We start from the raw sequence: 143,242 nt of genomic DNA, 5'->3' as shown, positions 1-143,242 counted from the left end.
ATGTCCTCCTCTTTCATGTAAAGGGCCTCATCCTCCTCTTCTTCCTCTTTAATATGAGCCAACTCTGGCTCCTGCTGAGCAGGATCAAGAAATGTTTCACTGGCATCTGCAAGGCACAAGCAGACAAACACACATGATTTGACAAAGTTCCATGTTGTGACTATTATGTTGTGTATTATTGTTTATACTGTACATGGTTTTTACAGTATTTATCGGTTACATATAATTATGAGGTTTGAGAATTTATCTATGTTCCCTAGTTCAAAGGTGATTGAGCAGTTCAGCAATTGGAAGGTCAAAAACATTAAATTTCAGGCTGAACATTATTTAATGGTGTTCCTCGTACTTATACCTTGTAATGGTGCCGGGACACCATCATATCCTCATAGTAAAGATTCTATCTAGAAGATACAGCATTTTAAGTTTTGGCCTCACATGTCAAACTTGCCACTACCATTTGAAATCTGATTAGTTAAAGAAGCTGTCCAATTGCTAATATGGTTTAAATGACAAAAATGAGGCCCTAGGCATATTAGATTCAGATTGCCAGGGGGGGAAATACAGCCACGCTCACGTCCACACACTGAAAGAGTTCATCAAAGTTTAACGCTATTTATATACAGTATGTATTTAAGCAAATCTGAAACGAGACGTGTACAAACCTTTCTGCTTGAAGACAGCGCCCAGGTGTTGGCGATATCGCTCGTTCTTCTCTTTTGTTCGAAAAAGTGTCTTCTCGTACTCTTCAGTAATTCTTGCGAACATTTTCACACAATGATCATACACTTTACAATCACAACTTGATCTGCTCAGCGATGTTTATCATATGAGCAGCGAGCGAGCTTAGCTAAGTTAAGCTAGCTTGAGAAGCTTCAACTTGCACTTGAGGCAATTAAGTTTATGCGGACTCCAAGATTTAATAATAGAAAGATATTTTACCCCAGTACAGCAGTGATGGGGATTGTGTGTTGAGGCTTCTGTACCTTCAGTACTAATTAGGAAATAATTGTTTAGTGCGACGTTTTTGATGCACTGATCTGAATATATATCTGGATAACCGCGAGGCCAAGACTTTTGAAGCCGCGAGCCGCCATATTGCTCCTCCCAAGAAACGTTTCTCGGCATACTATATTCTAGATTCTGTACATTTACAGTATCAAAATTGGAGGATATTTGAGACAGTACTTACTAGAAACAGCATGGTTTATGATTTTTTAAATTTGTTAAACCTAAATAAGAGGACCCGCGACCCTTGTGAGGAATAAGCGGTCAAGAAAATGGATGGATGGATAATCAAGAGGACTTCAGACATTTTCCAACTTGCCTTAAATACATGTATAAATTATATGCTTAATGATGTTTACAGGAGGAAACTTTGATTTTTTTTTATTAAATCATTATAACTGTAATTCAACAAAAGATGCTTCTGACAATATAATATTGGGGTCTAAGGAACTGAGCGATAAATGAAAACGGGGGTCTTCAATTTTTTTTTTAACTTGTTTAAAAATAGTGACCACTCCATCACAACCCCCCCCCCCCCCCCCCCCCCCTATATATATGTCCAATCTGTATACAGTAGTCTGCTCGCGAGATGGGAGGAGCAAGATGGCCGCTCTGTCGCTTCAATGGCATGCACGGCGTGTATGGGCTATCGGCTATCCAGTCATATATTCAGATTAGTGGTTTGATGACAAAAATGTAAACAGTAGAGCGAGCGCGGAAGTAGTACGGTAACGCCACTTGGACAAAATATATACTGTAACAATAATAATAATAATAATAATAATAATAACAACAACAACAACAACAATAATAATAATAATAATTATATATATATATATATATATATATATATATATATATATATATATATATATATATATATATATATATATATATATATATATATATATATATATAATTGTTTAATTTTAAATCATTGATTAAGCCTTAGGTGTTGTCAAACGCAAAGAGCAGCTGAAAAAAAACCCACCTATGGAAATATTTAGTTAGGCGTGACTAAAGACATTTACGGACAGTTTTGTACTGTTTATACACATTCATGGCATATCAGTCGTCACAGTTTGAAGACTTGTATTTTAATCAGGATCATATACATCTTACCACAAAAAGTGAATTTATTTTACAAAGTATTCACAGCTTGAGTGATCACTTTTCATGGACATGGAATTTTTTATTTTTTTTATCACACACACGACAGCTGAATTTTTTTTCAGTGTTTGTGTGTGTCGTCAATGTGAATTTTTGAGTGAATATTTTACCATTAGTCATTGACGTCAAATAACTACTTGCATACACTCTAAAGTAGGCTTTATTTTATTTAGGACCACATAAACACTCAAAGTAAATATATCACAGTTTCTTTAGTTTATTTGAAGATTCATCTACAGCTGCACTTCTAATCAAAACTCCTACGTTTCTCAACCTAACACTTATGAGTTCATCCTTTATTGTGGACATACACACACTGCAGGTAAATAGCTTCTCAGCATTGTGTATACCTGTGTGCACTGTCAAATTTGGACTTAGAATCTTGTTAGAAGCTCTTCCAAGGAGATACAAAGTCATACATATATGAAATACAGAATCATACCATTGTACAGTTATTCTAGGTTTGTATAAATAAAGAACAAACATTTATTGTATTAAAATAGAAAAATTAACAACAAAACCAATTGAAAAGAATCAAGAAGAATTTACTTAACATGCACACATTGAAGTTTCTCTTCTGAGCAAATCTTTTACCGTACATATGGAGCATCACACATCTCTTTCGATCCATCTTACCAAAAGTTTTGTCCCGTTGAGAATATTCGCTGTGTTTCCTGTCGGTGTGACATCATCACCTTTTCAGTGTTCATCATTTTCTTCACAATGACACCAGTACATGGCAACTTGGTGAACTCCTCCTCTAAAGGGAGGAGCTAGTAAACGATTACTCCCCAGTGTGTGTTCTTGTGTGTATTCCCAATTGTACCTTCTGAATGAATCTTTTTCCACAAATCAAGCAGGAAAAAGGTTTCTCTCCAGTGTGCGTTCTTGTATGCCTAATTAAACCTCCCTTTACAGAGAATTTTTTACCGCAAACTGAGCAAGGAAAAGGTTTCTCTCCAGTGTGAGTTCTTGTGTGTCTCGTCAAACAAGCCTTCTCAGCAAATCTTTTACCACATACTGAGCAAGCAAAGGCCTTTTCCCCACTGTGAATTCTGGTGTGTGTTCTCAGATTTCCATTTCCAGAGAAGCTTTTACCACAAACTGAACAAATAAAAGGTTTCTCCTCAGTATGAGTTTTTGTGTGTGTTCTTAAATGTGACTTTAGTAAGAATTTTTTACTGCAAACCGAGCAGGCAAAAGGTTTCTCACCTGTGTGTATTCTTTTGTGTCTGATTAAACTTCCCTTTATGTAGAAGCTTTTACTGCAAACTGAGCAGGCAAAAGGTTTCTCCCCAGTGTGTGTTCTTGTGTGCGTTTTTAACTGTCCCAGTCTGGGGAAACTTTTTCCACAAGCTGAGCAGGCATAAGGTTTCTCTCCAGTGTGTGTTCTTGTGTGTGTTCTTAAATATCCCTTTACGGAGAAGCTTTTACCACATATTGAGCAGGGAAACGGTTTTTCACCAGTGTGCGTTCTCATGTGTACTTTCAAATTATATTTGACATTAAAGGTTTTCCCACACTGAGAACATTTATGGCGTTTCTTTCGAGTGTGACGTGTCTTATCACCTTTCGAGTGTTCATTATCGTCATTGTCAGGAGAGTGTGAAGTTATGTCGTCACTATCTGATAGTGGAGCTAAGGGAGTGCCTGTTTGGGATCCTCCACAGTTGTCTCTATCACCTTCTGTTGTCATATGTTGACTTGAGCTGCAGCTTGGAGGCTCCGCCCCTCGTTTCTCTTTACATTGATTAGGATGAAGCTGTGACTTCCGACCTTGCTCTTCATCATCTTCACTCTTCACAATGACAACAGTCAGTGGCAACGTGGTTATATCAGCCTCCTGCTCTTCATTTTTAATGTGGTGGCTTTCTAGTTCCTCGTCCTCTTCATTGTAGGAAATCTCTGGTTCCTGCTCCTCAGGATTAAGACATCTTGCATTGATGTCTGCATGACACATGGAGATAAACATATAATTGTCAAAGTCAGTATTTTCCGTCAAGTCTCATATTGTGACTTTGATGTTGTGTATTGTAGTACATGATTTTGACAAGGTTGATCAAAAACATGTATACATATGAGGCACAATCACATTTATTAAAAGCCCTTAAGCAGTTCTAAAATCAGTAAAATAAAATTGCAGGAATCATATGGGACCAAAGGGCGATGACTGTCAAGAAGTTATACATACATTTTTAAACATATGACAAAAGGTGTTTGTGTTTTTAAAATCGTAAACTCTTCCTTGACGTCGGCTCTGACTCCAACTCAGCAAGTCGCATGAATCTCACCAGCTCAACATAAAATTCATGCTAGCTATCTGTACACACGCAATCAGCAGTGTGATGTTTTGTTCCAAGTTTGTACAACTGTGACGTGACAGGAGCACTCAACTTCAGCGTTGCGTGTTGTTCTGAGCTACAAGCTCAGATTTTCAGTGTAAAATGAACAAACTATTAGGCACGACTCTCATTCCCTAGCCTGGGTCCTAAAGTGGAAATTGTAACTGTGACCAAAAAATTGTAAATTATGACAGGCAAGGAGTGCTCCGTACTAAACAAAGAAATAAATATAAGAAATGAAAGCATTGACTAAACAGGAAGGAAGACGTGTACAAACCTGCTGTGTGTCCCACAACGCGAGGCTGCTTGAAACCAGCGTCCAGTTGTCGCTCCTTCTCTTTATCGACAAAGTTCATCATCGAAATAGTTTTTCAAACGTTTTTGTACACATTGTCGCACGATAATCTCAACAGTTAGATCTTTGCGTCACGTCGAAAACAAACAGTGGCTCTAACAGAAGCTATCTCAAACAGCTTCGACGTGCACCGTTAACAATTTAGCCGGACACCAAGATTTAGTTAATGATGTTTTAATCCAGTGAAATCGTATTATGTCGAGGCTTCTGTACGTTCGGTACCAAATCGGGAAGAATTAATTCGGTTTCGTGAAGCACGTCTAGTGTGGCTACACCACTTGGCTAATGTAGCCAAGTGGTAATTTGCAGCGAAAGTAGTACGGCAACGCAACTTGGACAAACGACTCATTGTATTTATTTTTTGAAATGCGTTATTTATGCAGCATAAGGTAATTTAAGTACGCTACTAGCATAGGGGTAGTCTTCTTCATTACTGAATATAAACGTTGCCACTTTGCCAATATAATTTAAAGCATTGTAACGTTACCAAAGTGCTTTTTTGATTTCCTGTCAAAGAACAGACGTTCAAAAGTTAAATAAACACGCAATTTATTAAAAACTAACCAACTATTCTGTGATTTGGTTAATTTGAACTCTTCCCTGAAAAAAAGTAAATTTATTCTGAGTTACTATAATTTTATTGTACTTTTAGGGATGTTTTTGTATTAGGTACAGGAGTTGCCATTTTTGGGTAGCCACGTAACCATCGTGCTGACTACAAAGACACTCACGAGGAACGTTTGTGTCCCAGACCTAAAAGGGGAAATTTAGCAGTAGCCTACTATTGTGTTGTGTTCTGTCTGTGGTTATCATTGAAATTAAATTACATGAAGGCTACAAGTCCCAAGCAGGCACTGACACACTTGTACTGAAAATTATTTATTTACAGAAAGAGTTACCATCAACTTAGCAAAAGGACTCCAGGGTGAACCAAGGACAAAACAAACAAAATTTCTCACTGCTGGGAGAATAATAAAATTTTACCTAGTATTCATGGAATAAAAATACAATTGCTTACCATCACACAGAAACAAGAGAAAATAACAAACAAAAATGGCAGCTCACCCCTGCTTGCAGAAATGTGAGGCTGCCAGCTGGCTGGCTGGAAGGAGAGCGAGAGGAGGGGTTTTCCTTTTCCTCACAGGTGTGCTCTTAAAGAGCAAATCAACAACAAATCCACTTTTTTTGTTGATAAACTGTATCAACGGGTGTCTACTCATGCTGTCTACATGTTGTGGTCATTATTTTTGACATTTTATAGCATGTTTGCTGAATGCTTAAATTTGGGGCAGTCTTAATATTGCGGATTGGAAAATTCCTTGAATCCGTCGAAGGGGCCACAAATGTGGGAATCCCCGTTCCAGGATGTCGAGGTTTTCCCAGGCCAGCTGGGAGATAGTCACACCCAGCGTTCTCTTCACAGGTGTGCTCGTAGCCCGTAGGCAGTATTGTGACCCGTTACTGCCTACAGGTTTATAGGGGTTGAGCCTCGGATGCCACCACTCAGGGCCTTAAAGCAGACACTTGGCTGCTCTTTAATGTTGGAGGGGCTCAGGCTCTGCTACCTTTTATTTGAATCTCTCTAGAGAGAGTCTTCTTCCATACACTGAACTGAAAAAAGTTTCTCACTTGTGTGTGTTTTTGTATGCTTTACTAAATACCTTTCTAGAGAGAATGTTTTCCCGCATACTGAACAGGGAAATGGTTTCTCTTCTGTATGCGTTGTAATGTGTCTGTTCAAACATCCCTTTGTGGAAAGCCTTTTACCACAAACTGAGCAGGCAAAAGATTTCTCCCCAGTGTGAGTTATTCTGTGTGCTCTTAGATTTCCAATTCTAGAGAATCTTTTCCCACAAACTGAGCAGACAAAAGGTTTCTCTTCAGTGTGAGTAATGGTGTGTGCTTGTAAGTGTGACTTTGCATGGAATGTTTTACCACAAACTGAACAGGCAAAAGGTTTCTCTCCAGTGTGTGTTCTTGTGTGTGTTCTTAAGTTTCCCTTTTCAGAGAAGCTTTTCCCACAAACTGAACAGGCAAAAGGTTTCTCCCCAGTGTGTGTTCTTTTGTGTGATATTAAACTTCCCTTGTCAAAGAAGCCTTTTCCACAAATTGAGCACACCAAAGGTTTATCTCCAGTGTGTGTTTGTTGGTGTCTTTTGGAAGCTTCCTGTGAAAAGAATCTTTTGTCACAAACTGAGCAGGCAAAAAGTTTCTCCCCAGTGTGCGTTCTTGTGTGCATTTCTAAACTTGTCTTCACAGTGAATCCTTTACCACAAACTGAGCAGGCAAAAGGTTTCTGCTCAGCATGCGTACGTTTGTGTCTTTTCAAATTTCCTCGAGTAGACAATATTTTGCCACAAACTGAGCAAGAAAAAGGTTTTTCCCCTATGTGCAACCTCATGTGTGCTTTCAAGCCATACTTTGATCCCAGATTTTTCCCACACTCTGAACAGTCCCAGTGTCTTTTGTTAGTCTGAGATGCCATTTCACTTTCAGAGTGTTCGTCATCAAAAGAAGAATGTGGCGTTATGTCATCACTGTCTGATAGCGGAGCTAAGAGGCCATCTGCTTGGGATCCTCCACAGTGGTCTCTATCACAATCGGTTGTCATGTGCTGATTTGAGCTACGGTTTGGTGGCTCACCCGCTCTGTTCTCATAACTTTGTTCTTTACCATCATCTTCTTTCTTCAAAGGGAAACCAGTCAACGGCAACTTGGCGGTATCAGTCAACTCAACTTCCGTTTTGATGTGTAGAGTCTCTAGCACATCCTCCTCTCTACTGTGGTGAGACTCTTGCTCCTCCTCTTCCTCTTTAACATGAGATGACAGTGACTCCTGTTGCTCAGAAGGAAGATGCTTTTCACTTTCCTCTGCAAGACAGAAGAACATTTGATTTGGTAAAGTCTTACACTGTGACTTTGATGTTGTGTATTATTAATCATACATTTCTACATGAGGGCAGATTGTTGGTATCCCTCTGTTAATGAAAGCCAAAAAATACTGACCTTGCTCTTCATCATCTTGACTCTTCACAATGATACCAAAGAATGGAAACTTGGTGATATCAGCCTCCTCCTCTTCCTCTTTGATGGGTGAGCTCTCAGGCTTCTCATCCTCAATCACGTGAGGCGGCTTTGACTCCTGCTGCTCACGATGAAGATCTGCAGTACAACAGAAAACAAAAAGGTGGTTTGGTCAAGTCCAACTTTGTGCATTCAAGCTTGTGTTGGGACTTTGACGTTGTTTATACAAATGTAGCAGTATCACTCGGGAACATTAACGTGTGCTCTCAAATAGTTTCATTGTGTTGCTATGGCACTGTATGCATGTTGGTTACATAAAGTGCTCCTCTCATTCTGTTTTGCTTTGTATAAAAGTTCTTACTTCCACAACACTGTCTGAGAAACATGTTGTGTGTACCGTAGTTATTGCTCTGCGATTATAGCCATATGTAGTCTGGGCGTGATGGTGTTAGAAATGTGATGGTTCTAAAAATCCAGTAAATCAAATTCAAACGCTGATTGCACAACTTGTTTGCTTTCATTGAGGAGTAGGGAAACCCGAAACGTTATTGTTATCAGAGTATTAAATCGGAGGATCTTCTAAAAATAAAAATAAAGCTTCAAAACTGTTTCACCTCCTGTCACGTAATGTGTAATAAGTTTGCTGGCAAAAATGACGACAATAACTTATTGTAAAAGGTTTTCCAATACAATTACAATCAAACTTGACAGTGCCCGAAATAAGCAAGTCTCGGAAAAGAAAGCATCGACTAAACAAGTAGTGTAAGTAGTGTACAAACCGCTTGGCTGTTTGAAACCAGCGTCCAGTCGTTGACTTTGTCGCTCCTTCTTCTCTTTAGTTCGGTAAAGTTCATCCTCGTATTCGTTTTTCAAACGTTTTGCACACATAATCACAACACTTTGATCTTTGCGATACGTGGAAAACCCACAGTAGCTCTTTGTGAGCAACTAGCAAAATAAGCTAAGCTAGGTCGAAAAGCTTCCACGTACACCGAAACGAATTTAGCCGAACACGGAGATTTAATTAATGCCGTTTTACTCCAATAAATTCGCACTATATCAAGGTTTCAGTACGTTCGGCTATTCGGGAAGAATGATTCTTGTCGGGTTTGGCTACCGAAACGTGTTTTGTTTTTTGTTTTTTTTCTCAGCAAAAGTAGTACGGCAACGCAACTAGGACAAACTACATGCCACTGCTCAAACAGAACGCAAACGTATCCGGAACTCACCCGGGATTGACCGCAGTGTGCGTTATTGTATGCGTTTTTAAGTGTGCCTTTACATGGACTCTTTTATCATAAAGTGAACAGGCAAAAGGTTTCTCTCCAGTGTGTGTTCCTTACAATTGGTACTGTTCTGCACCTCTCAGGTGTGTCCAGTGAATTATATGAAGTCCCAAGCAGCCAACGACACACTTGTGCACTGAAAATGATTTATTCACAAAAAAGTTTTGCCATGAATTATTATCTTAGCAAAAGGACTTATGGAAAAACCAACCCCAAAACAACAAACACAACATTTCTCGCTTTGAAAATAATCCAAATTAATCTAAGTATTACTTTAACAAAAATACAATTGCTTACTTTCCTCGCTAACAGAAACAAGACAAAAATCCCCCTCTTCACAGGTGTGCTCTTAAAGGGGTCGAACCTCTGATGCCACCAATCAGTTATACCGATTAAGCTACAGCATTGGCTGCTCTTTAATGTTGGAGGGGCTCAGGCTCCTGTTGCTCAAGACACAGCTCATCCAGTCCTGATCCTGAACTCAAGTTGCACAATGAACCAGTAAATGTTTTCTCTCCGGTGTGCATTTTGGTATGCCTTTTTAAATACCTTTCTACAGAGAATTTTTTCCCACATACTGAACAAGAAAATAGTTTCTTTCCTGTGTGTGTTTTTGTATGCTTTATTAAATATCTCTCAAAAGAGAAGCTTTTTCCACAAACTGAACAGGGAAAAGGTTTCTCTTCTGTGTGTGTTGTAATGTGTCTGTTCAAACATCCCTTCGTAGAAAGTCTTTTACCACAAACTGAGCAGGCAAAAGCTTTCTCCCCAGTGTGAGTTATTGTGTGTATTTTTAAATTTCCAATTCTAGAGAATCTTTTACCACAAATTGTGCAGACAAAAGGTTTCTCCTCAGTGTGAGTTATTGTGTGCGTTTTTAGGTGTGCCTTTACATGGAATCTTTTATCGCAAAGTGAACAGGCAAAAGGTTTCTCTCCAGTATGTGTTCTTGTGTGTGTTATTAAACGTTCCTTTATAAAGAAGCCTTTACCACAAACTGAACAGACAAAAGGTTTCTCCCCACTGTGTGTTCGTTTGTGTCTTTTTAAAGTTTGTTGCGTATAGAACATTTTATCACAAACTGAGCAGGCAAAAGGTTTCTCCCCAGTGTGTTTTCTAATGTGCATTTCTAAACTTGTCTTTCTAGTGACTCTTTTACCACAAACTGAGCAGGCAAAAGGTTTCTGCCCAGTGTGCGTACTTTTGTGTCTTTTCAAATTGCCTCGTGTAGAGAATTTTTTGCCACAAACTGAGCAGGAAAAAGGTTTTTCCCCCATGTGCAACTTCATGTGTCCTTTCAAGCCATACTTTGAAGCCAAAGTTTTCCCACACTGAGAACATTCCCAGTTTCTTTCGTCAGTTTGACATGCCATTTCACCTTTCGAGTGTTCATCATCATCATCATCATCATCATCATCATCATCATCATCATCAGTGTAAGAAGAGTGTGACGTTATGTCATCACTGTCTGACAGTGGAGTTAAGAGCTCTGCTTGAGATCCCCCATTACATTCTGTTGTCATGTGCTGATTTGAGCTGCAGTTTGGAGAATCACCCTCTCTGTTCACATCACTTTGTCCTTTATCTTCATCTTCATTCTTCAAAGGGAAACCATTCGATGGCAACTTGGTGATATCAGCCAGCTCCACTTCCTTTTTAATGTGTGGAGTCCCTTGCACTTCCTCCTCTTTACTGTGTTGGGGATCTGGCTCCTCTTCCTCTCTTATGTGGGGGGAGGCTTCCGCCTCCTCTTTAACGTGAGGTGACTGTGGCCCCTGTTGCTCAGGAGGAAGATACTTTTCACTGATCTCTGCAGGACATCGGAAGAAGGGGGGAAAAAAGCTGTTTGATTTTTACTGGTTATTCTAATTAATTTATAAGCAGTAGAGATAATGGATGTATGGTCTGAAAATGTTCTTGAATGGAATGGAACAGTAACAACTGACCTTGGTCTTCATCATCTTCACTCTTCACAATGACAGTAATTAATGGAAACTTGGTGATATCAGCCTCCTCCTCCTCTTCCTGTTTGATGTGGTGGGGCGGCTTTGCCTCCTGCTGCTCACGATGAAGATCACTGACATCTGCAGGACAAAAGAAGACAAAAGTATGTGGCTTAGTCAGTGTCATTGGTGAAAACATTTTTAGCAATGTCTCTTAGAAACATTCGTAATTATTAAGTCCAAGTACTGCTTTGTGGTGTTAATAATTTTAAATTGAAAGTAAATAACATTATTCATGTAAATGTATCTGTCTTAACATAGTTCCCGGATGTAATTGAAGGTACTTGCTAAACAATGATCGTAGGAAGTAAACAAACCTGCTCTGTGTAATGTACCTCGAAGCTGCTTGAAAATAGCGTCTAGTAGTTGACGTTGTCTCTCGTTGTCCTCTTTTGTTCCAGAAAATTCTTCCACGTTCTCCGTTATCCTTCTTTCAGACATTTTTATACGATACTTTACACACACTCTTGGTGTCTGCTGAGCAATGTGTTGCTCACAAACGCGTCTCTTTGTTAGCGGCTAGCAAGCTAAGCTAGGCTAGCTCGTGAAGCTTCAACGTGCACAGAGACGAGTTTATCTGCACACGAAGATTTGATCAGTGTTCTTTACAAACAGTAAACTTGTAATGACACGTACTGCATCGATGACTTAGTAAGATCAGCGCTAATTCAGGATACATATTTTTTTAATGAATGAATGATGGGATTTGGAGGAGAAACAAAAACGTTTGCGCAAGTACTTCTGCTGCAGAAGTTGTACGGCAAGACCATTTGGACAAACTACTGATTTTCTCCGCAGTGTATCTTCTCATAAGTTGAGGAAATAACTGTCTGGGAGGCTCTAAGTCTAAAATAAAGCAGTCGTATCTCCTTCACCCGTCACATTGACATCAGCAAAAGACACTTGCAGTGTTCAACGTCACCTTCATAATTATCATCATCATCATCATCATCACTTTTCACAATGTTTGTCAATGGAAACTCGGTGATATCCTCTTCTTTAATGGGAGGCGAGTCTGGCTCCTGCTGGTCAGGTTGAAGATATTCACTGATGCCTGCAGGCACATGTGTCAAGATCCGGTCTTCGAGGGCCTGATTCTTGCATGTTTTCGAGGTTTCAATTCTCCAACATACCTGATTCAATGAGGATTATTATCAGGCTCCTGCAGAGTTTGCTGATGATCATAAACATGAATCAGCTGTTTTTAATGTGGAAAATCAATTGTATTTCAATTCGGTGGTAAATACGATTCAAAGCGCGACTCCAAAGACTTGTTTTTACAAGACCCGCCTGAACATATTCAGTGACGTCATTCGCCCATAACCAACCACGCTTGGGTACAAACTCAAATTACTTCCTGGATTTCGCGAGTTATCCTCCGAAATCTGGGAATCCTCGTCTCCATCAGTACACTTCACTAAGTATTGTACAGTGCGAGACGTCACAGTTTCTCTAGTGTAAAAGATAGTTTGATTTTTTATTTTTTTTATTTTTATTCGCTGTGCCTTGGTAAACTCGCCGAGCTACAGGTTAAAGCTTGTCGAGCTTAGCCTGTTAGCAACTAACAAAGAGACGGTGTTTGTTATCAACACGTCGGTAAGCAGCGATCAACTGTGAGTGTAAAGTGTTCTGAATGTCAAATGGAAATGTGTGAAAAAAGTACGAAAGAATATAAGGAGGAACTTTCTGGAACAAAAGAGTGGGACGAGCGACAATGTTTACTGGACGCTGTTTTCAAGAAGCATCAAGAGGAACCATACAGAGCAGGTTTGTTCATTTCTTAATCTTATTTGTTCACTTATTACTTATGCGTTCATTTGTAATTAAAACCTCATTTGTGAAATCGAACATCTGGGGACTGAATGACGTCACTGGGTTGACAGCGGCTGTGTTGGGAATCAGTCACTCAATCAATACCAATTTTTATAGACTAAAAATCACTAAAAGGGTGACTCATAATTGTGACAGTCTATCACGCTTCACATAATTGTTGTTGTTGTTGTTTTTGTTTTTTTAGCATTTCCTTACACAATCTCCATAATGGTTGGGTATGAGTGAATCACTGAACACAGTGGGACAATTGATATATTTTCACATCCGGTTGGGTCACAGGTCCCAATCCATCAACTTTCAGAGTAAAAATGAAGTCACCTGCCTCAGCCGAAGCCAAAGCCTCAGCTACCTTGGTGGTTTAGAATGACAAATTAGTATAATTTTGACAATACCTGTATCTGTCACTTTAGGGGCCGTTTTAAAGGAATGGTCCTTTCTTGCATTGTAACATGGCCCAAACATGGCTGCCACATTCCACAATAAAAAAGGATTTTCCAAAGCGCTGCCAAGCTTGATTGACATGTGGGGGGTTCCCTGCGTGTTTGTGATGAATCACTGAGATTACATTTACATGAATACCATCATTTACAATTTTACACTTGATAGATGTTATATTATAAAGATGCTAATGACCTTGCTGATTTTTGTACTTCCAATCACAGAAATGTGCTTATTGAACCTCATGATTCTACATGTTTCTGATAAACATGAACTAATACATGTATAAACAATAACGCACAACACCAAAGTCACCACATTAGAATTGACAGAGCAAGTTTTTGACTTAAGTCAACCCATTTGTATGTTTATTTGTCTCCTGCAGACACCAGTGAAGAATATCTTCGTTTTGAGATGCAGGAGCCAGAAGCCCCTTGTGTTAAAGAGGAAGAGGAGGAGGCTGATATCACCAAGTTTCCCTTGACTGTCATTGTGAAGAGTGAGGATGATGATGATGTTGAAGGTGATGGAGACAACTGTGGAGGATCCCAAGCAGACAGCCTCCTAGCTCCACTGTCAGGAAGTGATGACATGACGTCACACTCTCCTGACACTGACGATGAGGATGGCGATGGAACACGTCACACGGGCAAGAAACAAGAGAATTGCATGCAGTGTGGGAAAACATTTAGCTCAAAATGGAATTTGAAGGTTCACCTTCGAAGTCATAAAGGAGAGAAACCGTTCACCTGTTCAGATTGCGGTAAAAGATTTGCTAGTAAGGGAAATTTGAACGCGCACACAAGAATACACAATGGAGAAAAACCTTTTTCCTGCTCAGTTTGTGGCCTGAGAGTAACTCAAAAGAGTGGTTTAACAACTCACATGAGAATACACACTGGGGAGAAACCTTTTACCTGCTCACTATGTGGCAAAAGCTTCTCGATAAAGGGTCATTTAAGAAGACACACCAGAACACACACTGGAGAGAGGCCCTTTGCTTGCTTAGTTTGTGGTAAAAGATTCTCTATAAAAGGACATTTACGAACGCACACAAGTATACACACTGGTGAAAAACCTTTTTCCTGCTCGATCTGCACCTTCAGTTTCAGTGAACGTTCAAAATTGGTCAAACACATGAGAACGCACTCTGGAGAAAAACCTTTTTGCTGTTTAGTTTGTAGTAAAAGATTCTCGGCAAAGACAAGTTTAGTGCGACACAAAAGAACACACAGTGGAGAGAACACTGTTGCCTGCTCAGTCTGCAACATGACTTTTAGTGATCGTTCTGGATTGACTGAGCACAAGAGGACACACACCGGAGAGAAGCACTTTTGCTGCTCTGTATGTGGTAAAAGATTCACTCAAAGAGTACACTTGACATCACATACAAGAATACACACTGGTGAGAAGCCATTCAGTTGCAGTGTGTGTGAGAAAAGATTTACTCGTAAGGATCAGGTTAAGAGACACAAGTGTTCTGGCGAGAAGAGCAGCAGTCAATGAAGCTTTAAAGAAGCGGATGAAACAAAGTGTATGTGTAATTGTGAATAAAATGCTATATTAAATTGAGTTGATTTATTTGGTTAAGATTTGGTTCAATTAGTGGAGCACAGAGTTCAAAGCAAGCATGGTGAAGCAGCGTTTAGCTGTCACGCTGCACACAACTGGAATAAGCATCCAAAAGAATTGAAGTCAGCGCAAAGTGTAAATGCTTTTAAATCCTGGTTAAAAACTATGCTCCCACCCCCATATGATTAAGAGAAGCATTATTAAAATAAAATTTTCCAAAATTATTTTCGTAAGATACTTCTTACTTTGCTTTTACATGTCTTTTACTCTTTATAAATGTTGTTCATGCCATTTTAACAATGTAAAGCACATAAGTTGTGTATGAAATGCCCTATATAAATAAAGCTGTGCCTTGCCTATTAAATATATTAAATATTATTTCAAAGGTCAGTCAAAATTCACACAGCCCACCTTTATCATTTATTAGTCCTTTGTTAACTTTATTTCTGGTACAGTATTCAAGTCACGTTCTAAGGTTCGGGATTCGAATCCGTGCTTATTTAGAGATTGAATGTTGCAATTTTGCCTGCCTAGTGCGTGGGTTTCTTCTTCTTCCGGATGTTACAGTGAATTTGCTGTACTACTTCCGCCGCAGATTTACTTCCGTTTGTGTAACTTAACGAGCTTCGCTATTTTTTCATTTTCTTAAATTAGTACTGGACTACTGAATCCTTGACAGAGAACATTGCATTACGACTTCAATGGCATTTTCGTTTCTGGAAAAACGCGTCTCGGTGACGTTGAATATTCTCGAGCTTGCTTAGCTTAGCTTGCTAGCCGCTAAAAAGAGACGCGGTTGTAATCGACATATCGTTAAGCAGAGATCAATTGTGAGTGTCAAGTCTTGTGATTATCGTGTGATAATGTGTGCAAAACGTGTGAAAGAGGAGGACGAAATTGGTGCAACAGAAGAGGACAACGATCCACAATGCCAACAGGACGCTGTTTTCAAGAAGCTTCAAGATGTGTTGAACAGAGCAGGTTTGTTCTGAATCGATTGGGAGGTAAAGATCGGGCTAAACTATTTAGCATGCAGCCGACTTTGTACTTGTGGTTATTGAATTGATTATCTACCGTCTTGAAATTGTATGCAGCTGCGAAACACTTTGAACTACCTTACATACAAATTGTACTCTAAAAAACAAAACAAAAACACGCCACGCTACGTTTGTCTTGTGATTTGCAGACATCAGTGAAGGAGATCGTCATTCTAAGCAGCAGGAGTGGAGCTCCAGGGTGGAGCAGCAAGAGACAGAGCCTCCCCACATTAAAGAGGAAGACGAGGAGGCTGATATCAACGAGTTGCCTTTCACTTGTGTCATCGTCAAGATTGAAGATGAGTACAAAAACGAGTGTGATGAAGACCAATGTGGAGGATCACAAGCAGACAACCTCTCGGCTCCACTTTCAGATAGTGACAACACAACCTCACACTCTTCTGACACTGAAGATGATGAACACTCAAAAGGTGATATAACATGTCACGCTGACGAACAATGGGTGAAATGTTCTCAGTATGACAAAACTTTTCCCAACAAGTCATCGTTGAAAATACACATGGGAACACACCCTGGGGAGAAACAATTAAGTTACTCAGAATGTGGCAAAAGACAGAAGGCAGAAAGTAAACCTTTTGCCTGCTCATTCTGCCCATTAAGTTTCCGGAGGCGTTGCAATTTAATTACACACACAAGAACGCACACCGGAGAGAAACCTTTTGCCTGCCTAATTTGTGCAAAAAGATTTGCACGTAAGGGACCCTTGATTGTTCACATAAGAACGCACACGGGCGAGAAACCTTTTGCCTGCTCATTATGTAGTAAAAGATTTGCTCGTAAGGCACATTTGAACATACACACAAGAACGCACACAGGAGAGAAACCTTTTGCCTGCTCGGTCTGCAACTTAAATTTCAGTGAACGTTCTGGATTGGTGCTGCACATGAGGACACACACTGGGGAGAAGCCATATTCTTGCTCCGTTTGTGGTAAAAGATTTGCTCAAAGTCGCAATTTGACAACACACAAAAGAACCCACACTGGGGAGAAGCCGTTTAGTTGCAGTGTGTGTGATGAACAGTTCTCTTATAAGTACCAGATGAACAAACATAAATGTGCTGGTGAGAAGAGCAGCAGTCAATAAAGCTGCAAGATTGTAAATAGTCTGCATTTATTTATTTATTTTTAACAGAAAATGTAGTGTGTCTATGGCAATATGGAAAAGTGCACAATGATCATATTTACCTTTCGGCATTTGTGTATTTTTTTTCTTCTTTTTTACAGCCTATCCTATCTGTGTGGTTTATTTATTTTTTATTATTTTTATTTTTTATTTTTTAACACCTGTTTGCCGTTTCGTGCTCAGGTCAAAGCAATAAAAACACAAGTGGTGCTTTTTCTTTTTTTTTTCCCAAGGTGCCATATGGAACCAAATTAAGTAGCTTCATTTAGACTACAGTAGTGCTTTGCTACCGCCTTGTGGCATCTGTTGGTAAGTACAAATTAAGGGGGTGTAAATTACAGAGGGTTCACTCAATGTATACTTAAATCTGAATAAAATGCAAGTCATCAAAAATAATTAATCAAATTTGTAATATGTGTTTCTTCTTCTTAACTAAGTCACATTAGTTCCGGTTTATGTTTCAATTTTAACCATGATAAAAGTTTAACCAGTTATTTTTAATGACTAAAGGTCTTGCCTGTTGATTCAGTTCAGTTACAATGTGATCAGAGTATGCATTGCTTGAGGGGCCACTTGTGTTTGTTAATGTAATATGCAACATAAAAATATAAAAAGGAAATGTGTTTACATGGTCTCTTGGGTTCTGCACACGTTTGTTTTGGCGGTTGGTAAAGCAGGTAGTTAATGTTCTCAGACCTTGCCATGGTACCTTCCTTTTGTGAACACAAAAAGCATACAATGTATAGAAAATATATTTTGTAGTGTCGATGTACATGCACATGCTTATAAACAGTGCACGTGTCTGGGGTACACTTCTCCAAATAAGAGGCTTAGCATGCTTGCTTCAAGCTGTTTATTTTTCACTCCCAGCCTGAGGTTAACTGTAAAACTGACACATAAAACTTGAGAATGAAACATTGTATAGGTAAGCATCAAAATATTTCGCAAACTAGATTTGTCTAATGACGTCTGCTTGCTTTGTGCTAACATGTTATAGAAAATGCCTTATATGGGTCAACAGAAAAAAAACAGCAGTATCACTTTCAACAACCACAAATTAAACATTGTTTATTAAAACACCAAAATGTTCAACAAAACCACACAGTAGTTTCCTTACAGGCAAATATTCTGTTTTGGGGTCTGTCTGATGCTTCTTTGTCTCAAGGTCAGTGCTGCCCCGTATATTGTGGCACAAACCATAACTACACTGAAGGCTCGCTACTCCAAATTCAGACTTGCCTGCACTGTTAACAAAATTTAAAAAAGAAAGAAAGAAAGAAAGAAAGAAAGAAAGAAAGAAAGAAAGAAAGAAAGAAAAATAATCGCTTGCTTAAAAAGTATTGGGATGTGAAAGGTGAATCACAATTGTAGTTGGCTGTATTGGGGCGGCAGTGGCTCACCTTTGTTGGGGGGGGGAGATGGGGTTATATATATATATATATATATATATATATATGTATGACAGTACATTGCAGCATGTCTAAAATAGGTTTGGAGCTGCACAAGTTTGAATCCCAGTGCAGGCAAGAATCTAAAAATGCAAGTAGTAGATGGAAAGATTGTGATCATCTTCTATGTACTATGTGTAACACAAAATATACTGCAAGTAGAATTTCCCATTGAGGGATGATAATAACGAGGAATATTATTTCTTTTGTGACAAAACATTTAGGAATGGATGTAGTCTCTCGTTGATTGCTAGATCATAGAGGTGAAGTTAAGACAACAATTATTGATGGCACTCAATTTTAAAAAAAAAGTAAAATGAGACATTTTGTGAGAAAGTCATCATACTTCATATTTGACTTAATGTCCTGCAGCTTCACTAACCGCTGCTCTTCTCACCAGCACACGCGTGTTTGTTCATCTCCGACTTAAGAGAGAATTTTTCATCACACACGCTGCAACTAAATGCTTTCTCACCACAGTGTCTTCTTCTGTGTCTTACCAAATTGACATGTAGAGAGAAACTTTTACCACAAACTGAGCAGGAATAGGGTTTTTCCCCAGTGTGCGTTCTCATGTGTGGGCCCAATGATGACCGTTGACTGAAGCTTACGTTGCAGAATGAACAGGCAAAGGGTTTCTCTCCAGTGTGTGTTCTTATGTGTGATCTTAAATGTCCCTTCTGCGTGAACCCTTTACCACAAACCGAACAGGCAAATGGTCTCTCTCCGGTGTGTATTCGTACATGTATTCTTAAATCTCCCTTTATCCGGAATCTTTTACCGCAAACTGAACAGACAAAAGGTTTTTCTCCGGTGTGTGTAGTAATGTGTCTTTTCAATGATGACTTGTTGAAAAAAGTGTTGTCACACTGAGAACATTTCACACGTTTGTTGACAGTGTGGCCTGTCATATCACCTTTTGAGTGTTCATCATCAGCATCAGTGCCAGAAGATTGTGACGTTACTTCCTCACCATCTGACAGTGGAGCTAAGAGGCCATCTGGCTGTGATCCTCCACGGTGCTCTTCGTCACCTTCTATTGCCATGTGTTGACTTGAGCTGCTGGTTGGAGGCTCATGCTGATCTTCTCCAGCTTCACTCTTCAAAGGGACGCCAGTAAATGTGAACTTGAAGATATCAGTCTCCTCCTCCTCTTCCACTTTAATCTGGAGAATCTCTGGATCGTCATCTTCTTTAATTTGAGCAAGTGCTGGCACATTTTCTTTTTTATTGTGAGGAGACTCGGGCTGCTCAGCATGATTTTCTTCACTGACATCTGCAGGACACAAGGATACAAACACGTAGTTTGGTAGTCAAGCTTTGCTCAGTCAAGTCTCATGTTACAACTCAGATTACGTAGCTATTTATGTGACGCCATACAGTGCCCGGATGTTCGGCTTCAAGACATAAATATTGCTCTGCATAGGAAGTACAGTATTTGCTAAACATTTAAGAGCGGGAAGTAGACAAACCTGGTTTGTGTGGCTCATCGTGAAGCATAGGATTAGCTTTAGCGTTCAGGAGTCCAGTTGACGTTGTTGCTCGCTCTCCTCTTTTGTCCGAGAAATTTCCTCCTCGTACTCTTCTTCTTTCACACATTTCCACGAGCCTGTCCCAACAGTTTACGCTTTCACTTGATCACTGCTTGCACTGATGTGTTGAACTTGATAAGCAACGCGTTTCTTTGTTAGCAGCTAGCAAGCAAAGTCAAGCTAGGCTAAACTTGCTTCAGAACGAGTTTATCCGGACACGAAGATTTTTTAATGATCTATTAGTTTGGCCAACAGTGTGGACGCAGGGGAAGAATTATCAATCGAGCTGAATATAGTTTGAAGTTGGATATTCGCGACACATTCGAGCGGGTTTAGGCTCCGGGAGCTCTTGTTTATATGACCACGGTATGAGGTATACGTCAAAACAATATCCGGTTTTCAAAATAAAAGATCTGTCATTCACAGGCAACTGAAAATATGCCTCATTATTCAGCACATTTGGCCATATTGAATGGAAGAATATGAAATGTGTGTCGACCAGTCAGCATCGTACTGTCATATTGCAATGAAAAGTAGTCGTATCTCCAATGGAAGGTACAGCACTATCATTCCAGACGGATCTTGAGTAACCATCAACTTTCCAGGGGTCTAAATGGTCCAAATAAGAGACTCAATTCGTAGGCCACATTATCCCCAATTTGATCCAAATTGGGTCGAACCAGTATATTTGTTGCAACTCTAATCTTTTTTTTTTTTTTTAATCAATGTTTTGGGGCAAAAAATACAAATACTTTAGAAAAATATTCACATTTATTATTTTGTTGAAAATCATGAGACATCTAAAATTCCTTAACAAAAATGAGTGCAGCTTCAACAAGATTATGATTCAGTCTTTTCATTTACACTTGTGAAACTTTCAGATCACAGTGGCTCTCTGCTTATAAGATGATGTATGTTCCTTTTATTAAACAACTTCTGATTTATAAATCATCTTAAATTTTCCTAGAGCTCCACAGACATTTGGAAATGACAACTTCAATTAGCTTTCAGAATTTCTCCATGTTTGATCAATGATATATTCCACTGTCTAAAGATAATCACATATACCACAAATGAATGGTTAACACCAGCATTTGCTCTTGTGTGAGTAGTTACATGTGCATTTCTAGTGAATCTTTGACCACAAACTGAGTAGGCAAAATTTATTCACGAGTGTGTTTTTTTGTGCGTTGTTAAATTTGATTTTCTAGAGAATCCTTGACCGCAAACTGAGCAGGCAAAAGGTTTCTCTCCAGTGTGTATTCTTGTGTGTGATGTTAAACGTGTCTTTAAAGAAAATCTTTTATCACAAACTGAGCAGGCAAAAGGTTTCTCTCCAGTGTGTGTTCCTGTATGTATCATTAAACCTGACTTTCCAGAAAACCTTTTACCACAAATGGGACAGGCAAAAGGTTTTTCTCCAGTATGTGTTCTTGTGTGTATCATTAAACCTGACTTTCCAGAGACTCTTTTACCACAAATGGGGCAGGCAAAAGGTTTTTCTCCGGTGTGTGTTCTTGTGTGTATCCTTAAATCTCCCTTCTGAGTGAATCTTTTATCACAAACTAAGCAGGCAAATGGTTTTTCTCCGATGTGTGTTCTTGCATGTCTATTTAAACTTGCCTGTCTGGAGAATCTTTTACCACAAACTGAGCAGATAAAAGCATTTTCTTCACAGTGTGTTCTACTGTGAATTATTAAATCTCCATTCTGAATGAATATTTGACCACAAACTGAGCATGTAAAATATTTCTCTCCATGTCTTCTTGAGTGCCTCGTTAAATTTGTCTTTAAAGAGAATCTCTGGTCACAAATGGAACAAGCAAACGGTTTATCTCCAGTGTGTGTTTTTGTGTGTCTTGTTAAATGTGTCTTTGTTGAGAATCGTTTCCCACAGTCTGAGCAGGAAAAAGGTTTTTCTCCTGTGTGTGTCCTTGTGTGTGTTGTTAAATTAGTCTTTAAAGAGAATCTTTTACCACAAAGTAAGCAGGTAAAAGGTTTTTCTCCAGTGTGCGTTCTTGTGTGTGTTTTCAACAAGGACTTTTTGCGAAAGGTTTTGTCACAGTGAGAACACTGAACACGTTTGCTGTCAGTGCAACATGTCATATCACCTTTGCGGTGTGTGTCATCACCACCATTAGAAGCATGGAATGTTATGTTGTCATCATTATCTGAGAGTGGAGTTAAGAGGCCATCTGATTGTGATCCTCCACAATGCTCTCCATCGCCTTCTTCAACCTTGACAATGATGTATGGTGATGGAAACTTGGTGATACTGTCGTCCTGCTCTTCCTCTTTCGTACAAGAGGATTCGAGTGACCCTCCCTTTTTGGTATGAGCAAGCTCTGGCTCCTCCTCTTCAATGTGGGGGAACCCAGGATGAAGATCTCCTTCACTGAAGTCTGTAGGACACAAAAAGACAAACAAGTCTCATGTTGGCTCTCAGCTGGGTTATCTTGCGAGTTCTGGTATCCACGTTCGATTGATACGTTTGGTCGAAGCCTGTGTTTAATTTGGAATTGCTGCCTAATTTTTCAGCCATTTATTAAATCCATGGTTGTGTAAAATATGAGACAGCGATTCGGAACTGGCCTGTGGAAGAATAGAAAGGTATTGATCAATCTATTCATTATTAAGAATGTAAAAATAAACAAACCGTGTCTTCAAAATGGTTATATTTATCAATAATATTCATTTAAGTGCTCCATTTTGCCATTAAAATAAAAATTAAAGAATTAACAGTTAATATGTTAGGTAACAAAATACTTCATTTTACATGGAAAAAAAAAAAGTTATTGAATCAGGTGACCAGTATAATGACGAAGTTAATTTTAAAATCCAGTAATCAGTAAATCCAAGTTATTTTGTCAAAGTATGGCAACATTGCATGTTCGTCAGACGAACACAGGGACACCAGTGACTAAAAAAATGTATGAATAAAAAGTGAACAAACCTCCTCTGCTTTGACGTTCCTTTGTCTGCGATATGTCCTCCTCGAACTCTTCGTCTTTAACAGTCTTTGCACACATTTTCACACATTAGACGCATCACTTTACACTCACAGATGATCTCTGCTGAGCGATGTGTTGCTCCAAAAGTGTCTCACGCTCTTTGTTAGCGGTTAGCAAGCAAAGCTAAGGTAGCTCGGGAAGCTTTAACGTGCATCCAGTAAAGTATATTCGGACACGAATGATGTCTTAGGACATTAGTGACGGATGCTTCAGTCCTTTCAGTAATTCTGAAATAATTATTTACCGAGGTGGTGTGGTTGCAAAAACCGTAAGGAGAAGATGGGCTGAGCTAACCGGACGGTCTACGGAAACACCACGTGGACAAACATCTGTTATTATTTCATAAATTTTCCTGCTTCGTATAGTACATGCTTAAAAAAATAAATAAAAATACTACTAACAACATTGTGGAATTGTATCGATGACTACGAAGCCTCTCTGGTGCCAGGGTGTTATATTTATTTATTTTCCCTTTTTCTTTTTTTTTTGCTAATCTGTTCCCACAGTAAATGAATTATATATAAAACTTAATTTCGTTAATGAAAGTAAAAAAAAGGATGTAGTTGTCCTATAAATTTACACTTGTGTATGTGGAATTTCGCCAATATGATAAATTAATCAGAACCACATGCTACACTTCTTTAATCTTATTTGTAGTAAAATAATAATAAGAATAATAATAATAATTGAAAAAAAACAATTTAGGCAAAAGTCAAACTTCCTTCCAAACATCAATACAATTATTTTTGACATGTTGTGAACTGGATGTACAATGAGAAGACTAAATGTGAAAACATTTGCTGGTTGCCAGGAATCAACAGCAAACTTATGGAGCTATCAGCTTGTAAATAAGCTATTGTAAAATTAGCACTGCTAGTCAATTGTTGATTATGAATAAAGATAATACATCGTTTGTAGCATTTGAATTGCACACCAATGTCAATTTCAGGGGGCAGCCATTTTGTCACTTTTTGACTGAAAATAATACAGTAATAATAAAAATAAATAAACAGTGCCTGACAGCTCAGCTAACAACCATTTTGGCTCACCAGATTTTTTGTTTTGTTTTTTAAGTCATGCGACCTTGGTAAACTGGATTACTGTCAAATTGGGCACTCTTTTTTTTTTTTGTGTGCTCAATGGCTACACTTGGATTAGGAATAATTACATTGAAGATCGACTGTACACCTTTAAGGGCGGGGCCCACTGCACAGTGATTAAGGGGTATAGAATGAGTCAATAATTGTCAACACAAGCTCATCTTTGTTTATTCTGCAGCTTCATGAACCAATTTTCTTCTGTCACCAGCACATTTGTGTCTGTTAACTTGATATTTCTGAAAAAATCTTTTATCACACACACTGCAATTGTATGGTTTCTCTCCAGTGTGTAATCTTGTGTGTGTTGTTAAATATGCGTTTCTAGCAAAACATTTACCACAAAACACGCAAGCAAATGGTTTATCTCCAGTGTGTGTTGTCTTGTGTCTTGTTAAGTATCTCTTTTGAGAGAATCTTTTGCCACAAACTGAGCAGAGGTAGGGCTTCTCTCTAATGTGTTTACGCATGTGAATTGTAAAATTGGTCCTGTGACGGAATCTTTTACCACAAACTGAGCAGGCAAACGGTTTTCCTGTAGTTGTGAATCTTTTCCCACAAAATGAGCAGGCAAAAGGTTTCCCTCCAGTCCTTGTAGATCTTTTACCACAATTTGAGCAGACAAAGGGTTTCTCTCCAGTGTGTGTTCTTGTGTGTCTATTCAATGACGACATGCTGGAAAATGTTTTGTCACACTCAGAATGTTTCACATCTTTTCCGCGAGGGTGATATGTCATATCCTCCTTCTCATTATCATAATAATGATCATCATCATCATCAACAGCGTCTCTGTCAGAGTGTGAAGTTATCTTGTCACTCTCTGTTAGTGCAGCTAAGCGATCATCTGCTTGGGATCGGCCACAAAGGTCGCCATCACCTTCTTCAACCTTCACAATGACAAAATTCACAGGAAACTCGTTGATATCAACTTCCTGCTCTTCATCTTTGAAAGGCGACTTGGTGGTATTAAATTCCTGTTCTTCCTCTTTATTGGGTGTGGGCTCTGGTTCCTCTTCCTGTTTAATGTAAAGGGTTTCTGGCTCCTGCTGCTCAGGGCGAAGATAGTCACCGACATCTGCAAAACGCAAGAAAACAAAAACATAGTTTTGGTAAAGTTAAGATTTCCTCAGTTAAGTCTCAGGTTGTGACTTTGATATGAATTCTTTCAAATATTTGGTTTATTTTTACATTGCACGTTAAGTAATTATGGGTGATTGTATAAAATATATTGGTAACTTTGATTGATACTGAGATCATGATTAATAAACATGATTATTGATTGTACTACTCCATTCCAGTTCAATCAAGGCTCAGCTTCATTCTTTGGTTTTAACAGACATAATTGAGTGTTGCCTTTGATGGAAGCTACACATTGGTTTCAAAACTTTGTATTTGTTCAACTACCAAAACTCAACATGAAACTTCAAAGAACAGCAAGAAAATAAATGAGCAACAAACTACAAAGAAAGATAGGCAAGCGATCTGGCGTCTCACTCAATAGTAACTAATGGGTACGAATGACGTCCTGTCAATGAGGTGAGGTCACATCCACCCCAAACATGGCAACGAGTATTAAAATTAAAAAGCCAAATTATTTTAGCAAATACAAGACCGGACACAAAAATGGGAACACCAGGTATTTATCAAACTTTACAATCCTCAATTCCTCATCAATACCTTGAAATGTTACTCCGGAGGTACACTTTAATTATCAAGTCAAGTTTGGTCGACACTAGTTGGATGCACCTCCAGAAGACCTCACTTGCATGCCTGACTTGTTGAGACATCCGTAGCATAGCCGACATATTCAAAGGGCAGATCTGGCCTCAACTTTACCAATATTATAAAAATAAAAAAAAAGTCTCCAACCCCAACTTCTCGGCTATTTTAGTGGCTTTCATAAATGTCACCTATAATAAAAACGTTTTCAGGAACACCAGAGGAAACTTTACACTTATTATCATTTCCCTCCACAGTGGAGGCACACACCTTTGAATTTAGGAGATGAAGGGCACGGAACTACTGTTGGTGTCTGACGGCTGCCTTGATGTCCCCTCCTCTTTTTGGACTGTGTTGGTGTACGGATGAGAATTTTTCCTCTATTAGCAACAGGGAATTTCTGGAATTTTGATGCTGATAACTTTGGATACGTTTGGATATGCTTGAAGATGGACGGAATGAAGTCAGGATGTGCAGGGTCTTTATTTGGTCTCCCTGAAAACAGAAAGCAATTGAATATAAATGAATTAAGTTAGATATTACTATAGAACAGATTACTCATATCGTTATGAAAATAAGGACCCAAAAGAAAAAAAAAAGGCTGAATTTAGGCAAGTTTATTTTAACATATAGTATTCAACCTTAAATGAGAGGAAAATGCAACTATTAATAAGGTAAATAAACGTGTCAATATCAAGATTAAACAAACGCCTTTTTATAAATAATGTGCTTAGTGATGGCAACATGTTTGTGAAACATGTTTCTCAATAAAACAATTCAGTTGATTAAATATCAAATTAAATAAAGCACAATTTTCTAGAAAAAAAAGCCATTCAAAATATCGATGCTTCTCCAGCAGTGTACCGTAAATGCTTATTTATTAATAGGCAAGTAAACGCCATTCACACTCAAAAACGATTCTTACCAGTGAGGAAGTGTTGGCTACAAAGCACTGTGTTCTTGGTTGGCGTCCATTCCGAACCGTCCGGAAGCACTCTGTTGACTGCGTTTACCCACTTTCTTCGACGTTCAGGGTTTGTCGGAAAAACATGAAATGAGAATTTCGTTTCCATCATGTTGTGGTTGGAGCACCCAACAGCACAACAACTTTTTGGCATGATTTTCCGAGGAGGTTATACGTTAATCAGAGGCAAAAGCGGTTGTTTGCACTGACATGCGGCGTTGCATTGTGGGTAATGTCAGAAATGCCGGAAATTCCGAGAAGCACATTCGTCACAGCACTTGGATTTGTGTGAGCTTTATATTTTGTAGGGTGTTTCTTTTCCTTTTGCCTCCATATGGCTGTTTTATTGATACGTTGTCGTGTGTTCCTAAATATAAAAATAAAAATATTTAAAAAATCATTCGTCACACTTCGCTGCTTCACGGGCATTCAGGGGTGCTTTCACAACGTGGGATATCACAAGCACACACCGGGCCGTTCGGAACATCAATTATTATAAAAAATAAATAAATAAAAAAATAAATCTTCAAATAACCTCGCCCCATCAGTCTGTTAGAAAATAAAAATGAGGTCCTTGATAAAATTTTTGACCACTCTGGATTATAAAGTACAAAACGTCTCAACAGATGGCGCTGTAGGACTGTCTCATTCTGCACTTTCCATAGGTACGTCATACCGAATACGAATATCCAATACAAAAATTGTGCATGGATGAAAATGAATCTGAAGAAATTTGTGCATTTCTTCTCTCTCTCTCTCTGAAGAAATTTGTGCATTTCCTCTCTCTCTCTCTCTCTCTCTCTCTCTCTCTCTCTCTCTCTCTCTCTCTCTCTCTCTCTCTCTCTCTCTCTCTCTCTCTCTCTCTCTCTCTCTCTCTCTCTCTCTCTCTCTCTCTCTCTCTCTCTCTCTCTCTCTCTCTCTCTCTCTCTCTCTCTCTCTGTCAGTGCAGGAGGGCCACAACATCTGGAGGCAAACACAGACCTGGTGTCGGATCAGAGAAAGTTCTGGGATCCGATCTGGCGCTCTCTGCGGCCATGATTAATGAAGCCTCGGTCACGGTGGCGCGACGCCATTTCACGCTTTCGTGTGCGTACGTACCCCTTGGCTTGAGAACGAAATCAATCAGTGGGTTCGAAAATGGAGCAACGGGAGGCAATCATACTTTTTTTTTTTTTTTTAATGTCAAACGAAATCTCAGAAATACACCTTACAAAACGTTTACATCAACGAGCATGCAGCTAAAAGTTGTTTATTACACTTTTTCTTTGGCTATTTTGTGTGTGATTCCACCACAGAAGGTACCAGGGAAACAAAGGGGGGAATATGTAACGCTAACCATCGAATGAAAATAGGTTATATGGGAATAGACAAAGGGGGGAATATGTAACGATAACCATCGAATGAAAATAGGTTATATGGGAATAGACAAAGGGGGGAATATGTAACGATAACCATAGAATGGGAAATAGGTTATATGGGAATAGAAAAAAAAAAAAACTATTGCAAATTGTGGCTATTTTATAGGCTTTTTTTGTGTGTGTGTGAAGAAGTACCAGCCATTAAGTGGGAAGCCAACCATTGTATCGGCATGTGATTCAAGTTTGACATGTAACGTTGGCCAAATCAGTTGCTTCGTTTCTGTAAGGAAAGCAGGAACAACAGCAACGGTCCAGATCACTTTTGACAGAGGTGGATGTTAACAGCTGATCAGCTGCTAATGCATAGCTGGACAAAATAAGGTAGGTATGGTTTAAGCGTTATTTTCAACACACTGTGAAACCTCGCACAGTCACAGTTTGGCTATTTGTAGATAAAAAAAAAATAAAAAAAAAGATTTTGAAAAAGTTTGCTAAATTACATGAAGATCATCAAATCAAACGATTTATACAAAAAACAAAACAAAAAACAAAGTCAGCTTGAATGCAGTCAAGCCTGCTTCAATTCGAAGTTAAGTTTTGCTTCTGACGGCCAAATTAAAAATAAAAGCCAATTTAAAAAAAATATTATAATAATTAAAAACGGCCAAATTAAAAATAAAAGCCAAGGATTACAGTATTACTTTTTCACTTTGAATTTGAAGTTAACCCTTGTAGATGGTTGCATAGTAGCCTATGAGTAAACGATGTGGAATGGCTACGTTCGCCGTGAAAAGGTGACTGACCACTTCGCAGGAGGGCTGCCTGCGAAGTGGTCAGTCAAAAACAAACTAATGCTCATTTGAAATCCACGCCAAAATTTTTATGTGTATGTGATATTGGTGTATTATGCTATATGTGACGTTAGATGATGATGATGATGCATTAGCTACACATAGTTTGTCTAGTCTCTTTGGGTCCTTTATTTTGTCAAACAGGGTTTTTATTTCTATTTTCATTGAGCTGTATGGGAGAAAATGTGTTCTGAAATTAGAATTTGGCCGTTTCCATGTACCTAATAAACAGGTGTCTCAGTGTGGTGCTGAACTGGGCGGCGGCAAGTGCGTTCTAAATATTCCGGAGCAGCAGCTGGCCTCTGTCTGATTCCCTTTCTCTGTATCTCTCTTCTTTTCTTTCCGTTCTTTTGCTCTCTTCGGGCCGCATAAACAAAGCACCGGCAACATTAAGCAAAAACACATGAGGAGGAGACCATTTTCTTTGTTTCTTTTTTCTTATTATTCTTCTTGTTCCAACACATCTATGCTGTTATGTTTTCAACTGACAGCAACGTTCACCTCTTGGGAAAAATCATTTTATTACAATAGGGCTTAATTATATGGAGATTATTTAAAAAAAAAAGAAAAAAGAAAGAAAGAAAAAGAAACACTGTGGCCAAAGCCAATCCAGATCAAAAGAGAAAAGGAAGCCAACTGTCATGCGTTTTGCATTCAAAAGAGAGAAAAAGTGCAAAAATCTGCTTGAGGAGAAGAAAAACACAATTGTTTGGTAACAATAATTTGCATGCACATCTGTGTAATCATGAATGCAGCATTATTATATCAATTTGTAGTAGATACTGGTGCCTCTTAAGAATCTTAATGTATTACATTCACTTTTGTGAGCTTTTTTGTGTGTGTTGTTGTTATGCGTGACTGACAATTATGATCTCAATCACAATGAGGGGTTGATTTTTGGCTGTTTTGTCATGTCCAATGTTAGCCATTGTGTTGCCAATGTATCTCATAGTAGTGAACAGTCGGGCCAGCAAGACCCTCTCTGCTGGCCTAAACACGATCAGAATCACTGACACACATTTCGAGCCATTTGAAACAGTTATGTCGATAAATTGTACCAATGTATTTCTAACAGTCTATTATCTTCATTTCGTAATTTTTCTTTCTCTCAGTCAGCAACTGGCATACAGCTTTTGCAATATTAGATTGGGGCTAGAATCAAACCATCCAGTCAGTGTTGTTGCACATGCAGTGTGTGCGCTGTGCATCACTTTTTGTGATCTTTTCTCTTTTTTTTTTTTTTTCTAATGAGCTACAACACACCAACGGCATGGCCAGCAGACTCTGCGTCACCTCGCCTGTGTTTGCCTGCCAGCGGCCAATAAAGAAATAAATAAATCAATAATGGAAGTCAGATGATGTGACGTGTGACGGCGATGTTACGGGAAACATGATGCACAGAGGTTCGTAAACACGAAGAAAAAAGAAAAATGAAGAAGCAGGATAACTTGAAGTAGTCTGGCTACTCTTCTTGCACTGCCGTAGTTCAAAATTGAATTGTCATGCTTTGTTAGCTACTCAATGATTTCTCTTGTAGTGATGGTTTGAACTTGAGATTTTATTACACCTGTTTTTCCAGAACATTTTAGATAAATTGTATTTTAATTTTGGATTCATTTATTATTGTATTTTTAATTTAATGTATTCATCACTTTCTATCCCACTTAGCTCATCACAATTAGCTAATGCACTGGCGCTCACCACAAGTGGTTTTAGGTGTCGGTGAATGGAAAACTAAACCCCGTCAGTCTGATGAGCACCACTATTACCACAGTTAACCTGAAAAACTAACTTAGTTACTTTACTTATTACTTGCTTTTAAAAAGTAACTTCATTACTGGTTATTTGCTTTAAAAAGCAACTTACCGGTAGTTACTTTATTGATTACTTGCTTTTAAAAAGCAACTTACTTAGATTACTGATGCTACTGGTTTTAAAAGTAATTAAGTTAGATTACAAGTTACTTTAAAAGTTGCATTCAGTAGATACCGACATTCTGGCCTACTTTTGCCACTTAAAAGATAATTTTAAAGTGATTTGTTGTTTTATTTATTTATTTATTTGTTTTCACAAATCAGTCTGAGACTTCACTTCAACAGATTTTTAAATAAAATCTAAACTAACATTTAACTATTAATGTTGTAATGGCAAAACGTTTATAAATGTAATGATTAAATTTGGGGACCTCTTGCAGTCACACAATCTGGTGGGATTTTTAAGTTTGAATGCATACTGCACTGCGATCCATGTTTAATTTTTTTTGGGGGGGGGGATTAGTTTTATTGACGCTAGAAAATACTCTGTCAACAGCAGTGTTCAACAAACCTTTATAAATATGATTTTGGCTTACACAATGTTTTTATGCAGCGATGGCTGTTGTAAAGTTGAGTTGAAAGCCACAGCTCAGACTCTAACCCTAAGACTAAGCGATGTGAGCAGACGTTAACTACTTGTCCACTGAGCTTGTTTAAGTTAGGGCTTAGTAACATTAAAATGTGTATATAATTGATATGTAATTGCATTGCTTGCTTTTCTTAGTCCCAGTAAGCCCCAGTTCCTGCTCTGTGGTTATCCCTACACGTTTTCTGCAATTGAACTCAACCAGACATTTTGTTTTGAAAGACCACCGTGTCTCTTTGTACTTGGAGGACGTAATAATCTTTGTAGTGGTGAATTAATAAAGCTGGTTTCTCTGGTGGGTTTCATTATTTTTAAATCCCAACCATTTTCCCCCTTGACATCACTTCCGCACTCCGACGGCGAAATTTACAAGAAACAGTAAAGACAGACCGACAATAAAAAGAAAACTATTCACGGTTTGACGACTGGCAGCGCCGTCCTCATCTGCTCCTGCTTATGGCACAGCTTTACAGTTGCACTGACACAGAGGCCGCCTTGTTAAAAGCCTACATTTGGTGCCTCCAATCCAAATGGTTGCTTATTTGTTGACATTGCATCTCACACTATTCGTGTACTGCTTACATTGTCAAACTAGGCTGACAAGTAGTCACTGTGCTGTTTGGAAACTTTTTATTTATTTTTTGCTGATTGGAAAGTGGAAACTGTGTACTACACTAAACATGGATCAGAGGAAGCAAAGAAAATGGTTGTCTCATGAGATAAGAAAGAAAATTATAGACAAGCATGTTAAAGGTGAAAGCTACTTTTTCTGTTGTACCCAAGTACATTTCAGAGTCTGTACTTTTTTTAAAAACTTTTGCTGAAGTAAATGAGTGAATCAGACAAGTAACTCGTAGTTTGGCATTTGAAAATTCACCCAATTCCAAGATTTTTTGTTTACATTTTATCTGCTCAAAATTCACTGAATCGTTCTTTCTTTGCTCAGGCCAAACCAGTGAAAGTATTCTTGGGCACCATCTAGATGCAAATGGTGAAGTGAGTTGAGGAGCTTCATTTAATAAAAGTAGTGCTTTGCTGCCATCCTGTGGCATCAAAAGGGAAATCCTGGGACAACAGGGCTCAGTTTCAATCCACCACAAGTAGTGGGAAATACAGTTAGTATAGTACTTCTAATTTTACCAAAGCTTTTTTTTTTTTTATTTTTTTTATTTTTTTTTTTAAGTATCTGCACTTCTACTTACATACAGAGTGCTTTTGCTGCATACCTCCCTGACTAAAAGCTGCAGGGACAAGTGCATGGCGCCACCTATATTATTATAAAAAAAAAAAAAAACTAGAACAAAACAAAACATTTTACTCGGGTCAGCGACCATGGGAACACTTCAGGCCTGTCTCGTATATAACTTTTTAATGTGTATACTTTGAGCGAAGGGAGTCAAAGGACGTCGTAAAAGCAACAGGTAGTCCGAAAGCAAACGTGTATGGATAATTCATGGTGAACGCAGCTGCTGTTTAAAGAGAAGTCTCGCGGTGAACAGGAAATTGCTTTTGATTTCGGCCTGTCTCGTTAATATCATGTTAGAAGTTTCGGTGCGGCTCGTTTGTCTTTGTTGAATTCACAGGACCCATTTGGGGTCAAGTCAAAACTGAGGAGGCAGAACATGCAGCCATTCTTGAAAGTGTCAACTTCATCATGAGCGCACACATTGTTTTTCTTGCAGAAATAAAAAACTGACCCCCCCCCCCCCCCCCCAAAAAAAAAAATAAATAAATTACCGTACCATTCTCATAATGACTTCTCATAATGACTACTAATGACTACAGTACAAAAAAACGTACGACTTCAGCTTCCAACATTTTCCATTATAAAATAAACATTTCTCCAGAATTACAACTTTCTAGCAACAGTACTATTAATTTCTTGCAAGGTTACATCTTTAAAAAAAATAAAAACAACATTGCAACTTTTATCTCACAAAATTATGAATTTTCTATGTAAAATGACAATTATTTTCTACTTTATTTCTACAATATTCTTTTATTTTTTTTGCCAAACTACGACTATTATTATGGCACTTCAATTCTTATCCTAGAAAAATATACAACCATATCTTCATAAGATTGCAACTGTTTGTTGTAATTAAAAATGTTTATCTTATAAAACATTTTCTTATAAAATGACCATGTTGTTGTGCTATAATGTTTTAAAAGAATTCTGGTGACATTACGACTCTATTGTGATAGGATTACACTTTTTTTTTTTTTTTTTTTAACTAAAAATAAATAAATAAATAAACAATACAACTATTGTCGCATGATTTTTACTTTTTTTTTTCTCATAAAATTATGCCTTTTTCTCCCCTTTTAAAATTACATCTTATTCTAACCTGCATGTAATTACAACTGTCGTGCAAAAATAAAATGTATGACTTTATTCATGTAAAATTGTCTTTATTATTAAATGTTAAAATTACAATTACCTTTCTCGTTTACAACTCATGACCAGATATTATTATCCATCCATCCATTTTCTTGACCGCTTATTCCTCACAAGGGGCACGGGGGGTGCTGGCGCCTATCTCAGCTGGCTCCAGGCAGTAGGCGGGGGACACCCTGAACTGGTTGCCAGCCAATCGCAGGGCACACAGAGACGAACAACCATCCACACTCACACGCACACCTAGGGACAATTAGGAGCGCCAATTAACCTGCCATGCATGTCTTTGGAATGTGGGAGAAGACCGGATTACCCGGAGAAGGCCAACACGGGCATGGGGAGAACATGTAAACTCCACCCAGGAAGGCCGGAGCCTGGACTCAAACTGGAGTCCTCAGAACTGGGAGGCGGACGTGCTAACCACTTATCACCATGCCGCCCAGATATTATTACATTTAATCAATTTCTATTGCAACTTTAAACCCATAACACAATCTAGGGGAGTCAAAAAATATCGCAAATGCTTCATGAAGCTTCATCTGTCCATCATGACCAGTCCATCAGACCAACCCAACATGACTTGTTGGTGGTCTGCACTGTTAGAACCCACCCCCACTTTGTCTTTGTTTAACACAAGTGTTTTAGGTGAAAAGGTCTCTCTTCTCCCACATCCTTGTAATCCCTCCTGTCCGAGGTCAAGCAGCATTAATGACTGTGAGCTTTCTACGCACTTCTAGCTCATTAAACGTATCATTGAACACACATGCACGCATGCAGATTCACACTGCTAGCACCTAGTGGCTCAATCCAGACCTGCTGGAGGAAGTTAGGAAGACCTAGGAAGGAAAACTAACTAAAGGGTGGGAGTTAAAAGTCCTCTTGTCAAAGCAAAATGTTCTAACCTTTATACCACCTTCCTTAACATTTGTTGAAAACATAATTTTGTCATGGCAAGATGACAAAATGCTTTCTTTCAAACATCCATCCATCCATTATCTGAATCATGCCATATTTATTTCAGTTTGTTTGTCACAAACAAATAATTAGTGTCTAAACTTATGTTGGTATGGAAATTCACTGACCCTGGTAGTCTTTCTTAAATGTGAACTTGGCAATTTAATAGCGTAAATTACTGTATGAGCTGTACAGTAACTGTACAGTCATTTTATATTGTCATTGAATATTAACGTTGTAAGTTTGTTTTGTGGCATAATGGAATTTTACAGCAATTTAAAAATGTCAGACAATTTTCTCAAACCTCAAGTATGTGTTTCTGTTCTCATATAAAACAAATCACAAATGTTTAAAACATCAAAGATGAGTTCATTCAACCTAACGTACATTACATGTTTACCTAAACATCAGTATGAATTTTCTTCATTGAACATATTGTGTTTTTGTTAGCATTAAAGACAATTTAGAGCCTTCTGTGACCCAACAACTTGTCAATTTGTTTTTGTAAACACAGAATAGGCTACAAGTCGGAGTCTTCAGTAACTCAAACAAATGTGTTTTTTATAAACACTGAAGACAATTTGCGGTGCCTCACAGCTGACACACATTTAAGTTTGGCTGGGAACGGCTGACATGTTTTTAGGTCGATGTGTTTCCAGCTGCATAAATGCTCCCTGCACCTGTAACTTTAAATTGAGTAAATCAACAGCAACTTGTGTGTGTGCATGTAAACCTTGCAAAAGGACACTTTTTGAGTTAAAAGTGACATTGCAAGTCATCTTCCTGGCTGAGCTCCATCTACAGTACTTTTTTCCTCCTCTCTGGGGTTTAATTATCTATCTATCTATCTATCTATCTATCTATCTATCTATCTATCTATCTATCTATCTATCTATCTATCTATCTATCTATCTATCTATCTATCTATCTATCCATCCATCCATCCATCCATCCATCCATCCATCCATCCGTCCATCCATCCATCCATCCATCCGTCCATCCATCCCAACGCAAGTCGCGACTAGCCCCTCTGAAAAAACTCATCAGAAGATAACATTGATGAACATTAGCTAATCTGTGCATCCAAGAACAATGCAGCTCTGCTTAGCTTTTGGCTTTGATATGTTTGAGTTCCAGACAGTGCAGTAGAGCAGTGCCTCGAATATGATAAATGGAGAGATAAATGGCAGGTTTGCACAAGGCAGATAAATTCTGTGCGGGGGTGGGTTTATGTAAATTAGCCTTATTGTAGTGTCATTTTGGTGCAGATATGGATAAATGTGCAGTTCTAGTACTTTGAATGTTTTTGTTAACATAGCCTTTTTGGCACAGCTGTTTGCTAGCTGATGCAGTTCCCATAGACGTGAACTATGTAAATAATACAGATGTTCCTCTAGAAGCATAGCCAATAGAACCATCATAGCCTGAAATTTGTGCCCCGACAGTGAACCTCATCCAAAACCGCTTCTCATCCTACATCCCCCCCAAAAATCCTGATCAATTGAGGCTGTCACTCAACATGCCACAGACCTCAACTGACCTCTTTACACTCCCATTAATTTGTCATTTTAAGAATATTCATGATGGCAAAAGGTGAGCGGTGCTCAATTTTCACAAAGCCTGCGGCTCCTTTTGGGAAAAGTTCAGGAGGAATTCGTTGCATTTCTAACTGGGAAGTTTGATCCCGGCAAATGACGACAAGTCGAATGAAATGAAAAGCAGATAAATGGGAAACGCACAGGGACTCTCCGTGCTGGGAACGGCACAGAAAGGCAACGAGCGGTGGGAATAATGAAGAGCAGTCTGCCAATTCGGCAGCAGCCGTGCCTCTTGACCAACCATTATTTTCCCTCTTCATACATTATAGATTTACAGTAATTCAACCCTTCCATCATAGGGCGGTATGTTCTAGACCACCCCCTGTACCACGCCCCTGTCAAAATATCAAACTTAATTTATCATCTCACAATATACATCAATAGTCATGCCTAAAAATGTACATTCTAAAATGAACCTAGTGTCGTTACTTTCTGTAGCGTTTAAAAGTGGGATTACAGAAGATAAGAAACAGTAAGTCAGTAAGAACTAGACTGGGTTTTCTTTCTTCTTCTTCATTGATCGACTTCTGTCAAATTTTCACACTCAGTTATTTGAGTGCCAACACAGAGTGGTTAAAAATAGAATTACACCCAGAAATAGATGAGCTTGAGAACAACATAAGCATTATTAACTGTATGAAAAGAAAGGGCTGGCTTACTTGCAAGTGGATTCTTCATTTGAGTTTAAATAAGAAGCATGTGTTTGTTTTGAGCGCTGGCCAAGAGCACACCCTGTGTGGTGGGGAGGCGGAATGGGTGCCATTACTTAACATGGCCTGACCCTGCGCTCACGTTATAGGGTGAATACCACTTTAATGGCACTCCCTAGTGCAGGAATGTCCAATTTTTTTTTTCATTTGAGGGCCACAGAGAGAAAAGTGGAAGGATGTAAGGGCCACTTTGAAATTCTTTGAATTTATCAACCACATTGAAATCAGTCAAGAAAGCATTGATTTATTCTTTATATTTGTAGTCATTTTTTACAAAGTGTATAACAACTTTATGTACAGGATAATAAGGCAAATAGTTAGGAATTTCTAAATTTTGAGGTGGCAACAACTAGCGACCAAATCCCATCTCCTCATTCACAATCAAAACGACAGCAAACTGTCCCAAGTTAGCCACGTTTAAAACAGTTACTTGAGGTTGAAGATGAACTTCAATTGGACCTTGACACAGAGCAGAAAGTGGAGGAAACAATTGTTGCTTCTAAAATGGAATTATCTTTATTCACCACATTATTACTTTAGTTATAAATACTTTATTTGTAATTTTGTATATCGAGAAAAGCTCTACATTATAGTCTACAACGTATAAACCAATTCATTAGGAAGAGTGGCACCCTTTTTTCCCCACACTCCTCTCTCACCCTTTGTTTTTTTTGTTTTTGTTTTTTGTTTTTTTTTAATTTAGCTAGCTAAGAAAGCCGTGCCATTTTTAGTATTAACTATGGGAAAACAACCCAAATTCACCTTTTTTTGCTAACCAAAACAGCAGCACCGAGCAAGACATGTAAATTGTGTGAAGACTTTTTAAAGCCTCTGCTACCACACAAAAATAATGGTGCCTTTTATCTCTCGCTTTTTATTATGGAGTTAAAAAAAATAAAAAATAAAAATAAAAATAATAAAAAAAAATAAAAAAAAAAGCTTGTCGGGTCACTATGAGCCGAACACAAAAGTCGACTTTACTGGTTGTAAAAAAAAAAAATTAAAAAAAAATGTTGGAGGCTCAACAGAGTTAATAACTTGCAGCTTGTTCCGAGCAACAAAGGAAACCTTGAAGAATGATGCAATAATTCCTTCTCGTTGTTGGTGTTATTGAGGGGCTCGCAAGCCATCTGTCTGAGGAAAAGCTCCAATGCGTTACCGCGGCTATATTTCACCACCTTGTACAGTGTGTGCGTGTTTTCCTTTAAGTTCTTTTTAGAAATACCAAATATCATTTTTCATTCAATTCTTATGTTTTACCCTCTACTGCTCAAAATGAAAATGAAAAACATATAAATGGAAGTGTTTTAAACTGTTTGGCCGCAGTGCTTTATTTGTAATATTTACAACTATATTTTATTTTACCGTCAGATTTTTAATGCTGGAAATATTGAGCACAACGTTGTGTGCGTGTTTGTGTGCCTTTTTGGGCTTGTATGACTGTTACACATTTTCTTCCATCCAGATCCCCCTTATAGTTAATTCCATTTCAACTTGTGATTTCTTCATCATCTTTTCATCTTGTCATTGGTCAGTTTACATCATGACACACAGCATAGTGACTCATGTTGGAGAAATGAGACATCGTTAGCTTTTATCCAGTGGTTTAACTTTAGTGCTCAATTCATATTTTGTATTTCATTTTCCTGTGAGAGCACAATACTCGACGAATGGATGTTGAGCAATATTGTATTGTCGTTTGGCTCAGGTTCCATTTTCGTTACTTATTTTAGATGACAGATTTCATCCTGATCTCACAACTTTTTGGCATTTTCCATATGAAGTGTCCTCAAGAGAAATAAGTATGAAGAAATGCGATGTGTCATGTGCACACAAGAACAGTAAATTCTTCATTTTAAGATAATTCCTCCTGAATGTAATCTGGCTGCTTTCAGTAAATCATCCACCCTTGCGCAGATGTTAGAAAATAACTTTAGTGTGTTGCTGTCTTGCTATGGCCATGCCAGCTTTGTGTAGTTTGTATTCAATACAGAGGACTGTTTGATCATTGTGTTTGGCACAGTGATTAGCATGCTTATAATAGTTTTGGACTATTCATTTTAGTTAATTTTTGTATTTAAATTCAATTAGTTTTAAATGAGTTTTTAGAGTAAGTTTTTATTTTCTTTAATTTGTTTAAATACTTAATTTTGTTTAATTTCATTTCATTAGTTTCAGTATTAGTTTCTTTTTTTCATATATGCATGGGGGAATGAAAAATTCCTTAAACCCTGAAAAGTTCTCCAAATACACTGAAGAACATCCAATATACGTTTTCCGCCAATAACAGGGGAAGTCCTACAAAACCACTTTAAAATAGAAAATTTAATAAATTAATTATATCTGTGACTATACGAATCAGCGGATGCCGAACCACAAGTATGACTGTATTGGTCAGAATGTCTCGTCCACTTCACACTGTCTTTGGTCTAAATGCCAATCACTGAACACCAGATGATAGTTAGCAAAGAAATACATTGAGATTTGTTTGGTAAATGACGCTGGAAAAACTTCAAAAGGAGTTAATGGAATCAATTGTGTCATTTAATTGTTACCATGTTAGAGGCAATTCAATAATAGGGCCATGTTAAATACATTAGCTGTAATGAGCCAATTGTTTAGTTGTCTTTTGCGGTGAAAGCAGCAGGAGTGTGCCTTTGCAGAGCCGCTTCTTTTAAAGAGGAACAGAGTGGGCTGGTGTGGGGTGGGGGGCAAGAATGTCAATCCAAGGGGTTTAGAGGGAGCGCACTGAGCTGTAAAGTCCTCCTTCTCTGCTTCAGTGCGTCGAGTCAGGGTGGACTGCGCAGCACGGGAAAGACTGCTGCTCACATGCGTGCGACACCTCGCTGCGGTCCTGCCAGAGGACTAAACAGTCTTCTTCCTCCTCTTCTTCTTGTTTTTGGAGGTGGCACACATGTGAAGAAGTGAAGGAGCTTCAGGGGCATCGGTCACGGACATGGGTCACATTGATGGTGCCACTCTACTAGCATTTGGCGCCGCCATGTGTGCGGCTCTGCTTTGCGACTCTGCCGCCAGCTCCATCAGGACCACACATGGGAAGGACGCCCCACAGTAGGTCCTTTCAAGACCCTTGGTTGCCATTCAAATTCTATCCACTTTAACACATAGACTGATGGAGGTATGGATGGATAAATATTAAGATAAGTAGATGGGTTGATAAGTAGATGGCTAGATAAAAAATTGAAAGACCCATGGATTATGATAGGTGAAGGATTGATTGATATAAACATTTTGGATTAAGGATAGGTCAATAGATGGACGGACGGATGGATGGATGGATGGATGGATGGATGGATGGATGGATGGATGGATGGATGGATGGATGGATGGATGGATGGATGGATGGATGGTTGGAATGATAGATGATAGGTGATGGGTAGGTGGATTGATTGATTGATTGGTCTGGACTATAGATAGATAGATAGATAGATAGATAGTACAGTACTTTTTTCCTCCTCTCTGGGGTTTAATTATCTATCTATCTATCTATCTATCTATCTATCTATCTATCTATCTATCTATCTATCTATCTATCTATCTATCTATCTTAGGAGTGTGGATTAATGGATAGATGGATAGTGGATAGATAGATGGATTGATTGATGGATTGATTGATTGATGGATTGATTGATTGATTGATTGATTGATTCATTGATTGATTCATTGATTCATTGATTGATTCATTGATTGATTCATTGATTGATATGCAAAGGAGAGTGGATTCATGGATAGGTGGATAGTTGAATTGACTGATTGGTTGACTAACTGGCTGATTAATCGATTGATTGATTGATTGATTGATTGATTGATTGATTGATTGATTGATTGATTGATTGATTGATTGATTGATTGATTGATTGATAGGAAGATATAGATGGATAGTTAGTTATGTCAGTGAAGATAGATACAGCTCGCTGGATAGGTACGTATTGTACTGATGTGTAGATCGATAAATAAGTGGATAAGTAAAGAGATGGATAGATAAATCGATGGATAGACTTTCCCAATATGTTTTTCAATAAAAAAGGAAAGTAGAATACATTTTAAACAACCAGAACCGGCTTTTGACTGAGTAGCCATGAGTGCATTGTGTTTAGTTGAGAAAAAAAATAAAAAATCTTCTAAATCTTTTTGTTTCTTCAGCGGCAAGTGTCCCGACAATAAAATCCTAACCGTGGAGTATCCATGCATCCAAGCCGGAGGGAAGAGCAGTACCTGCTTCAGGTAAGACACCCTGATAGCGTTCCTGTTATTGCAACATGGCCTGGCATTTCCAGGACCTTCATCCCCACCAGACCCAAAATTGTGTATTCCCACAAGGAGTACAAAAAAATAAATAAAAGCATCCCTAAAAGCATAGTGGCTTTGAAGATGTCCACTTAATAGACATTAACACGATCCTAATTCATGTGTCTGCATTCCAGGATACATTTGACAACCTCACCATCATGTCCATTTTTTCCCAACTTTCGGTCCACTTAATATTTGACAGCAGAGGATGTGATTCGTTACTTTTATTGCTTTCGTCTGGAAGAATCCAGAAAACTGTACAAACTCCTCGTTTTGAGGGCACTATCCATGAAATACCTTGTCAGCTGTGTGTTTGCCATAGATAGCTATTTTTCATTTATTTTAGCTGTTTGCTAACTATGTAGCTAAATTGTGACAGGAAGTGTTAGTCGTGTGCTAAATTTGCTGCTTTAGTTGAGTGAACGGTTCTGTTAAGCTGTGTGTTGGCCACTAATACTAGCCTGCTACAATAAACTAAAAATGCTCATATTTTTAGATTCTTTTAGCTGTTTGCTAACTATGTAGCTGTCTGACAGACCAAGTTAGTTGTGTGCTTTAGTTGAGTAAAAGTTTTTGTTAGCGATCTGTAACTTATGAACATTAAACTGCTGAAAGACATTAAAAATTTAAATTATTAAAAATTATATATTATATAAAAATTATATAAAAATTTAGATTATTTTAGCTGTTTGCTAACCACCATGTAGTTGTGTGATAGCCTCTGGTAGCTATGTGCTAATAATTTAGCTCCACAATAACTTTTATCTCGAAATTGAAGATAGAGTGAAACAGTGTTGCTCATTTATATACTTTCCCACAATACCATAAGTGCAATTTCATGCTCTGTGATTATCATCACACTTCTTCCTGGTAGTAGAGTGTAAAAATAGAAAGAATTGAGAATTCAATGCAGATTTATGTCGGAATGACGAGCACACGGAGCTTCCCACACGCCAGGGGAACACGTCAGTGAGTCCTTTTATTGTTTAGACAAGTTCCCCTTCAAGGGAAAACTGGCTGGCGTTTAGTCAGGATGCTCTCACAGTCGCGGTCGGACTGCATCTTGTTTGCTTTCTTGGCTTGCTGAAAGACGTACGACTCCGCAGGAGGCACTTTTACATGAAGATGGATGTCATCTTGCCCCCTCAAACCCCCCACCCTGGATCAAATTGTCCTTTAAAAAAGTAATAACTCCAATCTGATGGCTGTATGAGTTTATTGGGGGCCTTAAAAAACTCTTTGAAACCAGGAGCACACGCCTTGTAGACAACGTAGCAAAAAATAAAATCTGTTTTATAAGGTATGAACATTTTTCCATTGATTTTGTTGGCAGTTACCAATTGAATCATTTGTTATCAAACTAGAATTATTCCATAATACAGTATTGCTCATGCTATTCAAATCAAATCAAGATTGGCTCCATGATGACACTGATTGCAAAGGGCATTCCGAAGCAGCAGGGGGCGCTGTAAGCCGTAGCCATTATGATACTCAAATGTTATCCACTCACTACAGTGCCTAATTTTTTTTCTAGTCTACTTGTCAATCAATATGCTCTAACACATTACGGTAAACAGTGTAAAGTAGGAAGCCCTCAAGGTGTAAACAAGGCCTTAGCTGCATCCTACTATGTGCTAGGATGTGCTAACAACACACGGGTCAGTAGAACATACACAAAACAGTGGCGACAAGTTTCATGGGTTGCGAGGGGGCCATTCAACACTTCCACATAGGTTATTCTCAGGGATTCCTCCAGAGAGAAAGAGCGAGTGCGGAGTGATGCTGTTAAACTGCATTTGACTCTGACCCAGCGAGCCCAATCATCGCTCGGAGCACCGGATGTATTTTTACGTGTGATTGCTGTTGACGTGTTAAGCGTTTTGAAGCGGCGGGCTTGGCCGCTATCCAAACAGCCGGGCTAATTACGCCACTTATGGAGCTTCAATTGTCCTCGCCGACAAGTTCTCTTGGCTGGGATGATTACATGACACATTCTGTTAAGTTGTACAGCTGCTGTGTGACTCCACATGGCTGAGTTTGACCTACATTCACTCAAATAATTCAACTGAAATAAGTTGCTATTATAGGGTGACCAGATTTTCAAATTTAAACAGTGAAAATCAAATATAAAATGAATACTCACCAGGAACTATTTATAACAAATTTAATCGGTAGTCAAACTGGTTGTGTTATTTAGCTAATGTTCATGTTTTCGCTGGGTTGACAGTTTAACAGCTGTAATAAAGCACTGCACTCACCATTATCTAACCTTTTTTGCTCGGTCCCGGCAGCTCTTGGATATGGAGGACCAAAACTGCCAAAATTGGAAATAAATAAATGACTAAATAAATGAATAAATGACTAAAAGTGAAAATAAAAATGAATATAAAAAAATATAATTCGAAAATTATATCTAAAAAATTAAATATAAATGGAAATAAATCCGTTTTTATTTTCACTTTTAGTCATTTATTTATTTATTTTTTTAGTCGTTTATTTATTTATCTATTTAGTCATTTATTTATTTTGGGGCGGCACGGTGGATGACTGGTTAGCACGTCCGGCTCCCAGTTCTGAAGACTCGGTTTTGAGTCCAGGCTCCAGCCTTCCTGGGTGGAGTTTGCATGTTCTCCCCGTGTCTGCGTGGGTCTTCTCCGGGTACTCCGGTCTCCTCCCACATTCCAAAGACATGCATGGCAGGTTAATTGGGCGCTCCGAATTGTCCCTAGGTGTGCTTGTGAGTGTGGATGGTTATTCGTCTCTGTGCGCCCTGCGATTGGTTGGCAACCAGTCCAGGGTGTACCCCGCCTACTGCCCAAAGCCAGCTGAGATAGGCTCCAGCACCCCCCGCGACCCTTGTGAGGAATAAGCGGTTAGGAAAATGGATGGATGGATTTATTTTGAATTTTGGCATTTTTGGGCCGTATTACTAAGTCGAAATGTTATTCAAATGAAGGGGTGGTCCTAAGCGTGTCTTGGATTGGACTCTGCTGTTGCAAACTGCCTGTCATTGGTCAAGTGAGCAGCTCGGCGAATAAGGAAGTCTCGCCGGCTTGCAATGGAGAGCTCCAGCAATGGACGACGATTGTGTCCACCGTCACCTCAACTTGCGACTTGAGTTGCTAGACAACAAGTGAGAGCAGACAGTGGACAAGATAGTCGTCCATTGCTGGAGCTCTCCATTGCAAGCCGGCAAGACTTCCTTGTACGTGCACGTCCCAAACAATTGGCCTGCTGACTGGACTGGGTAAAGTAATAGCTGAACAAATCAACGGGGCTGGCGAAATCTGTCAGGATTCGAGATACAAGGCTAAATCGGACATCTGGTCACCCTACGCTTATAAGCCACTTTCCCCGCAGTAATGAGTGGAAATGTCAGTAATGTGTTCCAGTCACTCGAACAACACAAAACACAAAATGGCGTGTCATGTTTTTTTTTGTGTGTGTTTTTTTTGTTTTTTAAGAAGAAATAGTAGCACACGACAAAATTAAACAATTTTTGCATCATACTTTTGTGCTTGGTGTAACATAAAGAACAATACAACTAAAACTTTGATACTGTTAGTCGTTTTATGCGTTTTGTGTTCAATTTTTTGTTGCCTAAAGGGTTATAAACTGCGCAGTGATGCTAGTTTTGTTTGCTTATCATTTGAGCTAGTGTGTCGTTGTTAAGTATTTTAATTTAATACCCCGCTTTAGGGAACTTGATTCTCATGCTCTCTAGCTGCAAAGATGGCTTTTTAAAATCCAAATCCAATGTTTTTGTCTCCCAGGAGTTTTGCAACGTCATACCGGAGTGAACCCCCTTACCACCCGCTGACAAAATGACCACTATATCCCGCCTTCTGTGGTTTTCTCAGCAATGAGGTCCAAAAATGATTTTTTTAACATTCTCATTGTTGTGGTTTTTTCTCGCTCGTATTACTCGGTTTGGCAGAATGCCACGAGTGTGCATGTAGTCTGCCTCCAAATGTTTTGCATTGTCAGGATGATGACGTTAGTTTTTTTTTTTTTTTTTTTTGCTGTGTATGTGTGGTTAAATGCTCTAAGCTGTGGAAGTCTCACAATTGGAGGGAACAACATGACAACAAGCGCCTTTGTTTTGACTGACGCATACTAAAAGTAGACCCCACACAAATACAGTAATTGAAGACAGCGCAACCATGTTAAGATTTAACGCTCAAAGTGGAGTCGGAAGTCTCGCAGCTGTGAAGAGTACTGTAAGTGTGATGGCAGCACGCTGCTGTAACGAACAGGTGAATAAACAAAAAATGGAGGACAGAAAGGAACAAAATTGTACGTGGAAGTTAAGAGCCAACAATTATATAAAATAATAGTAGTTAGGTGAAAACATGGTTTTGACCACTTGTTTACACAATAACAGCACTTTTTAGATTTTTTTTTAATAATGGTTGTGTATAAATGGGGGACAAAACAAAATAGGAAAATTTCCACCTTTGGAGATAGTACAAGCAATATCGCGCTTGCTTTAGCTTGACTCGTTTAATTAATGTTGTTTGAAAGCTAAAATGGCCGAGCTAACAAGTCACCTTTGGATGAGACAAAGCAGACATTTGGGTCACTTAATGACCTCTGAAGAGCCTCCTCAGGTTCGGGACGCAAGGTTGACATTACAATTTAACCGCAACAGCTTCCTGTTTTGACTCATTAGGGCGCCCGTGCAGGGTTTCCCTCCCGCGAACATGACCAAGAAGCGTTCCCATGCAAGTCAAGTCTGGACTGTGTCGCATCAGGGATACTTTAGATGCATTCACATCCACGTTTGTGTCAGAATGTCTGCCAGGAGTTTCCAGCCTGGATCCCTAAAGGAAGGATCCTGTGCTTTGTGTATGTGCTTTGTGAGTTTGCGTCAGTGTGTGTGTTGGCGTGTCCAAGCACTAACATGTGTCGTTTAAGATTTTTGATGAGCAGTCAGCAATGGGTAGGAACAAGACTGTTTTTTTTTATCCCAGCAATAATGTACTGTACTTTGTTCTCTGTGGCTCATTTTATACCATAAACTTCAGGCAGATATTTCTGTAAACATGATATATTATACTCCAAATATGTCCACTTTTTGTCATTCGTGTCCATTTCCACTCATAACCGACCAAAAAAAACAACCTCTCATCGATCCTATCAGTTCTCTTTCCCACAAGTAAGCAACATGTCAAAACTGAACCTGCTCTGCCAAAGTTGCCTTGCTTTCTATTCAGTATTGGGAAAATCACCATTCTGATGTGTTTACACATGACCAAAAGAGCTCTAAAAGCACTTTTGTCTTTTTTTTTTTTTTTTCTCCGCTCTGCACTTGAAGAGTCAATATTCTGCTCTTTTCAAAAATGACCAAAAAAACAAAAACAAAAACCAAACTCACTATTTCTAATTGTTTTGTGCTCAAACATGACCAAAAAAATAATAGTGGGAAGGATAATGAAGTAGAGCATGATTTAAAAAAAAAAAAAAAAAGACCAAAGGGTTTTAGTAGGGGGTGAAAGAGACTGGAACAAAAAAATGTTAAAAACTACAATAATGAACAATCAAGCAGACTACAGTACATCAGCAAATAACTGAGTGTACTTAAAGAGGACATCTTGATCAAATTCAGCTCCAGTGAAAAGATGTGCTGCTATGTGATGAGTGACGACATACATGCTAACCACATATAAAGTTAACCGCATACAAGCTAACTGCATGCATGCTAATCACGTACAGGCTAGCCGTGTACAAGCTAACCACATACAAGCTAAGCACATTCACGCTAAACTGACGGTCATATCTTACAGAATGCCAGCTCTACTTTCCTTCCCACAGAACTGTTTTGGCTGACACTGAGATTGTCATCACACTATTATCATCATTATCAACACCATTATTATCATGATATAAGTTATAGGCGGTAGGAAGTTCTTGTACTTCTTCCTACTCTCTTTGAACATGTAAATTCTGACTTTACCAATAATTATTTTTCTTTTTAACTTTTATATTCTGTCTTTCACTTTTATTTTCTACTTTTTATTGCATTTCTATGTTCCATAAACCAAACCGACCCACATCAAAGGGACACATCTAAAATTTGATAAAAACAGCATGAAAGCACTTTTGTCTTTGCTTCTACTCAGTACTTGTCAAACATTCCAAGATTATTGTTTGGTAGGTATGACACAGAGCATTGAAAAACAACTTGGCTTCTATTCAGCACTCGAGCAATCACAATTCTTGACCGACGTCGTCACATGTTTAAGGATAGCTGTTTGGCATCTAAGGAATAAACTTGAAATAGCTGTGTGGAATTTGTTGTGGTTGTTTATGACCATCCATCTTGTTGTTTGTTGTCTTTCATTGAAATATCCCTGCTGATTTTAACAAATATCAATTCCAAAGTGGTCGAGGTAGCTTGGGCCACAGTTCTTAACTTAGCTTTGAACTGATTTTTCACATTGTTAATCACATGGATTATTCTTATTGCCTTTAAAATCTCCTTGGCAGGAGTGATAAATAGCACAAAACCCAACTAAAGCAAACAAAATAAGCTTTTATTGTCTGCTATCTGTTTGTCGATTGTGGTCATTTCCAAACATTGAGTTCATGATTTACTTACCGACCGTACAACCTATTATTGTTACCACTTGCTTACTCATTGTCTTGTGCATAGAATACCCTGGGAAACACCAATGCGGTCGGTGAATGTTGTTATCGTTGGCTCAGTTTGAAGACTTTGAGTGCATTTTGGATTTGGACACTTTTCCCGTAGGAGGTTAGTATTTTCACAAATGTAAATATTTTAAAGGTGAAACATCCTTTTTTTTTTTAATAGCTTGTACTGTATACAAATTAGTGTCAGTTTTCTCTGTTAAGACACTGGGCTGCTTGAAAACACATAGGGTTTCACCTAGTCGCAATTTCCTAGCTCCACCCTGGTTGTCATGGTAATGAAAGTTGTACGTGTGACGTAATTCTTGATCCTTGGTGTATTTTGAGTCGGAATCAGTGCTTGGTAGTACCAACCCAAATCGGTCCGTACCAAAAGAAGTACTGACTTCGGTACCCATCCGATGCCCACCTGCGAACTGTTTTAAATTGGGGAAAATGAAAAATCGTTCCCGCCCACCCAGCTCGTTTGTCATTTGTAACCACAAACATTTTTCTCATGACATGTGAATGAGTTGTTCTTCGGTGATGGTCAATGTCAAATGTTCCCCTGGACTACATCCCCAGCTCAACAACTTCCTGTCCCCATGCGTCCTGATTCGTCAGGACCGAAACACAAGCCAGACGTCTGTCTAGTAGCTGTAGCGTTAACGTCGGGTCAGGTGGGGTAAACATGCTTCACAAGTATCACACTCGTGCTAAGCAGATGAGGTCATCAGAGGTTATCGGTCGGGCGTAAATCTCGTCCTTTGGGATGAAGTGTCGAGGCCTGCAGGCAAAGTATACATGCCCTCCTGACTCTTGTCCCCATCAATAACGTGTAGGGAAACCACAACCCGAGTGGCTCGAAGACTTCCGTCAAAGGCTGAATAAGCGTGAATTACTTAGTTGAAGTTCTGTGTCTGTATTAATAGAATTGAAAAGTGAAGAGGGGCGAAGTTGATAAAGCATTTTTCTGCCTTCAGCAATGCAATGGTGGAATAACTTTGACTTGACAAATTTTCCCTATTGGAGGTCACTCCTGACTTTAAAAGCTGGCTTTTTCCTTCTTTTGGGGGGTTGCTTCTCTGTTTATGCGGCACCAACAGGTTTTTATTATTCTATCTTTGGAGGTTGTATCCAAAGTCACTTGCAGCGTGCAAGTGACTTGTATTGCCTTGTAATTTTTTTTCTGCCTTATTTTGAGCCGCAAGTTCAGTATTAACACGGCTAAAACAGAATTGGGGGGGATGAATTGGACACGGGAATCTTGGGCCTTCGGCAAGGCAGTTTTGGAGGTAGTGTCAGAAGAATTTTTCTTCCAGGCCACTGGTTTAAATTGCACTGACACAAACAGGTAAACAAAGTTGACCCCGAAATCCATCTTTGGATTTAGTATCATCAACTGTTTTTACACTGCGTGTAATATCTCTTTTTACATGTGAGTTACACTTTTTTTTTTTTTTTTAGGTAATATCAAAAACTTCTTTCAGGCTGGCTGTTAAAGATGGCTTATTTCTGCTTTATTTCGAGTTGGTGCTCTATAATAGTCAGCATCATCCACAGAGCAGTGGGGAAAAGTGACCTGGGAAATTTTTTGTCTTTGGGGGTAGTATCAAAAGGCACTTTACAAAAGACATTTCCTATAAAAGTAATACATTTTCCACATTTTTTTTCTTTTAGACCAATTTTCCACATTTTCAGGGAGTACTAGCCAATTTCACGCTGCCACTAAAAGCTATGTTTATGACTTTTACCTGGTCCTTGTTGCAATACAAATGGCACAGACACCGCAAATCAACTTTTCACCTTCATCAGTTGATTCATACAGAGCCAAAACACAAGGTGCTGACCCTGTCACCCGTTGAATTACCTGACAGCAGGATGCCGTGTTGCTGTATGCCAGCTCAGACACACAGTTGCCGCGATGTCCTGCATCTGATGGGTTCTGTGTAAAAAGACAAACGCAAATTAATGCCGTGTCTTTTGTCATGGCTCCGATTCTCCGGTTTTGAGATTATCCCTGTGCTTCCAAAGTCATAACAGAGATACATTTTCATCAACTGACACGTCAATGAACTTCAGAACATCACAAAGGGAGACCATGGCAAGTGCGTGTATGTGTGTGTGCTCGTTGTCACGCCAATAAAATGGGATTACTTCACACTGAATACCCCCTACTCCCCTTACTCATCTCCTTGTTTTATGGCATTACACTTGGCTTTCACTTCCACTCTGGCTTTAAAAAGCTGCTAACTGTGCTCATAAACTCATAAACACACACGTCAGGGTCTATTTGTATCTAGTAGCAAAATGAGAGCCATTATAATGAGCCTTTGCAGAAGGTCTGCTGGGGGAAAAAAAGGGTGGCTCCACGGCAGATTAGATTGAAAACAAACAGAGCTAATGAGTTGTCCAGCTAAGCAAACAGTGCTGGGGGCAAGACAGGCTAACAAGACATTTGAAAAGTAAACAGAAACGATAAAGAGACACGAAGAACAGAAACGAGAGTGACAGAGTGTATGCTTCCGATTGTTCGGCTAAAAGACTGTTGACTGTGCTGCGGCAGCCATTATAAATAAAGTCACCTTCGCCCCCACTGTAAACAGTTGGCAAACAGAGGGGATTTTCACCTCTGCTGGCAATTTGGCTCATTAACACTCATCAAATGCTTACAATTTAAATCAGAAGTGCATCAGGCCCATATCATTTCCTCCAAATGAAGAAAAAATACTGTATTACAAGTTACAACCTTGGCAATAAATGTTTTGATTCTAATGGACTTCTGAAGACGTTTTGGCATTTAATGAGTTAAAACGATCATTATTATTATTATGATTATTATGATGATTATTCAAAAAGACCTTGACAAGAATCGCCAACAGAACCGTGCCGGGACACCCAGCAGCCTTCGTTTCCATTTGTATATTCCCAATAAAAACAACATCAAGCTGGCAACATTTTGTGTTTTGCAACACTCCAACATGAATAAGTCATGCTATCAATGCAGCAGTTTGAAAACTGCAAACTCCCCCTTTAAACATATTCTCTGTCACGCAACCCATTTGATACTGTGATACACTTATGTTGCAAAATTGTAAACAATAACTGGAAAATGAGAACAACTTCAGCACAGCTGTCATCTTGATACAGAACAACTCAAAAGTGAACACACAAGTTTCTTCTAATGTGATAAGGCCAATTGGGGAGAAGAAACTGACTTTTGCAAATTTAGTTTTAATTTATGGATTAATGTTGAAGGTTTTGAGTAAATGGGTAGCGGTTTCAAGGAATGTGTTTTAACAATTAGGAAAAACTGTATTGTAAACATTTACCGGTACACACCACATTCATCGTCACGACCAAGTGGGCGCACCTTCTCTCCACACCCAAAAAGTCACATAAGTTTTTATGGCAAACTTTTAAATCCATGCCCCACCTTCAGTTTTGTCCTGTTGTGGCAAGGGAGTGCAACAGAAAGCAAAAGATGAGTGGCGGAGTAATGGAGAAGGTGGAAAGAAATGAGGGGAAGTAAAAGGGAAGCAACGAAAAACTCTGGGGAGGCGTAGTCGTATAAATGTCTGGCGCGGAGAGCCAAAGACAAAGCCAGAGAAAGTGAAATAAAATCAAATATTGACAGCTTGAGAGAGCATTCAAGAGAATTGTTGTGTCAGGCTGCCGTTTGTTGGTTGGATTGGCCAACTTCCCCGATTCCCCCCCACCGGCGAGTATCTGTGTTTCATCTGGATGAAGAAAAGCCGCATGCTTCCAGAGTACTTTCATTCTTATATTCCCAAAGTGCACACGTCACCTATTTTGTGTGTATCCACTTGTCTCTTGTTTTTTCAAGGGCCTTCTGGTCAACACAGCGTAATAGTAGTTTTGGATTTTTCTTTTGAGTTTTTTTTTTTGTTTTTTTGTTTTTTTTTGACTTTTTTTTAAAAAATCACTTAGTTTAAATAAATTTTTATAGAGGGTTTGTTAGTTTTTAACAGTTTTTATTTTTTGAAAATGCTTCATTTTATTTTATTTTTTTTATTAGTTTTAGTTTTAGCTTTTTAAAATGTGGCGTATTTGTGGAGTGCAAAATTAAAAGAAAAAAAAAGGCAACTTACTACATATTGGCTTATTTGCTGCAGTCAAATAAAAAGAACACTCCAAGCCATTTTTTGTGTATTTGTTGACACTTCCTTACTCTGACTGTGTTAGTACTCGCTCCATCAGCACAACAGTGACATCATCTGTGCCAAAGACAAGGTGGTTCGTTGCATTTCCTTTCAAACATTCACTGTTATTGACTCTGACAAGAGACGCTAAATGCTAACATGTAAATCCACCAAAAATTCTCCAAAAAGCTTTTATTACAAAACTTTAAGCCACACAGCGCCTTCAACACCTCAAACAAGTTGGTGCGCCTTGTTTTAATACTTCTAATGGTCGATGCAAAATAGTGAAGTTCCTTCTTTGAGAGGTTCTCATTACATGCAGGGATCCGAGCCGAACAGAAGTTTTCAGTGACAATGCAAAATGGCTGCCCACTGGCTTCAGCCGCAAGAGGCCAATTGTGAGTCATACATTGTCATACATCTGGATTTTTCTTTTTTGTTCGTGCGACATTGTCTGGATTTGTCCATAAGCCGCATTTTCGTATGAAAGCCATGCTTGCTTGATTTCTCTTGAACTTCCCTATCATTGTCCAAATCTTTTTCCAAGGCCTTTTGAGTTGAGCTTCCTGTCTTTAATTGAAGCCTAATTGTCTTGATAGGGGCTGTGGACAAGAGGAGTATGACCCCCAACAACACACAGGCACACAAAAAGTCAAGTCATCTTTTTCTGTTTAGCGTGCACCTGAACGCCTTTCTGGAAAAGCAGTTTCTTTTGTCCCTCCATACAATGTGGTCTTCATTAGCTGTGCGAGTGTGTGCGCCTCAACACAACAAACCGGCCAATATAACACACTGTAACTACACTGTTGCCATGCTATTGTTTGCCTGGGGCAAGCAGCACTTGTGTCAAACTGTCATGTAACACAACTGCACTCAAATCTGAGAATACATGGCTTGAGACGACAAAAATAAAACATTAGCTTAGCCTGTTGCTGTAGTATTATAGCCATCAGTCTCTACTTTGCTCCAGTTACATTTCTCGCTTTCCTCAGTCTCCTCTTGAATGAAATGGATTGATAGATAGCATTTGCTATTGCTAATGTTAGCGTACCTTTATTTCTGTGCTTGTGATGCTGAATTCTGATCCTCCACAGTTCCCACTTAGCTGCAGTGCTTCTTTTCTTGCTACCCTCAGTCTACTCTCGAAGAAAATTGCTGCAACGTTGTAACATTTAAAAATATACAGTTAGTAAAGACAAACAATGCTCACATTAGCTTAGCATGCTGATTTGCTTTAGTTTGAGTTAGTATTATATGCCACAGTCTCCACATTGCTGTAGGACTTTGTTTTCTCCTAATTTCCTCTTGAGCATAAATGACCAAAAATGATAACAATAAACACACATTCTAACGTTACCTTTTGCTTTATCTTAGTTGTGGACAACAGGATTATACTCCACAGTCTCCACTTGGCTGTACTGCTCCATTTCTATGCTGCCCCCCGTCTTCTTTTGAATTGAATTTACATTGGATTCATACCTGGAAAAGACAAAAATAAACATAGCTCTGGGCCATGCCGTACTATACTCCACAGTCTCCACTTTACTGTGCCATTCAATCTCCTCGCAAATAAAATCGCTGCAGTGTTGTAGAATTTGAGGATAAACAGCCAGATATGACAACCTGTTGCTGTTTCCTAACTGTAGATAGGCAGCACAAAAGTCCACAGTCTCTACTTGGCTGCTGTGCTCGGTTTACTTAGTTCCCTTTTGAGAAAAATTGTTACAACACACTAACAATAGCCCTCAGTGTTCCTTATCTGTGGACGTTACAGTGGTATACAGTACACCACAGTCTCTACTTTGCTGCACTCCTCTTTTGCGACCCAGTTTCCGGTCTGGCAAGAGAAGCAAAGCAAGCACATCATTTGGAAGGATCCCGGTTCCCCCTTCTGCCCCTACATGTTCAACACACTGTCCATCACTGTCATACACAGAAGGACTTGTAGCAATAAAGTGTCATTGATTGACTGAGAGTATTGATTAATATCGTCTGCAAATTTCATGAAACTTCATTTCCTGACTTTGACATTTTTTCTTGTGCTTTCCCCTTCTGTATTTTATAGTAGCAATGTGAATGTTATTGAGTGAGAGCCTTTTAATTCTTTGTTAAAGCATTTCAGTAGTGGCTGTGGGAGTGTTTACGTAGAGTTTGAGCGTATTTCAATGTGTTGCAAGAAAATTCCCATGGGAAAACTGAAGCTTGTTTTGTGTATTCCAAGACTCACACGCACAAATGCGAGCACGCTGGTTTGTCAAGGTAGTATGTCAAAATGACAATTCCCAGTGTAAAAAGACCATCGCATGTGTTTGTGTGTCATAGTAAGATGCTCAGAGGGTCACCAATGGCAAATTCTTGTGGTGACACGGAGCCCTCCATGGGGTCAGGGCACATTCCAAACACTCATCATCTCCGAGGAAGTCACGCTCACTTATTCTCACCTCCTCTCATTTTGACTGCTGTAATGGGGATCACTTTTTTCCTCAGGTGATGTCCACTGCATGCGCCACATGCACGGATCTGCTACACTAATTGACGAATGTAACTCTTTGGAATCACAATCCATGCTTTTGCTGCTTTCAATTTGTTTAGCGACCTGAGTATGTCACACTTTTGCGGTTCAGCATCTGAATTCTGGCGGGCTGGTGATGAAGTGATGCTTTCCTCCATGAAAATACGATCAAAGCTATCATTGTCTCTCTCTCAAAAAAACACAATCCAATACCTGTTTTCAATTTTGTTTCAGGTATCATTTGGCAGCTTAATCTTTGTAATTGTAAGGATATTTATTCATATCATACCTTTGCCATGGCACATTTTGGAGCAATATTGCAAAATTGCTGTTCTTTTGTCTAAATTGTACCTGAAAATAAACATAAATATCGAAGTGTATACTGTGACATTTTTGACATTCTGTATGTAGGATACAGAAACAATAACATTAGGGTAAAAGAGTACTGTCATTCTTGATCCTTCGGGTATTCTAACAAGTGTTCCAGTAACATGTTAAAAAGACACCTGGGGTGTGTTTTAAGGAAAATGGGAACGTGATGGACAGGTGGCGTCGGGGCCGGGAGTGAGGCGATGCATAACATTGGAAGTAAAGCAGGAAGTACAGGTCAAACGTGTTTGGCGGCGGAAGCTCATCCGGAACGCCTGCTTGGCTTGCTCTAGTCAAAGCTTCCTCTGTGAGACGAAGCTCTGATACCTCCCTGGAGGCCGGTGTCCTGGAAGCGTTCGGTGTGCTGGCAGAGCATATAAACAGCCAAGAAGGAGGCCTTGAAGGAGATCTTGGTGTGTAACACACAAGAATCGCACAAACGTATGTACTGTAATTAGGAAGAAACACCAAAGGGGCTGGAACAGGCTGCTCTGGGAAACACGTTCATAAAACACGCTGGTTGGCTTTCATGTGTAAATAATAATAATTATAAAATTACACAAACACAAATCACATGTTCAAAATAGTTATTTTCAAATCAATCCTGATGGAGAACATGTGCAATTATAAATGTAGTAAAATGCAAAGTAAAAGTAAAAAAGTGAAAGTAAAAAAAAATATAAAAAAAATACTAAGTAGAAAGAAGAACAAAATAATTGCTGTGAAAGTATTATTTAAAAAGAGGCTTCCCCCATGCCCCCCCCCCCCCCCCTCGCCCCCATTTGTATCTCTATTTTTAAAATCATCATGATTTAACAGAGACATCATTGAATAAATATGGCAAAAAAAAATTGGCAAGAAGAGAGACCATCCAAGGGAAACAAATCCTCCCTCTCGGAGATACAGATCCAAATATTAAAAAAGCGCTCCCAAAAGATGGGGAAAATACATATATAGACCTATAGTCTATAAAACATATTTTATCATTTGAATTACAAAATCTTACAATGCAATCCATTTTTTAAGGGAATCTGTGAGGCTTGTTGAGCTAACCCATTTATTAAAGCACACTCACACACAAACACATACGCAGAGACTTTTCCACAATCAAAATCAATAGTATTCTTCATCTGAATTTGCAGCATCTGGAGCTTATTGTACACAAAACCAACGACCACACACACGCACACACCCCTACGCACGCCCGCACACACATTGTTAACACAACTGTAAAAATATGTAAATACTGCACCAATATTTCATCATTTGACTTTTACCAACAGCAAAAATTGGGCAATAACACACGATTTGCCCACATGTGCTGACGTAAACAAAATAAAACGCTGACATAAATGAGGATTGATTATTGGCCAGTAATTAGGTACGCTGCAACTAGCTTACCAATGACGTGTCTATTTTGTTAGTACTATTCTAGAAAGAAAAAAACCTCACCAGTATGTTGTCAATTCTTGATTGTTATTCTCTTTAAATCATATTTAAATTGGTGTAAATTTGATAAGGGCGGCACGGTGAATGACTGGTTAGCACGTCCGCCTCCCAGTTCTGAGGACTCCGGTTCGAGTCCAGGCTCCGGCCTTCTTGGGCGGAGTTTGCATGTTCTCCCTGTGCCTGCGTGGGTCTTCTCTGGGTACTCCGGTCTCCTCCCACGCTCAAAAGACATGCATGGCAGGTTAATTGGGCGCTCCGAATTGTCCCTAGGTGTGTTTGTGAGTGCGGAGGGTTGTTCGTCTCTCTATGCCTTGCGATTGGCTGGCAACCAGTCCAGGGTGTCCCCCGCCTACTGCCCAGAGCCAGCTGAGATAGGCACCAATGCCCCCCATGCCCCGTGTGAGGAATAAGCGGTAAAGAAAATGGATGGATACACATGATAATAGCAATTTTGAAAAATATTCTAAGTCAAAGGTGGATATTGTAGCAAAGGACCAAATAATCACATTTGTGGTGAAAACCTAGCAGGCAAAATAACAATAAGGTATTGTTTTACCTCCAAATAATTATAGCCAATGTGTTACTTATTAAGTGTGTATCAAACTGGTAGCTGTTCATATTAATTAGGAACCAAAAGTTAGCACTCAGTTTTGAAAAGGTTGGTGACTCCTGGCATCGGCAAAGTAGCTAAGCAAGCTAAGAATTTAGTAACATTTCCAGTTCATTCTCACAAAATTTAAAACTTTGTCATGAACTGTCTCGTTGTAAAATCATGATCTGACTTTATTCTCATAGGATAAAGCGCTTCCTTGTAATATTGCCATTTTACAAGTTATGTCATAAAAATGTCAACTATATTCCAATAAAAATGTCAGTTATTTCCTTATCATAGTTATGACTGTGATGATTAGATTAGTTATGATTCTTCATGTTTTTTTGTTTTTTTGTTTTGTTTTTTCTGGCAAGGAAGAAATGTTATGAAAGCTTCAGGTTTGTGATGGGCCAGTCCTGTGATTTTGATCCTTTGGGGTCAGTTTCCAACTCCAAAAACTTAATTTTTCTTTTTGGGCAGTAATTGACAGAATAATGTAACAGACAAGACACAAAGGAACGGTTTTGAGAACAAAATGTGAAATATACCTCTTCTAAGAAAGAAAAGTAATAATAGATTTTTAGGGCGGTGACATTTTGAGCCTGAAGCATGACATTATTTGGTATGGGCTAACTGTGAGAGTGGATAATACTGTACTGTACCAGACTAGTTACTACAAGTCCATCTACCTTCTACCAAAAATGCAAGTCATAAATAAGTCTCAATTCTAAACCTTCAAGTTTCAAGCAACTCAAGTCCCTACTTCATTTCAGTCAGGTTGAATCAAGTCATCAGTGAAACCTCTCTCACTATGCTACTCGCTGTTGTTTTTTTTACACACCGGGTGAAATAGGTTAAACAAGGCATTACGTGGCTCAAACAGATCTGTTGTCGGTTCCCAGCAACTAGGGGTGTTAAAAAAAATCGATTCGGCGATATATCGCGATACTACATCGCGCGATTCTCGAATCGATTCAATAAGGGGCAGAATCGATTTTTTTTTTTTTTTTTTTTTTAGGATTCACACCTTGAGCATGGAAGAATGTTATATGATCGGCACATTAAGCCTTAATATTTTTATTTTAATGCTGTTCAAACATGAAACAGATTACAACCTCTATAAGACTGAAATTTCAGATAAATAAATAATACATTTTCATATAAATCTTACACTCTACAAGCTTACTGATTAGTATTTTCTAAATATGAATGAAAAAAAATCGCAACAATCGACTTATAAATTCGTATCGGGATTAATCGGTATCGAATCGTGACCATTCGTATCGGGATTAATCGGTATCGAATCGAATCGTGACCTGTGAATCGTGATACGAATCGAATCGTCAGGTACTAGGCAATTCACACCCCTACCAGCAACGCATCACGCGAGCTGGCCAGGGAGCGATAGGGAGGATTTAAAATCATTCTACAAACAAGCAGCACAAATCCCTCTCGGTGATGGATGTTTTTTTTTGTTTGTTTTTTTTTGGGGGGGGGGGCGTTTATGAGTGATGATGCCGACTGTCTACAGACTAAACTGACCTTACAAGTGTTGGTGTTGGATGTTTTTTTTTGCACATCTCATCACTAACTTTCAATGCTGCCATCATTCTGGTTGTAGGTGCCAAAAGCAGCAGAGCATCACTACAAGACTCAAGAAATAGTTTCCAGGGTTGGAACTGGATGATTTTACACTGTAGATGAGGGCTAAAAGCCTGTTGCTGTGACTTATACGGGCAGGAATATGTGGTACCAAGAAAATATGTTACAAGATCCTGAAATGAAGACAAGAACCTCCCATATTCCCAAAAGCTGATATTAAGATCACATTTTGTGTACTGTATATCACAAAACCGTAGGTAGTATGGAATATGGATGACTAGGGATTTTGTGCCAAATTGTTGAAAACCTCGAATGTCAGTTCAGTCGTAAACGAAACATCCTCTATAAAAATGATCCAAGGTAATAAACGCCAATCATTTTAAAAGACTCACAAGCTACGGCTCTTGGACCCCATTTTAGGAACCAATGATGTAGACAATATCTTAAGAGATAAAAATGGGAGATCTGCTCTTGCCCAAAAAACAGAAACACCAGTCCATAAGACCAACTGGAAGTCCTTAAGACCAGATGGTAGACCATGCTCAAGGCGGTTGACAATGTAAAGATTCAGTTGACAGTGCTGAGTTGACCGTAACCAGAAGCAGGCATTAGCACTCCATTAAGCAATCTTGTCAAATAAGCACCAACGAGAGAAAGACCGTCAGGCTGAATTGGAGGTTAAATACTCTGTGGTATAAGGACCACAAATCCCGCATGGGATAAGTGTCTGGAGCTTGTTCCAGGAATAAGAAGATGAAGGTCCTCCACAGGACCGTCAAACATGAAGACACACACATGCACCCACACTCGTCAGTGTGTTCTGGAGGCCTGTTTCCTGTCTATCCGGCATACTTTCACACAGCAAAACAAAAACACACGGGTCAGCTCTCCTGCTGCTCTCATCTGCTCATCCAGACACCACGGCTTCCTCCGTGCTCTCTACCAGGAGCACCCATGGGACACATGCAGACGTTGATGTAGAATTGCTGCCTGGCAAGCTGCTGACTCGCAACGTATACAGTTGTCTCCTGCTATATCGCAGTTCCTCGTTCATGCTCCCTCTGTCATGTAACGCAAGACAAAGGGGATTCCGTACTAGCACCTTTTTGCTTATTTTAATCACTATGGTTCATTTTTCCCATCGGTGTGGTTAACTTGATGATAGAACATGATAGACTTCTCTGTAGACCATTACTTGAAAATTGTGCATCTTCCTTCATGTTAATACATTTTAGGAGATAGGCAGTAGTGTTGTAAATTATGTTGTTTTTGAAATAATACTATGAAACAAATCTCAAATCAAAGAAAAATTATTTCACCTCTGATCAGAGTAGTACTGTCCTGGTCTCGATAAGAGCGAGAAAAAATGCCCTCGATACAGAGATGAGACCTTAAAAAGTGGTCTTGAGACCAAGACCGATCTTGAGAACAACACCACGAACAGAAAGATTGGCTTGGTCGTCTAATTCGAAAACTGATGGATGGGCAGGCACTCCAGTGACACCATCGTTTTGTATAAAAGCTAACAAATAGTAATTTTTACTTAATATGTCCGGTTTAGTAGTTCTTAGAGTCGTAGAGTCTTCGTAGAGTCTTTGGATCTCTTCTCGAAGAAGGGACTTTGCTTCCTTGCAGTAATCTGACATTTTACACATTGAACAGGCAATAAGCTTTTGTTGCCATGATCCTGTTTTTCATGTAGTCTGCCGCTTGAAAATGACGGATCGTAAAAAAAAAAAAAAAAAAAAAAAAAAAAAAAAAAAAAAAGGTCCATCCTGTGCTGGCGACGTAACCCAAATTTGTATCTAAGTTGTAACGTGTTGCAGTCTACATGTAATTTCACTGTTGATGGTGAGCAGGCATGCTAGAGAACCAACAATTTGCATACAATCAATCGAAATGTCACTTTTACATAATATGTCCCTTTTCGGGTGTTCTGGAGCAAAGTCGTCCCTCCCAGAAAAAGTAGTTATTTCCTATTTTAGGATGTTGAACCGTTCCTGACTTGGCCTCACTGCACGGATGTCTTGTAGAAATGAGGTCACCCGTAATAAAGAGCACTTTCGGCCTGATATAACGTCACTTGTAACATCAGAGTCACACCGACTAGAATCTTCATGTCACGTAACCTTGCGCTCGCTTTAATCCGAGCGGCGTAAAAGGTATAAGTTTCTCCCGGAGGACCCGGCGCCCATCTGCAAGTCATTACCTCTGCAGACTGATTTGTCGACGGACTCAATGAAGTAGTGACAATTTTCATCTTAACTTTCACCCACCTGTCTCCACCTCAGTTTGGGATTAAAGCGGCCCAATCATCTGGATCTCATCAGTTCAGGCCTGTCTCGGCGGTTTAAGGGTGATTATTCACTCTGGGGGGAAAAAGGTTTAGGAGTTGATTTAGAATGACACTGCATGAAGGCTGCATGAGTAAAATGCGACTTGTCGTGGGACAACAAGGATTGCTAACACACTCTTTTGTTATGCATTTCCTCCCTTCTTGTGTGATATTTGTTGCGCGGTCATCCCGCGTCAGTCATTTCCTCTTGTGATGTCTGTAACATGTGTTGGGCCACATGTGACAAATACTCTCAATGACTTTTAGAGGGTAATGGCTTCCATGAATGGATTAAAATGGCACTCGACGGATTATATTTTTAGAAGCACTACAGATCAGTGTTGTGCAAAAGAGTATTGGGGCTTCACTGAAAAATGGGGAAACCGAAAAATTATATTTCTAAAAGTAAAGTCATTATATTAGATGATTTTTCAAATGTTTTGTGTTTATAAGAGTGCAAGTTCATGTTTGTAAAATTACAAGTTGTCATGACCTGTGTTGTTGTTGTTTTTGTTTTGTTTTGTTTTTTTACTTCTGTACAATGTTTTACCAATTTTTTTCTGGTAATATTCCTGATTTATACTCTTATAAAAAGAAAAATCTCAATAAATATATAGTATATTTATGGGACAAAAGCAGTAACTTTATTCCTATAAAATGACAGGCTTTTTCATAACACTTGATATAATTTGAATAATGATAATGATATGACTTTATAAGTTTCATAATATTACAATATCAATCTTCAAACATTTTTTTGGTTGTTTTCTCTCTTCAGGAGGAAATGTTGTGAAGGCTTCAGGTTTGTGATGGGCCAGTGCATACCTGAAAGTAGGTAAAACACACTTTAAATCTTTTTGTTCTTTCACACAAACACACTCACACACATAATTTCCCTACTCCCATCTAATCTTCCCATTCTGCTACCTTTATAGCAGGGAAACATCCTGCGCCAAAACAAGGTCTGCAGACCACATTGGCTTTGCATGGTAATCCAAAGAATTCCACATCATTGCCTTTTTGTCACTTTGGAACGATGATGTAAGTCAAATTAGCTCACTGTTGGCGTCAACAACAAAGCGGCCATGGCGAAGATTCATTGTTGTGCTTCATATGGAATATATCATCAATCATCGTGTATTTTTGTGACATTCTTATCAAGGAAATGACTAACACTGAATACACGGAACAGCAGATAAAAGTATCAAGAGGTGGCTCTTGTCCACCGTTGTTCCACTATGGAAGAGTTAAAAAAAAAATTGAGAGAAAAAAAAATATATATCTATTGTAAAATATAAAGCACGGTGTCTATGTTTATAGTACCGGTAGGTATGGCATACAATAATACATTTTTAAGAAAAGCTCACAAGTGTAATGGTCCCTTTATTTTTTTAACATTTAAAATAAACACACGTACATTATGCACACCAAAAGAAGGCTACATACAGATATGATATTGGGACAATTGTATCCTATGGTAAGTTGCTGCAAAAGTAGCCTACTAGTGTACAAGGAAAGATCCAAATAATCTATTGTCTACAGAGCCTTTATTGTTCTGCCAGTCACTGTACGGAACTGTCATAGATTGATGAGCTAAGATACATCAGTTTTAGGAGCTAAATAATACAATTCAGACCAATTAAGTAACATTTGATTATTGTACTTTTAGCCCACAATACACATTTGGTACTACAAAAAACTCCCATGGCTATTCCATAATTAATTTCTGATGGCTCCTTCTATGTCATTTGTTTTGGTACAGATGTGGACGTATGCGCCGTGTCGCCGTGTGAGCAACAGTGTACCGACAACTTTGGAAGGGTGGTGTGCACTTGCTACCCGGGTTATCGCTTCGACCGGGAGAGACACCGCAACCACAAGTCTCCTTATTGTCTTGGTCAGTGGCGCTAAGAAGAGAACAAAGGCTGAATCACAGAATTCAGGCGCCTTGTGAGGAAGAGGCGTTTAGCTATTTCATTTGTTTACTCATTTTAATAATTTTTTTCATTAAAAATAGTCATCATTACATTTTATTAAACAGCAGTTTTCTTCCATCCATCCATCCATTTTCTTGACCGCTTATTCCTCACAAGGGTCGCGGGGGCTGCTGGCGCCTATCTCAGCTGGCTCTGGGCAGTAGGCGGGGGACACCCTGGACTGGTTGCCAACCAATCGCAGGGCACACAGAGACGAACAACCATCCACACTCACACGCACACCTAGGGACAATTCAGAGCGCCCAATTAACCTGCCATGCATGTCTTTGGAATGTGGGAGGAGACCGGAGTACCCGGAGAAGACCCACGCGGGCACGGGGAGAACATGCAAACTCCACCCAGGAAGGTCCGAGCCTGGACTCGAACCGGAGACCTCAGAACTGGGAAGCGGACGTGCTAACCACTCGATACCGTGCCGCCCAGCAGTTTTCTTGTTTAATGTTTTGTATTTAATTACTTCTATTTTGTATGTTTTCATGTATTCATTGTTTATTAGGGGTGTCAAAAAAAAAATCGATTCGGCGATATATCGCGATACTACATCGCGCGATTCTCGAATCGATTCAATTAAAAAAAAATCGATTTTTAAAATTTTTTTTTATTTTTATTTTTATTTTTAAAGAGCTCAGAATTGTTCATTCGGTAGTCTTACCGATTCAACGTCTTATCATCATTGCCTTTTTTTTTTTTTTTTTTTGTGTGTGTGTGAATCGATTTTTAAACTCCATTTTTAATGGAAAAATATTCAACAAAACGTCTGACTTCGGGTTAGGATTCACACCTTGAGCATGGAAGAATGTTATATGAACGGAACATTAAGCCTTAATATTTTATTTTAATGGTGTTCAAACATGAAACAGATTACAACCTCTATAAGACTGAAATTTCAGATAAATAAATAATACATTTTCATATAAATCTTACACTCTACAAGCTTACTGATTAGTATTTTCTAAATTTGAATGAAAAAAAATCGCAACAATCGACTTATAAATTCGTATCGGGATTAATCGGTATCGAATCGAATCGTGACCTGTGAATCGTGATACGAATCGAATCGTCAGGTACTAGGCAATTCACACCCCTATTGTTTATGTAATAATTTATGTGTTTTGATGTTTTTATTTGTATTTTGCTTGATCGCTTTAAAAGAAAGGCGTTAGGGAAAGGAAAAATATTTTTAAAACAGCACTATGAGGACTATGAAAAGCGCTTACATATATTTAAAAGCACACATATTGACACTGAATCCCTGTTCTGTTTTTTAGATACACTATTTTTTAACCAAATAGTGGTTCTAGTTGAATGTTGCAATGTCACTTTTTCTCTTTCCACAGACATCGATGAGTGCGAGGAGTCGGGCGGCAGTGTATGCGAGCATGAGTGTGTCAACACGGGCGGCAGCTTCCTGTGTCGATGCCACAGCGGATACATTATGGCGCCTGATCAGCGTTCCTGCATCGCCGTGCACAACCGTAAGATACTAATCTAATGCATATTATATATATAGGCCTACATATACTATGGTAGCTTGCCTGATAAATAGCCTTTGTGTACTGTGTATGTGAAATTGGCTACATAACATAAAACATACATGTAGACTTCATTAATCGCAGGTGAACCCCCAGCATGCGAAACACATTTTGTGTTATGATGATATAAAAAGCTGGTGCATGTGCAGTAGACATGTTGCCATTCTATGTATTTATATCCAACCCATGTGGAGCAGCTGAATGTTTTTATATCGTAACTCCAAAGCATGAAGCACAGCAATAAATCCACGCTGCGTGCGTGGCTTGACTTAGGCACAGCAACATGTCGCATGAGAAGTTTATCCCATATTATGGGGTTGTCACCCTAAATCAGTGTATTGCTCGTTGTCAACGCAGATGTGTTGGATTTAAACCAACAATGTAGATCATTTTAGTGTGTGCCAAAGTTTGTGCAAAGCTAAACCAAATGAGAGTGTCTTGGTGGTTGGCTATTGTTCCCTAAAAAAACAAAACAAATCAAATCAAATCAAATCAAATCAAAATACAGCCTTTTATAGGTAATGTGCACCTTAATTAAAGCAGAACTATGCAATTGTTTCATTAATTTAAAGTGTGTTGCGCTGATTTTCAGTGAGTTCATCAGGGAAGTCGGACACGTTCATGAGTGCGGGCACCTGCTCCTTTACCTGTCAGGATTTCATCAACATGAAAAGCAGTCTGCTGCAAATAAAACTGCGACTGGCCAGTTCGCAGGTAGCCTTGGCGGAGGTGTAATGCTGGTTGTAGTTAATAAAGTTGTAGTGCTAATAATGCTTGTTGTGCTGGCAGATTCCTGACCTCCTGGCCAACCGCAGTGACAAACCTCTTCTTGGGAGGCCAGGAAAAAGTCGTGACAGCTCGTGCCGTCCTGGCCTACCTGGACCTCCAGGGTCTCCTGGGGTCCCAGGTAACGCCTTCTACATACAGTACATAATTTGACACAGCTACTGTACTTAATGCCACTACCTATTTGGCTAATCTACCTACGGAATGTACCTATTTAGTCAGCTAACCTAACTTTCTACCTAATCTTCTGCCTGTTCCCCCTACCTACCATCCGACTTAAATGGTCTACCTAATTCACCAACCTAATGTTACTATTATTGCTACATACCTACGATAAGTACCTAATCTAGCTCTCATCTAGTCTATCTTCCTGCCCCCTACCTACCTACCTACCTACCTACCTAGCTACCTACCCATCCTAACCCTTAACTATTGACCTGAACAACCTACCGACGGATAGAACTAACTACCCACCAAACGACCAAACTACCCACCAAACGACCAACCTTCCATCTACCAGACAACTTAACTTTCTGCTTTACCTACCTACCTAATCTACAAACCTATTTATCTACGTAACTTTCCTACCTCTCCACCTAATCTACTTGCCTAATTCACTTAATTTACCAAGCTAGTGTAACTACTCCACAGGTCACCCAGGGGGGCCAGGAGCTAGAGGGGACCCAGGCGGGGAAGGCCCTCCAGGGCCTTGGGGGCCCCGTGGAGACATTGGACCCATAGGCCCAGAACCTGATCTGAAGCACATCAAAAGAGGCCGCAGAGGACCAGTGGTAAAAAATAAAAATAAACAGTAGAACAACACAGCATTCTCAACTGTATATACAGTACACAATTTGAAATGGAAAACCACCACTCTGCATTGACTTATATAAAGTTTTGAAACCTGTGTTTTACTGCCCATGTAGGGACCACCCGGGGCCCCAGGAAAAGACGGTTTAAAGGTCAGTTCAATATACTAATACATGCATAGTGCATACTCATATAAAAACTAGTTCCTAATGTTTATGTTCATGAATGTACCTGTGAAATGCAGTGCTGCCCTCTGGTGGCCAAACTGGCAGCTATAACAGTTCACAACAGCTCAAAATTAACCAATGACTCGGTCTCTTCTCAAATATTCTGCATACATACATACATAAACATAATATAATGTGATGTTTGGTGTGTTAACCATACTTAATTTGCAATTTCCAGGGTGACAGAGGAGCAGATGGTCCCAGTGGTCCGCCTGTGAGTTTATTGCACATTTTAATGGAACAAAAATAGTAGCATTGGGTTTGTGTGTCATATAGATTTTTATACAAATGATCATGCATGATGATTATTATTAGTATTAAGGCCAAAAGAGGTTAACACTAAATTATTTAATTATTGTTATATTTTGAAAATCATCCTCATTTAAAGGTAATCTTTTATTTCAATTAGGTGACATTTCATTTGTTAACATTTAACTAGCAATACACTAATAATTCATATTTGAAAGTAAAAATGAAAATATGACTGGGCATTCTTTTTACATTATTAAAGTACACTGAAAAACAAAATTACAAAATAATTGTATGAAATTAAATCAAAACAAACTATCTGATCTATATTGTTACATGGTTGTTTTGCACCTCAAAAAATGTTTTGATTTTGATTAATTGAAAAAAAAAAAAAAAGTATTGAGACAAGATCTATCCATCAGGGCCCTCCCGGCTCCTTCGACTTCCTACTGCTGATGATGGCAGACATCCGCAACGACATCATCGAGCTGCAGGAGAAAGTCTTTGGAGAGAAGAGGAGCCTCTCGTTGGACTCATCTCCCTCTGGCGGGGAGCCCGATTTTGCCGAGTGGGGGTCTGGTCAAGGGGATCTCATGTTCAGCACCTGAACTTTTTAGAACGCTGCTGGTGGCATTTTTTTTTTTAAATGGAGGATTCTGGAAGGACACAAAGGACTTGAAAGGACAAGCCATATCGTTCGGCATCTCTTCCTCATCTTCTCTCCTCTTGCTGCTGGTTAGCATGCAAACAGGGAATCTCCCTTGTAATTACAATTACATTGTTTATTTTCAGTGTGCACTGAGAGGGAATAAAGTCATATTTTTAGAGTCATATTTGTTTCATGAAAAATAAAAAATCATATTGTTATAAGCAAAAGTTGCATTTAAGAAAACATAATGAGAATCGCATCTCTTTGTCAAGAAAAACAACAAAGGAGGACACCACTGTTGAAAATAAAATGAGAAAAAGTGAGACTGAAATTTGCCAAATTGCAAGTCAACAAGCCACAAAGATTCTGAGGGACTATCCTATGGACAGACGAGTCAAAAATGGAGCTTTTCAGCAGGGCACATCAGCTCTATGCTAACAGATGCAAAATGAAACATACGAAAAAAAACTAACATGGTCCTTACTGTAAAACATTGAGGAGGCTATGTTATTTTCTGGAGCTACTTTCCTACATCTGACACAGGGGGCATCTCGGATCTGTGCAGGGTACAATAAATCTCAAGACTATCATTTTGCACAGAGGTGTACCAATTTTGCCTGTGTGTGTACTAATGTACTTCTACTTCGGAGTAGTCCACTCAAGTTGTGAGTGGCTTAATTATTCTTCTCTTTTGCATCAGTCATCATCAAGGAGGCTGGGGAAAAACATCTTGTACAGTATATAATTTGAAGGGCTGAAACAGGAAATGCTTTGCGCCGGTTTGTTAGTTTTTTCTCAGGATGAATGAAAGAACAAACAAGTGCAGTATGCTACTTTTATCATGATGTTTATATGTTGATGGGGGAAACAAGTGGTTGTGAAGCCAATTATAGTGGCACGAGAAAAAGTTTCAAGATTCATAATTATCTAATCTGATACAAGTACCTACGTACAGTATGACACGTAACACAGTACTAAAATTGGGGTAAATTAATAAAAAATGTATAATATTAAAATTAAGATTTAATTAAAATGTATTGCACAAAAAAGTTATTAAAATTAAATCAATGTATTTTTTTTAATTGTTTCTAAAGATTAAAATTGAATGGACTTCATTTAATGGAAATGTAGTTAACTCCGAAGTGAACTGCAGCAATTCTTTCGAATATCATGAGTTTAACATTTTCCCTGTCCACCTGGAAAATTGTGATTTTTTTTTTCTTTTTAAAAATGACTTTACATTATTTTAGACTGCTTTTTTTCCTCTTAACATTAGAATGCATTTCTCAACACTTATTATTATTATTATTATTTTTAATCATAAAAGAACACTTTGAAAATTCCGTTTTTATTGACATGAATGAGATATAATTATGGTACTTTTGCCCAACAAATATCACTTAGTTTTGGTAAAACTGGCTTTTGTCTCAAACGTATTAAACTTTTTTTCTTTTGTCCCTCGTGTTTTTGGTCTTGACCAGAGGATGGCGCTAAAGTGCGCTACCACCCTTCCATATGTATGTGGACTAGTTTCAAATTTGGCTTTTAAAAAAAAAAATAAATAAATAAATAAATAAATAAATAAATAAATAAATAAATAAATAAATAAATAAATAAATAAATAAATAAAATATTGTTTTATTATCAGAATGTTAAAAATGCTAAACTCTCAAATTCATTTTTTTCCTTAGGTAAAAAAATAGAATTCTGACATTTTTATCTCGTTTAATTTTCACTTTTATAACGAGATTTTTTCATTGTTCTCAAACTCAAATTTATTCCATTTACAAAAAAAATAAATAAATAAAATAAAACTTCTTTATTCTTGTACTGTAAATGTAATGAAATTTCCTCCTGTAACACTGTCTCTATTATCAATATTTTTCTCAAGCGAAATTTTTTTTGTGTAATTACAAAAAAAAAAAAATCTTAATCATAAATTTGATCTTAAATCACTCAAACCTGTCATACTCCATTTTCAGCAATCAAAACAGCATCTGTTTTTCATACATTTTATATATATTTTTTAAATTATTATTTTTAGTGTATTCCAAATTGCTCAGATGAGGATCCTGACTTGTCATGTCTGTTTATTTTCCAATAAGCCATCACCCATGACAGGCCATAAATACTCATGCTTTCTCACGCACACATGTAAATCTTCACACACTGTTGAACCCTTGCGTGGCTAGGTGTCATTATGAGAAGTATAGGTAGCAGAGGTCAGAGGTAAAAACAGCTGGGGGGATAATTGCAGAGTGAGGGGGGGGCTTGCCCTGACTCGCTCCTTCCACCACCACTCAACACACACATAATACATATGAGCACCGTCTGTCTGATGTGTGGTGGTCTGTCTGGACTTTGTGTTGTGTTTGATTGTTGGCGCGTGTGTATGTGCGCGTGTGCGTGCATTTATACATACAGTGGTTTATATTGAAATACAAGAGCTATTGTTTAATATGTGTGTAAGAGCCTCTCATGACAGGCATCTCTGCACTGGTTGCCAGGGGGACCACCGGTCGGGGGCCCCAAAACAACAGGAAACAATTCGCTCACTAAGTAAGTAATAAGTAAGAATGCATGTCATGTGCCAGAAAGAATACAAGAGATGAGCTCACTTCCGTGGGCCACTTGTCATATTGTCATATTGTCAGATTGTAGGCCCGCCCATTGGCTTGCGGGTGTGCTGGTGGGGAGATTAATGGAAGATGGCTGACAGAGCAAGAAGACCTACATAAAATGTGCTAACAATTTACAGTAAAAATAAATAAATAAATAAATAAACTGTTAATCCTTTTTTTAAATATGTATTTCGCTGTAAAAAATTACGTCAACAATTAAGAGTGATTATTTTGCGGTAATGAACATTATGGGAAAAGTGATGAATTATGTCCATTATATGTATTCAAAAATACACCAAGGCTCAAAGTAAGCGGTTTTGTATCGGAGTTTGTGATCAAAATTTGGATTTTGTGCCTCTTCAAAACACATTGAATAGCAAAACTGAGAATCACATTTTAATTTTTTCCGATAATGACCCGTGGAGACGGTCCTCAAAAACTTAGCTGGACTGCACGTGCGCAAGTCGTCTTGAGTTTGAGGCAATCTCAGTGCTATTTACGCCGCACCAGCTAGCCAGCAACGAGCTTCAGCTGGCTAGGTTGTACGGGTAAACACGTTGTGGGGTCGCTCTTAAGTCAGTAATCATCGCTTCCATTGTGGTGAATAAGCTACACTTCTGACTATGTCTTTCTCACGAAGGGATGATGAGAAAAGATGCAGAAGCCATGTTAATTGCTAAGCTAACCCATGATTGACACATAACCATTTTACACCGGAAGTAAGAGCTCATGTGACCGACCGAATACACTTTTCACAGATGTCTGGCTGGAACTGTTTTAAAGTGGAGAACATACAAATTTGAACAGCAAAATAGCCTGCAAATTAATAAGTGTCTGGCCACTGTAGAGAAATTTATACTTGCACAACTGGAAACCAGAAATGAATTAAGTTCCGTTATGTTGTATGTTAGCCAGGAGGAGTTGCCTTTAAGCTTAGAACTATGTTAACTAATTTGCTCCCAAAAACGTATAAATATGTTCTATTTTAAATATTACAATGCTCCCAAAGACGTATTTATGTTTTTATTTATTTATTTATGTTTAATGCTAGAGCATACAGAAGGCTTTGATACAGCCTCTGAACGGAAGAGAATGGGAGAAGCAACAGTAGTTATTACAAAAACGGCCAGCAGGTGGCAGCAACGTATAAGAGATCAAACAGATTTATGAATAATGATGAAACTTAGCTATATTCTAAAGCCAATTGCTGCAAAACGGAAACATATAGAAATATTATATATATATATATATATATATATATATATATATATATATATATATATACTTTTTTATATACTTTTTTTTCTGATGAAAGAAGAGATTAACCCTTCTTTTGGTTGTTTTTATATGGTTTATAGCAATAGAACACAATATTCTGTGGGTTTTGCAAATGGCTGTGATTGAATGAGTTAAAATAGTGTAAAATATTTATAGTATCAGTAATGTTTGGTTGTACTGATTTCAATTTGCAACACTTTATATTATTATACTTGTATTAGAACTATCGTGTGTACAGTTAATTAAGTTCAATTTGCTGTTTGACCGTGTCATGCATGATGTCTTATCTCATTACTTCCTATGGGATGATTGTTGTCATGCATTAACTATGCAGCACTGGGAGGTCAAATGTAGTCTCCATAACAGCACATTGATCCAGTGGCACAGAAAATGTGACATCTGGCACAGAGAACCTTTGATCATGGAACATGTTTGCAAAGGTGACAAGGGTATACAAATATATGCAGTATTTTATTTTATTTTTTTAAGCGTGTGGCTTAATAACATCATATCCATCATCGCTAGGGTATTTGGTGCATGCGCGCGCGCTCACATACACACACAAACACACGCATGCACACGCAGACGTCTCAGCACCGAAAACGCACATATGCTCTTCTGCACGAACACTTGACAGGTGCGGGTGTGGTCTGCCGGCGAGACACGCTATCTTGACACGCTAACTCATTCTTAAAATGCAGTGATGCGCCGCAGGGTGTAATACTGAGCTCCTGCCTGCTTTCCTCTCTGCGTGTGCGTGCGTGTGCGCTATCAAACATCCCTAATTTTCAGAGTATATTAAAGCCAGTACATTATAAAATTAAAGTTGAGAAAATTGGATATTTTGTGGTAAAATGCCAGAATAGTTGAGAATTGTATAGTATATTTTTGAGACACAAAAGCCATAATATTATGCCATTTTTTAAATGTATTTTTTGGATTTAAGTCATAGCATTAGGAGAATAAAGTAAATAAAAAAAAATGTGTACTGTATATTTTCCTGATTAGAAGTCAATATTGAGAAAAAAAAGTTACCCGCACATTTTCGATAAAAGCACTGGCTGTTTTCAAGATTAAAAAACAATACTGAGAATCAGAATATTGGCAGAGAAAAGTCAGATCAACACTCTAAAAAGTTTTAATATGTGAAATTTCTGATTTCAAGATATATTACAACCAAAAGAGAAGACATGAGTTGAAGCCGTCATGACGAGATTTAAAGTTGTCAAGACGAGAGATTTAAAGTTGTCATCGTAATGACAGCTGAGAGAATCTGGTCGTCTATGGCAGCACGGAAGTCACCGGTCTCATTGCGCTCGGGTCACAACTGAGCTCAAAGGCAGACAGCTAGAAGTGGCCAAATACACCTGTGTCAGTGGCTATTGCATGCTAACACAAAGCTTAAAAAGGTTTTCACACAACTACAGCAAGGGTCAAACATCGCCTTGTGTCTCTGCATGCATGTAACAAACCTTACATGTTGCTTTCATGCAAACACGCCTCACACTGTGCTCCACTTACGCCATTTGTTTACCAAGAAAATGAAGCCATGCGTGAGGACTTGTGCTTCCTTCATGGGAATGTTACAGCATGACAGGCATTGTTACGGAAGCGCATTCACAGAGAGGGCGGATTAATAGCAACACTCTGTGTAAACTCCCCTGGCCCGAGGCGCTTGGGCTGCAAACACCTCATCTTCCTGGGCCATTTATGAGCGCTTCGCATGCACACTGGCGCAGACGGGGCTTGGGGAAAACCGGACGGTTAAGTCTGCGAGACTGTTTCATCTCCAATGCCGCCGACCTTCTGACCTGGCCCGTGGCAGTGCATTTCATGCCGAGTCTTGGCGTGCATGTTAACACAAAGGGCTATCATGATCAGGTCAAGTCTGGTGCGAGGCATGATGTAAATATGCACAGGGACAGGCTAGACCGAGATTTAGTATTATATGTATTTATACTTGAGTGTGTCGTTCTGAATAACCGAACATCATTCCAACAATGTTCTGAATTTCCGAAGAATCCAGAATGTAGCAGCGCACATGGAGTGCATATCCGAATGCACCCTAGGTGATCAGCCCTGTTAGCTGTGTGCTAAATTAGCCAGGTGATATTTGTCTGAATGATTCTGCTAGGTTCGTGTTAGCCACTGATAGCTGTGTATTGTTTCTGTTGCTTTGGTTGACAGCCATGTAGCATACATACATAACACACATACTGTACATAATTCTAGTACTCTTGCCATTAGAAAAGTAAAATTGAATCGAGCTGCTTCCCATAGAAAGTATCGCAATTAGGAGTTTAAGCTACATAGCTAGCGATATTGTATTCCTGCCTGCGTGAGCGCAGATGTCGTCTTGTCGTGTCAGTCCATAATAAAAACAATATTCTATTGATGAAAATGATGATGCGTGTTATTACATTCCCTTGGAAGAGCAATACAAGTTGTAACAATTCCTATGAAAAGCCACAGAGTACTTCTTGTTGATGTTTGGGAGCCAAACCACAGCGGCCATGGCACACAAACCAACAGCTTAACCACTGAACCACTGAATCGCACAAGCTTTTTTTATGATGTCTCCATGATATTGCGTTTTGGGTTTTTTTTCTATAATGGTTTATACACAAATATGACATGACATGTTAACAGATTTCTAATCTTTTTACAACATTACAATAAAGGATGTGAAAACTGGCAATAATTATTATTTCCTGTGGGAAAAGTTGGCTTTTGGATGATGCTACTGCCACCATTACTGAAAGAATGGTATTGGCTTGGTGAAGGGCATGTCATGTCATTATGGTGTGTTGTGTGTTGGATTTTGGGGCGAATACAATCAATTTCTTAATATGGCTGTGACATTAAAAAAAATGTGGGAAAAAGTGGAGCATTGTGAACACTTTGATCATATTCAGGTTGGCGTGCTCACAGCGCTTATGTAAGCATTCATAACTACATTCTCTTTCAGTGTATTTCACAGGTGTTTGGATTCACTTTTTATAGTGTTTGTGCTACGCCTTTGTCTCATTAGTGCTGTGAATATTTAACATCACCTTCCAGGCACACATTGGTTTTTCATATTAAAAAAAACATCTTGCACCGACTTGCCTGTGTAATCAGACGCTCAAGTGGATATGTTGTGGTGAATTTGTTCCAGATTAACCCCGTCACGCAGTATGTCCAAGTGAATACAGAATTCGCCCTAATACTCATGCGATATTAAAACATCAACAATAATAACTTCAAAACCAACGCCTAGTACACTGCAATGTGATATAAGGACACTCACCTTGCAAGAGCAAAATACAATCAAATGTTAGCACATTGCTTGGTTTAAAGGATTGTCACACAATTTTGATTTTGCTTTGGCTGATTTGACCAATTTGTTTACATGTTAACTTAACTCACACTTGTGTGAGTTATTTATAAGCACCGTGCCTTGCTTTTTCTTGGCCTTTTTGTATACAATTGCCCTCACTGACCATCCCCCTTTGTGTCGAAAGCAGTTGGAGTAGTTAGCACACATTTAATTATCCGAATGCAGGAAGCGGCAGCAGCTGTGTGAAGGGACTCTTTGTACAATGTCCCTCTTCAATTAGTTCTATTTGAAGAAGGCAGATTAAAAAAAACAAAAAAAAACAAAAACTGTCCCCCCCCCACAATGATGCAGCTCTATCAACTCTGCCTAGCAACAGGTGACCATGTGAACTTGTGGCCAGGACTGGAACCAATAAACGTCACTTTTACTCTTGAGTTTTACAACTATTTAAGTAAGGCTCCCAAGTCTGTCTTGTCTGTCGAGTTGTGGCGTTGTCGCGTGTGTATGTTTGCGTGTGATGAACAGGTCGTAACTTTCAGGCAGTGAGCGTGCCGTCTTTTAAGTGCTGGTATGTGTGCGTGCGAGCCTTTCACCAGGTGTGTGCAGCGCCTTTCGTGCAGGGCGGGGAAGTCGGCAGGAAACTTTTACACTCAAAGAAAAGTCTTTGACGGCCACTTAAAAGGATTTTGGGGGGTGGTTGGGAATTTACTCAGTCGTTTTATCTCATCACTTCCATCCCGCTGTAAAAGGAATACAACTTGTTAAAAGAGCTGCGTTAAAAGTCTTCACACGTGAAATAACAATGGTTATTTGCAAAAGAACACACCATGTTTATAAATCCTAATATTGCGTTCAGGGTTATGAAAACAAGCCAGAAAAAGTTATGTACACGCACTAGCCAAAATATTAGGTGCATACTTACAAAAATGCTTCATACATTCATGACCCAGGAGTCACCAGGAGTGAGCAAGCAATCACTGATGCTGCAATATGCAGACAGACCTACAGTATTTAGTTAACTAGTTTGTTTGTAAGCTGATTAGTGAATTTGTTACTTACCTACTTAATGTACAAAATATTGTATTACCGGTAGTTATTCCCTTTGTTAGCTAACTAACACCAATTGCATGGTCATAAGACTCATCTTTCTTGCCAACATTTAGTTAGTTAACAAAGTAATTACTTACCTTGTTAACTTACCTACTTAGTTACAGCAACTTAATTTGCTAACAATTGAATGAATTAACCAGTGCCTTAGTTAGGGATTGCTTGATCAGAAGACACCTCTTTCATCCAAACATTGATCAGTCTTCCAAATATAGTTCATTCATGAGTTGTTTTTATGACGAACCAATAACTAATTCTGCGCGATTGACATGTACGTGTGTGCATGAAGAACAAGTCACATGGCAAACCAACAAAAGGATACTATTACTATTATCTAACTAACTAACTAACTAACTAACTAACTAACTAAAGTGTTATAAAAACTAAATTTTGTAGGGAGAACTAACTAATTAACTAAGTTAACCAAAAATAGTTTTAAAAAATGTGTATTGGACAATGTGTACCTAATGTTGTGTACAGCCAATGCGTTTTCGTACAATAACCGCTGCTGCTTCACTTTCTGCCATCGCTAATGGAACCAAATTCAGCAATATTACTTGTTGACGTTCTGGGTTAAAATCTTGGCTGTGGAGTTTGCAAGGGTTTTCAACAGGTACTCCTGCTTATTCCCACAATCTAAAAGCATGCTGACTCGAAATTGTCTGTGTTTGCGAATGCTTTGGTCCATTTATGCCCCACAGTTTACTGGCAAACAGTCCAGGATGTACTGTTGGCTAAAGTCATCAAGGACCGGCTGCAGTTCACCTGCCACTCTCATGAGAACAAGTACGAAAATGGTTGGATGAATGGATGCTCATTGTGCAGCAGTAATGAGTTTACAGTAGCATGCTGCTGGTAGGATGAGTCAGTATCCAAACTTCCATCAAACAAAACAGTTCCGTGCTCGCCGCCACTGTGAGTCTTGAGGCCAAGAAATGTTTTGGTGCAAAGTTGGTACAATGCTGATTGCTCTTCAATTATACCTGGAATGTTTAGATGGTTTCAGATTAAATCCAAAATCAAAGGTAGCGGGCACACTGTATGATATTGGTTATTATGTAAAGCAATACTACAATAAATTGATAAACCAATTATTTTTAAATCGAATGAAGAATTTCAATGCATATATAAACTTGCTTGTTTTTTTTATGGTATTTCCAGGGTGATACTGAGGCATTCCCAGTCAAGCCAAGAGACAAAGAGTTTTTTTTTTTTTTTTTTATATATTAATGCAACAAATATTACAGGACTCTCATTGCCTCACATGTTCGGTGGATTAAAGAACAGAGCAGGCCGCACGAGGCCCGCAGGCCAAACCTTGCTCACAATTGGGATAGTTGGTTCAGTAAAATTGTTTGTACTGATTGCAGGCCCCCCTTCCTAAAAAGGGGTGAGTATAATAATACCCTGCAGGGATCAGAGTTTATTTAAGGCTGGCTACGCCCATTGGCATCCAGCACACAAATGCTTGTTTACACCTGCAGTAGATCAACACACATACGCGCGCGCGCGAACACGCGCACACACACAGCAGTATTGCGACACAGTGCATGCGCCGAGCTTGTGAGTCCCGTCTTCTTTTGCAGTGCATCTTCACCAACCAATCACGACTGCTGCGTTTTATCTCCTGCAAGCTAACAAGCTGTTTATCACACATGCACACATCACACACACTCCCACGATGCTTTGCTCACTTTCCCTGTTCAACTGTGTCTGATATTTGCTCGTAAATAGTCATCTTATTTTGCTTTATTTTGATACAAGGGTCCCTATTATATGCATAAAGTCTAACTGTGCCTATGGGTGGAGTTTTCTTTTTGATATGTTGCTAGAATAGGGTGGGGTTGGGTTCGCTGGTGGTCCATTGGGGCCTTCCCGCCTAGTAACCTCGCGATGTGCCTGAGTGCTTTGGCTAGACCGGATGAAGCAGGTTCCTGGGCTATCGGTAATTCTTGGCTTCTGAGTCAGTCTAGGAGGCTTGCCTAGCTTGGGGCCGGGACAGACCTTACTGCACTTATTGCTTAAAATAATTAAAAGTAATTAATTACAAATAATAATGCAAAAAATACAATGAATTGTAATACTTTGTTGGTACCTTGAGCCCAGTTACATGTTATAAATAAGGTTATATGATACAATGAATTTGTTACGCAATGCAACTGTGCATTAAAAGGATAAGCAATGTGTAATTAAGCAGACATAATTGTCACACTGACTGACAAGTCCAAACAGTTGAAAGTTCAAAGCCTGTGTGACTTTTTTTTTTTTTTTTTTTGTGCTAAACTTGGCGTGCAGTCTAAAACAGCGGGCGCCCGATTGTTGTGATAGGAAAAAAAACGCGAGCGATACGTCCCTTTGCTCTTTCTGTACACAGGCCCGGCGACCCTTGGCTCAGTCAGAGCAAACACAGTCTGCACGCAATGCACAATGATTAACCCCCAAGATCCTCTATTCACCAGAGGGATCACTGGAAAACACAATAGGAACCACAAGCTCCTCCTCACTGCTGTGGCATCAACATGGTGCTCACAGAAATAACATTTTAGAATATTTGCCAAACATTAAATGTTTTTTTTATTGTATTTTTATAGTTCATTTTTGTTGTTGTTGTTTCTTTGTATGGAACACAATACATTTACAGACAAGTATCGGACTTGGTATCTGTATCGGTGACTCTCAGTTACAGATACAAAGTGCCGATACCACTAGTACTTTTGATACAGAAAATTCCACCCCCCCCCAAAAAATCAATGACAGATAATTTTCAAGAAATACCTATATATCCCACTTGAGCCTTTTTTGTTAAAATTGCATGAAAGCAATGGCAATTTTATGTCCTTCCAATTTATAGTTCTCAATCCTTAATTAGCCACAGAGAGCATTCCATACTGGTATAGGCCACTGGCACGAGTACTATACCTTAAAATAAGGGGTAATTGGCACCAATACCTGGTATCGATCTTCGCTCGTCCTGAATAAAATATTATATTTTTCCCTCCAAATTTAGGCATGTTCGTGCTTATTTAAAAAAAAAAAAAAAAAAGAAAAAAATGCATAGTGCTTGATCACTCACAGTGAGAGCTGGTAGAAACTATTTGAGTAGAAAAAGGTCAAATTACAAAATTAAAAGGATATATACCACTTAAAAATGAAATAGTAACAAAAAGGCCATTAAAAAAAAACACAAAAAAAATAATTACTTGTTCAAATACCAAGAAAGCAAATAAAATGATTTTTTTTAAATTTCACGTTATTTAATGAATTAAAACAATTACTGTTTGTATATTCTAAAACTTTTTTTAATCTAAAGAAAATTTAGATTTTTTTGTTTTTGTTTGTCTTTTGTGATTTTCATTGGCCCAAAATAACCACTTATAATAATAAATAATTGCATATTAACTTTAATAATAAATATAACAAATATATGCACATTTCTAATAAAATTGTCATTTAAATTGAATATATAAATAAATGTAAACTTTAATAATACATGTCATATATACTACCTTTGATACCAAAAAATGATCATTTTCAAGACCTATCTGTGCCAAAACAGCATTTTTCTTTAAAATGCATGAAATTAATGGCATTTTTTTTCTTCTAATTTCTAGTTCCCAATCATAAAATGGCCACAGGAGAACGGCCGATACTAACATCGGCTGCCATCGCACGTACCGATGCCTTGAATATAATATATACCTGTATATATGGACGATAATACTTTTTCTTTAGCTTTTTTTCTCACATTCGCTACTGCTAATAATTTCATATTGATCAAATTGGGGGGGAAAAATTGAATGGAGTTCCTGGAAACTGGAACAGAGTGAGACCTCTTGGCCAGGGTCATTCAGCGGGTAAACTCATACAATGTTTGGGTGTGTGTGCGTGGAGTGCGTGCGTGCAAAGGAGGGCAGAAGAGGTTAATGTGAGCCACGCATGACTTGATTTGCGTGCTGCGCTCCTGCATACGATACTCCCTATAGAATACAATAGAAATATCTGAGTGCATGCAGGGGACAGTGTAATATATAAACACAGTGTACAGGGAATTGAATGGGACATACGGGAGGCCTCAATCAATACGCTCTACCTACTATGTACAACTCACTCATGCTAACACAATGAGTCCTGCCGTAAATGAAATAAGGATTTGTATTTTAAGGGCAGGAAAAACCTGGGACACCACCTTTTCTCGATCCTTCCCTCTGGTAGGCGCTATTGAACAATGCACCCTCAAAACAGCATTCTAAAGACCTTTTCACACTGCACTTTTGAGGGCGCAGCGTGCCATCAGCAAACATATTCATTGTGTGTGTGGTGAGGGGTGAGCACCATTCAATCAGCCTTGATGGCAAATTGTTGAAAAATTTTCTTTTGGGAACAGCGTCGCCATAGCAAAATAACTGACAGATCAATCAATTATTAAATAATCATTAGCTGCTCGCAATATAACATTAAGGCATGATCGTTTCAAAGATGTCAATCTCTGAGTTGTCTGTTTTGAATGTTCGCATTGTCAGACTTCAAAACAACCAAACGGAATTGAACGGAATTTTTAGCATCTTGTAAAGCGACCTCGAACTACTTTGCTACCTCCGAGATGACAACACGCCAATTACTCCCCTGTGGAGGGTCATAACTCTCCTCAAACATGAAACTTTAAACGTTTTGCTCTCACGGAACTTTCTCCCCCACCTCTCTCCCCTCCCCTCCTTTTCCCCTTCCTTGCCTTTTTGCACTCACTTATGACACCTTAGTAGCACAGAGTCAGAGGTGACAGAAAGATGGATGACCGAGGTACTTCCGCACGCAACTATTGTTACACGCCAACATGTATGAGGGCTGTAAATGACGGAGGAGGGGAGGTGGGGAAGGGGGGACCATTAGCTCAGTTACTAATCTGCTATTTGTGCCTAGTCAGGAAGGGAAGGTGATCCACTTTCACACACACATACACACACACACACACACACACACACACACACACACACACACACACACACACACACCCCCACCCGCACACACACGCCCCCCCCCCCCCCCCCCCCCCCCCCACACACACACACACACTCAACATAGGTGAAGTATGTGGTGTTTGTGTTGCGTTCAGGGTTGCGTGTGAAGCGTGCTGCTTGCATGTGACCCTCGCTGACCCCGCTGGCGGCTCCTGTTGCGACCCGACCCCCCCGGGAGAAGAAAAAAAGTGGCACGTCAATCAAGAACAGGATCTTTCGCCACGAGCTAATACAAACACGAGTGAGGGGCCTTGTAGAAACTAAGTAGTAGAAACGCTATTACAGCATATGCAAACTTAAAAAAAAAAGAAAAAAAAGTAATTTAAAAAGAGAACCTAAAATAAATCAGCAAATTATTATTATCATTATTATTATTATTATTATTACTATTATTATTATTATTATTATCATCATAATAATTTTTGCAATTCAAAATATTACTTGGGAAATATTTGGGACGACCAATCAGCTCACCCATTTTCTGCGCTTAATTGTGACGTTCACAAGCTGGGTCTTATGCACTGCGATATAATTTTCTGTTAACAGCAAGTGGCAAACTGGCTACCTCCTGAGATGGATTAAAAAAAAGGGGTTGTATTTTTCGGCTCAATGTTTATTCCACGATCGCAATATTAATCAGAGTACCGCGTTTAGACTAGTGAGGGCGCATAACACATTATTGTAAAGAAAATGTTTTCATACATACTATTAGTTGGAGATGTGTTGCATATAGATTTATTGTTTTTTTTCTGCAATTGGTTGGCAACCAGTTTATCAGGGTGTACCCCGCCTACTGCCCGAAGCCAACTGGGGTAGGCTCCAGCACCCCCGCGACCCTTGTGAGGATAAGCAGCTAAGAAAATGGATGGATGGATGGATGGATGGATGGATGGATGGATGGATGGATGGATGGATGGATGGATGGATGGATGTTTGTTGTTTAGCTAACCTAAGTTTTTTAATGGCAAACTAATGGATGACTATTAGCAACTAATTTAAGTTTCTATTGTGTATTGACTGTGAATATGTATGTCATTATAGATGTTGCTAACAGATTAATTTTGTCTCGATTTTGTAATTTCAACACCGTGGATTAAAACTAGTATGAGGACATATCTTGCATTATCTAGTCAGAGTTTAGCTTGCTGTCTAAGATCACACCAAACAAGGCCAGTACGCGGACAGAATGTTTTAACTGCAAATAGCGTTTGTTGCTAAATTTGTCCACTGGAGGGCGCACTGATGGCCACTTAAATGACCGCTTAACACTTAAGTGCCATTCTGAAATTGGCTAATTTGACAGTTGATATTGATGCACTTGTGAAAGCTAAAATATGTCAAGAAGCCTACTTCATATGAAATGCTGACAAATTTGCACTGTGAAGAATACAATTCTATGAGCACAAGAAACATTTTTAAGAGGCTGATGATTGCAAATACCAGTCAAACGTTTCAGTTCAAAAGAAGTTCCAACCCTTTTATCTTTCATGTACTGCCACAACTTGCACTAAATGTCGTTTCCGCTTGACTGTAGTTTGTATGGTGTGATCAGTGAGTTGAAGTTGTCAGATTTATAAAGCAGATAGATGATGCACTGCACTTCAGGCCCCATCGTCCATGGTGGGCCCCACCTACAAAATTATAAAACAAATTGTCATAGTCTTCTATATTGTCACATAAATATTAAAATGAATTGACTACTGTGAACAAAAAAACAGTACACCTCAAAACCTTATATATTATACTGGCTCCTCCAACATAAAACTATACAGCAAAAAAAAAAAAAAAACGAAAAAAAGTCAAAGAAAACGCAGCAAGCACAGTGCTTGCATGAGGTCACGGTCAACATTCATGTGTGGGGTGTCATGACTGGCGGGCCAAAATAATCCTATTAACGTTTGCCTGATGTGGCACACGCAAGGCCTGCGAAGCTGCTTACTGATGTTCTAAGAATGTTCTATGGAAACACTCATGACAATCAACCAACAGATTTGTACCAACACAAAAAATACCAGTAACCACAGCCAAAGCATGAGTTGTATATATATATATATATATATATATATATATATATATATATATATATATATATATATGTGTGTGTGTGTGGGGGGGGGTGTGTGTGTGTGCGTGTACACATACAAAACCTTTTTATTTATTTATTATTTAGTTATATAATTTTCCCTCAGAAATATATTGCTTTTTCTTCCCAATTTTATTTTCTAGTAAATGCGGTGCTGTTTTCCTCTGCTGCTTGGTAACATGGAAGGATGTGAATGGAGTGTATCTGTCCACTTGTGACAGCGTCTTAATCCTGATTCGTTGCACTTGTTTTTAAATGGAGAGCCCTGTTCCTCACTGGCTTCTCGTGTTGCATGAGCACGATGAGGGAGAGCTGAGTGCCACATTGCATGACTCCAAAGCCGCCAGATCCTCGCCACCTCCTCCACACACATACACACACTCACCCCCACACGCATACACACAAGTTGTAGTGCGCAAATATGTGCACACGCACAGATCGGAGTGGTGGTCGTGCGTTGTTCTTTGTTCTGCCAGTTTAAGAGCCTTGTGTGTCTTTTGCAGTGGGTGCCGCCTTCGCGTGACTTGAGCTGGCAGATTTAGAATTGTCCGCAAGTCCGAGACCCTCCCCTCCTCTGGACACAGCCTCCGCTTCTCACGCAAGCACAGCACGCACGCACGCACACACACACACACACTCTCATGCACTGACCCGCTGGACCTGCAAGACCCAACCAATCAGACAACGAACACTGTATGATAACACTGTACTGTAACATCTACTTTGGCCACATTATTGTAATTAGCGCGTTATGTTTTTATGGACTTGACCGTTTTTTGATGGACAAGCATTGTTAGTCACTGAAATAAGATTCAGCTATATGTGGCTTCTATTGTGCATGCATGCAATCTAACTGGCATTTCCCAAAACAATTAATTTATTATTTATTTACGGTAGCACGTCCGCCTCCCAGTAGTGAGGACTTGGGTTCGAATCCAGGCTGTGGCCTTCCTGGGTGGAGTTTGCATGTTCTCCCCGTGCCTGTGTGGGTCTTCTCTGGGTAGTCCGGTCTCCTCCCATATTCCAAAGACATGCAAGCCAGGTTAATTGGGCGCTCCGAATTGTCCCTAGGTGTGCTTGTGAGTGTGGATGGTTGTTCGTCTCTGTGTGCCCTGCGATTGGCTGGGAACCAGTTCAGGGTGTACCCCGCCTACTTCCCAAAGCCAGCTGAGATAGGTTCCAGCACCCCCCGACCCTTGTGAGGAATAAGCGGTCAAGAAAATGGATGGATGGATGGATTTATTTACGGTAAATTTACATTATTTAATGTATTATTATTATTATTATTATTATTATTATTATTATTATAACTAATGTCACCGTTTTTTATTCATCAGGCCCATTCGTCATGTGTTGTTGCAAGTTTTTTTTTATACTTAACATTAATTACATAATTAATTTTAAACAATTTATTTCATTTGGATTTAAACTTTACATTTGCTTTATTTCATTTTATTCAAACACTTTTAATATATTCATTTGTTTTATTACATTTGAACTAATTTGTAGTAGTTAATTTTCACTTTATATTAGTTTAGAATAATGTATTTTTTATTGGAATATTTTGCTTCTCTTTTTTTAATTCAAAATTTGTCATTTTAGAATAATTAATTTATGTTTTTATTATTATTTATTTTCTTTGTATTTGTTTTTTCATTCCTCACACCTATCTCCTCTTGACGTTCAGAAAATATCCTAAGCATGAACTTACTTCCTATTTTTCATTTTATTTTTACTCATTCATGTGCAGAATTTATCAATTAATTTGTTTATTTTTACCTATCTATTTTATTTTTAATTTTTTTTGGAATGTAAAACTGAAACCTTGTAAAAATGGCTTGACTGACAAAGCAGGATTTGTACGCAAGTAAGCCAATAAGAACAAGCTATTAATATTAATACGACAGCACGAAAAAAGAAAGAAACAAAGCAGATTAAAATATAACAATGTACAGTTTTTGCTTTGTCAACACCACCCCCCCAACCGTGCGTTTCATTTGTTTCATAACGCTCATTGTTGCACAATCCTGGCATGAAGAGCTTGTTTTTGCACAAAAAGGCCACACGTGCAACTAATCCTTTCAAACATGAGCATTAATCATTAACGATTTCATTTTAATATAGAGCCCCATCAATTCAGCTGTTCCACCTAAACTTACGAAGGAATGGTTAATGAGGGAAAAGTTCATAAAGCTAAAAGAGTCAAGACACAATTTTACGACAGTGACTGTAAATCATGGGGAAAAGACGAGAGTAAAGTTGTGTTGTTAGGAAATGTCTGCATCCTAACTTGTTCTTGTAACATTGGCAGTATTCTTGCAACATTGCGACTTTCGTTATCGTAACATTACAAAAACAGCAGCCCTATTTTCATGCCCAATGCGAGTCTAACACAAAGTACAGCCTAAATTGAGTGTATGGGTGGGGTGTTCTTTCTTCTGACATTTTCGTAGACGGGTACAGTGACAAGTGTGCATTTGCGCCATTGTGGGACTGAACACAACGTGATTCTTGGCCAATCGAAGTGTCTCCCCTGCATTCCCTTTGAATTCAGCGCAGGTGTGGCATGCGGTCTTACATGGCAGAAGCATAGCAAACTCTCTCCATGCAGGTGTTCAGCTCTCAGAAAGTACGTTTATAAAGAACTGCAAAAGGATTTCCAGAGAAGTTGGCACTTGATGAACGCCTTCCAACCCCGATCGTACAATTACAACTTTATTCTCGTAACATTCCGATGTTTTGTAGTAGCTACTATGATTTTGGATTGTGATTATGATTATGATTATGATCACTTTACTCCTGTTACATTGCAACTTTTTTTCTGGTAATATTATAACATTTTATCTTGTAACATTATCTTGAATTTTTATTATTGTACTCTGTTTAATCTTGTAATTTTGCAACTTTTGTCCTCATAATATTACAACTTTTAGTCAAAACATTACAATTAAAATCTAATGTTACATTTTTTTCAAGTAACATTGCAATTTAATTCTCATAACATTCTGACTTAAATCTTGTATTATTGTCATCTTTGGTAGCTATTATTTCTTATAACAACAGATTTTTTTCCTCATACCTCTATATGCTCTTGTTACATTACATAAGTTTCTTATAATATTAGACTTTAGGGTCGGGTGAACCCCTACTCTAAACCTGTAAATTTGTGATTGTGCATTTCAAATTTATTCTTTTAACATAAATTCTCTTAACAAATAAATAAATAATAATAAATAAATTCTCTTAACTCTTTTGTCTTACAAGTTTAACATCACAACATTAACCTCGTAATATTATGACTATTCTTTTCTCCGTAACATTGTATCTTTAATGTAATTAAAATAAAATAAAATAAAATAAAATAAAATAAAATAAACTTGCTCACTTTGACATGAAACTGTACGGTTAATAAAATGTCACGTTCAATAAAATTCTAATGATATTTATAGTACATAAAGCACATTTACTTAAAGCTGTAATTTCCTTGCTGCAAACAAACTATTTTTTTCAAAAAAAATCATGTTGAACTGGTCCACCCTTGCATTGGATAGCTCCCTCCCCAGTAACCCCCACCGCCTCTGTCGCTACCTCAAAGGGGAGGTGAAGGTTTGATCGCTGCACTCTCACGCAACTGGTCAATGTTTAACTCCGGCTAACAGGTACTAGCACGCAATGGCATTCGACCTGAGTGCTTTATCAGGACTTAGTGCTGCCTGGGTGGTAGATGTTGTCACTTTCCCACTCAGACCCCCACCCTTTGCACTATTAGATGCCATGTGAGTGATTGGTTATGGTCAGCTGTATGTCTGCCAAGTAGTGGTGAATGGTGATATATAAAGTTGTGCTCATGAGTTTACATACCCATATGTAAACTAATGAGCACAACTGTAAAATATATCATGATATCATTATAGCTTTAGCCGCAATGATATTAGATTGGCTGTAAAGTTCTTATCACACTGTTTTTGTTCTTACCTTTTAATCTTATTTGGCGGCATTGCAACTTTTTTCCTCTAGCGTTATAGCATGTATCTTGTAACATTGTGATTTTATTCTTATAACTATGTGACTTCTTTCTCAGAACAGTAAGGCTTTTTTCTTACATTATAGACTTTATACTTTTTTACATTATAGACTTTATATCTAACATTAGGATTTTAATCTTGTAATAACTTACTTACTCCCATAACATTATGACTTCATAGTCATAACATTATGGGCTTTAAATGCATACTTCGCACAAAAACTGGCGTATCCTGATTTTCATAGCAAAGCAATCTTGTTTGGGAATCTGGTTCATCGCTCTGTGCCAGTCACGTCTAAGTATAGGTGCAGGTAGTGTAATGCAATTGTGTTGAGTTTGATCGAGGTGCAGACAGATCTTGACCTTTGTCGACATGTACGGTGGATGTCATTGTAATTCATTCATAAACATCACAACACCACGCATTGTAGAAATCAAGTCAGTGAATGCATTACAGTATTATAATTATCTTCCTTATATATTTTTAATCTCCCGGGCAAATTTACAAGTCATCAGCCCGTGGAGGCCTACTTGCCATTCTTTATAAATGTATATGCATGATTAGACTTCCTGCATTGACTTCATAAAATCATAAAATCAGTTTCTCATTGTCCCATGTTAAGAACTATGCACTGATTTTAAAGGGCATGAGAGGAGTCACTTCTACAGGTGGCGATTCAACTGTTCACAACTACAACGGTGCAAAATGCATGTTTTACACTGCCGCAAGTTGGGTGGCTCTGCGAAAATACCAAAACAAAGTCTAACCTGCCCCTGCACAGATTCACGTCGCGACACGTGCCAGACTTGAGCTGGACACGAAAATAGAGCCCCATACCTTTATTCTCATAACATTATAACCCTTCTTCCATAACATTACATTTTTATTCTCATAACATTGCATCTTTAATCTTGCAACATTATACGACTTCTTTTATAACATTTGTGTTAAGTTGGGTTTACTGTAGCCCTAACCCAACCAAAGGAAATTATTACTTTAGTGTATTCTAATAAAATTGCAACTGTTTTCTCATAACCTTACAACTTTATTTTGTAATATTACAACTTCTTGTCACGTTACCGCTTTATTTGTGTGACTTTACGACTTTATTCAGTTACGTTATCATCACAGACTGTTTATAGTCATGCGAATTAGACGTCATGCAATAACAGCCTGATTATGACTTCATCAACAACATAAGAAAAGACCATAATAAAGCAATGAATAGCTGTGGCTTTGTTGCACGCCGCTTTGTTGATGCATTAGAGAGCATTTCGAAACATGCAATCACACATGCAATCACACACGCACGCACACCCCCCCCCCCCCCCCCCCCCCCCCCCCCCCACACACACACACCTTTTTAGTGCACCAGACTTCATTCATGACAAACAGAAGGAGGGGTGATTACATCACGGGAAGCAGCCAATAGAGTGGAGGAGCGCGCTATAAAGCAGAAGCCCATTCTGTCTTTTGGGGACACAAGGAGTCTAAACTCGTGGCCAAGCGGCATTTTGATTGCTCTTGGATTGCATTGCTCATCTGTTTGCTTGAAAGGTAATCTTACAACTTTCTGCACAACAAGCTTCATAGGTGTCTAACTCCTACTATAGTAGGATAGATTGTTTTACCAGAGTATGTTTGCAGATGTTTTGCTATCTCTCCACACTTACGTTTGTTCGTTTTTAACGTGAAATGAGTAAAATAACATGCAGTCGTCATTCATTCTCCACAGCAGGTAGTCGACATGTTGCACAACCTGCCTGCAACTAACACTCCTCTGCCACCTCTATTTCCAGGTGCTTTGTTTTTGCAGCCAGAAAATACTAAGGACGTTGCCATGGTGCTAATGATACTGCCATTGGTGGGGGCCGTGTCTGTGTCGGAGAGCCTGGTGGCCGTGACCACGTTGTGTCTGGTCTACCTGTTTCTCAAGTCCTTCCGAAGTGGCATACCCGAGGGGCTCCGGCGGCTCCCGGGACCCAAGCCTCTGCCCATCATCGGCAATGTGCTAGAAGTGGGTAAAAGGCCTTACCTGAGCCTTACCGCCATGAGCAAGCGCTACGGCCCCGTGTTTAAGATCCAGATCGGCATGCGTCCCGTGGTGGTGCTGAGCGGCAGCGAAACAGTCCGACAGGCGCTCATTAAACAAGGTGAGGACTTCTCGGGCAGGCCTGACCTCTACACCTTCCGCTTCATCAACGACGGTGAGAGTCTGGCCTTCAGCACGGACCAGGCAGGAGTGTGGCGAGCCCGCCGGAAGCTGGCCTACAGCGCTCTGCGCTCCTTCTCCACCCTGGATGGCACCTCATCACAGTACTCATGCATGCTGGAGGAGCACATCTGCAAGGAGGGCGAGTATCTGGTAAAGCAGATCAACAAAGTCATGAAGGCCGATGGCAGCTTTGACCCCTTTCGCCACATCGTCGTCTCCGTGGCCAACGTCATCTGCGGGATGTGTTTCGGCCGCCGCTACGACCATGACGACCAAGAGCTTCTGAGCCTGGTGAACATTAGTGATGAGTTCAGCCAGGTGGTGGGCAGCGGCAACCCTGCTGACTTCATCCCAGCTCTCCAGTACCTGCCAAGCGCCACCATGAAGGCGTTTGTGAGCCTCAACACCCGCTTCAACGACTTTGTGAAGAAGATCGTGGTCAACCACTATGCCACCTTCAACAAGGTACCACCTACCCATCTTAAACGACTTCCATTTTCTCACACAGTATTCCCCTGTGATATCACAATTTATTGTTGGGAGCCCTGCTATAGGTCCTTATGCAATATTTCTTTTCATGGATTTTTACAGTAAACTTACATACAGTAATGCCCTTGCATGTTGAACGGAGCGTGACAGTTGCTGGTGCAGTTTTCAGCTGTTTTTTAAAATTCCACAAGAAAAGACAAACACAATTAGCACACTCACGCAGAAGATGCTCTGGCAGAAGTTGCTATTGGCCACATCTTATCCAAAAACTCATATGCAGCTTTTATGCTATCACACGCCACCTGCAGGCCCTACCTCCAAAAGCACGTGCATGAATCCAACACCCTGACTCTACAATACATCTGATGCGTTTTAGTGTTCAAATGCATTTACACTTTGTTTAAAAAATGTGTTTTAACCAGTTTAAAAGTGTTAAAAGCATTGACAGTGGGATCAAAACTGTGTACAAAAACATTTTTAACATAGTCTATGTAGCTGGGATTTTTACCCACTACGAGTGGTTTGGAATATATCCCCAACAATAAATGAGTCCATTGTACTGATCAAAGTTGTTCAATTGATTCACTTTCAGGACAACATTCGGGACATCACTGACTCCCTCATCGACCACTGCGAAGACAGGAAGCTGGACGAGAACTCCAACGTCCAGGTCTCGGATGGAAAGGTCGTAGGGATTGTGAATGACCTCTTTGGAGCCGGTTGGTTGGAACTCTTCTTCCTTTCTTTCTGCTCCGGTGGGTAGAATATTGGCAATCTCCAGTGGCAAAATTAATGGAGCTCTCTGGTAGCTAGGATATTGGAGATTTTCAGTGGTTAGGTTCCTGGAGCTCTCCAGTTGTGAGAATGTTGACGCAACTCAAGATCTTTGGGGGTCTGGGAGAAGAAGCTACTGGAGATCTCCGGTGGCTAAGGTCTTGAGGCTACTGGAGATCTTTGGGAACTCATCTGTTGAAGCTACTGGAGATATCCGGTGTCTAAAGGACTGGGGATCTCCAGTTGCTGGAGTGGTGATGCTACTGGAGATTTTTGGGGGGTAGGCTCCAGGATTTTTAGGCTATTGGAGATATTTGGAGTGTGGAGTGTGATATTTGGAGTGTGTTGTAGCTTCTGGAGATTTGGAGGTGGATTAGGGTAGGTACAATAACATCCAACCCACCAGAGATTCCCAATACCCTAGCCACCTGAGCCCTGTTACTTCAACACTCTACTCACTGGAGATCTCGGATGTCCAGAGTAGAGAAAATCTCCAGTGACTTTGCTCTTGTGGCTATTGGAGATCCATGGTGGTTCTAGTGATGTTGTATCATCGGTGCATTTGTACTACCAGTGCCTTGTGATTAAAAGTCACCTCTGAATAAATAAAATGAAGTTTGATTCTCTTCTAGGTTTCGACACCGTCTCAACTGCCTTGTCCTGGTCAGTCATGTACTTGGTGGCTTATCCGGAGATTCAGGAGAGGCTTTATCAGGAGCTGAGTAAGTACCTGACAGTAGAATTACACCTCCTGTATCCGGGCAGACCATTCACCAAATCTCTTCCTTTCCAGAGAACAAGGTGGGACATCACCGCTCTCCTCTTTTATCTGACAAAGCCAACATGCCCCTCCTGGAGGCCTTCATCCTGGAAATGTTCCGGCACTCGTCATTCCTGCCCTTCACTATCCCCCACTGGTAAGGGTCACTTTCTTGCAGGTGTACGGAGTTCAATGGGAACTTTTACTGGTTCTTTTATCCTGAATGCTCGCTATACTAATAACAACCAGGAGACTGTATATTCTCAGTTGAACTATTTAGTAGATGCCAGAAAGATCAAGTTAAACAGCTGTGGAGCCTTATCTGCTGAACGTGGAACAAGGCTTGCCCCACTCAAAATTGTCGCTAATCTTATACTACCTTTGCCGGCCACCCCACGGGGGCTGGCGCTGCCTATTCCATGTAAGAATATGTGACCTGATGGTCTTAACTAGTTTCAACTGGATAAATGTGCACCAGAGTGCAGATAGATCGGAAGACGCCAAGCTAGGACAGCTAATAACGACATAATGGCCCAGCTCAAGTCATCTATCTAATCATTAAGAGCGCTGATCTAAGAATATCACAGGGACATTTTGACATTTGATGTATGACCTTGCTATCTTTCTAGCACCACAAAGGACACATCTTTGAATGGCTTCTTTATTCCCAAAGACACCTGCGTCTTCATCAATCAGTGGCAAATTAATCAAGACCCGTAAGTAGGATGCTAATGCTTGTACCGCCTAGCTTGCAGTGAAGGAAGACTGACCACTGATGTTTAAACTGTGTAAACTGATGTTTACTCTGCATCTTTCAGTGAGATCTGGAAGGATCCGTTGTCCTTCAAACCTGAGCGCTTCCTGAGTGAAGACGGCACAGAGCTCAATAAGCAAGAGGGTGAGAAAGTCATGATGTTTGGCCTGGGCAAGCGCCGCTGCATCGGTGAGGTCATCGCGCGGCAAGAGGTCTTCCTCTTCCTGGCCATCATCGTGCAGAGGCTGCATTTCCACACCATGCCCGGAGAGCCCGTGGACATGACGCCCGAGTACGGCCTCACCATGAAGCACAAGCGCTGCCAGTTGAGAGCTACCATGCGACCGCTTGACGTACAGTGAAGAGCAAGCTGATAAATTTCTCTGAACAGTGTGCAGGGCTGGGAAAATAAGCAACCACAATAACTACCACAGTACAATGCGCTATGCTATTCAAATGTGCTATACTGCATTTGAATTCATATTTATTGATGTGTCCATCTTAACTAATCATCCACGTCTGGTCTTTACCACACACGTTTCCTACTCCTCCAGGGCTTCGGAAGCATCTTGTATAAATATGGGGTGCTACAGAAAGCACAAAAAATGGGAATAGGTGAAGTTCCGAACCACAAATGTGCAGGGTTTTACTGTACTCCTCTCTCTGTGATTTGTGTTCCTGTTTAAGTCCCGCCATCCTGCGCAATCCAGCTGTAGGCCTATTGCCATTGGCCGACTTTTCAGTGACTAATGGATCAAATGGACATTCATTATTAGAGCAGCAACACTGATTGGTCACGATGCCACTCTACAATTACACAACAGTCATACTGTAATATAAGAAATGCCTTGTATTTACTGTATATATACTGTATGCAGTAATAATGGTATTTTTGTAACACTATGGACGCATGGCTCACAAACAAAGCCATATTGTCAGAATGTAATGAACTGGACATCAAATTGAAGTCAAGCAGCTAATGATGTTGTGAAGATATATTTTTACCAACGTCCATGTTGTGGTTTTGGGTCCTGCTGCTATCCTGTGACTCTGAATGAAATACAGATGAGCTTATACTGTTTATGATATAACCCATTATAATGTGGATTTAACAACACTGAAGCTATATTTGCATCCTAAAATGTGATTTATGTGTTTCTATTAAGTATTTTGTAAAGTAAATTTATGTGCCTAATATTTGTATACATATGTGTGCATACAGGTGTTTGCGTGCGTGTGTGTGTGCGTGTGCGCACTCTTGATTTGCCAGGATACCAAAAAGTGATTCTTTTGTAATACAAACAGTAAGCTAGAAAATTTTGCATTTCTGTCATTATTATGATTACGCATGTGTAAGTGGACATATGATGGCGGACGCAATAAAAATATACTAAATGCAGTGTTTGCTTTATTTAAAATAATTATTTTACAAAAACAGCACCGCACATATATGAGCTATTGTTAAAAATAACAAATAAAAAAATACCCCAGTTTTATATTTTGTTTTATACTTCTTCGCCCCATTCCTATACATAAGCATAACGTGTTGAAATAATAGCATAAAGTTTACATGAATAATAAATTATTTAAAACATTGCAAATTTTGCATTGATGTAATTTCTATCCTTTTATTTTAATATAATTGTTACAACTTACCGGTACATCAAATGTGTTATATTATTTAATGACATAATATGTCAAGTGCTTGCTTAAGTAAAGATTTCATTTTTTAAAAAGTAGTACTGTATTTTGAAGTTACCTGTCATCATTTCATAAATGTGACACTTCACTTACTATTAATAATCCATCCATCCATCAATCAAGTACAGCTCATTTGTGTTTAACTTTTAAATATACTTTCCTTACATCAGTTGGATGGTCGGTTTATTTTTTTTATTTTATTATTATTATTACTATTATTATTATTATTATTATTATTATTATGTTTTTTTTGTTTTTGTTTTGTTTTTTTACATTTGTTTATGTACAAACAAATATTTTAGTACTGTGTTAGTGGTGGGCCTGCTGGTGGCGTCTGGGAACCGACAACAGTTCCAAATGACATTCCAAATGACATGTACAATCTACACACAGACATTCAAGATGAACTGAGCGAGCAGAGCAGCGTTTGGGATAGTATGGGATGGATAACGATAAAAATTAATTACTATTCTAAATAATGTATATGACTGATGCGTTATAGTAATGGGTCGATGGGGACGGGTCTCGAATAAGCCTCGGCTTCTACCCGTCAGCCCTTCTTTTGGATGTCAATGTTGCAAATAATGTGATGTGATTGATGTAAACTGTCATGTGTCCGAAAGGAAAAAATGAATAAGCCAAACCAAACTAAACCAAACCAATGTACAAACTGAATAATTTTGCAGTGGCTAATAATACCAAATATTGCATAGATTTTTTTTACAGTGGTACTTCCTGTACAAAGTCTCCTTTGCACTTGCATTTGTTTGTATCCTTATTTTTATTTGAGCCTCGTGAACCAAACAGACATTGTAAAAAAAACAAAAAACTGTTTTCAACAGTCTATCCGGATAAATAAAGATTACATTACAGTAATAAAGAGAGCTACTAATGCCCTAAAAACAGACTTTTCCCCTCCCCTTCAAGTTTGAGGATGATGTAATTTGACCAAAATGTAGCTCATCCTGTCAAAATAAAAAATTATATTCAATTTATATGGAAGAAATAAAAAGTATCTTTATTTTATATAATTACACTATTAATCAATGACAACAGCCATTCATTTTTGTTCAGCCCTTCTGCACATAGGCAGCATATCCGTTTTATAGTTTAGAGGTCGTGGGTTCATATCCGAGCTCCAGCCTTCCTGTGAGGAGTGCGCAAGTACTCCCCGTGCTTGTGTGAGTTTTGTCTGCATGTTCTGACTCCCTCCCACATTCTCAAAACATTCATGTCATCCATCCATCCATTTGCTTAACCGCTTACTCCTCACAAGGTCTATCCCAGCCAGCTTCGGGCAGCAGGCGGGTTACACCCTGAACTGGTTGCCAGCCAATTGCAGGGCAACATTCATGTCAGGTTAATTGAAATTGCCCATTAGTGAATATGAGCGTCAATGGTTATTGGTCCATGAAACAAAGGCTCACCTCACTGGTGAACCTAATGCGGATGAGCAGTACAGAAAATGGATGGATGTGCATCTTACTTTCCATAAAACGCAGCAACTTTGTTTATCTTGAACAAAAAGTTTGGTCAACAAAGTCAGAGGCTTTATTTTCTATAAACATCCTATATACTGTATAACAACCATGTGTAACGTGTTCATTTCTAAAAATAATGTGCACGTGTTGATTAATGTTATGTCTTGAGCTACGGCAAAAGGAACATGGGGGCAGTGAAGCCACAGACCGCCCTACCGGTGTTGTGTCTATTCACCGCGTGCTGAGGTAATCTGTGAACGGGAATACTGCATGCACCAAAAGGCATAATGAAGGGGGTCACCTGCAGTCTAGTTCCTGAGGTGGTGTTCAGGTGAGAAAGCTGGCAAATGTTGCCATATAGGATTTTACAATTAACAGAAATAATCTGTCGCCATTATAAACCGTAACTAAGTGAACAAGTGTGTTTTAAGTGACAATTTAGCATTTAAAATACATAAAACCAAAAACCTTTTTGATATACTGTATTTAAAAAAAAAAAAAAACTTTTTAATAGCTTATATACAGTTGGGTCTCTGGAGTTCCAATTTTTTATTCCTGAGGGATTTTTTTCCCCTTTTTTGATGAAAACGTCACACGTTATTATAAATTTGGGACAAAATGCATAGGCTTCCTTAATCACACAAGTGTAAAAGTCATGGTGACTTTTTTTTCTTTTTTTTTGCTGACTCAATGTGAAAGTGTATTTCCTATTTTGACATCATGGGAGTAATATACTCCGTGACAGTGATTTATTTTTGGGCTTGATGAACATAACGGAAGGAAATGTGACACCGTCATCTCTTACAATGTGCAACTCGTTTTTTCTCATTCTCAGAAAGGATGACGAGCCAGAAATGCAGCAATGACTTGCGGATTTTGGCCGAGAAGCAAGTAAAATCGAGCTGTTAGTGTGTCTACAAATTAAATAATGACTTTTCCATGGCATGCAAAGGATATGAGTAATGAAGAGCAGAACAAAGTGAATGGAAACCAGCCAGACTAAAACAATGTAAAGCAGGTAATGCAACGTTGATAAATTCTTGCCAGTTTAACTGGCTATTGTTCTTTGTGTTTTCACAAACAACAATTTATATTGCTACAAAACACCATCAGAAATACGTAAAGGCATGTACAGTATTAACATTTGTTTTCACTTGATTTAAAAAAGAAAGTGATGATCTGGGTCTTGCCTAATGCTTGGTTGCTAACTTGCTACAGCTGGAATATAACTTCCTAAAAAAATCCCCAGTTACAAAACCATTCAGGTGCTGTTTTTGTTTTGTGTTTAATTTTTCAATAAATAAAAATAAAGAATACATAATTTTTACCAAGTTGTTGTTGGGTAAGAGTGCTTCCCAACCTTTATTGAGCCAACGCACAAATTGGAAAATATAAAATAAAAAAATTATAATTAAATAAAATATTGGAAAATTCTAACGGCACACCACTTGGCAAAACAATTCCCAAACAGTGGATATATGAGTTAATTGTGTACCGTATTATTGTAATTTATGTCTTGTCTGTTACTATATGGTTGGCAAAGAAAGTTTTTGTTTTTATAGAAAAAAAATAAATGTCAACATTGGCATTAGATAATTTCCCACGGCACACTGGGTGGGAATCACTGGTGTAAATGTACCCTAAGAATGCATGGTTCGGCATTCTGCGATAAGCATTGATAAGCATTTTCCAAGGGTCAGCAGGAAGCGTGTGTGCACAAGTCATCACTTAAACTCACTTTCACACAATGGAAGCGGTCACTTGAGTTGCCCCCCAATATTTCTAAAAATGGCATACGAGGATGAAACATGCACTTCTTAAAGGACTTATTAGGTTAAGAAGTTAGCAGTTATAGTTAGAGGAATTCTTCATGTTGTGCGTTAGTGAAATGGTTAGGGTTGAGCGAGTGTTCGTTTGGACTTAGGGCTAAAAGTTAGTGTTGATTAGGGCAGACCTTTCGCCAGACCTCGATCTTAAAAGGGGCACATGAAATACATGGTACGGCCCAAAAATTATTATCAACCTACAGAGAGTACTTAATTTGCTACATATTTTTGATAACCCTGTAGTCTATTCACTCAGCACTGATGCACATAATCATCATGTGTAGGGTTGGTAGACCACTTCTTCCAACACCTTCCCTCTGGTAGGCGCGATTGAACAATGGACACTACAATCAACATTCAAACGGCGTCTTTCCCCTTTCCATCAACTTTTTAAACAGTTCACTAATGATGTTACATTGGCATTTTTTCAATTTTGCACATCTCTGTATCTGTCAATCTGCCAAACTGTCATTTCATATTGCTTACTTATATATTTGTTAAGATACAGGTTGAAGAGTTATGGGGTTTAGGTTAGGGGAATTATTAATATTCTGTTGCCGATACATAACTCCTGTTAGTACTATATTAGTAAAATTCTTGAGCATGGCACCGAGGAAGGGCCTGCTCTACAAAACCGCCCCACCCTACCGACTCTGATTCCCATAGCGTGCTAGCGGCCCATAGCAAAGTTCCTCTTTACAATATGTGTGTGACTAAGATCAATAAACATTCCTTCCTCCCTTTGGCAGTCTGCTAGTTAAGAGAAGTCCAATGCCTTTCATGCTTCTGTGTTCTCCTCCTCTCCCAATCTACTCAGCACAGGAAACCCGCCCCCACTCCCATCGCACCCCTACCGGACAGGAAACAGTGCTGTCCCAGAGTGCTTGGAAAAGGCCAGCGTGATATCAATTGTGGAAGTTTATCTTGGGGGAGTTTTATTTTAATCTGCCGCTCTCAGGCGTGTGGCTGGGTAACGGTGGCCAAATTGCACAGGGCCAACGTGCCTAGGGGCCCAGGCGGGGCCGCCGCCTTTACACGCGATGCCATACCATCCCGAGAAAGGCCCCCCACCACCCACTCCTAAGCTACAAACAAGGGGAAACAGGGTGGGCCCTTCAGGAATGTTCCTGTGATATCTTCCATCGATCTGTGTGGGAGAAAACGACGGGAGGCCTCCAGCATTAAAGTAGGAATGGTCTTCTCAAGTCCAAGTGAATTCCATGGGAGCTAAATTACCTTCACTAACAGGTACAGTTTGTCCATACTTCCCTGTATCAGGATATTGCAATAGACACTGTATGGACAAATATTGGACCACCTATTACACCTACAGCTACATTTAAACCATGAAAGCAAAGCTAGCGAATGCTGATTTCTCATCAGGATTTGTTCAAGATCAAACGTTCTCTAAAGGTTCACTTAAGATTTTTAATGGTTTTTCTTGTCGCAACGAAATTAGGAACATGTGAAATATTTAGCAAACATTAAGTAAAAGTTTGCAAACCTTGAACGAACCATGACAAATCCTGACAGGAGTGCACATTTGCTACCTGCGCCAGCGCTTGCAAATGTTCGGCCCTCCGAGGGATACGGGCTTTACCTACTTTGAAAAGTCTGCGAGCTTGCCATCTCAGTTGCATTTCATCCTGATATCCCATTTTCACTGCACGTTACTGACTGGGCTTGCCACAGATTAACTAGCTTTTCTAGGTACAGTCGCTACTAGGTAGCACATTTTACACTGGCTGTCAAAGCAACAATTTTCTGTCTTTTTCAATGATCGTGTCCGCATTAAAATGGCGCTGTCAAGAAGTAGGAGATACAAAGTCAACCTTCCCACACTGGTGGGACACCGCTTGCCAACATGCCTGAAAAAATAAATAAATAAATAAATAAATAAATAAAAAAAATTAAAAATACAGCAGCGTCTGATGATGGCATGAAATAAAAGAATTTCAACAACATAAATGTCCATAGCACATTACAAAACAAAACAAAACAAAAAAATGGGCAAATATTTTTAATCAAGGCTTTTTCTGTTCTTTGCATTTTGGATACCAATACAAAGTATTTTCATTTGACAGTAATGTTATCGTCTTGATTGTTACTACCCAAAAAAAGAAATTATTATTATAGTTATTTGAGAATATTTTCAAAAAGAAATAAAATGGATATTATGTACCGGTACATGCTTTTCACTAACCAGAAATCTTATATTTGCAGTTTACTAAAGTACTGTGTTTTTAAAATTGATGCTGAAATAGGCTTATTAGGTTCAAATTTTATGAATCGGTAAAAAAAATAATAATAATAAATAAATAAATAAATAAAGAGAGAAATAAAACATTGGAGATATATTCTTTTCATTAGACAGTGACATTTGTTTGAGTTTTGTATTTTATTTTTACCTGAAGTGCAATGAAAATCATGTTACTTTTTTCAGTGAATAATATAAAACACGCACACCATTTGGAGATGCTTGACATGCTTTTGTGGAACTGCGACAAAACCCATACCTGAATGAATAATGTCCCAGAAAGTGTCTGTGCTGCTCTTTTGTGTTTTTTGCTGGTCTTAGTCTAAACTGAAGCTGCCAGTTTATCAACGAGTTTGACTTGGACCGCCCCCTGCTTCCTTTCGCATGTGCCGATGCATGGCGTGACAAAACATTTCCTAGCCAACGATGACATTGTTAACGCTAATAACGCTGTCGGCTCTGTTCACAGGTGAGCGCGCCAACTCGCCTCCCCCTCACTCCTCACAATTGTGTTTAGAAAAGTGTTTGGGTCACTTTTAGAAATCACTGCTGCCAAAAAAATAAAAAAATTAAAAAAATCTGCCAAAAACAAGTCCTGTCTGTCATGCTTGTTGTAGTTTTAGGTTAGTTGGGCACTTCTGTTTTTTTATTTTTTATTTTTATTTTTTGTTTTTTTTTGTTTTCTATTCTATTCTCACCTTGCGTGACAGTCCAAAGCATCTTAGCTGTCACAGTGACAAGTAGCGTGCGACTTTACCTCCCCGGCTCCTGGTTAGCGTGAGAGCTAAGGGCTGAAGGCCAGGTTTTTCCAGTTTTTCTTTTCTTGTTTTTTTCTCTTTGTTTGTGTGCTTACATCTATGTAAACTTTATCAAGTAGTAGGTCGTACGGTTTGTTACAGCGCTGGCAATCGTGGTTGAGTTCAACTAGTTTCAACTAGTTTAACTACAGTAGGATTGGGAGATATGGCCATAAAATAACATCTTTGATGTTACATAAATCTGATTTTCATCTGAAATCTATTTTCCATGTCATTGTATTTAAGACAAATGCTGATATTTTCCTCCCTTAGGAATAGCTTTTTACGTCCTGACACTAAACAATCTATGAAACAGAAATAATAGAATTACAGTGGTCCCTCGCTACTTCGCGGTTCACATCGCGGATTTGTATGTGGGTCCAAAATTAATATATAATGGGGTTTATCTTGGGTTGTACATCACTATATCACGGGTTTTTCCAAACACAGCAATATTTATGGGATTCAGGCAGTGGTTTGCCTGAAACAGCACCCCTGAGCTAACGCTGGCTCGGAAAGCACAACGTACATGAAACTCACCCTGCCTACTCATTTTAGTACCATCATTACACATTGAAAAGCAAGAAGTCCTGGAACAAACACTACAAAATTTAAGGGGGGTTACATTTCCAGGCAGTGGGCTGCCTGAAACAGCACCCCCTAGCTAACTCTGGCTAAGAAAGGCGTATGTACATGAAACTCGCCCTGCCTACTAACTTTGCAACACTGACTGTGCTCTTTTGTTCACAGCCAGGCTACTAGCCTAGCCAGGGAATTAGTGTAAGCAGTGCATATTAGCAAGGACAGCAAGATCAAGACTATTACCTCCCCAAACAAGAAATGCTGTTAACACTTTTTTCTGAGAATGTTATCCTTCTAAGTTCTAATTAGGAAACTCTTTGTTCTTGTTTGATTACCACTTTTCTACATGAAAGAAGACATTTTATTTTTTTTACTTGTATCACTAAACAGTTAATAATATTAAAATGCAATGTAAATCATTGCCTATACAGTTCATAAAGGTTTTGTGATGGCCATAGATAGACCCCAGTTATTTCTGTTTCCATTATTTCCTATGAGAAGAATTTACCGTATACTAAATCTGAACAAAATGGCTTCTGCTTTGTATTAAACTCTATGACAACACAATGTTACTGTTTAGCTGTCATGTTACTTATAGTGACTTTTGACACTCTCTTAAGCAACCTGATATCTTGCATAACCTAACACACATACACGATAAGTGTGTGGCACGCCACCGCAGGTCCAAGTTTTGCATGATGCATGTCAATGTGAACCATGTGACGAGGTTTAGACGGCCAACACTTGCAGTATGGATTCATGTTTAGAATTATTCAGTGAAGCAACTCAGAAAACAATACACAAAACCATCCATTGCCATGCCATTAAATTATTCAAAACTAGTATGGCTCTTGTGATGAATTAGACCAGAGCTGTTGACTGGTTCCAGTACCACCCAGCCACCCACATATTTTGCCGAACCACAGAAGAAGAAGGCAAACCTGGCTATATTTCACCTTCAAAAGCATTTGTATGTCAACTCATTCACATAAATAGACAGACCTAAACAGTGAACATAAAAACTAGTGTACTGTTTATCTTACCCATTGCTCATGTGTATGTTAAATAAATACTGTATCGGGTTACATTTGTGTTGCACGTTGTTAATGAGGCTGTGACAGAGTAATGATATAGTTCTGATGCCAAGATCAAGTTAAGGAAATCATTATCTAATTCCCCACCAAGATATGGTAGTATGCCTTTCTTGTTACTTATATAAGAAACTCTCCTTTTTCCCATCAAGTGTTCTCATTACTTATGACTCAAAAACACCAGTAATCCAATCATGGATGACAACTGCACTACAGTCTTCTTCTCTAGTAGCCTCAACTGAACTGAACTGAACTGAACTCAACTCAACTCAACTCAACTCTATTTAACGATTGCAGTTGCAATATTTAAGCCTACTAGGGATGTTTATTTAAAGAAAAAAAATAATTCTGCAATATATCGCGAAATTGCAGGACACAATTCACGTATCGATTCAATATGCAGCCGAATCGATCTTTAAACATCAATTTTTGTTGGAAATATTCAACAAAAGGTCTTACTTAGGTTTCACACTTTAAGCATGGAAGAATGTTATATTAGTGTAACATTAAGACTTAATATTTTATTTCAAAGCTGTTCAAACATGAAACAGATTGCAACCTGTTTAATACAGTGGCTCACTGTTATAAGCCTGAAGTACATTTTCATACAAAGCTTACAGTGTACATGTACAAGTTTACTGATTAGTATTTTCTAAATTTGAGTTAAAAAAAAAAATAGCGCAAAAATCAACATATAAATTCGTATCGGGATTAATGGGTATCGAATAGAATCGTGACAGATACTTAGCAACTCACACCCCTAATATTTACCAAGGGTAAAAATAACAAGGCAATCTCCGCTAACTAGTGGTGAATGGTGTTATTACTACTTAATTCTGACCAGGTTTCATAGAGAAAGGAAGCAATTTTTTTTTTATGTTAAAAAAATTAATCAAGGAGCCACTCCAAGTGTGGGCACAAGCCACATGAGGCCTATGGGCCTTATTTAGTCCTTATTTATAGCAATAATGGCAAATGCATGATATAATCCATGCGTCAAGTAGTTGACTATTTGGTTCAAAAACAATTGGTGACTCATGCATTATTTGTAAGTAAAGTCCCACAGTAAGTAGATTGACAGTGACGAGACCCAGTCAGTTGGCACAAAATAGCAAAATAAGATGACAATGAACTATGCCCTCCAATGCGCTGTCCTCCAGTGTCTTCTTGACATTGGCTCTAATGGCAGCACCATATGGAATGCTTGCCTGTGAAAGTCCAACTTGGCCCACATCCAACCATTATGTGTGAGCTGTCAACTCTCGTCATGCTTGAGAGATCACTTCCAATCTCAAGTTTATTTTAGAGCCACTGCAAACTCATGGCTACACGCTGTAGCCTGCTGATAGATTACTTCGTTTTTGAACATTTTGAATGCTCGGTTCTGTGCAAAAATTAAAGACAACTTAGACATTGTTACGGCTCTGATGTGACAAAATGAATGCCACGATACCGCAACAGGGAAGTAATTTCACCCGCCTTGTTGTATTGAAAGCAATGTCGTTATCCGACAAGTATATGCCATGTTGCTGTGTGAAAGGGCACACAGTTGTGGCAATATCTTGCCTTTTTTTTGCAAATTCTTTGTGTAAAAGAGGCTAGAAACAACTGTTGTGATAGTCCATTTCACACTGCCTGCCAAAGCTACATCTTAATTTTGCAATGGGGTGTCACATGTGGCAATATTGTGCCTTTGATGGGTTCTGTGTAAAAGACAAAGGCATCTTGTCGCCAGATCGTCTCTATGTGGATATTTTGTGTCCACAATGGGTGAAATATCCCACCTTTGCTGAGTTATATGTAAAAAGGGGAGGCTCCAGATAATGGTTTTCAAAAGCATCTTTAACATTGGCTGCCAAAACCGGCGGGAAGCATAACATCCATCCTTTTCTCTTGCCCTGTTATGATGAAAACAATGTTACAGTTTGTGGTATATTTACAGTTTAAACTTTTAAAATAGTCAACTGTAAAAAAAATAAAAAAAATAAAAATAAAAATAAAAATAAAAATGTAGATGTTACTGTTATTTCATTTAAGGCTCAGGTTATCTTCAAGTAATTTGTAGGATCTACAGGTGAAAGAGACCAAAAACATACAGCACTGCAATGCTCTATTTTGGCGTCAACAAAAGAGCCAAAGCGGTGTCGCGTGAACAGCCTCTCAGAGGCTCACCTGCCGGAATACTTGAGTTGCAATTAGCGCACACGATCGCGACTCCCACTTCCTGCTGGCCCAACACTCGGGAAGCCGTTTGCATGACAAGACGCACTTGACTCTTCCTGTCGCGCCCTCAACCGTATTTACGGGGCAAAACAATAGCATCAGGGAACAGAGTCAAGATGAGGGGCCACGTGTGCTCATGTAATTGTCTTGTGCAGGTTTGCGTGACACTCGCGAGCGTGATAAGGCGTGATGGTGTGCACACAACTGGCGAGGCCATCAGGTTCTTGGCGAGCGGGCCGAGAGGTCCGTGGGGGGGCATTATGGACTTAACTGGCTCCCGGCAGCTTTAGTTATCAAAGACATCCTGAGCCGGGCAGTTCCCTGCAGCTTGACTTTCATTACCCTGCTAATGTGCCACTAACAGGGCAGCACGGGGGATTAGCGAGGGGTCTCTTTAAAAGGTCGCCAGTTTGCACAGAAACAAAATGGTGTCATTCATAAAAGACAGGCATATGTGCCTTGTTTCATGTAATCATTTGTTGGAACCCAGTTAGTTGGATAATGGCTTCTTAAAACCACATAAGAGATTGCACATTTTACGAATTTTCAACCATCAAATGCCCTGCCGGAGGTCTCCCCTCGAATGTGTGCCATTACAGTTGACTTTGTAAAGTATCTCAATAAAAAGCTAAATTGGGGTCAATATCATGAAATAAATCTCTTGAAAGCCTTTTCTGCTCTGTTGCTTGAACCTTTGTTGCCTCATCCCACAGTCACAGGGTCAAGTGCTGTGGTCAAGGAGAGTTGAGGACAACGAGGTGGAGGCAGTTTGAGCCCTCACTGTTTGGGCAGCTGGAGGGTGGGATATACTGTAAGTCATTCATGAGCCTGCTTGGTCTCTGACATGCAAGCGGCTAACGTCTTGGCATTAGCATCAAGCCTTATTTGGCTATTTGTGTCTGTACAAGCAAAAGAGTATTCGGCTAGCACAGGTTGCCGTGACTCTCAGGATTCTCGCCATTGCGTGACTGCTCAAGCACCAAACGTGCACTGAGTAACAGTGGACACTGAACTGCACACTGACTGTTTCACTTTGATTAAAATTTCAAACTAAAAAAATCTCTTCCATTAGTTTTCCTGAGTGCATCCAAGCTGATTTTTGTTTACTGTACACTGGAGCTTCCACTTTGTCTCAACTCAAAGTCTTGACCTTGCCTGATTCTCTGCTCCTCAAAGTCTGAAATTGGTCTTCACTTCATGAAGTCCTTATATTGACTTGGTCACAGCCCCTCCAAAGTCCTCAATTTGACATTGTCTCAACTCAAACTTTACAGTACTTTGGTCTTGACTCCACAAAGTCCTTGGTTTTTAATTGAACACAAATCTGACACCGGAAACCATACCTTATTCTGTTGTACGAACATGTCACCAGGTGGCTATATGGGTCTATTGTAACTTCTGCCATCTAATGGAAGAGCATGGTATTGTTCTGCTGAAATAATAATTTGTAAATACATTAACAAAGATAGCAGGTGTCCATTTGCTTGTCTTTCTTTCTGTTTTTTTTTTTTTTTTTTTTTTTTTAAGCATACTAACCTAGTGTATGTTTTGACTGAGAGAAAGCATCCAGAGTGTGGGTATTCGCGGGGCCTGACTATGTGAAGCCCCTTGGGAAGTGGCCAGAAGTCGCTTGACGGTGCGAGTGTGTCCCACTTAGCCTCAGTTGGGTCTGTCTTGCTTTTGATACATTTTTCTAAATCTTGATCATTACTTTTGTTTGAGCAGATAGCAGTGACAAACAGAAGAATGGATAGTGTATCCTCCAGGATGGGACAAGATTAGCTCATAAGGAGGAAGGGGGCTTTTTCAACTAAATTAGTTCCTTGCCTAACAAGTACCGACCAGAGAAGCTGTGTGGGTGTCTACTTGCTTCTTATCTTAGAGGTCGGGTTTCTGGGTTATTTCCCCTGCAAGGTGTGATATGACGGCATCTTAAGTCTAGGTTACGCATTCATTCCCTTGACAGGTGTGCATCTGGTATTTTTATCAACATCATTACAAAACGAGGGTGGTTTTTCTTCAATTTGGATACACTTATTTGAATTTGGCCTCATCTGAACCATGTAGTGAAAATCCATCTCAATAAAAACATAAATGAGACTTTATTAATCATCTATCAGGTGACATTAGGTTAACACCCAAAAATGTCACAGGGAAAATATGTTATTATCCTGACATTCACAGGTTAGGTATCAAGCAAGTGGACATTGTCACAGGTCCATTTTTATCAATTTTGTTCATGGTCTGTCCCACCTGATTGAGGGTGAATTACTAATCTATAATGACTGAATCTCACTGAAGTCACAATGAGGTAAGTAAAACAATTAAATAATGTCTTGCAGTTTCCATTACACATTACAATATATTACAATGTACACAATAACAGTGTACATTCCTTGAAAATTATTTTTGTACCAGATATTTTGAGTGGTATTTTACCTCTTAATAGTTGTATTTTAAGATATCTTTAATCCATTTACCTTTAACATTTTTTTTTCAACTGTTATGAAAAACTGGGATTTGATCTGGACTAATCCAAGTCATGGGCTTGGTATACTCAACTCCTCAAAGTCTTGGTCTTAACTTAGGTCTTGACCTCACATCCACAGGCCAAACCTTTTATTGTCTCGAAGGTCCAAAAGATGACAGAGTAGGTTGCTAAGAGTAACGGCAGGACCAATGTCAAAGAAGTGGACATTGTCACAGGCATTTCATCAACAAAAACAAATACTGACATAAAATTGTATTGTTGTACTAAAATCACAAACGCTCCAAAGACTTGAAACTCGGTAGTTACTTGCTAACTAACCATCATAGACAAATGCTGTCCTCTAGTGGAAAAACCATAACATAAACCCATTCCAGACTTCAGGAAGTCCATCCATCCATCCATCCATCCATCCATCCATCCATTTTCTTAGCCTCTTTTCCACACAAGGGTCGTGGGGTTGCTGAAGCCTATCCCAGCCGGCTTTGGCAGTAGGCGTGGTACACCCTGAACTGGTTGCCAGCCAATCCAGGGCAGACAAACAACCATTCACACTCACAATCACACCTAGGGGCAATTTTAGAGGATACAATCAAACTGTCAAGAATGTCTTTGGAATGTGGGAGGAAACCAGAGTAGCCGGAGAAAACCCACGCAAGCACGGGGAGAACATGTGAACTCCACCTAGGAAGGCCGAAGCCTGGACTCGATCTCACGTCCTCTGCACTGGGAGGCGGGCGTGCTCACCAGTCATTCACCGTATGCAAATAAATGTTAGTGTTTATGAGTTAGGACAATAGCCGCACTGTATATAAAATTACTGTAATCCATGAATGGCAATTCACAGTGCTATATTTCCGTTAAACTTCTTAAATTAGAAGTCTAGTCTCTTGATGGTTTCATTTCAAGTCCTTTCTGGTGCAGTTTTCAAGGTGACATTTTTTCATTCTTTCATTTCTAAAGTCAGACAAAATAATTATTAATAACATGTTCGTATTGGCGTATATATCTTATCTTGAATATGAGACAAACCAAAATAGATAAAATTTGTATGAGATCATTAACCAAAAGGTAATGAAGTGTGTTAAAACTGAGCCAAAGCTTAATGAATTTGCTTCTTAAAAGCTACATATAATGCATATGCATATATGCATAATATATATATATATATATATATATAATTCCATCCATCCATCCATTTTCTTGACCTCTTATTCCTCACAAGGGTCGCGGGGGGTGCTGGCGCCTATCTCAGCTGGCTCTGGGCAGTAGGCGGGGGACACCCTGGACTGGTTGCCAGCCAATCGCAGTAGCCTATATATATAATTAATAAATTAATTAATGTCTTTATTTATTTATATATTTATTTATTTCACACAAATCTCTTCATATAATAGTGAATCATATTAGTGAATAGTGAATAATAATAATAATAATAATAATAATAAGCGGTCAAGAAAATAGATGGGTGGATGGATGGTTGGAGTCGGATGAATTTGTGTAATAAAAATTCACATAACGTTCAATTCTGGGGACTCTGCTGTTTCCATTGTATCTGCTGTCCATCTTAAGAAAACAGTGGCGGTTGTTTGAAAGTCCATCCATCCATCCATCCATCCATTTTCTTGACCGCTTATTCCTCACAAGGGTCGCGGGGGGTGCTGGCGCCTATCTCAGCTGGCTCTGGGCAGTAGGTGGGGGACACCCTGGACTGGTTGCCAACCAATCGCAGGTTGTTTTAAAGTGCTCTATAAATATAGTTTAACTGAATTGACCCTTGTGAGGAATAAGCAGTCAAGAAAATGGATGGATGGATGGATGGATGGATGGATGGATGGATGGATGGATGGATGGTATCGTCATATTGTGAGAAAGAAAAAAGCGATTTATAGTGAATAATTTTTAGAAATTGCTTTTACGTGACATTTTGTCTCAGGACAACTTTAACTTACGGAACAAGCACATTTTTCTGTATAATGTGCACAGCTTATTAAACATTTTATAGAGTTGAAGGACACACTCTTACACTCTACATAACACATTTAGCTTTCTAACAATAAAGCATTGAAACAAGTTTGTGAGTAGTGTGTCGTGGGAGTGTGTTAGGTGTTGCTTGTGCTAGTATTTTAACCTTAGGAGCCACTGTCTGGAAGGAAACCACCTAGCTGTGCTCCTTGTTGCATTAGCAATGCGAGCAGAAGGCTTTTGAAGTGTTTCCCTCCCACTCGTGTTTGACAGGACTTGTTTTAATATGATGACTGAATATGAGTAGAAACTCGTTAATGCAAAATATAAAAAATGCACTTACCTTAGGCCCACCCATGCTCTTAATAACGTCATTTATGATGAGTGATAAGCCAACTTTGTTTCGTCTTCCTCTAGAGGGAATTAAAAAAAAAAGATTTTAGTAACTTTAGTAAGAGTTGTCATATAGGCCTACGTTGAGAGAGACACACAACTTCAGAACGTAATTGTTATTATTGTGTGTCCACAAAATACTGCCAACACGAAATGCTTTTCATTTCTGGAATGACCCTTATCCTGACTTGTATGTGTAGTATTACCAGAAGGAGAATCGCCGAGTACCAACGAGTTGCCACTTGCCAGTAACAAGTCGACCATCGGTTGATTGTCGCCTGTAGCCGCCGTTTTGGCCGCTGGGTTGTGCTCGCCGACCGTGAAGCCCAGCAGCAGCTACTCATCCCGCTGCGCATGCGCGGAGACCATTTCCTCTCGGCAAGCAGAAGGCCCCTCTCTCTCTTGTTGCCTTGCCACACATACACACACACACATATATATATACAAATAACACACATGATCGACAGGGCGCAAACTAGCGTCAAGTCCACACAGCGTTTTTGGGATTGTCGACAATTCAAACCGCAGCAGCCGAATCTGGATGCTCCCCGCCGCAGTCACCCCCATGGACCACCGTCGCTAGTTTGTCGCAGCCCGCTTGGTCGACGCTTTTTCTCGGGGTGAGTTAGCCTCTTTTTAGCCTCTGTCTCTTTGGGTCACTGTTTTTGTCTCGCTGTGCTTGAACTCGCTCGTTGTAGCCTTCGCGGCTAACGGGACAACGAGGAAACCACTAGTTGCCGTTTGTAAAACATCGTAATGTTATGGTTTATTTATTTATTTTTATTAGCCGCACATTGCTAACGCGTAACCACTGCCAGCACGTTACCGTTAGCCGTTAGCTCGTCGCAAAATTTAATTGCTTTAGCGGACACACACACGCTGCCTCCTACATAACATGGTTATTTCTATATATATATATATATATATATATATATATATATATAAATTATGTGTTCAAAATAGGTGACTTTTAACCCTGGCGTGTGCTAACAACGCCCACTGCTAGTTTTGAATCAGAGGACACCCACCGAGATGCGCCTCTGATTCCATTATCGGACGCTTTGCTGGCAGAAGACGTTTATGGTCTTACCCCCCAGGTGCTTTTGCCTTCGTTTGTGGAAAATGGACACGTATGAGAAGAAACTGGAAGACGCACCATTTTATTTATTTATTTATTTTTTTAGCTAAAGCGCTGTGCGTAATGCAACAATTGACTGAATCATGCAGTACACACGGCCAATGTTTTATTTTAAAACCGCATAGTTTTTTATTTATTTATTTATTTTTTATTTTTTTGCATTCGAGAGACCATGAGGGCATAAAAGCACGATGCTGGAGCTCTGTCGGATAACGGACCGTTGGAACATACCCGTCTTTGTCTCATTACAGAAATTCTATTCACAGAGAAACAATTGCATATTTCAAAACATGTACACATGATCTGATTATTAGTTTTATCCCAGACACGCCATCTCGTCTATGGGAGATTGCATTCGTGCTGTTGAATGTTTAAAGCACACTACCAGCTGCAACTTTATTTATTTTTTTGGCCTTGTTGCCAGCCTCTTCCCATCCTACCTACGCTTTCAAACCATTTTGCGCACATACCTTTGCAAGCTGGGGCACGACCACCAAGGGTTTCAGCAGCCTTCTTGGCTTCAACCACAAGCGAGGAGGGGCCGATGTGCCTCGTTCAACTCATATTTGTTGTCTTAACTCACACAAGTGTGGAAGGAAATCAGCACTGTATACTGTGAAACATAGGGGAAACTGCTAAAACTGGAGGTAAAGTAAGCAAACTGTATACCTGCTTATCGTATCTTGCGATTAAACACACATAAACACATGGTGGTAACATCACACCAGTTAAATGACAAGGAACAGCCATTTCGATTTGTCTTCAGTGCAACATTTGCATGAGACAAAACAGCCCCCTATTTAACCAGAATGTGCCAATTAGTAAATTGTATTGTATTCCTTTATCCTTTGTTCACTTCATGTCAGAGTCGTAGACACCTTTCATGAGGACACCTGGAAATTTTTTTAGAGGTGGGGAAAATGGTTTGAATACCGACGTTGTTGACTTGTGGCCTGGGGCCACTATGTGACAAACTTCTAAGTTAACTACAATTAGCCATCCATCCATCCGTCATTTACCGCTTATCTTGGGTCGGGTCCCAGCTTTAGCAGGGAAGCCCAGACTTCCCTCTCCCTAGTCACTTCACCCAGCTCCGCCGGCAGTATCCCAAGGCGTTCCCAGGCCAGCCATGAGACATAGTCTCTCCAGCGTGTCCTGGGTCATCCCAGGGGCCAGGAGTAGCAGCTCAACGTTGAGTCCCTCAAGGATGACCAAGCTTCTCACCCTTTCTCTAAGGTGGAGCCCGGACACCCTGTGGCGGAAACTAATTTCGGCCGCTTGTATCCGGGATCTTATTCTTTCGGTCACGACCCACAGCTCGTGACCATAGGTGAAGGGTAGAAACGTAGATCGACGGGTAAATCGAGAGCTTTTCCTTTCGACTCAATTCCTTCTAACTACAATTTACAGGGCTCGACACTGCGACCGATTCACCCGCAAATGCGGCCAACTGTAGAGCCTGTGCTGGTGAAATATGAATCCAGTCGCACGGCGCAAGTACGTTTTAATGAGTGGTGCAACGGGCCGGCTTCATCTTTGAGCCGTGAGCCGTATGCATCAAGAGCCACGGTTTGGGTCGTATATCCGCGGAATGTGTTGCGGAGGCCAACTTCAAAATATAAGCCCTCCAAGTCAAACATTGACGTCGATTCAATTGTCTTGCTACTTGTGTTTTGAAATTGACCCACACAGCGCGTGACATCTTCCGGCTCAAGGAGGCTAGCATGACTAGTCCTCATTCCTCAAGTGACTGTCGACTTCCAACAGCAACACGACGCCACCTTGAAATTATATTTAATTGCCAATTAAAGACGCGAAGAAAGTTAATTAGTATGTCATTGTATGATAGCACAAGTCTCCGGTGTTAGCAACTAGCAACAGGAACGTAAACAACTGACAGCGTTCGACAAGCCGCAAGCTGCATTCAAATATTGTCGGACATTTCAAACTCAGACAGAAAAAAAGACCATGAATGCATTAACCGTTAATAATTGCAAATATGTATCTAAACAATATGGGCTTTCTATTAATATATAAAAGCTGGTATACATTAAGAAGAATGATGGGTGTGAAATCACCTTTTTTTTTTCTTTTTTTTTTTAAATACTTTATTAGTATAAATGGTCCATACAGTCACATCTGTTTACAATTCCTAATCATCTACTAAGCTAGGCTTGCAGCCTCCATTCTAGTATTTCGCTTTCTTTTAAAGTAGGATAATATAAAACAATATAAGCTATATATTGAGTTGCTGTCATCTTTACTCCATCTGAAACTACGCGATGCTGAGACAACTTTACTTCAGCAAATACAGTCATGCTCAAAAAAGGTGCGACCAAAAGCTGTGTGGTGCGACCACCTGAAAAAGTTGGTAGCACCAGTGCTACCAGTACAAAAGTTGGTGTAGAGCCCTGATTAATACTGTATTAAAGGCTTAAATAATACAGTATAATGATGGTAATTATGAAATAATCATTGAAGCCCAGCGTATTGTATCATAAATAATATACAGGACCAGTGCCTTTTCTGGCAGACGGGCCACCACCCAAAAACCCTTAATTTAGGACCCGACCCTGCTTCTTTTGCAATACTGAATTCCATGTAAACATACTGCCCTTGTGTAGCCACACGGGTGTGTCAGGGTTTGGCACTTGTGTGTACATAGAGATACACCTACACAAGTTTGGTGTGGGAATTTGTTTTGTTTTGTTAAGGGCTGACCACAGTTTTCTTTGGCCCAGCTTTAGAAGTATGTAAGGTGGCTCTACGTTTATCAGGTCGACTCATATCGTTTACGTTTATGCCATGTTGAGACGTTTCATTCACTCCATCTGTCGAGTCTTGCACTTGAATTCTTTGCTGCGCTACCGCCGTGATTGATGTGCATCAAGTGGGGAATTCAAAAGGCCTGGCCCGAATGCATTTGGAGGGGAAATGTGTTTGGCTGCGAGGTCATCTTTATTAATGTTTGTTTGGCAGTTTGGATTCAAGCTTTGTTTCCTGCACCGCTGCGCCGCACAAACCTCATTGGCATGCAAAGTGGAGGGTTCTTGCAAACAAGGTGCAGCCAGTCGCTGTCCATCACACACCAGTTACCTGGTCGCCTTGGAAATGTGGAGTACGGCAACGAGTGTGTGGAACGTGATTGGAGTTTTCAAAGGACCTTCTTGTAACAAAACCCTATAATGTGCATGCTGGGCTAGTAGTTAGCGATGTAACTTTGGAAACAGTGGACACAGCATAGGGAACAGCCCGGCGTTGGGGGAGCGGAGTGGTGGTGTGATGAAGTGAACGCGTTCTTTGTGTTGAGGTCAGCAGATTTTGGCTGAGCTTCAAATGAGTGTTGAGCGCACCCACAGAGGATCCATTACCCCCCTGCTGAGCACCTAAGCTGGGCTGGGCTCTGCTCCACATGGCTTTCAGGGAGACCGTTCAAAGCGCAGAGTCAATGTAAGTGAAGCCTTTTCTATCACTTGATTAGACGACTCGCCCTTTCAATTAGCAGTCCGGGTGTGACTGAATAGAACGACATTTGCAAAGACAACAGACAGAGAAGAAGGTATGTCTGTGACTGCATGGTAAGTTGACAGAGCCTTCAAAAGGTTAGTACAGAAGGCTCAAATAAAAATAAAAATGGTCATTTGGGCCATTTAGTTCCTTCATGCAAAGGTGAAAAAGCTTCTTTTTTTAAAGTTTAAACTTTAAGCCATGAAATGCACTACAAATTCCCAATTCTGATTTAATGCTTTTATCTGATTATGTTTGAATTTTTCGTATCAGAGGCACACCTTCGAAAGGGCTGTTGACATTCACAAAAGACAACCTGCATCTGCTGATGGCCAAAATGTACATAGATAACTTCACAAGCATCCAGCCGTCCATCCTGTTTTTATTTCAATTTTATTCCATTACAGTTGGTATATTTGCACTTTGTTTACATTTCAATTCTGGAAAAAAAAAAAGGTGGCTTAAATATTGTTGCTGCAATAAAAGCGCTATTATTCTGAAATGTCAATCACAAATCTATTGTTCAGTAATTATTGCCAATATCGTCAAAAATATTGTCACCCCAAATTTCTTTGAAATATCGTGATAGAATTTTTAGGCCATATCACCCACCCCTACTTTGCAAAGACTTGAGATGAAAAATTGCAAATAATTGTATTCTGCTTGTATCTACATTTTACTGGTCTCAATTTCCCCACAACCGGAATTGGGGTTTGTAGTTTGCGTTCCAAAGAAGGACACGATTTGAACAGTGTGCTTTATCTGTATGCAGCTGACCACTTTCACTTGAACCCCTTGGCAGCCATTTTAATTTTAACATTTGATGGTCCTCCAGATACACTTGTTTGTGGTTATTATTAGTAACTGAGTTTGTATGATAGAGTTAAGTTGGATTTTTGACTAAATTGTCCAGGCAATTTGCGCTTTGTTAACCATTAGTTGTTTTTATGATGGTGTACAATTTGGTATATTCGGAAGGTGTAGCCTCGAATGTGTTATTCAGAAGTGCTTTTCGACACTTCATTGTCACAATGTCGCGCTCTCTTGCTGATTGGTCGCGGCACCAGACCCTCATTGCTGCCCTCATCGTGCAGTAGAATGGCAGCATTGTGGCAGCCATCTTGGGCACAAATTCGCCGAGGCTTCTCTCCATCTGTGCCAGCGTCTGGTCAGTCGTATCCCTCCCCTGCTCCCCCCAACTTGACGACTGCGAGGGCTTCTTCTCCTACGCCCGTTGGCCAGCTGACCGGGGGTCATCATGTTGAACAGAGCAACAAGAAGCATTTGTTTGCTACCCCCACTGGCTTCAGAGAATCCCAATTTAGAACTGTTTCACACAAAGTTGATCATCATCAGTCATTGTTTTCTTTTATTTTTTCTTTATTATTTTGGCATGCTCTGCATGGTTCATTGAATGGGTATTTTGGTCAACCACCTTTTAATTTCCCTGTAGTTGCTAAAGTCGACAGCCTGAACAATCGATCCTCCCCACATCAGTATATGGATCATGCTATCCCCAGCATGCACCAGCACAAGGCTCGTTGTTTGGCTAGAGCAGCTACATGATATCACCCCTGTGTGTACTCAAGCTTGTTTGAGTTTGATTGTTAATAAACAGAAGGAATATTTAAGAATGGGGAAGCATTCAAGCGCTTCCTCATTTGTGTGGAGTCATGCTGAAGAGTAGACTTTCCACCGACCGTAAGGATTTGCAAATAAAAACATTGCAGCCGCAGTGTTTCCCACAAGAGCTGTCACTAAGTTCATTAATGTAGTAAAATGACAAGAAAGCCATTGCATCATACCTTCGCAAACTGTGCCAAATTGAATTATTTTATTTAGACTCGCTGATCAGTGATTGGCCTTAAACATCCTGATCATTTAATGCAGTCATTCCTTTTGGTTTGTGTACCTCCAAAACTTTGTCGTACCATGAATACCCACTTCACTCATACATGTTGAGGAGTTCCCAAAAGCAGCACATAACACAACTGAGTGTTAAATTAATACCATTTTATTTTGTTTCCTTAGTTTGAATATCTTAGGCATTGTCTTTTGAACACAAATTAAACATGAGAAATATGTTGTTGAAAATAATATAGAAGGAGGGTGGGGACCTGCCTTTGTTATACAGTAAATAACTCACAGCATTTATACCGCAAAAAAAAAAGGAGCTGTTTTGAATAAGTCACCTTTAAACATTCATTTACATTTTAAATACCAGGGCAGGAACACAACACTGAACAAGAAGAATAATCCGATCCTCTACAGCAGTTTGGGATTTTTCATCTGAGCTTGAATGAGACACTTAAGTTGACAAACGGTTGCCAGATTGATCTGGGAAATAAATTATTAAATATATATGATTTTTTTTTTTTTCCTCCACAAAGATAATGTACGTGACTTTAAAACTGTTTACTGTATCAGTTGACATGCTCGTGGTCAGTTTGCATCCTTTATCACTGTAGTCTATTCGCATCGTAATCCAAAATTCTGAAGATCCTAACGACTAAACGAAGGCTTTGCCCGATGTGGATTGGTATTGCCAAGCCACAAAGACAGCACAGTGTACTGTGATGAGACAGCCAATACAATTGCTGGCGTGCTGTGGGTGATTGATACGGTTTGAGCTGTTGATGCCTCTGATATTTCTCAGATGGATTGTCAAACTTATATAATGATACTTTTGATACCAATCAATAATGTCATTGATCGGATCAGCTAATACTACGGCTGTTCACAAATTGTGCATAAAATTCAAAATATCAGACGATCCCATTTATATAGCTGATCCGATCTGTGGAAAGTCACTTGGCAACTTTTATGGTTACACTTGCTTGTTTACTTGCACAAAGGTTATCAGCCATAATAGAAACTATAGAACAGTGCAGTGGTTAAATAAGGTGAGCTCTTCCAGGTTTGGGAATAGATGAAGTCAGTAATACTGCGACAAAGTACTAGAATCTACCCTGTCTTCATGCCATTCTCAGCCTTTCAGTGAGTTCCATGGTCTTTAGACAGGCTTTGTTATGTAAAGAAATAAAATTGGTTTTAACTGTGATTTGTTTTGCCAGTAACACCAATCCCTTGCTTTCTTTTGCTTGCTGTCACTTTAATAGTCACACTTCATACTTAGCAACCAACTATCCACCCTGACTTGAGAGGGACCCTTTTTTTCCATTCCCTCCGTCCATTAAGTCCTTTATCACAGCCAAGCCTCTTTTCCTCATGGATCTCGGAATATTGCTACATTAGAGCAGAACAGTAACAGGAGTCATTTATCAGGCTGTTCTCTGATACAGAACTCAAACAAACGTTAATACAACAGGCCAAAAGAAGTGTGTGTCAGGCATTGTGGAATACATATTCAGTAGGGCTGGGCAATTATGGGAAAAATAATAATCACAATTATTTTGATTCATATTGAAGTACATGAATTTCTGGCAAGTATTAGCTTTTGAGAACATGTAACAACAATTTCCTGTCTTCTTATGTCTGTGTTACGGGGTAAAAGAAGAAAAACATCCAGCCTCAGCTGCGTTTTGCAAAAACACAATTAATCTCTCAAATGCATATTTGAAATGTTAATGTTAATCGAAACCGAGGCTGAATTTTTTGTACATTACAAAAACCTAGCATTTGAACAGACTTTTTGTAAGCCTGTTAGTATCAGATCAGGGCTCGAGACTGTGACCAATTCACCCCCAACTGTACAGCCTGTGCTGGTACAAAAATTAATCCAGTCGCACGGTGCCCAGCTTGACGAGTCATCACGCGGCTGTCAACTTCCAACATTAACACAACGCTACGTAGAAATTATATTTAATCACCAATTACGCCAAGAAAGTTAATTAGTTAATTCGTCCGTCATTGATAGACACAAGTCTCCGGCGTTAGCAACTAACCACTAACGGGAGCGTAAACATTGACAGCGTTCGGCGAGCCGCGAGATGCGTTCAACTCAGACGGAAAAAAAAAGGCCATCAATGCATTAAACGTTAATAATGGCAAATATCTAAACAATGTTGGCTTTGTATCAGTTCATAACAGCTAGCAATCATTAAGAATAATAGGTGTGAAATCACTGTTGTCGTTGTGTGTGGGTGTGGGTGTGTGTTTTGTTTTTGTTTTGTTTGTTTTTTTAACTTAGAATCAATGGTCCAACTAGTCACTTCTGTTTACAATGCCTAATCATCTACTAGGCTTCATCCCCCATTCAAGTTGTTGGTACGTCAATAAATCAAAAATAAAGAATAAACCTGCTGTTTTCATATTATATAATTCGTATAACATTCATTTACCATCAAAAATAGGAGCATCTTTACAATAGTCACTTTTAAACAGGCATTAAACAAAACATTGAACAAGAAATAATCATTGAACAAACTACTGTTCAAAAAGCAAAGCCTTTTTTAAAAATGTCTTTTAAAGTTATATAAAATAATTGACTTGTTTAATTTCAGACAAATCTTGTTTCAGTAAAATATTTTGCAGCTATAAGTTTGAGTTGCTATCAATCTTTATGTCATCTGATACTACGCTATAGAAATTGAGACAACTATACATCGGCAAATACAGGGTCATGCTGTATCTCCCCCCAAAAGGGTGCGACCAAAACCTGTGGTGCGACCAACTGAAAAAGTTGGTAGCACCCATGCTACCAGTGCAAAAGTTAGTGTAAAGCCCTGTATCAGCCACAGATCGGAACCCATGATTTAAAGCCAATCATGGTGCTTTCATTCATCATCAAATTTGCATGAATTTTAGGTTCAATTGTTGTATATTGTCCAAGTATAAAAGGCATGGCAGCTGTGGCATATTACGCACTGTCAGATGCAAATACCAAAACTATATTTGTGACGTACGAGTTGGATCACTTCATGGCAGCACAGCCCAACAACTATTTGTCCTCTGATTTTTACCCATTCTGGGCCAACTCTATCCATATAAACCCCAAATATGAAACCAATCCACAACTTGTGACAATAGCCACAATGGCAACACATGGTTCATTTTCATGACAGTGTACATATTATGGGACTCCTGGTTGTTGAGAAAAGTGCAAACCGTCAGGGCACGATGATAAAATAAGCCTTTGCGTTTAATCCTCTGACATGAACATGCTCCATAGAAGCTATCATAAAGCAGTGGATGTTTCAGGCAATTCTCTCCCAGATAATTAGGTTACATTCTCTAAACGTAGCCTGTGAAAAGAAACTGCTGGCCTCATTACCTTCATCTCAAGGGGGTTCCACTATTGTAAAAAGTTTTTCTCTTTCATCTATTGCACATTTTATGAGCCAAACATGTAATTTTTTTTATGTCAAGTCCCTCTGAAACAGTTTTTGTTTATTAGCAGCAATAATTAGTCATCCACAAACTATAAAAAGCCAGTCCTCTGTTTGACATGTTGCGTGGTGGAATAGCTTCACTTCCTGGATGCAAGAGAATGTGCCCTCATAGTATTTCACTTCTTGTTTTCTAAGTAAGCAAGCTTAAGCCTAAGCGTGAGCAAGTGTATGTATGCAGTGTGGACCACAGAGTGCTGAGTGCCCCACACTGAGCGCTGATAATCGTCTGCGCACAAAGATGAATAATTTAGAGTCCTGGCATAGCGTGATGCAAGTTCCATTATTCATGGCTGGCATCGTAGCCGAAGCATGACTGTCGATAATATGAGAGGTAGGCAGATACCACAATGCCAGGCAGTCCTTGCTCCTCACTGTCTTAAAAACCCAACCTCCAGTTTTTCCTTTTTAACTAGCGTGGCCATTGTTAAAAGTAACTCGTATAAAGGCTTCCTATCTGATCGCCATGATTGGCATCGGTGTAGATTGTGTAATTGTATGACTATTGAACTTCTTAATTTGTTTAAAAAAAAAAAAAGTTGTCCATACATGTAGCTTAAAAAAAAAATCTTATAAGGAACGCAGCATAATGGTTTTGCTCATCTATGACATTGCTTGTATTTTTAATGCAACAATACATGTGCTTTTTTTCCCACAATATTAAACAATTCCCAGGTATTTTAATGCATCTGTGACATAATTTAATCATAACCGCAAAGATCTCTTTTACAACATTGCTGAAATTAGCACGTTTTGGGCGGAAGGTCTCTTCTTCGGCCTTATGAACCACTGATTACCCTTCCCACATCCACTGTGAGGTGTATTGATGCAGGGTACATATTTCAGATTTCAGTTTTTTTCCCTCCACCGTGAAGACAGGTGCAGAGCTAGGCTACTTGTATTTGAGCAGCTGAACAGAGCAGTGATCACTCATTCACAGTAAAAGCATGGATTTTCACTGGCGGAGGCAGTGCAGCACTTTATTACTAATTGGCCGAATTATATTTATCAATGAATGATAGTGAATGTGTACATTTGGCACATGCACCGGTGTCTTAGCCAAGCACAAATGCCTCTGCCATCACGTTAACAACTTCGCCAAAGATTTCAAGTATTTGCTGCTAACGTGTGTTCAACAAAACTCATTGCTGACCTGCTTATCTTTTGGCTTTGGCTTAGCAGTGTTTCAATGTGTGGTCTGGTAGGTGCCTAAAACTGTCAGCTCTTCCCCCAGACTGCCAATTCATCAAGCATATAAACCAGGTGTACTGTAAATTATTGAGCTTTTGGTTTCACAGTTCAGCATAATTCAGAATGGCTTGCTCAGAAGGCATTTTTAGAAATGGGCAGCTAACGAGTTATTTGTTTCACTCTTAATGGATGGGGAGGCACTCCCAGAGGCCCAACTACAATATTTCTGTACAAACAATTAAACCACTTTCTTGCGATGCATTCCCTTTTTACTCTAGAATTGACAACATTCCAAATATGATTCCCCCCTCCATGAGAGATGAACCATTTCTTTATTCTTGTTTCCCATTTTGGCCAGTGTGTCTCTCCTCCTCCTCCTAGTCACAAGGTGGGTGTTTCTCCATGGTGTCATTGGTGCTGAATGCATCTCTTTATTAAAAGAGATTTCGGGCGGACATATTGTGCCCGCACCCCTCTGTGTCTGCTGCTAATGACGTTCTTTGTGTCTCAGTGTGCATACGCTTTGCCTCCCTCCTCTTCCCCGCGTCCTCAATGGAAGACTTGTCATGTGTTGCTAGCAAAGGAGATGAGGCAGCAGCCAAACACAGACACACATACATCTTGTCACCTCCAAACTACTACCCAATGTTCTTTTGACACACTCCATCCATGTTTGCATGTGTCACCAGGGTAGAATATTTGAGATGAGTTTTTGTGGCGTACAGTGGACACTGCATTCCAGCACTCAATGAATTTGCTGTCAGTTGCTCTGCATCTATTCTATCTGTTCAGTGTTGCCGTGAGATATGGTTTAACTTTTTAATTGTTCCTTGATTATACAAGTTGTAACTTAAAACACCCATATCTCAAATCGTGTTTCCCCATTGACATGAAAGGAAATGCCATTAATCTGTTCCAGCCTCAGGGAAAAAAAAAAAAATCATTATTAGCCATATTTTTTTAATGAGGAAAAATAGCACTGTAATATACTAGTGACACAGTTAACTCTCTGCCATTGAAGGCTTTAGAAGTCAAAGATCCATTTAAGATTACACACGATGTATGGCGGTCTATAATCGATCATAGCATCAATAGTGCACTGTGCCCTGCTAAGTGCAGTATGAAAAGGCCTTTAACCATCTTAAAAATCCATAAGCAGTGGAAAGTCTTTGAAGAAACAACACTCATGAGAAATACGTATCAGTATGTAGGACTCCTCCTAGAAAGAAAGAAATCAGTCATTCAAAGGCAATCAGAGCAGACACTCTTTCATTTAATTTAACATCTTCATAGTGTATGTGCTGATAAAAGCGGGTGCAGGCCGTCTTTGGCTACGTGGATTGAGAGAGGATATAAATAGCCAGAGCTGTAGAGTGTGTGTTTGTTTGTCTGCACTGAGACTCCGAAGCAGAGCGCTCAAGCTCAAACAATAAGCAGTCGCCATCGCCCAGCATCACCCTTCCTCCCCCTCTGCGGCCCAGCCGTCGCAGGCCCTTTCGCCTGCCCGCGCCCCCTCTTCCTTTCTTTCTTCCACTTCCTGCTGCCTGCTTTTGTTGTCCGACGCGAGCGAGAGTCCGAGCAGCCCACTGCTCCCTGACGTCACACCGTCTGTCTGTCAGCCCACCTGTCTGCTTGTACAATTCTCTGTCACGTTCATTTATATTTTTTCATTCACTTAGGCCAAGATAGGAGGCGGCCACTCGGGATTAAACGCAAAAGAAAGGATGTGATCTTATGCACGTTTCTGTTCTTTTTCCCCATCGGAATGTTTTTACTCATTTTGACCTCCCATGCGATATGTGCAGTGAGCCCTTGATATGCAAGGGGGATAGGGACCAAACCTGATTGTTGTGAGGTAGATGTGCTAACAATTGCCCACATGCATATTATCATTTTTTAAATAGATTTCAACTCTTTCTCCTTAGTTCAATCAATACTAAAGTTTGGTACATTTGAGTAGCTAGCCGTTACCAGCTGTAACCTTTCTCTGCTTCATCTTGATTATTTTTTTTATTTTTTATTTATTTATTTTTTATTTTTTTTAAACCGTCCTGCGTTATCTGACAAAGTCTACAAGGAACCTTGCTTGCCGGGCGGACCCCAATGGAATATTCCGTCATGCGGTTCATATTTTGTCTCATTACTTTGTCAATTTATGCTAATCATGGCCTTTCAATGAGCATCCTTATCAGGAAAAAAAAAAGAGCCTTCTTTCCTTAAAAAAAAATAAAATAAAAAAAATAAAAAGTTTCATATGGCAGATGGCAGGCACACAACCGTAATGACTAAGCCACATCTCGGCGTCCTCCGTTATTTACATCGTTGTCATCTCTGCCCAGCCGGATGTCTCTGCAGGCCTTTTCCATGCACCTATCTCCCACCACCTCATTTCAGTTGGAAGCTTTAAATATCCAAATTGTTGCCCATTTATAAAAAGAAAAGGTGGCAGTATTAATGACATTTTTAATTAACAGTGTGGAACTTTATATCTTTATTGGTAGGCCATCTCATGCCTTGTGCACCTCCTGTTATACAAATTGAAATGGGTTGTCGCTTGCCTTTGCAGCTTGCATTGTACCTAAAACCAGCAGCGTCTTTGAAGTTAATTGCCTTCAATTAATGCAAAAATAGCTCATCAGTGATTGGACACTGTGTTTTGCTAAGAAAAATTAAAGTAGAGGAAAAATATCAACATTTATTTACTTATGAACATGGCACATGTGTCTTAATGCACCAATTTTCCTATATTTTGTTTAAAAAAAATGAAATAGAATGTGTTGCATGAAAAAAAATGCTGTTTTTATTTCCCCAAATATTTCAAATAAGCACATTTTAGAGCTGTATTTTTAATACTTTGATATTTTTGCTCATCTCGGCTCGTGCCTATTAATACATTTTCCCGGTGTGTGTGAAAACTGCTCCTTGCTCTGCAGTGCGTTAAAACCAGGCACGCTGCTTGGGGGTAAACCAGAAGAGATATTAACAAAAACATTTTGGTCATCCAGCATAATAAACATATCCTTTAGGTATACATATGACTGTTATTATAAAATGCAAGTAAATTAATGTAAAATATTGGGATACGTATCGCCTTGAAGATCATGTATTGGGATACGATACGTATCGCAATACGTATCGTATTGCGACCCCCGTATCGTGATACGTATCGTATCGTGGCGGCAATACCCAGCCCTAGTGATGGCAACATAATTATAATCTTGGCCAAAGCCAAGGAAACGCTCAGATTCACCCATTACTTTAAGTGTTCACAGTTGCCAACAGACAAAATGACTAGTGTTGTTCCGATACCGATACTGGTATCGGCAGAGGTGCCGATACTGCATTAAAACAGTGTTATCGGTATCGGTGAGTACTCACAAGTAACATGCCGATACCATTCATTCCAACGCTACGCTAATATAGGACTTTGGGTGCAGCATCTTGTGTCTTGCTGGTGCACGACATTCACTGGTATGTGACATGTTCACTGCATGCCGATCTAAGATATCGTATTGGCCCTTGAATGCTCTGAACCAATAGCAGGACAGCTTTTTCTTGTTGTGAAAAAAAACCCAAAAAAAACTGACGTATCGTATGGTATCGGTACCGGCCGATACTGCAAAGGTGGGTATCTGTATCGTGGGCCAAAAAACGGTATCGGAACAACACTAAAAATGACACACATAATTTAATAAGATGCATTCAAGTGACACTTCACTTGCAGAGAATGTATAGAAACTGTACATTTGCATGCTTACCAGCCTGTCACATTTCCATATTACTCTTCTGCTGCAGTCACACTGTTTTAATATTATACAGTACAACAGTGCAAAGAAGCCCTGAAGGCCATGTTATTTATCTCTTTGCATTTGGATAAAGAGCTCATTAACATGTGACGGTCAAAAATCAAGGTCATTGGGACTACAAAGTAAGATGTTGATGCAGCATCCAGAGGGCTTGTATGGCATTTCACTCTCTCAACACGGGATTTGTGAGGAATGTTGTTGACTGGTGATATACATAATGGCGTCCTTTTGCTGAGTGAAGTGAACTTGCGGCTGTGGTTTAATTGAGTCTTAATAAATTAGATTTCCCTCAGGACAATGTGGGACTTTTAGTCATAAGTATCTGGGCCAAATGGCAAATAAATAGGAAGCCTGTCTAAAATCCGTCTACCCGTATTATGTTGTTATTCTGCGTTTCGATTGCGTCGCGGTGTGCTCGCTAAAGCTCATCGCGGTGGAGAGGAGCAGTATAAATAAAGTGTGCATTGCATCGCCCCAGATGCCTGAGGTTTTGTCGCTCTGGTTTGAGTAGCTGACGATAACTTTCTCGGTAAGGCTTGAGCCCTCTCTGGTGATTCCGCTGTTTAGGCTTTTATTTACACCAGTGGTAAAAAGTTGGCGCAGCAATCAGCTAAAAAAATAAATAAATAAAAAATTTGCCCTTTGATTCTTTGGATGTGGGATGTAAATATACCATTGTGTTTTTGGGCTGGATTTACGCTTCAGCTTTAAGTGTCCAATTCTGATTTAATGCCTTCTGTATATCAGATTTTTTTAGCTATTCACAATCACATACCTTGAAAAATTGAAATTTGATTAAAATGGCCTTCTAGGGCATGTTATTGAGTAAATTTTATTTTATTTGTATTATTATTTTTTAATCATCCTCTGTAGTTCATTTTCATATTGTTTGCTGTAGGGCAAGAAAGGAGCCTGGCTGAAGGCATTTGCAGAGTGATTAACACTGAACATTGCCAAAGACGTGGATGGCCCATTTACAGTATACGTTGCTTAACCTTTTACCCGAGGTATGTGCTTCCATGTTGCTGAAGTTGCCTGCTTGACTTGTTTAACTCTGCATATGAAAGACTGTGAGGGATCTGGAGAGGGTGTGCTATCAACTCTTACTCTTTTACTTATGATGCTGGCTTCAGAACCTCAGACAAACGCGAAGTATCACTTCACACTGCATGTCTCGCGTGCATTTGCTCACGGGGAAACTGCAGGTGGCAGGAGGGGGTTGCTTCACGCAGGGAAGAGGAATAGGTTTCAAATATTGTGCAGTATCAGGAGGAATGAAATAAATTCCGGAATTGGAGGGGGGGAAAAAAACAACAAAACATGTTTTGAATACTGTCATTGTAATTGGCAGTTTTTCATAATTGAAGGGAAAAAAATGAAAATTTGAAATTGGATTTGTGAAAAACGTTTTTTTTTTTTTTTTTTTTTTTAAGCCCCCCCTCAGATGTGCAGTGTAAATGGCAACACAGCCATAGGAACACAATCACATCTTCAATCCACAGGATTGCAGTGGTTTGGTTAGTTTGAGCACACGAGCATGATTGAGTGCACACTATTCTGTCTTGGGTCATACTTTGGGAAGTGCGTCTTCACTAAAGAGGGCTGTTGCATCACTCATTGCCATGACAACGTCACTATGAGCAGCGATAAATTTAGATGCAGAGGAGGAAGTGATTGTCATTCATGTCCGAGTAAAACCAGGCTGATACAAATGTTTATGCCTGTGTATGTACAGTATGTCACTTTGTGTATCAACATCTCATATAGAACTCCCTTTTGCCTATTTATATGGCAACACTTAACTGTAAAGCTTCAATTTCAAATATTAGCCAGCCCAACTATTTCCAGTTGTCATGGTCTCTTCAGCATTTTCATTAAAAAACAAAACAAAAAACTATTTGTTAGGAGTGGCCGCTTTTAAAGGGAAAAGAAAAAGTTCAGGTTTTAGCTAGATACACTACTGAATGGCATTGCTGTGTAACTTTGTGTCAGGCTCCTAGCAAGAATTGCCATATATATCTGGCCCGTAAATGATTCAGTATATACTGATTACTGTGATATGTATGAATTTTAGGTCATATCAACCAGTAGAGGTGGGAATCTTGGGGCACCTCACGATTCGATTGCGATTACGATTCAGAGGCTACGATTCGATTATAAAACGATTATTGATTTCCCCCCCAGGCAGCAGAAAAAAACCCAATGTATTTTTGTGCTTTTAATGTTTCGTACATTAGTTACAAAAATAGTACAAAAGTCCTCTCAGGCCTAAATAAACTACTATTTCAGTATCAAGTTAACAGTTCAAAACAGTAAATAAAATACTCAAGTCCTCATTCTGTAACAACAGCTTTTAAGTATATTCAGTCTTCAACAGAATAAAACATAGCATTGAGCAAAAATATATTATTTTTATCCACTCAAAAGTGCATTGAGGTATAAATGAAAGACAATGTGAACTACTACTTCAATACAAATGCCCCAAAAAAAAAAAGTGCTTTCCTGCTTTTTAAGTTGTGTAAAGATGAACATGTAAACATTAAAGTTTCTCAGAGGTACAAAAAAAAAAAAAAAACCTCAAGTGCTTTTCTGCTTTTTAACTTGTGTAAACATGAACGTGTAAACATTAATGGGATCGTTCGGCTTTTTTAACATGAATCTCAATTTGATCCTCACCTCCCGTGTGTGCGATCAGCACTGACTTCTTTCTGACAGCGTTCGGTGACACGCGTTCTAGTTCGACGTTGGACGAGAAGAAAATAAAAAAGAAAATAGTCCAGCAAGCTGGCTGGGGTCTCGGAAATAAAGCGTTTTTCTTCTAAAAACTTTTTGTTTTCAAAAGCGTGATACATTTCCACCACAATACTCTTTTCTGAATAAAGTCAGACGCCATTACCGCCAGCCACTACTTTTCTGTTCGTTCGTTCGTATCACTGCGCGGCGCCCTGTAGAACGCTAACCGACGCACTGCAGCCAGCTAGCTGATACTTCCGCCTGAAGTTGTTTGCCTTTTCGGAGCAGGTCTGATCTCACGAAGAGGTGGGTTGGTCAGCTCAGCCATGCTTGTTGTTGTTTTGAATCTCGAGGCGTGAGTTGTGGATGTGTACTCTCGGTCCGTCCCAAAAAGCGTCCCGAAGACCGCGCGCGCTACTGCGTTTCAGTTCCGCGTACTTTTCGCTCGTTTCACTTCCCTTGGCATATTTATATAATCGGAATTTGGACGTTTGTGAATCGTTCTCGATTGTTCCACGGCCGAATCGTGAATAATCTAAGAATCGGAAATTTTGCACACCTCTATCAACCAGCCCTAATAATACTACTGGTAACCACTGAATTGAGAACTTGTGGGGCTTTCATGTCATTTCTTGTAGCAGTCTGAATTTAATTTTTGCGCTCGTAGAGAGTCTTCTCCCCCCAAGCACCAGAAACATTGGACTTATGAAGTCCCATGTGACACCTCCGGCTGAAAACCGCTGCATTCTGGTAACATGGGCACTTTTTTTTTTTTTTAACCACAGTTGTACAGGGAGTAGGACTGCACTACAGTTGCATAACACCCATGTTGGTGTGTCAGACAACGTTTAAAGATGGGCCCTGAGATGACTCACTCTTTCATAATGAAAGACCGTCTTAATGGCGGAGCCTCTAATAACATGAACTCTTAACATGAAGGGATTTTGGCAAATGTGTCAATGTAATTGCCGTGTTGGTGTAGGAGTTAATCGTGTTAAGATCATGCATCAGAAGCTGCACTATACTCTACTGCAGGTGCACGCCAATACAAATCTTGAAGTGCCCTTAATACGCTTTTTAATGGGTCAAAAAATATCAATTTATTAAGGTTGATCAGGCCACATGCAATAATAGTATTTTATTGAAAAAAAAAATTCATTTTAATTATGTAAGTTTTTGTGTGTTGGTCCATCACCCATTGTATGGTACGATTTCTTTGAAATGGAAACTATCATAGAACATGTACGCTCATGAATATGATTTCCATACGCGTGTGAGTGCCGTTTTACCAAGTGAACAATAGCGTGTCTCTGCAGTCGCCTCCGAGAAAGGAAGGAGTTCAGTTTACTGAATAGCACTTGGCTGAATTGGGCGTGATGCTTGAGCAGCATGTTGCTTGATGTGCATGAATGGCTCTTAAGGCATTCCTCAGAGCGGAGACAGTTAAGAATAGCACTCTTTGGCCTTACAATGCGGTTGTGAGTGGGTGACTCGAGAGGGGTTGGCCTGGCCTAATATGCAGCTGTTATCTGGAATTGACTGCAAGCAGGCTAGTTCCTGTGTCAACACAGGATGTGGTGGCAAGAGCGGCGTTGTCAACCTTGTCTTCAGGGAACGCGTCATGCTCATCAAGACTTACAAACTACTTTTAAGTGAACATTGGTTTAGTTTGTGGGGTACGGATACTCTCATTGGTCCCTCCCCGCTTCATGCATAGCAATGGAAAATATGACTGAATGACTTCCTCCTTCTCTCTTGACTCGCAACTTCCTGTTCGCTTGACTGGTCGCAAGCAAGATGCTTTATAACGGGTCATAAACCTTTCGAGACTAAGAACTTCTCTGGTACTCATTAATGTGAAGGGCTACCAGTTAATACACAGTTCTGAAATAACACATTTGCTGAAATTACGTTTAAATATGTTTTTATTGATAACTTATAACACCGATCATGTTATTGATTGCATTTGCATTTTCAAGTGATCACCTGTACGACATTCCTAGTAAATTGCAATGCCCGGCATCACAGGCCGACAGACTACTCGTTGTCCTTGGGGTCTACCTAGTGCCTGGGTGTGCTGTATTTATGACTCCAGGTTGTTGTTGTTGTTTGAATCCCTCTCATTCTCCAAGTTAACAGCTTTGAACAAGTTGGGGTATTTTTCGATTTCTCTTAAAATCTACATTGAGGTCCCCTACACATCACCCCAAGAACTAATTCAGAAGCTCCGTATGGAAAGTTAGAAACAGCCCCTGACACCACTTTCACCGATCAACGTGAAATTGAGTGGGAACGTCTATCATAACAGGATGCACACGAAATTGAAGAGGAAGTTGGTCATTTTGGTTGGGAACCAAGCCATTTTTTGTGGATTTTTGGAGTCGTACATTGCTGAAGTAGTATTGGGTAATTCACACTAATCTGAAGCAGGTATCCTGGACAGGTGGATGATGCAAAATTCTGAATCTTTTTGGCCTACACCAAATTTAAATTAATTTAATAATTTCATGCATTATCCGAATGACTACATGTGATTTTTGAGCGCACATCTAACTCTTGCCTTTGTTCATGTCGCAGCTCTGATGGTACCAGCTGAACAGTAAGCGCTACCTGCCTGAGGACTCCTGCTGCCCACTTCCTCTCATCATGTCTGGGATTCACGTAAGTCAATCTCACATCATCATAACTGTCCTGACACAAGCTTAGTCCATGATGCATCGATATTTTTTAAGCTAATTTATTTGGACTTTTGTGTGGAATGCAATGTTGTATATTTTATATTTTACGTTATCATGGTTTGTTTTAATGTCTGTATTTAATGTAAAGTTTACACATTTCTTGATTGCCACTTGGAAACGCCATATTTCATATCCCTTCATCGGTTTTCTTTTGGCTTGAGATGTGGAGACTGATTAGCCCACTCCATGACCTTGATAGGCTGGTACTTGAGCCACCACTTTGTTGCATCAGTTTTCGGTCATTATTACGTGAGAAACCCATTCATGAACCAATTTCAGTGTTTTTTGTGCTTGCCTGTTTGTCAGTAGCTGTTAGCCACTTGGAGCCATGGAGCGGGTTTGCACGTTGGTACTGATGCCTTGATCTTCCCTTCTGTGTTGCAGGCGCCGTGGTCGACAGGCACCGAGTGCGTAGCCAAATACAACTTCCAGACGGCCAATGAACAGGACTTGCCCTTCTGCAAAGGAGATGTGCTGACCATCATCGGAGTCACCAGGGTAACCAGGCGTCCGCTATCTCTGACTATCATATGTTATGATCACCTGAAGAAAATGTTTCTGTCTTCAGGATCCTAACTGGTACAAAGCGAGGAACATCGTGGGCAGAGAGGGAACCATTCCGGCAAACTATGTCCAGAAGAGGGAAGGAGTCAAATCGGGAGGGAAACTCAGCCTCATGCCGTAAGTACCCAAGGACAAACGTTAGCGCTAAAGGTGGAACTAAAAGCTCTTTACAGCTGCTGATGTGTGCCCTCAAAAGTAAATATCTTAACTTTCCAGCCCCTATGAAAGGAAAACCAAGTATTAAAGTGGCCTTATGGAAGAGCAACTAGTTGTAACACATTAAATCTGGCCTGGGGAGTTGGTCGAAAAAAGAAGATGGAGAAGCATTCTAAAAGGGGAACATGAGGCAAGAGATTTAAGCAAATGACAGATGAGGCAAAGTGGACACACAAACTCCATTTTGACTCCACACCAGACACCGTGTCTCATTTGTCGATCCATAAAACGATCCCAAATTGAAAAATGCTGCGCTCCAACCAGACCGCCACTTCTGTGACCCCTTTGCACCCGTCATGAGCGTCACAGACGGCAGCATTCCACTTTTGGGTCATTGGGTCATGGGTTGTTACATAACAAAATTACTGATTGACCATGCAGCCAACAAACATCCTGTTGCTCCACTTGAGTCCAACTTTCTGTTTACTTATTCCCTTGTTTTTTTTATTTTTTTATTTTAAACGAAATGCCCCAAAAATCAAATAAACTTGGGAGTTTAAAACATTATATTGTGCTCTGCGTTGGTGTGATTTCATCTTAGGCTGGGCGATATGGCCAAAAAACGAAATCTTGATTTTTGTGATTCAGGACGATTATGATTTTAATCAATTTTAATCTAATAAATCCAATACACATTTACTTAAAGGTTTTATTTATTTGAAAATAGTTTTGTGCAAAATGTTCACACAACAATAAAGTATAATGATCCTAGCTCAGTTTTAACGTAAACGCAACAGTCATAGTTTGTGCTTAAATGCCACGATGAAGTAAGCTATGTCTTGTCTACATGTCTTGTCAACCACCCAGTCACCCACCCATTCTGCCAGTTGTGCAGAATTGCAACTCACAAAATGGCTTTTAATAATCCACAAGACAAAACTCGATTTCTCATGATTTTCAACGATTTGATTTTTAAAATGACGATGTGTCACATTATTTTGAGTTATTGCCCAGCCCTAATTTCATCTATTTGTGTTGTCTTTGTTATTCTTTGATACCATTGAAGGCAAAAGAGGAAAAGTATGATAACCATCCATCCAACATTTCCATATCTCAACTTGGGTCGAGTGAAGTAAGGACAGGTTGCCAGCCAGTAACACTACACATATAGACAAACTAGCATTAAATCCTGCATTCACAACAATGAACAATTTAGACTTCAGTGAAGCTAACAACAATGTTTTCGGGTTGTGGGGGGGAAGCTGGCATAGACCCACGCAAGTGGGGAGGGACTGAGCCAATATTTAAACCCACAGTCTCTGGACTGTGAAACAGATGCGTTTACCATTTCACCCTCCATGCTGCAGTGATGATAAACCTGACTCTAATACAAGTGTAAAAGTTCAACTAAGTTAACTTCACCGTAACGACACAAAACTAACTGGACTGTAGTGGACATAGATACATTGACTTCATATTATTAGTTTTGCCTTGTTTCCTCCATGGCAACTTGTTGATTCGCTTATTACTGGCAGATATTTTTGAAGAGCGCTCTGTCCCATCTCATCTGGGTTACATAATGGCTTCAGCTGTGGTCCTCTGACCCACTCAGACGGGACCCAGTGGGTACCACCGTCATTTAGTTACCCCCCTCTCCGCTGCCCTCAAGTGGCGGCTGCAAGGAAAGGTGATGCTGAATTTCCTCCTTTCTTAATGATTGACCTTTCCTGGATTCATGATTATAAAGTGTGGACAAAAAATAGACAACTACTTTATACATATATTTTATTTATTTATTTATTTATTTGCTGGCACTGTGGAGGCAAGAATAAAGAATGTGAATTCTAAATCAGTTTAAGGCAGCGATGGAAGAAAGAATGCACATGTCTGAGAGAAGTAAGGCAGAATCTAAAGAAAATATGCCACTAATGCCAGGGAAAAAAATGTCTGAGGGCAGCTAAAGAATGAAAGAGGTCAGAGAGGAAGAAGGAAAGGTAGAAACAAAGGTAAGGAAGGAGAAGTTGGTTTTTCATTAAGGACTTTTAGATGTAAAGATGCAAGAGTAAAAAGCAACTCTGAGTGAAGGAAGGTGGAGGTCAGGAAGTACAATCTGCCAGGAAAAAATGCAAGTGTAATAAAATGGGAACATTTTAAAACTGTTTATGAACATTTGGTCCACTCTGTAAATTTTGTTTTACCTCATCTCTGTTCAATTTTAACTGGATTTACAACCAGTTTCTATTTTTAATGTTGAGTTTGTGTTTTACCAAGGATGTACCTATTATGAGGCGTGACGGGAAAGTTCCAGCACTGGTGTCACAAATTATATATTTAAAACCCAAACTACCAATGTTCTCCTTCAGTTTGAGCCAGACGATCATCCAACATTTTGACAAGATCCTCAGTGCGTGAGAGAGTTATTTCATTATAATAATAAAATCTCGTAGTTATATTATAATATCGTGATTCTTGCCTGCTCGCAATGGGCTGAGCATTCGACAGATCCTGGCAGAGAAGAACATCACAATTCTGGAGAAACCTCCCATCTTCACCTGGCATGTGTACATTTTTTTTCCCTCTTTCCCAAGCTCAGGAGAGCCATCAAGGGAATGTGGACAACTAGTTGTGACAACGGAGCTGCAGAAGATCCTGAGAGAATCCTTGCAGAAGTGCATAAAGGCACAGCAGAGAAGAATGGAAAAGTCTCAGCGGGATTACTTTGATGGGGGAAACCTTTTAGTTTGGATTTTGAATATTCCCGATATGACACCAGTCCTGGAACTTTTCTGGCAGCCCTCATATTTTGCTGACAGTCCACATGATGGATAACCTTTTTTTACTTGAGCCTTATGCGAGATTATTTTTGAAACCCACTAACAGTCAAATCTCAGCCGTTGAACGTGTTTGCATGCACAGGTCTCAGGTTGAATGTTCAGTTAACAGTTCAATAGAGGTTTTATTAGTTTTTGGAACAGCATGGCGGAGCAGATCAAATGCCCTTGTGGGCCCTGTATTACAAACATTACATTAAGAAAAAGGATAAAGTTTAATAGCACCATAGCACTGCATATTGGTGAAAAGAAATTAAACCACACACTCACAAAATCTATATTTCTGTGGACCTAAGACCCCCTTGCCTGTGGATTATTGCTTGTTAAGGATCCGCCGTTCACGGAGAGGCAGCCTGCCCTGATCTCATCAAATTGAAACGCATTAAGCTGCTTTGCCACAAAGCCTTCCGCTGTCTGCAGGCGGAGGCCAACGACAAGGAGGGATGGATGCGAGCGGCCACAAGAAACAGACTAAATCAATTAGTGCCAGTAAATTGCCACCAGTTCAACAGTCATGACTCACAGACGGACGCTGTTATGGCTATGCGGCTTTTTGCCCCGGCAGGTGACTCTAATCGATGGCAAATGCAAATCTCATATTAACAGTACAAATATTTTACAAGAGACATTTTAAAGTTTGTGTACTAATAATTGGTTCTCTGGCGTGCAACCAAGTTGAATCTGACGAGGCTGTCTTCATGAGGGCTCTCGTTCTTTTTTTTTTTTTTCACATAATGTCAATGGGCTATAATAATTGACATGTATTTCAGTGACTTGGAGAAGTACTGTGAAAAGACAATCCGTGCTTTTGCTGTTTTTATGGGACCTTTTCTTCTTTGCTCGGCTAATAGGAAAACTTGTCTAGCTCTGCGTCGTCATGGTAACTAAGGCTTTACTCTCCATTGGCCATGTATGGTAGTAGAGATGAGTAGTGTTTCATTTGTACCACAGAACCACCCCCTCAAAACTGGCTTCTTTCAGCAAACAAATCACTGTAGTCTTGTCTGTAAACATCAAGAATGGCAATTATTTTTACTGCACCTAATCTTATATCCTTCTCTCTGGTCTCCTCTCAGTTGGTTCCACGGGAAGATCACCCGCGAGCAAGCTGAGCGGCTCCTTTACCCTCCAGAGACAGGCCTATTTCTGGTACGCGAGAGCACCAACTACCCGGGCGACTACACGCTGTGCGTCAGCTGCGACGGCAAAGTGGAGCACTACCGCATCATTTACCACAACGGCAAGCTCACCATCGACGAGGAGGAGTATTTCGACAACCTCATGCAGCTGGTGGAGGTGAGTGAGAAATGACCACTGTTACAACACTGATAATACAGTGAAGGGCAAAAATTTACTGTGTCAACGTCGTCGCCATGGCGGTGTCGTTTGTACCAGTGACATGCTGAAATAATTTTCATTTTTGATTGACACGTAACCTTCTTTACCTACCCTATTTACCAAGATGAATGTCTGTATACATTTATATAAACACCTCACTATGATGTGGTAGTCTGTGACTAGTCTACTCTTTTACATACCTGTACGTTTAAAATGCATTGAATGAACAAAAAATAGAATTGTGCTTCGATTTATTAACGCCATTACATAACTTTGAGCATGCAAAACAAAAAGACACACACACGCACACACACTAGGCATTCCCAATGGGGTTGACTAAACATCTCGCTTTCTTCAAAAAGCCTGTCTGATCTGTTCTCTGCGAGGCTGGCAGGCAGATAGACTTTCATCCCGTATCGTGCTTTTAATTGGGCTGGCAATGGAAATGTACAATAAAACCTTCAAGGTAGCGTCCAAATGGTTGCCCTCATAAAACCTAACAGTAAAGGCAATGTACTAAGTAACTTTAGTTAAACACAAGTTAACCAGTCGTATAATTTTTCAAACAATTGAATGCTCTCCTAATGCACACACACACAAACACTTTGACTGAGGCAGCTAGCAGCATATGGCTGCTAACCAAAAGCAAACATAGGAATATATATTTACTCAGTGCTATGTCTTTTATTTGTTGTCAATACCAGCTCCAACTGACTGTCCTATCACAATCTTTGATGCTGATTGATTTCAAATCTTCGGAGGTGCGCTGACAACTCCTGTGATATGCATCAACACACAGACACATACAACAGTCCACTTTTAATCACAGGTGAAAAGTAGAACTCCCCACTACATCACAGTTCACCAGTCACAGTCCTTCTGTATTGCAGTTTTTTTCTGTTAAACATGTAAAATCTCTTGAGAATCGGGTAAAACAAAACAAAAAACAAAAAAAGAACAAGTGTTTTTGGTTCTCATGCCGCCGCGCCATCTGGTTCATTGTGTGCACCTCCACGTCGAATGTCAAGACCGGATGATGAACAGGATGTAGAGACCTACCAAAATAACATCAGCAACACACTTGCTAAAGCCATACAAAAGTACTTGGACACCATGTAACTATTTTCTGCTTTAAAATGAATGCGCTTTTTTGGCCACTAGGAAATGGATGGATGGATGGATGGATCCTAATCCTATGATGTTGGTAAAAAAATGAGATCTTAGTGTGGCCTCACCTGATTTTTTTATTTTTTTATTTTTTCCACATTTATTCCTCAAAGTTTTGTTCAAACTCCCAATTTTGGAGCTTGAAGGTGCTAAGTGGGATTTTCACTATTGCTGTCCCCCATTTTACTATCTCCCTTTCTATCTTCGTGCCATTATCTTTCCCCTAGGCTGGATTTCTGCCTCCCTTGTGTAAACCTCAACTCTCTGTTACACCGCCTTCTCCTCTCTCTGTAGTCTATGTATAGCCTCCTGCATTCCCCACCGTGTCTTCCCTCCTCACAAGCAGAGGATTCCTTGCATTCTTAGTGTTTGTATTTTCCGGCTCGGCTAGCCCCGGCTCCCGTTGGCCTGTCGCAGCAGGCCTCAGTGCGTAGTCTGACAAAGAAGAAAGCACCCGCTGTGATGTCATACATCAGTCCAGTAGGCACTAAGTGATCACGCCTTCCTCTGAAATGATATTTCATCTTGTGCATCTGTATGCATTACATAATTCATTGTTCTCAGTGCTCACCCACGTGGGAATTTCCTTAGCTACAATGTCACCACCTGGTGGTTGTAGTCGCCAACGCATCCTCTCGGCCCATTGGTCATGCTGCAGTTTTGGAATTTGTTATGGACTCCCGTGAGCTTAAGCACGCTTTCTCAACTGCTGCTTCCCAAAATAAATATTTCCGGCTTCCACAGGCTGTGTCGCCTCATCTGCATCCTCATCACTGTTGTCATGTCACCCATTCTTCAACGCTCTGCAGTGGAGTTCATGCATTGCAAAGAGCTTTGGCCATGATGTCATCATCGTCCAATAGAAGAGCATGTACAGTACTGCCAAATTTTCAGAGACGAGCATGTCATTGGATGCAGATAATACAGAATGTACGCTTAATAATGAATAATACATAAGATTGGAGAACCTCTGTCGGCGTGGCAATTATTTAAATAATTTACAGGCTCATTTTCAGGAATAGGCAGATGACAAAATTTCGACTTAGTTGTGTACCGGTAGTTTCACTCCTGGCAAGCACTTGAGAGATGCGCTGCTATTTGTATGCAAGCAATTAAAATGTCACGTTACATATGCATCCCTTCATTGTCTGTACCCCCTATCTTCACTCGTGTCGTGGGTGTGCTGGAGATGTCCACTTTAAAATCTACGAGTTTATGACCTGGATCTGAAAGTTTATAGTGTAACCCAAATACTTTTTTTTTTTTTCACTATATGTTACATCTAGTTTAGTACATCTAGCATTTGTTTCGCAAGTCTTATTTGTGGCGCCCTTGGGAGATTTTTTTCCATAGTTTTTCCATGGTTTTTTGACTAATTTCTTTGTGACAATGAGAGAAAAGGTGACAGTACCCTGAGCATTAAAAGACAAAAAAGAAAAAGATGACAGAACTGACTTTCGGGGAAGTGTTTCTTGTAACAGACAAAAAGCAGCAAAGCTAATGTGGTTGGTCCTCAAAGAAAAGTGTGAGATGAAAGTCAGAGCTGTCGCTGTAATGACACATCTTTCAGGTTCTCCTCAACAGGGGACACCTCGGAAACATCAGACACACTTTAGAAGTCTGTTTTTCTTTCTTTTTTTCTTTTTTTTCTTTTTTTAAGGGTGTCCCACAATTAACAGCTGATAACTGATGTTGTGTTCGTTGTAGTTTTTATTTTCTTTTTTTTTTCTTTTTTTTTCTTTTTCTTTTTTTCTTTTTTTTTTCTTTTTTTTTTTCTTTTTTTTTTCTTTTTTTTTTTTTTTACTCACACAACCCAGGAAAGGCAGTATATTGCTGCAACTGTGTGCTTTCACAAAGTGCATCAAAAGGACAAAAGCTTCTTTTACACAAATCCCAAAGAAGTTGGTGCATCAGAGCTGTACCCATTTTATTATTATTATTATTATTATTATTATTTTACACACAACCAAGCGAAGCAGTAATATTGGTTCTAAAAACAGTGTGTCGTTTCACACAGCAACCCAGCATCCTGCAATCTTACAATAACCTAATTCACATTGAGATGCTGCAAAACTGGTGTGTCACACATGTAATAAAATAACCCACTGCAAGCCGCCTTTGCTTTATAATTCAGAATGACTTCATTTTTGTGGAACAATATTGCTTTCAACACAACAGGACACCCAAGCATCACCCGTTTTGATATCACCTCCTAGCAAGGAATGTTGGCGGCGGCAATATACTCAATTGGTGCTATTTTTTCAGAGCAGATATTGCATCTCGACAAAGCACTCTGTTTGTTCTCCTGTGTTCCTGGTAGCACTACACCAAAGACGCTGACGGCCTGTGCACCAGCCTCATCAAGCCCAAGCTGATGGAGGGCACTGTGGCGGCGCAGGACGAGTTCTCCAGGAGTAAGGACATTACGGACTCATGTTTTGTAGTTTAAAAAATAAAATAAAAAAATCCTCACTGGTGTTTGGTGTCCCTGCAGGTGGCTGGGCCCTGAACAGGAAGGAGCTGAAACTCCTGCAGACCATCGGCAAAGGAGAGTTTGGAGGTGAGTCAAATCTCAGACACCTTGATGTTTGACAATGGTTAGGATTTTAAGTTGGGGTTTCAAACCCAGTGTTAGGGCAACAAATTCGGGTTTCAGACAAGGGTTCGGGTTTCAAATTACTGCTTCAGGCCTGTGTTTGTGTTTCGCAGTAGGGTTTTAAACCAGGATTAGGATTTAAATTAGGTTTCAAAGCCAGGATTGGTGTTATAAAGTGGGATCTGCTTTCAAATGATGATTCAAACGTGGGTTTGGATTTCAAATGAAGCTTTTAAGATAGACTGGTATCAAGCCTGGGTCAGCTTTTAAAGAATAGGTTAGGCTCTCAAATAAGTATTTGAAGCCTGAGATCGGATTTGAAATAAATGTTTAGGTTTTGAGATGGGTTTACGGTTGAAAGCAAAGCTAATGGTCTCAAATTAGGGTTTCAAACAAGAGTAGGGTTTCAAGATGGCCCTGCAAATTAGAGTGGGTTTTAGGCCATGGTTATAGTTTTTTAGGTTATGATTTTGTCAGGGTTTATGACATAATTTCAAGTAGGAATACTGAAAAGATTCAGGGTGGCCTCAGTGTTCAAAGCCCATCTCCTTGTCTTGTCAGATGTGATGGTGGGCGACTACAGGGGGACCAAAGTGGCGGTGAAGTGTATCAAAAACGACGCCACAGCACAGGCTTTCATCGCAGAGGCCTCCGTCATGACGTGAGTCAATTCTGGCACATATTCCCAATCCACAATCTGATACAGTAAAATTCTTTAACGATAAACCTGCCGTCTTGTTTTGCATGTTTACACAGGCAACTGAGACACAACAACCTGGTGCAGTTGCTGGGAGTCATCGTGGAGGAGAGGGGAAGTCTCTACATCGTCACAGAGTACATGGCCAAGGTCAGTCAAACCACAGACTCTGGAGGAGGAACATTTATGGATTCATGCAGTATACATACACATAATCTCAAAAAACCCAAATAGTGATTTCAGATCATGATTTCCCCACTAAAAAAAAAACGCTTTGTTTCCTCCTTTTGCGAAACAGGGCAGCCTGGTGGACTACCTGCGCTCCCGAGGACGGACTGTGCTCGGTGGTGACTGTTTACTGAAGTTCTCACTGTGAGTTCTCTTTGTCTCTTGTCATAAATTTTAAAAATAAATAAACAGCTTGTCACATTTGAGCTGCATTTAAGGTTGAAGTACTGTGAAACTACATAAAAATAGACAAATGAGTCAAGGCAGGTTGTTGTGGTCATAGTCCAATCATCATCTTGTTTAAGGAAAAAAAACATGTCCTCCCTGCAGTGACGTGTGCGAGGCCATGGAGTATCTGGAAGCCAACAACTTTGTCCACAGAGACCTGGCGGCCCGCAACGTGCTGGTGTCGGACGACAACATTGCCAAAGTTAGCGACTTCGGCCTGACCAAGGAGGCCTCCTCCATACAGGACACCGCCAAGCTCCCCGTCAAGTGGACCTCCCCTGAAGCGCTGAGAGAGAAGGTGGAGATTATTTTTAGTCTGTGTTAAGTGGCAGTCAAGTATATTTCTTAGCATCAAGTTGATTTTCTTTGGCAATGCTTCTTTTTTTTTTTTTTTTCCCTGTAGAGGTTTTCCACCAAGTCAGATGTCTGGAGTTATGGAATCCTACTCTGGGAGATCTACTCCTTCGGCCGTGTGCCTTACCCTCGAATTGTGAGTACCTGAATGCTACACCAACATAATCAACAACAATTTACCATCTGCTATCTTTCTAGTATGCGTGATTCAAATTTGGTAGAATCAAACAAAATCCCTCAGGTTTTGAAATGGCCAAAATGGCCCTAAATCAGCTGCTTCAACTCAAAATGGATCATTTCTTCTTCTTTTGAGGCATGGCTTCTGACACATTTTGTGTTTCTTGACACTCATCATAATGTCACAGTGCAGTAGTAACTTTAGTTGCCCACAATCTTTATAAGTTGCTGCATTTCAGTTTCAGTCAAATCCACCCAACAAAGTCCCCGTTACCATGGCAAACATATACTGATATTTTCAAATTAAATGGGTTCATGTGTTATGTCAAAGTTTGAATAGCTTAGCTTCATTGTTTTCCTTTTTGGGGGGGGGGGGGGGGGGGTAGTTTGTCCCTTCATAAAAACAAAAAACAAAAAAAAAACATTTTTAGTCATTGTATGCTAATTAGGACCTTTAACTCATTCACTGCCTTTGACAAGTATACTTGTCAATTGTATTTTTTAGAGCGGTGCTAAATGGGGGCGAATCTGAGCATGCTCCACTGTAAATATCAAACTTTACTGATGCCCAACCACCGGTAGATGACATCATTGCCCCATTTTATAGGAAATAAACACAGTTTCAGAGTCCATGGGAGAAATGGCTGTATTTTGGCAAACCTACATTTTTCTGCTGTCAATTATAAAAGAACGGGACGGGACAAAAAGTAGGGAGTCTATTCTGTTATTTGGTAGATTCGGTTTATATATAATTATTGAATGTAATATCACGTGAGTATTGGAAATGTAAAAATTTTCTATAATGACTGGCAGTGAATGAGTTCATAAGAAATAAATTCAAAATCGAATTCAAAGTGGCCAAGTACATTAATGTTTGAGAAATTATGAAATGATACTATTTTTGTCTACGGTAATTTGAAAGCCGATATCCTATGGACACTATAACACTAAACACAATTTGGCACTAAATTGAATCCCCCAAAAAAGGCCGTTACCCACCAAATTCAATTTCTCCTTGGTGCAACCAGATGTTACATTTTGACAAATTTTCATTTTTGGTTTGGATTGTCCCTTCTTTTTTTTTTCTTTCCCAAATGGGTCTGTTCATGAGACACGCCCACCTAATTGCTTGTTGCTCAGGATGGAGGGAATCCAACAAAATGCCACTTAAAATGATCATAAAATAATTCAAGAGGGCCTTTTGCACCGCTTGCTCAGATCCTAATGCACATAAGCATCTTACACACTCTGAATTTGAGCTAATAAATGACTTGGGCCACTATTTTAATAAATACTGTAATTGTATGTTGGTGTGTCATTATTTTTCAAATCGTCTTGTCAGCTACATTTAAATTGTGCTTCTGGACTGTGAGGCCTTGTCCTGCAGGTGGCAGCATTGTTCCCTTTTGCACATCTACATGGTGATTATTTTGTGCTTCTCTCATTTGCTTAGCCACTGAAAGAGGTGGTGCCCCGTGTGGAGAAGGGCTACAAGATGGACGCCCCCGACGGATGCCCGCCGGTGGTGTACGACCTGATGAAGCAGTGCTGGACCCTTGACGCGGCGGTGCGGCCGTCCTTCCGCATGCTGAGGGAGAAGCTGCAGCATATCCGAGCCAAGGAGCTCTACCTGTGAAGCGGCGGGCGGGTGTGCGATTGATGATAGCTGGGGGGGAGGGGGGTGAAAAGCAAAGGGACCACAACGAGCTTTCCTCCCGCCACCCCCGGACGCCCGCCAGCTTCCCTTAAAGGACCCACTTCCTGTTGGTGTCGTAAAGCTTTTGCCCAGTCCGCCGCTCTTTCCTTTCTTCTTGCTCCTCCTCTTCCTCTCCACCTGTTGAACACGGTATTAAGTGGAGGGGAGGCTGGCCTTTTCCTCCACCTTTGTCAGGTGCTCGCTCTTATCACGTCGCCCCTCCTGCATTTCGCCCCTTGCATGTCCCACTGCCGCCTCAGTCTCTTGTCCTCCTCCCTCTGCTGGCCGTGGTGTCAGGTGTGGGGCCTTCGCTCTGTGCCAAAGTGCCTCCAGTCCTCCAGAGCTCCACAAAAACGCTGCCGCTGTTTTGTTTTTTTGGGGGGTTTTGTTTTGTTGTTTTTTTAATTGCTTTGTTTTTCAGGGAGGTTATCAAACCAGTTTTCTAGTGCCGTATCTTTCTCCCAGTTTTTTTTTCTTCTTCTTCTTTTCAATGTCTCAACATTTTTCTGGGGTCCAGGAGCCATGATTGGCGGAAATGGAGGAGGGGGCAGGACGAGGACACGGAGCAAACCCTGAACGGTTCATCATGGGTTTTTTTATTTTTTTTATCAAATATATTTAAAGGATTAAAAAAAAAAAAAAAAAAAAAAAAGACTGACTAGGGCAGATAATTTACAAAAAAAAACTATAAGGCGGGAGGGGGCGGTGGGGAATGGAGGTGCATGGTGTGCGTGTGTATGTTTGTGAGAGACTGTGTGTTAGTGTGTGTGCGTGTGAGTGAGAGGCCTTTGGTTCAACTGTCAGTGCTTTCAATGTTCATTGTTTTATGCTATCATGAATAAATCATTCCATCTGAGTAGACGTGAAAGCGCCACTATCATTGATTTCAATTGTAAACAAACAGTGCATACGAAAAGCATTCACTTTGCTTCAGTTTTCTCACATGCAACTTTTAACTTATTTAAAAAAAAAAAAAAAAAAAACACACACATTTACATGTAAGTATTCACAGTTTTTGCACTTCGCGTTATGGTAATCTGGTGTTGCATTTAGAGGGATTTTTTTTTTTTTTATTAATGTAATGCAACATTGTTCTAATAAGTGAAACATTGTGGAAAAAAATTCCGGATGCCCTGCATGTCGTCACTATGGTGCGCTGTGAGCGTCGCATGTTATGATTCCCAGGAGTCTTTGCGACAGCGGCGCAGTTACATAACCTCGCAGCGCCTACGGCCACCACTGTCCAGGCCCATCATGTGATGCCGCCGCCGTTCGGGCAACACTGACCGCATCAGGCCATACGTGACCTCTCTGCACACAAGTGTAAAGGTACACTGCCTTGAGGACATACATTTCCCATAATGCTTTTCACACACGTGATAAATATATATATATATATATATATATATATCCAGTCCTAGCACTCATGATCACTGTTCATCCTCCAGCGTGTGACAGTTTAAAGGCGTTAAATATGTTGAAATAATCCTGATGAGCAGTCTTGTGAGGAGGATGTGTGCTTATCAGCTTTTAATAAGAACATGTGCACCTGGCTCCTGACAGCAGCAACACATTACCAAGCGTAATTAATCAGATTACAACAATTTATTTATTAATTTTTCTTAAATCCGTGTCGTGACCGAAGCCGGACCTGACTCTGTTTCATGATGCTGTGACAGAATGAGGATGACGGCCGAGGCCTGGATGCTACCGGCTCTGTTTCCCAGTAACGCTTTTGCATGAGATTTAGTAAGTCATGTGACTCATCGGCCTGTGAGGCCCAATTCACTCTGCATTAATTACTTCCCCTTTTTTTTTTTTTTTTTCTTCTTTTTTTTTTTTAACACTGGATTTGCAACGACGCAGGTTGACTTACTCCCACACAGGATTTGTTGAGGCGCTCCAAGGAAGCTGCGGGATATGAATGTTGATTGAGGGGAGCAGGTTGACGCCGTTAGGAAGCAGCCGGGAATAATGGTTGAACGCCTTTAGAACCTAAAAAAAAGTTAAGTTTTGACTTCCGGCTGTCTTGCTCGTCGA

At 39.5% G+C, this 143,242-nt stretch overlaps 11 protein-coding genes and 1 long non-coding RNA gene across 16 annotated transcripts in view; 5 read left to right on the top strand and 7 right to left on the bottom strand.

Annotated features, from left to right (window-relative positions):
* LOC144032143 (uncharacterized) overlaps positions 1–884 on the bottom strand; it is a 2,539-nt gene extending 1,655 nt beyond the window's left edge. Inside the window, exons 1-2 of the mRNA XM_077539837.1 lie at positions 663–884; positions 1–106 (exon numbers count right to left, since the gene is read on the bottom strand). The exon at positions 1–106 is cut by the window's left edge and continues 1,655 nt beyond it. Coding sequence (XP_077395963.1) covers positions 1–106; positions 663–765 — 209 coding nt within the window. The 5' untranslated portion in view covers positions 766–884. The remainder of the gene's footprint in view (positions 107–662) is intronic.
* Positions 1–5,175, bottom strand: part of LOC144031844 (uncharacterized) — a 15,339-nt gene extending 10,164 nt beyond the window's left edge. Inside the window, exons 1-2 of the mRNA XM_077539315.1 lie at positions 4,795–5,175; positions 2,964–4,122 (exon numbers count right to left, since the gene is read on the bottom strand). Of these exons, the coding sequence (XP_077395441.1) occupies positions 2,964–4,122; positions 4,795–4,876 (1,241 nt within the window). The 5' untranslated portion in view covers positions 4,877–5,175. The remainder of the gene's footprint in view (positions 1–2,963; positions 4,123–4,794) is intronic.
* A 611-nt stretch (positions 5,176–5,786) lies between these two features.
* On the bottom strand, positions 5,787–8,981 carry LOC144032137 (uncharacterized). Its single transcript, XM_077539828.1, has 3 exons — positions 8,676–8,981; positions 7,879–8,034; positions 5,787–7,743 (listed from the first exon to the last, which is right to left on the bottom strand). The coding sequence occupies exons 1-3, from the start codon at positions 8,782–8,784 to the stop codon at positions 6,455–6,457; spliced, it is 1,554 nt and encodes a 517-aa protein (XP_077395954.1). The 5' UTR covers positions 8,785–8,981; the 3' UTR covers positions 5,787–6,454.
* A 330-nt stretch (positions 8,982–9,311) lies between these two features.
* Positions 9,312–12,163, bottom strand: LOC144032135 (uncharacterized). Its single transcript, XM_077539824.1, has 3 exons — positions 11,521–12,163; positions 11,129–11,266; positions 9,312–10,992 (listed from the first exon to the last, which is right to left on the bottom strand). Exons 1-3 carry the CDS (start codon positions 11,624–11,626, stop codon positions 9,599–9,601), a joined length of 1,638 nt encoding a protein of 545 aa, XP_077395950.1. The 5' UTR covers positions 11,627–12,163; the 3' UTR covers positions 9,312–9,598.
* LOC144032141 (uncharacterized) lies at positions 11,224–15,024 on the top strand. 3 transcript variants are annotated; one of them, XM_077539834.1, is made up of 3 exons: positions 11,224–11,289; positions 12,846–12,952; positions 13,842–15,024. In XM_077539834.1, the coding sequence occupies exon 3, from the start codon at positions 13,871–13,873 to the stop codon at positions 14,960–14,962; it is 1,092 nt and encodes a 363-aa protein (XP_077395960.1). In that variant the 5' UTR covers positions 11,224–11,289; positions 12,846–12,952; positions 13,842–13,870; the 3' UTR covers positions 14,963–15,024. The 3 variants fall into 3 exon arrangements, with proteins under 3 accessions (XP_077395960.1, XP_077395961.1, XP_077395958.1); XM_077539835.1 differs by lacking the exon at positions 12,846–12,952 and having other exon boundaries at positions 11,264–11,289; XM_077539832.1 differs by lacking the exon at positions 11,224–11,289 and having other exon boundaries at positions 12,564–12,952.
* LOC144031843 (uncharacterized) lies at positions 14,091–23,489 on the bottom strand. The gene is made up of 4 exons (XM_077539314.1): positions 23,143–23,489; positions 21,361–22,591; positions 20,130–20,284; positions 14,091–19,933 (listed from the first exon to the last, which is right to left on the bottom strand). Exons 1-4 carry the CDS (start codon positions 23,216–23,218, stop codon positions 19,035–19,037), a joined length of 2,361 nt encoding a protein of 786 aa, XP_077395440.1. The 5' UTR covers positions 23,219–23,489; the 3' UTR covers positions 14,091–19,034.
* Positions 15,464–18,500, top strand: LOC144032148 (uncharacterized). Of its 2 annotated transcripts, none has more exons than XM_077539849.1 (2): positions 15,464–16,032; positions 16,215–18,500. In XM_077539849.1, exons 1-2 carry the CDS (start codon positions 15,957–15,959, stop codon positions 17,168–17,170), a joined length of 1,032 nt encoding a protein of 343 aa, XP_077395975.1. In that variant the 5' UTR covers positions 15,464–15,956; the 3' UTR covers positions 17,171–18,500. The 2 variants fall into 2 exon arrangements, with proteins under 2 accessions (XP_077395975.1, XP_077395974.1); XM_077539848.1 differs by having other exon boundaries at positions 15,471–16,009.
* Positions 23,490–24,443: 954 nt separating the features above from the next.
* On the bottom strand, positions 24,444–27,298 carry LOC144032139 (uncharacterized). The gene is made up of 3 exons (XM_077539830.1): positions 26,942–27,298; positions 26,287–26,511; positions 24,444–25,372 (listed from the first exon to the last, which is right to left on the bottom strand). The coding sequence occupies exons 1-3, from the start codon at positions 27,132–27,134 to the stop codon at positions 24,468–24,470; spliced, it is 1,323 nt and encodes a 440-aa protein (XP_077395956.1). The 5' UTR covers positions 27,135–27,298; the 3' UTR covers positions 24,444–24,467.
* A 12,753-nt stretch (positions 27,299–40,051) lies between these two features.
* LOC144032144 (collagen and calcium-binding EGF domain-containing protein 1-like) lies at positions 40,052–67,647 on the top strand. Of its 2 annotated transcripts, XM_077539838.1 has the most exons (11): positions 40,052–40,321; positions 41,414–41,494; positions 61,994–62,046; positions 62,978–63,112; positions 64,550–64,687; positions 65,337–65,458; positions 65,534–65,651; positions 66,182–66,321; positions 66,457–66,492; positions 66,746–66,781; positions 67,239–67,647. In XM_077539838.1, the coding sequence occupies exons 1-11, from the start codon at positions 40,206–40,208 to the stop codon at positions 67,422–67,424; spliced, it is 1,161 nt and encodes a 386-aa protein (XP_077395964.1). In that variant the 5' UTR covers positions 40,052–40,205; the 3' UTR covers positions 67,425–67,647. The 2 variants fall into 2 exon arrangements, with proteins under 2 accessions (XP_077395964.1, XP_077395965.1); XM_077539839.1 differs by lacking the exons at positions 40,052–40,321; positions 41,414–41,494 and adding an exon at positions 45,395–45,427.
* Positions 67,648–82,287: 14,640 nt separating this feature from the next.
* On the bottom strand, positions 82,288–109,112 carry LOC144032154 (uncharacterized). Its single transcript, XR_013287696.1, has 3 exons — positions 108,916–109,112; positions 108,660–108,729; positions 82,288–82,436 (listed from the first exon to the last, which is right to left on the bottom strand). It is a non-coding gene; the product is annotated as an uncharacterized LOC144032154 (long non-coding RNA).
* Positions 88,335–93,304, top strand: LOC144031460 (cytochrome P450 1A1-like). The gene is made up of 7 exons (XM_077538636.1): positions 88,335–88,470; positions 88,713–89,593; positions 90,210–90,336; positions 91,024–91,113; positions 91,185–91,308; positions 91,781–91,867; positions 91,970–93,304. The coding sequence occupies exons 2-7, from the start codon at positions 88,754–88,756 to the stop codon at positions 92,265–92,267; spliced, it is 1,566 nt and encodes a 521-aa protein (XP_077394762.1). The 5' UTR covers positions 88,335–88,470; positions 88,713–88,753; the 3' UTR covers positions 92,268–93,304.
* Positions 109,066–142,063, top strand: LOC144032138 (tyrosine-protein kinase CSK). The gene is made up of 13 exons (XM_077539829.1): positions 109,066–109,329; positions 129,010–129,093; positions 129,555–129,668; positions 129,739–129,851; positions 133,798–134,017; positions 137,547–137,640; positions 137,721–137,786; positions 138,384–138,483; positions 138,579–138,669; positions 138,818–138,891; positions 139,078–139,273; positions 139,379–139,465; positions 140,960–142,063. The coding sequence occupies exons 2-13, from the start codon at positions 129,079–129,081 to the stop codon at positions 141,140–141,142; spliced, it is 1,353 nt and encodes a 450-aa protein (XP_077395955.1). The 5' UTR covers positions 109,066–109,329; positions 129,010–129,078; the 3' UTR covers positions 141,143–142,063.
* The last annotated feature ends 1,179 nt before the right edge of the window (positions 142,064–143,242 follow it).

This window comes from Festucalex cinctus, chromosome 12, assembly GCF_051991245.1.
Source record: "Festucalex cinctus isolate MCC-2025b chromosome 12, RoL_Fcin_1.0, whole genome shotgun sequence".
NCBI lineage: Eukaryota > Metazoa > Chordata > Actinopteri > Syngnathiformes > Syngnathidae > Festucalex > Festucalex cinctus.
The sequence above is the reverse complement of the archived record's forward strand: the minus strand, read 5'-3'. Positions and strand labels throughout refer to the sequence as shown.

Coding starts and splice junctions, on each gene's coding strand:
- LOC144032138 (XM_077539829.1), top strand. Junction 137,641..137,720: donor GCAGGACGAGTTCTCCAGGA/GTAAGGACATTA, acceptor GTGTCCCTGCAG/GTGGCTGGGCCCTGAACAGG. Junction 138,670..138,817: donor TCACAGAGTACATGGCCAAG/GTCAGTCAAACC, acceptor TTTGCGAAACAG/GGCAGCCTGGTGGACTACCT.
- LOC144031460 (XM_077538636.1), top strand. CDS start 88,754: ATGGTGCTAATGATACTGCCATTGGTGGGGGCCGTGTCTGTGTCGGAG. Junction 89,594..90,209: donor ACTATGCCACCTTCAACAAG/GTACCACCTACC, acceptor ATTCACTTTCAG/GACAACATTCGGGACATCAC. Junction 91,309..91,780: donor CCCTTCACTATCCCCCACTG/GTAAGGGTCACT, acceptor CTATCTTTCTAG/CACCACAAAGGACACATCTT.
- LOC144032135 (XM_077539824.1), bottom strand. CDS start 11,626: ATGTCTGAAAGAAGGATAACGGAGAACGTGGAAGAATTTTCTGGAACA. Junction 11,267..11,520: donor TATTTTCAAGCAGCTTCGAG/GTACATTACACA, acceptor TTTGTCCTGCAG/ATGTCAGTGATCTTCATCGT. Junction 10,993..11,128: donor TGAAGATGATGAAGACCAAG/GTCAGTTGTTAC, acceptor GATGTCCTGCAG/AGATCAGTGAAAAGTATCTT.
- LOC144032148 (XM_077539848.1), top strand. CDS start 15,892: ATGTGTGCAAAACGTGTGAAAGAGGAGGACGAAATTGGTGCAACAGAA. Junction 16,010..16,214: donor AGATGTGTTGAACAGAGCAG/GTTTGTTCTGAA, acceptor TGTGATTTGCAG/ACATCAGTGAAGGAGATCGT.
- LOC144032144 (XM_077539838.1), top strand. CDS start 40,206: ATGGGTCACATTGATGGTGCCACTCTACTAGCATTTGGCGCCGCCATG. Junction 63,113..64,549: donor CAAGTCTCCTTATTGTCTTG/GTCAGTGGCGCT, acceptor CTCTTTCCACAG/ACATCGATGAGTGCGAGGAG. Junction 65,652..66,181: donor AGGGTCTCCTGGGGTCCCAG/GTAACGCCTTCT, acceptor ACTACTCCACAG/GTCACCCAGGGGGGCCAGGA.
- LOC144032139 (XM_077539830.1), bottom strand. CDS start 27,134: ATGCCAAAAAGTTGTTGTGCTGTTGGGTGCTCCAACCACAACATGATG. Junction 26,512..26,941: donor TAGCCAACACTTCCTCACTG/GTAAGAATCGTT, acceptor TTCTGTTTTCAG/GGAGACCAAATAAAGACCCT. Junction 25,373..26,286: donor TTCATCTCCTAAATTCAAAG/GTGTGTGCCTCC, acceptor TGCGTTTTGCAG/ATGTCGGTGACTATCTTCGC.
- LOC144031843 (XM_077539314.1), bottom strand. CDS start 23,218: ATGTGTGCAAAGACTGTTAAAGACGAAGAGTTCGAGGAGGACATATCG. Junction 22,592..23,142: donor GGAACGTCAAAGCAGAGGAG/GTTTGTTCACTT, acceptor TGTGTCCTACAG/ACTTCAGTGAAGGAGATCTT. Junction 20,285..21,360: donor ACGCACAAAAAAACACACTC/GTGAATAAATTT, acceptor ATCAAGTGAAAG/CGTAAACTGTTGGGACAGGC.
- LOC144032137 (XM_077539828.1), bottom strand. CDS start 8,784: ATGTGTGCAAAACGTTTGAAAAACGAATACGAGGATGAACTTTACCGA. Junction 8,035..8,675: donor TGGTTTCAAACAGCCAAGCG/GTTTGTACACTA, acceptor GTTGTACTGCAG/ATCTTCATCGTGAGCAGCAG. Junction 7,744..7,878: donor TCAAGATGATGAAGAGCAAG/GTCAGTATTTTT, acceptor TCTGTCTTGCAG/AGGAAAGTGAAAAGCATCTT.
- LOC144032141 (XM_077539832.1), top strand. CDS start 12,826: ATGGAAATGTGTGAAAAAAGTACGAAAGAATATAAGGAGGAACTTTCT. Junction 12,953..13,841: donor AGAGGAACCATACAGAGCAG/GTTTGTTCATTT, acceptor TGTCTCCTGCAG/ACACCAGTGAAGAATATCTT.